Source organism: Tachysurus fulvidraco, chromosome 20, assembly GCF_022655615.1.
Source record: "Tachysurus fulvidraco isolate hzauxx_2018 chromosome 20, HZAU_PFXX_2.0, whole genome shotgun sequence".
Classification (NCBI taxonomy): Eukaryota; Metazoa; Chordata; class Actinopteri; order Siluriformes; family Bagridae; genus Tachysurus; species Tachysurus fulvidraco.
Window position 1 is genome coordinate 15,070,176 of NC_062537.1, and position 144,179 is coordinate 15,214,354.

General features: G+C 37.9%; 1 protein-coding gene across 1 annotated transcript; it reads left to right on the forward strand.

Annotated features, from left to right (window-relative positions):
* The first annotated feature begins 43,351 nt into the window (after window positions 1-43,351).
* Window positions 43,352-98,771, forward strand: LOC113639353 (ephrin type-A receptor 5). Its single transcript, XM_027141181.2, has 17 exons — window positions 43,352-43,722; window positions 48,653-48,717; window positions 54,627-55,290; window positions 71,995-72,150; window positions 72,633-72,968; window positions 83,194-83,318; window positions 84,290-84,449; window positions 84,995-85,097; window positions 87,740-87,807; window positions 88,169-88,294; window positions 88,644-88,829; window positions 89,207-89,268; window positions 90,050-90,259; window positions 90,998-91,147; window positions 93,620-93,813; window positions 94,588-94,743; window positions 96,309-98,771. The coding sequence occupies exons 1-17, from the start codon at window positions 43,626-43,628 to the stop codon at window positions 96,412-96,414; spliced, it is 2,964 nt and encodes a 987-aa protein (XP_026996982.1). The 5' UTR covers window positions 43,352-43,625; the 3' UTR covers window positions 96,415-98,771.
* Window positions 98,772-144,179: the final 45,408 nt, after the last annotated feature.

The following is a 144,179-nucleotide window of genomic DNA, read 5'->3' on the forward strand; positions in this document are numbered from 1 at the left end:
TTGATTGGCATCTCGTTGATTGGAAAATTGTTTGTAGTGTGTGATTGTGTGAGTGATTGAGAGTGTGTGTGTGCCCTGCGATGGGTTGGCACTCCGTCCAGGGTGTATCCTGCCTAGATGCCTGATGACGCCTGAGATAGGTACAGGCTCTCCGTGACCCGAGAGGTTCGGATAAGCGGTAGAAAATGAATGAATGAATGAATGAATGAGTCTCCTTTTGGTCTTGGTAATTTCTTTATCCTAAATTGCATTCCTTTTAGGCTTATACACCGGATTGTTGCAAAAAGCATTTCGCTGCATGTCGTACCCTGTATTTACTGTATGTGTGTATGACAAATAAAATTTGATTTGATGTGATTTGATTTGATACTATGTGTTTTTAAAATATTTATTAAATGGTACTTTGTATATTGCAAGCTGTTCAGATTTCCCATGAAATTTAATTCAGTTCAGTTCAATTTATTTGTATAGCGCTTTTAACAATTCACATTGAGCAAAGCAGCTTTACATAAGAATAGAAGCAGAATAAAATCATGTTAGTATATATCTCTAACAATTTTCCCTAATGAGCAAGCCTAAGGTTATGGAGGCAAGGAAAAACTCCCTGAGATGATATGAGGAAGAAACCTTGAGAGGAACCAGACTCAGAAGAGAACTCATCTTCATTTACGTGACACTTTCTACTCTTTTATTGTCGAGGACACATAATATATGTACTTAGATTCCCAAACATGCAGGAAATGTCCCATATATGAACATTTTTTTTACAATTACTGTCTTTTTATATAATGAAAATCTAGCTGTATTTAGAGTCCTGACAAATTAAGTGGCAGCATTTTTTTAATATACAGTCGTATGCAAAAGTTTAGAAACCCCTGACTTCCATGATTTTCATTTATACATATTTGGGTGTTTGGATCAGCAACGTCATTTTGATCTATCAAATAACTGAAGGACACTAAAGTAATATTTCAGTAGTGAAATGAGGTTTATTGGATTAACAGAAAATGTACAATATGCATCAAAACGAAATTAGACAGGTGCATATATTTGTTCACCTCAACAGAAAAATCACATCCATATTTAATAGAGCCTCTTTTAGCAGAAATAACAGCCTCTAGACACTTCCTGTAGCCTATAATGAGTGTCTGGATTCTGGATGAATGTATTTTGGACCATTCCTCTTTATAAAACATCTCCAGTTCAGTTAGGTTTGATGGTTGCCGAGCATGGACAGCCTGCTTCAAATCACCCCACAAATGTTCAATGATATTCAGGTCTGGGGACTGGGATGGCCGTTCTAAAACATTGTACTCGTTCCTTTGCTTAAATGCCCGAGTAGATTTTGAGCAGTGTTTTGGGTCGTTTTCTTGTTGAAATATCCAGCCCCGGTATAACTTCAACTTTGTGACTGATCCCTCAACATTATTCTCAAGAATCTGCTGATATTGAGTGGAATCCATGCGACCTTCAACTTTAACCAGATTCCCAGTACTAGCACTGGTCACACAGCCCCACAGCATGATGGAACCTCCACCAAATTTTACTGTGGGTGACAAGTGTTTTTCTTGGAATGCGGAGTTCTTTTGCCGCCGTGCATAATGCCCCTTGTTATGACCAAATAACTCAGTCTTTGTTTCATCACTCCAGAGCATCTTATTCCAAAATGAAGCTGGCTTGTCCGAATGTGTGTTTGCATACCTCAAGCGACTCTGTTTGTCACAGAGATAACTTTTTGTAGCCTTCCCCTAAACCATAATGTTGAACATTCTTTGTTTTCAGGTCATTTGAGAGTTTTTTTTGAGGTCTCCATGTTGCCACTTTTAAGAGGAGAGTCAAAGAGAACAACAACTTGCAATTGGCCACCTTAAATACCCTTTCTCATGATTGGTTGTACCTGTCTATGAAGTTTAAGGCTTAATAAGCTCACTAAACCAATTGTGTGTTCCAATTATTCAGTGCTAAGTAGTTACAGGTATTGAATCAACAAAATGGCCCAAATATTTATAAATGAAAATCAGGGAAATTGTCAGGGGTTCCTAAACTTTTGCATACGACTGTAGTAAACGGTAATCTCATTAGTAGTGGGCAATTTGTGTTCTGCTAGTGCTGGAGGCTCTGTAGACTTCCTACCTCCAAATTAATGCCCTGGCCTTCATCACGTTTGGTTGCTCTCAGTGTGACTGATGAGCTTGATGATCTTGCTATTGACCTTCAACATTTTTTGCAATATTCATGCAACTCCGTACAGTGTATACTGTTTATCTAATATTACAAACAAACTATAAAGGACAGTGGTGCAATTATTTTTTTACATTTTGTGATTTTGGCTTCTCTTGGTTCCATCATGTTTATTTTGAGGCTCTTCAGTATAAGCCTTCTTTTTCAGATAATATCACATTTCTCTGCACTTGCATTTAATTGCCTATATATCTTTATCTTAATTTACTATTTTTTTATCAACAAATGAGATAACAGCACAACTGCGTGCTAAAATGATCAAGTAGCAGGCAATATCCGAACTAATTTCGGAAGTGTTCACAGAAAATCCAAAAGTGTGTGTATGAGGTGGGGGAAGTGGCAGAGGAGTCGGATGGTTTGTTCCTCTCCAAGCGCTTCTCTCCTCTGAATAACGAGGTGTCAGGCCTTTGCTTTTCCGAGGGCCTCGGCTTCACGCCTCATCCATTCGTGTCACAGCATCAAGCAATCAGGGCAGACAAAGCCGAGCCTTCGCTGATTAATATCCTTCGAAGAAGCTATCTAAAATAGGGGGGGGGGTCACAAAACAGCCCCCGTGGGTCTAGATGAGTATACAATTGAGAATAATGACTGCCACCGTTTTGCAGGAAATCATGGCCCCTTTGGTTGTATGGAAGAGGGCGTTTTTCCGTTTTGATGTTCCTCCCCCATTCCTGCTCCTCTTCCCCCACTACAATTCCCCTCAAGCCCCCAAACAGTTTCCCTCACTACCTTGTTTTGCCAGCTGCTGGCACGTCCTGGCAAAAAAGTCATTAGCAGGGAGGTCCATCGGTCAAGATTTATGACAGCGGTGTATAATGAGAATCACTACAGGCGCTGTCTGGAGAATGTGATTGGGTAACCTTTTTGTAATGGCTGTTCGGATGCTTAGTAGTTCTAGATTGACGGTGAGGAGACCAGATATGGAGCATGGATTTATGAGGGGAAATCGGCCAAATGGGAATTCAGAATTGGCTGGCTGTGATGGCTAAACATAAAATGAGAAGTGGAAGGATAGGGAAGAGAGAGCCCAGGTGTAAAAAGCATCTCACGCATCGTGTCAAATGAACACTATAACACTTCGACATTAGCCAATTCTTCTGCTCCAATCACCTTATTCCAAGATTGACCAAATGTGATGTACAGATAAACCAAGCCTTCTACAAATTGGCTCCAGGGTTATTCAGCTAATGCATCGTGGTCTATGTCAAGATTTTTCTGTCACACAGTTCATCCAGCATGTTGTCTGTGTGTAATTATCTCACTATTGATGCATTTCACCAGGAATGACTCTCATGGACAGAGGTCCAGATGACGTCAGTTTTTCAGGAGTGCTGAGAGAAGCATATCGCTTCGTATTTATCAGCACGTCTGCATCTATGAACTTCCATATGCACATGGATAAATTAATTAAAGAGCAAATTATAATAATGCTTTTCTGATTTTAAAAGTCCAGATTTTATCAATTAATCCGACACAATTTATGCATCCGCACTATAGCGCTTGTCTTTGTAAATCGGTAAATCGTATCATATGCATTTAATATTCATTTAAATTGAATAAAATGTTGTTTGTACTTTATATACACAGTTGTGGTCATTTGGCATACAGTACATTCAAAGTACCAAAATCTGTGAATATTTTTGTGCCAAAGATGTGTGTTCCAATCATTCCATTACAGAAAAAAAAGAGATGTAGAAACATTTGATCACAACTATATATATATTTATATTTTGGCCTCTCTGTATATCTGTAGCAGTCCATCTATATTCAGACTGCACTAGCACGTGGGCTCTGTGAGTGAGAGTGTGAGTGAGTGTGCTATGCATGTGGGAGGAGACAGACCTCCTCAGCCCTGGAGAAGACTTCAGGGCCCATCTCTATTAGCTTATTTTGATGTTTTTATCCTTTCGTGATTGGGAGCCATTCTTGACAACCAAAACAGACAGGCTTTGCGAACGGGTCGAGTGCTCTTTTGGGTCCTCTCCAAGGAGCATGCTTCAATAAAACATTACACTTTGGCCCCCTCTGACTGGCTACAGTGCCGTGTGTTTCCCCTTTACACTTATGTGCACATCGCCCTGCTGCTCACTCGAGCTCTAAGTGAAGGTTCGCACGCAAACATGGCTCCCACTGAAGTTACCTCAGGCGAAAGCAGCTCCATCAGCAGCAAAATTAAACATTACGCTGCGTCCCTGGCGATTAAGGCCGTATCTGATTCGAGTGGGTTACATGTTTTTTTAATGAGGTGTGATTGTCCTTTTCTAGCTCGGCTCCCTCGGTAGGGTGGGCCTGTCACATCTGCTGAAGACGGAATGGGCAGGAGAAAGGAGCTTGATGGATTTGTTGGTACAGCTCTAGATTTCTGTTGGTGAAGCAGGGCAATGAAAACAAACTTTGGACATGGACATGGCACGCGAGAGAGAGAGAGAGAGAGAGAGAGAGAGAGAGAGAGAGAGAGAGAGAGAGAGAGAGAGAGAGATATGTCTCTCCCCTGTCAGGCTAATGTTTTATTAACCCACAGTGCATCTGCAACTAGATGGGGTGAACCATAAAAAGGAATTCCTCTACTCTTCCTCCAGTTCTGCAAGTCTAATGCAACTAATGCTAAATATTTGAACTAGTGAGAAATCATAAGTATTACATATCAACTCACATTACACAAATTAATTTTTTTTATCTCTGAGCAGTTTCATTCATATATTTTACCCAGAATTTTATCATTATTCCACAGATCAGTCACTTAGAATTTCATGATGAAACCTATGATTCAGATTTGCTTTTTACTGTTAATCTTACCATTGAAAACACCTTTTTTTGACGAGCAGGCCAGAAATATTGTTCAGGGCTCAAAAATGTGTTTTAAAATCTTCACTGGTATTTGATTTGATTATTATATTTTATTATTATTAGTAGTAGTAGTAGTAGTGGTAGTAATAGTAGTAATTATTATTATTATTATTATTATTATTATTATTATTATTATTATTATTATTATTATTATTATTATTATTGGTAACTGCAAGTAAGAGTAGCTAGTCACTTTTTTGTTACACACACAACCATAGACATACTGTATGTGTGTGTGTGTGTGTGTGTGTGTGTGTGTGGGTGGTGTGTGTGTGTGTGTGTGTAAAGAAACAAACAACCAAACAAATAAATAAATAATCATTCCTTCGACCGCTCCTCAGAATTAGCAGTGGCCAATTCTATGAGGAAGATTTTAGACGACTGAGACAATTGTCATAAGCTCAGATAAATTCTTCGAGAACAGAAACGCTGACAGAACACAAGCCTCTCATTAGTTCTGCTGTCTTTGCAGGATTACTATCACAGTTCATACTCCTGACTGACAAACATCATCCACTTCATTCTGTGCTTTCCATTCTATTGGAATATATTTTCCATTCTATTTAATATACCATCTGTAAATTGGGCCATTGTTTAAATTAGTTCATCTTGTATAACAATGTTTTGTCAGACCAAACGGAAATAAAACTCTCTTTTGTTTACACTCACATGCAGGTGTTGAGAACTTTCAGCAGCTCCACCACAGAGGGGTTACATTTAGTGACACCCACAACACTCACAGGGAGCTCAGGACAGCTAAACAATCAGCAAAACAAACAAACAAACAAAAAAAGCTTAAACGTTTAGTGAGAGCTAAATTATCCTCAACCACTTTAGCACATCAGCGACCAAACAGTGAAAAAAAAAATTGTGGTAGTTCAATTTTAAGAGAGAATTTTACGTATACTGTAGTTTACATCAAAAACATCAAATCCCTGATTTCACTAATTGTACTAAATTAAATCATCAAATATCTAATCTGCTTGTTGTAATTGTGGAGAGTGAATGTGATGAATTAACATAGTATTAAAGTGATCTAGTTACGTTATAAAATTTCTCACACAACTTTACCGCTTCACTGCTTTAGTCCTTGGTTTTTGATCCTGAGCTCGGACGAGCGTGAGGAGTTACGCTGAAATAAAGTTAGCTATCCAAAAAAAAAAAAAAAGAAAGAAAAAAAAACAGTATTCTTGCATTTTTATTCATTCAAATGAAACCAAAATACACATTTGTAAAGTAAATTCATTAAGCTTTTTTTTTTCAGCTTATACACCCAAACTCTTTTTTTATTTCATATAGATTAATATAAACAACTGATTTTTTACAAAATTTGACATTTGAGCCTTTCGGTCATGTTTCATTACATAAATTAAAACAAACAAACAAACAGACAAAAAAAAAAGAGTTTTCTAAACCAACTGGATTTTCATATAAAAATTTTTAAAAAAAATTCAAATTGTTGTCTCCAGCTGGAGAAGTGATGTTGTCTTTGGGTTGCCTTTATTTACTAGGGTTTTATTACTATTATCTAAAACAATATACTTCCAGCAAACGCTACCATATATAACATACACATTATCATGTAATATTTCAGGACTGGTTTAGTAATCATGCTTTAGGGTCATTCATGTCGTTCATCGCCTTTATGAAGCGCATACACCTACTTTTTTGATGAAAGGGAGGGTTAAGACTTCAATCATTTTATGTCTACTGGGTTTTTTTAATTGGGTCAAAAGAAAGTAAAACATGGAAGGAAATTATAGGTTACTTTTGAAATTATTGTGTATATATATATATATATATATATATATATACAGCATTAGGGAGCTCTCACAGAGCTGTCCCCGGCAGCGTACACCCAATTACTCGCCCCGATTACTCACAACAGCCAATCAGCACCCAGGGTCCCAGGGTTGTTTAGTCTTGTATCTAACAAGTGTTTGTCATTTGCACAATTTTCCACATTCTAGCATCGTCTATCACTTCTTGTCATTCCTTGTCCTGCCTTGCTTTTCAGCATGGTCATTTTTACCTTTGTACTTCATGTATCTTCATGTATCTGGAAATAATTGTATTCAATTTGTGTATTGTCGACATACAATGACTTACTTTGTGTTACTAACCTTTGTTCTCTTTAATGTAATGCAATATTGAATTACATTTCTCATAGACCTCCAAGAATTAGGAAGTAATGCTAATCTTAAAAAATAAATAAATAAATAAATCAGTGCTACTGATCAATAAATCATCCATTTACACAACCCCATTGTCTATAGATTTGTTTAAAAAAAAAAAAAAAAAAAAAGGGCATTGATTGTTTAGCCATTATATTAAATTATAGAACTAATGATGGTCCACTGATCATCTGACCAGCAAAGCTTTAAACCCAGCCTGGTCTCACACTTGCAAATTAGTAATCATTTGCATGACTTGAGCTGTATTAACAAATGTTGAGGTCAGGGTTAAGGGCAGGGTTGGCATTTGTGTCTTTTCTTACGATTTCATGTGGGTGAAATCGAACAAAAATCAACCAAAGGTCCCTTGTTTATTCAAATTCGTAACACATTCTAATGCCATCAGGGTCCAGGTTCTCAAAAATATCGTAAAGATGAGATCAGGTTAACAGATCGCTGTGATTTTGCACATGAATAGATTCAAGGATTTAGACATCTGGGATCTTATTAGGGTTTATATTTAGTTTTTAGTTATTTGCATTCGAAATAGCATTGCTAAAATTATCCATGTTTTTGATGGCCACCACCTTTAAAAACAAAACTTTTCTGTTAGCCAGTATTCTATTGCCAATATATTACTCCATAAATATCACAATTAATCACATTAATCAAAGAAATTTGGTTAATAATTTAACCAAATGTTAATAAATTTACATATAATAAAATATCACTTCCAATTTTTTTTAAATGCAAGCCCTGATATTATAACAGGGACAATGATTTATTGCAATTTTTATTTTGTTATTTTGAGAATGCCAAAGATTTGGTTGCACTTGATAAGATGTGGTGTAACTAAATCAAGCTACTGTATGCAAATCCTGCATAAAATGTATGAGAAGCTCATGAAAATCAAATGCATGCCATTCTGATTCTAGTGCTTGTTAATATTATAAACAACAGCTATGCTAATTCCTCGCCACTTGCTTCTCTTTTTTTACCCATCCCGAGACGTCCAGAGATTGTACCAGCTCCAGGTTTGTTCCACTTCATGAAGATTTCGGACCTTCAGTGAGCCATCTAGAGATGTACCTGCTCCAGATGGACTCTGCTTCATGAAGTTTTAGGACATTCAAAGAGGAGATGCCAACCACATGTGGTCTTTAAGGACAATAACCTCCTAATCAAATGTCACCCAAATGAGGATGAGGTTCGCTTTTGAGTCTGGTTCCTCTTAAGGTTTCTTCCTCTTCCATCTAAGGGAGTTTTTCCTCACCAAAGTCACCTCAGTCACCTCAGGCACATTTAAAGACACATTTAAATATAAGTCTAATATTACTCTTGAATCTTTTGTATTATATTAATCTTTTTGTACTATATTTCTTACGTTCTGTAAAACTGCTTTGAGACAATGTCTACTGTTAAAAGCGAAATAGAAGAAATACATTTGACTTAAATTGAATTCTTAAGTCCTCACAACACTGAACACACAGCTCTGAATTACGGCCCTATGAACACGTCCGTATTTACAGATGGATGATGGTGAAATGTTCTGCGCTTTCCAGCTTAGATGATATGTAAGAATGCATTATGGCTTTTTGTAGCTGAACAAATCTCTACTCTTGGATTCTTTTCTGCATCAACTGGAAGTCACGTTGGATAAAAGCTTCTGTCTAATGAATAACGATCACTCAAAGGTAATAATAAAATATGTTTATAGAATATGCTAGCTATTGATTTTGACAGGAATTCAATATCCAAATGACAAATCTACAAATTTACCATTTATTGTTATATAAAATGTAAATAAAATGTATTCCACGTCCCTGGCACCAGAAAGAGTTCACAAACACCCTCTTAATGTTGGATAATAGAGAATACTATTTGTGTTCCCGAACTCGGTTATTTATATTTATACCAAATATCTATTATGCCTTTATATAACAGGTCGGAGGTAGAGTGAACACTATCTGCTCTTTATTGTGTGTCTCAGTTTTGCAGTCGATATTCTGTATAAGTACAACACCATAAAATATTCACTATGAGCTTATTGCTAAAAAGGGTATGAAAATTTAAAGATGGTTGTCATATGAAGGTATAAAAAGCGCCCTCTTGAAGAAAGAGCTCTATTTATATAGAGGTTTCGCTCCGGCAGCGTTAGATGAGCAGGTCAGGGTTGTAAGGGACTTTAACACAAAACTGTGATGTTAATGGTTATTTGTACTTTATTAGAGATAAAATAAATATCATTACATACAGTTTCTGTTTGTTTTGTGATCTGATACTTCAGCATTTTCACCTGAATGCTGATTAAAATGTTATAGGTGGGAGTTAAATGTAATTGTGAGTTGTACTACAGGCTGACAGCCAGACTGGGCCTCAAGCAAGCTGTGGGCTGGAGTTTGTGTGTGTGTGTGTGTGTGTGTGTGTGTGTGTGTGTGTGTGTGTGTGTGTGTGTGTGTGTGTGTGTGTGTGTGTGTGTGTGTGTGTGTGTGTGTAACATTTAGATTGCTGCTTAATGTCACCTGTAGAATCTCATGTTGGCACTTTGGATCTCATTCAGTGCAAATCATCAGGATGAAAATGATGCAGATCATAAATTCTGGCTTTCACACTCTCTAGATCTCAACCTAGTCAAAAACTTATGGGAGATTTTACAGCGTTCGAGTGTTCGACACCACCGTCATCAAAATGACAGTTAAAACGATGTCTTTTGGAGGAATGGTTTTCATCGTTGAAGTACAGAGATTTGTAGAAGCGATGACAATGTGTATCGAAGCAGTTCATCTAGTGGCTCAACACCTTACACTTTAATATTACACTCTATTTTGTTTCTTGTTTAGTTTATCTAAATTCATTTGCATTCATTTATTTATCTAATTATTTACATTCAATGATTTTTATTTTATCTCTGTCATCATCATCATCATCATCATCATCATCATCATCATCAGTGAAATATAATTCTGTAACAATTAAAGTGCTACTTAAATTAAATTTTTACTAAATTAAATTATTAAATGTATTGAAATAAGGCTTCTAGCTGCTTTTGCCATATCTTCCAGCTCAAGTCATGTAGATGCGTACTGAAGAGATGTCTGTATTTCTGAATATATTTAAATGCCCTTCTGTACTCATGTCCATTTTGACAGTTATTTTCTTTAGGGAAATAAGCAAGCATCCCTAATTTTCCCCTATCAAATGTCCTTCCTGTGTCCTATTCAAGCACCTTTTCTGTGTAATTGTGTTGAGGAGGAGCTCAGGGCTCATTTTGGCTTAGCTGCTACACTTAATGCCTGATTTCTGCCCCGGCACTGCAGTGTGTATAATAGGTGGCATTTAGGAGCCTGAGGCTTATTTGCTTGATCGTCACGTTCAGTTTGCTCGCTGTCAAGTGTCTCCCCTCCCCTCGGCCTTCAGTTGCTGGCACAATTGGATCTCCCTGGCTAGCGCTGTCAGTCAAGTGCTTTGGGCAGATGGTGAGGATGGACCCGATAGAGAATGAGAGAGAGTAAGAGAGAGAGCAGGCAGTCTGTCCTCTATTCAGACTGGTGTGGCCAAACTTATAGCCTCACTGACCCGGACACCACACACACTGGGCATGCAGTGCGCCAGACGGTGCCACACACACACACACACACATATAATGATGTGGGAAGAAAATGAAGAAACCAGCTTTTACTGACATTTCAAAGTTTTACAGACATTTGATGTTGAAATGAATGAAGAGATTTTCAGCCAAAAATCAGAAAAACATCCAAAACCGCTGTTAAATTTGGAAGTGTGTCTTTCAATTATTTTATTTTCACTGAGCACCAATAATAACACAATATCACTATTTTCCCACCCTAATACTATGAAAACGTGAATAAAACGAGTTTTAATGTTTTTCTTTTGTCCTTAAAACTTTATTTAATTTTTTTAGCTTTCACATTAACATTATTTCAGAATATTCTTGTACTCATTCAAAATACATAATATGCTAAACACTACGGACAAAGCAAAATTAAAACTTTTTTTAACACATTATTCAAAAATATGTCTATGTACAAAATATTACAGTTGTTTTAATTATGGGAATAAATTCTATAAAAAAGCAGTATAAAGCAATGCAACATTACATCATCATAATTTATTTATTGTCTGAGAAAGATGTAAATATGGGATATTTAAAAAAATAATAATATTATGGAAAATGGGGGGCACGGTGGCTTAGTGGTTAGCACGTTCGCCTCACACCTATAGGGTTGGGGGTTCGATTCTCGCCTCCGCCTTGTGTGTGTGGAGTTTGCATGTTCTCCCCGTGCCTCGGGGGTTTCCTTCGGGTACTCCGGTTTCCTCCCCCGGTCCAAAGACATGCATGGTAGGTTGATTGGCATCTCTGGAAAATTGTCAGTAGTGTGTGAGTGAATGAGTGTGTGTGTGTGTGCCCTGTGATGGGTTGGCACTCCGTCCAGGGTGTATTCTGCCTCGATGCCCGATGACGCCTGAGATAGGCACAGGCTCCCCGTGACCCGAGAAGTTCGGATAAGCGGTAGAAAATGAATGAATGAATGAATATTGTGGAAAATATTTTTATTATGTGGGAAAATAAAATCCACTCCACCCTAAATAACTTTATTATTAAAATGTGCTCTTCAATAACAGCCATTCTGGAAAAAAATAAAAAATTGTGTTAACTTCTTTAGTTAACTAGTTAACATTTTGGTCTAGTTAAATGCATAGTTTTAAATCAGTGCATACACACATTACACATCTTCATGTAGAAGTTTATTGATCAGTTTGTACTTGATGTTGGATCATGCGTTTGAAGGAACCCCTAATGCCAGAAAAGTACATATGTGGATAAATGAATTATGAGAAGCTCTCACCATGATTATTGTCAGTCAGATCAGGATTATAGAGAATAATTAGTGACTATGGTGGACATAAGTGCAGACATAAATGAAGTGCACAGTAAAATTCCATAAAGGCATTTCTACAGATTTATTAGGATAATGTAGTTTTAATTGATCTACTTTCTATACTTTGAAGCCTCAGGTACATTTCAATGAGAATAATCAGTGATATTTCAAAATATTGCAGCGAAAAATTAATTTTTAAACAATTACAGTCATTTTTGCATATTTTCAACAGAATGTACACATGTAGCCATAAAATCTGTAAAATAACATTTATTTATGTGATAAATTACTTATAAAAATACAAAATAAGCAATTTAAAGTGCTATTTAAAGTGAATTGGCAGAGCAACTTCGAAGAATGTTTGGGATTTATCGACATCTATTGTGTACAGCTGTATGTGTGCATTTGATAAATGCCAATATTGGTGTACATACTGGTGGATCTTATGCACAGATTTATAACTTCTACTGTAAGTTCTAAGCACGCCTTGATAAACGAGACCCCTGGTTTGAGTCGTGGTGGATTCGAAGCCTATTACACTTCTTCTACTTTCGGCTTTTCCCGTTAGGGGTCACCACAGCAAATCATCTGTTTCAACCTAACTCTATCCTCGGCATCCTCTACTCTCCCACCAATTACCTACATATCTTTTTTTTTACACATCCATATATCTCCTCTTTGTCCTTCCTCTTGACCTCTTACCTGCAGCTCCATCTCCAACATCCTTCTACCAATATAATGATTTCCCTCCTCTGTACATGTTCAAACCATCTCAATCCATCCTCTCTGACCTTGGCCTTAAAACAGCCAACCTGAGCTGTCCCACTGATGTGCTCCTTCCTAATCCTGTCCATCCTCATCAATCCTAAGGAGAACCTCAACATCCTCATCTCTGCTACCTCCATCTCTGCCTCATGTCTTTTCCTCACTGCTACAGACTCTAACCCATACAGCAGAGCTGCTCTCACTACTGTCTTTTCGTAGACCTTTCTTTTGGTTCTTGCTGACACTTTTCTGTCACATGACACTCCTGACACTTTTTTCCACCCACTCCACCCCCTGCACACGACTCTTCAATCCAGAGCTTATTACACTGATAAGAGAATTCAGCCCAGATGAGATACCAGTTCATTGCTGGTCACACACTATTAACTAAGTTAATCTGAAAACACAAACCTCTACACCGACAGTAATCTAAGCTCAGGATGGAGAACTGGAGATCCTGGAGCTATAACACAGCAGTGCTACCCAAATGCACCACTGTGACTTCTTGCCCTTGCTTAATCTATTCCTAAAGAGAACATTGTGTCATTTCTTTTATTTATCTATCTTTTACAGATCCTTATCTGTATGCACTGCTCAAACCGACCAGCTTCCAAATCTCCTAAAACTTTCATGCTAATAACACCATGCTAGGGGGCACAGTGGCTTAGTGGTTAGCACATTCGCCTCACACCTCCAGGGTGGGGGTTCGATTTCCGCCTAAGCCTTATGTGTGTGAAGTTTGCATGTTCTCCCTGTGCCTCGGGGGTTTCCTCCGGGCACTTCGGTTTCCTCCCCCGATCCAAAGACATGCATGGTAGGTTCATAAGCATCTCAGGAAAATTGAGTGAGTGTGTGTACTGCAATGGGTTGGCACTACGTCCAGCGTGTATCCTGCCTTGATGCCCAATGACGCCTGAGATAGGCACAGGCTCCCCGTGACCCGAGGTAGTTCGGATAAGTGGTAGAAAATGAGTGAGTAAGAGTGAGAGCACTATTTTTGTTGCTGCGTTAATGAATTATATTTTGTGTCTACTGTCTGCTGTCATTACTTCGCCATTAGTTTTTCCATGAATATGACTCTGAACCTTGAAAAACCTGGCTCATACTGTATAATTTATTTCAATTTATATCCAGAGCAACTTACATTTTATGTCATTTTGTACAACTAAGCAATTGAGAGTTAAGGGCCTTGCTCAAGGACCCATCGGTAGCAGATTGATAGATCTGAGATTAGAGCTCGCGACCTTCCGATCAGTAGTCCAACACCTTAACGACTAGGCTAAAATAACCACAAGCACAGCTCGAGACTGCGGAAATTTGTCACTCCTCTTAAATGCCATTGTAACTGCACTAACGCACTTTGGAATTGTGCCCCTGCATAATTAGACATTAGAATTTCTGATAGGAATAATGCCAAAAGAGCATCTAAAACAAATCAGAAATAATCACTTAAATTGTTTTAATATAAGTGTATTTATTATGTTTCTGTGGCAGCTTTTTCTTTAACAGCCCATCATTAGCGGCCTCGCAGGATCGTACACAGTCACAGTATTAACCGAATTCATGCCGGCTTTTCCGTGTCCCAGTGCCTCGCTAGCAACAAGTCAATATTATTTTAACAAGCCTGAGAAATCTGTGCAGTTATTACATCATGCAGATTTATTTAATTGATTCATTAATTATTTACTTCAATCTAGGAAAACACATTCATATTTAATGATGATGCAGAATCTCCCCACACACATTCTAGACTTTTTTTTTTATTCAAAAAAGTGTAGAATAATTATCACCGGTGAATTATTTGAGGGGTGAATAATGGAAAACAGTGTGGTAATTTAGTACGGAGAAGAAAAAGTCTGAAAATGGCATCTACTGTATATAGTCAGGCACTTAGAGGAAATTTGTGCCTCAATATGAAAATAAAGAGGAATTATTAATCTGAGCTAAATTTCTATGTGTACAAATGTATTGCAGAGCCATCGAAATTATTTCTTCAGGAAAAAGATATACTTTAATATATTTTAATATATACTTTAATATATACTTACCAGACCTCATTGTTAGCAAAGGCTTTAATAAATACTTATTAAAATCGTCTTTGTCTATTTGCTCGTCATTTCCTGGTCACTCAGCTCAAAGTGCACTTCATCAGCATGAAGAGGAACAGTAAGGACTTTATGAAGTATATTCTTTATCATTTAATGAAGTCTGGATTAGGTTAATTCTGACAGGTGCAGGCCAGACAGACTTGAAGAAAGGACCAGGGGTTGAAGCAAAACTTTTCTGCAGCACAAAATGAGCAAAAAGAGTGCCCAGTATTAATACATTTGATTTGGATAGATAATATTCATCGGTTGAAAAATGTATTTATGAAAGATGGGAAAAATTTTTGTTAATGGATTGAGAATGTTTGAAGTTTGAATAAAAAAAAAAGGCTGAAGGCTGAAAGAAAGAAATGACACGTGGTCATGAGATTTTAGATGTGATTCTAAAAGTAATATACAAAATAATTACACGTGTAGGTGCATTTCAACATGTTATGCAAACTTCATCGTGTGGATAATATGTAAAAAACCAGAAGAATCATGTGGGCAATAGAAAAGAAAATGAAAGAAAATAATTAAGTAATGGGGTGTATGGATGAGGAAAATCACATGAAAAATTAATTATGTGAGGGAAAATAATTCTGTGTAAATAAATAAATAATCTGTTGAAATATTGTGTAAAAAAAATCACAACAACAACAACAACAATAATAATAATAATAATAATAATAATAATAATAATAATAATAATAATAATACATGTATTTATTATTATTATTATTATTATTGTTGTTGTTGTTGTTGTTGTTATTATTGTTGTTGTTGTTGTTATTATTAATACATTTATTATTATTATAAACGTATTATGTAGGGGTAATCACATATCTAGATTAATGAATTGAGTGTAAAAATCACATGAAAAATTAAATCATGTGTACAAAACAAATAATCAGTGAATAATGTGGAGTAAATATGTCAAAAATCATGTAAAGTAAAATCACATAAAATAAATAATAGATTTATGCAAAGTCACATGATAACTGATTCACACGTAAAAGTAAATGCGTCATAAATAAATAACATATAACAAGCGAAAATAAATAACAACATTCGCGCAAATGATGATTTTTAATAATGTAATAAATATTACAGTTTTTAATTAGTTGTCTTTTTTTTTTTTTTTTTTTTTTTTTTGGTATTTAGACTTGGAAACATTTCCTCTGTTAGCTTCCAGAACATCTTGCTCATGCTGATTTAGCCTCCGGTGCACTAGAGAGACTAAATCATATAATTTGCCGCCAGGCGATGGTACTGATGTAGCCATAACATCCTGCAGAAGCTCAAGCGACTTAAACAAAGAGAGAATGATGAAAGAGGAAAAACAACAAAAGTCTGCAAGATTAACAAGATATAAATGGCCGCTGTCAATGCTTCCTGAAGCCCTCTTTTAAAAAACAAAAACAATGTTATCTCTAACCGCTCCACTCCGGCCTGCTCGACGTGTTACAGTTATTTGCATAACATTTGCATTTGGAGACGTTAACTTTATTAAGATGCCTCTTGCAAAGATAAAAATCTACTCAGTGACCAGCTCAGCACTTATTTTCCCCTCATTATCCTTTTGACAATCCCACAGATTTTCCATGCCTTAGATCTATAATTATTTCTAGAGTGTGAAGCCTGAGAATGTAGGCCTGTGTATTATGCTGAATTAACTGTCAACAACTGCAAACTGTTAATATCATGGATGATTTATTCTCTATATTTATACATGTTTAGCATAAAAGGGAAAGGGGTTGTGGACCAGTAGCCTAGTCCTAGTTGAAGGGAGAATGTTATGTGTACTTTGTGTATTAGCATAGCATCGAAAATAACTAGCACAATTGTAGCACTAGCACAAATCTGACCGCAGGCATATACATTTGGGAAAATGTCAGGATTCATTCACTCCTTTGGATATAAATGTAAATGTTACATAAAAGATGAATATAGATACTCATAAAAAATGCTAGAAAAAATGCTGCTGCTGCAAAAACGAATGCACTTCTGTAAATTGCATGTGGTGTCCTTATAAAAGAGGTTTGTATTGATTTCATGCAACAAGCAGCAATCATGGTAAAGGCAAAAGAGCTTGCTCAGGGAAGTTCTCAGGATTTGGATCTTGTCATGTTAGTGGGATTTTTGCATTCTGTCATGTCTGCTGAATGTGACCTGGAGAACACTGCATAGAATAAAACAGTTTGAGATAATATTCTTAAACTGTTTGAAGAATTTCTTTCTGATGGGAACATTTCTGAAAATGGATTGAGAATGTTTGAAGCTTGAATAAAAAAAGTCTCTAGACTGCAAAAAGAAATGACACGTTGTCATAAGATTTTACATGTCATTATAAAAGTAATATACAGTATAACCACATGTGAAGGTGCATTGAACTTGCACATGTGATCTCAAGCAAACTTCTTGTGAATAATACATAAAAATCAGAAGCATCATGTAATAAAAAGAAAAAAAAAAGAATTAAGCAATGGATGAGGGAAATGGGTGAGGGAAATCACATGCAAAATTAATTATGTGAGGGGAAAAAATAATGTGTAAATAAATAAATAAATCATCTGTTGAAATATTGTGTACAAATTTGTAAAAATGTGAAATTAAATTATTCAGTTTAAAAAAAAAATCACAGGTCAGAATAAACGAATCATGTTACAGTATGATTACAACACATATGTAAATGAATGAATTAAAAATTAAGCTAAAAATCACATGTAAAAATAAAATCAAATGAATCATGTGAAGGAAATATGTAAAAAAAAATCATATATATAAAAATATATATATATATATATAAAAACTTATATAACTTATAACACCATTATTAAACAAATGGAGAAAGCACATGTCAGTACAAGTAGTTTGAAAATACGCAGGTGGAAAGTTAATGGAACCACAACTCTTTGTTCGTGATCAGTTCTACAGGATCCTACATTTAATTTTTTTTTTTTGTGTGTGTGTGTGTGTGTGTGTGTGTGTGTGTGTGTGTGTGTGTGTCTGTGTGTGTCTGTGTGTGTCTGTGTGTGTCTGTGTGTGTCTGTGTGTGTGTGGAAACTACATGAATTGGTGAAACTGCAAGCACATCAACTTTCTTTTAAACTCCTACAAGTGAACGCACAGAGTATGTAACTACTTTCTACGATAGCTATATTATATTCGATGCACAGCATTGGCTTGTCTTAATGCATGTCTTGGCTCTAAAACACATGAAAATAAACGCTTGATTTTGCGTTAATTTCTGCAGTCACAATATCACAAATTCTTGGTGAGATTTCATCATACGCTGTCAGAATAATAATAAGGAAGGTAAGAGAGAGAAAGCACTAGTCACTTGAAAAGAGTTGCAGGATGACCTGAAAGCAGCAGGGAAAATAGGTCATGAACACTGTTCCCTAAACTCAAAAAATCAGAACTCATTTTGAACAATATTCTTGGTCAGATAAATAAAAAACAGGACTCTTTGACAATCATTTACCTCTTTATGCTTGGAAAAATAATGGAGCCCAAGGAGCATCATGACATGGAGCTGCTTCTGCGTAAATGGATTAAGGGCTTTACAAGTAATTGAAAGAAAGGTGAATGGATCAACGTATTAATGCATCTTCATTGTCTTCTTGAAACATTGATCTTCTTCTCAGACACAGTGTCTTGAGAAAGATACCGTAATATTAACTTTTATGATAACCAAATGAAGGCCTTACATGGTGTAGCATGTATCTCCTGAATACCACTGAAAAATTAGGGAGGCTTTTAAAATTGCAACTCCATCCTCGTAATCATCCCTCATAAGAAGGATGAGCCAAAACCAAAATACTGCAAAAAGCTAATTCCCTTTTACTGTAGATGCCATACCACTATAAATTCATATAGCAGCTGTGAAACAAAATACTTATGTTGGTTATTTTTGGTGAGTGAATAGGTTTTTCTTATCAATTGAATTTTTAAACATATCTTTGTTTAGTAAAAATACATGGTTTCCAAGCATATAAGCATAAACTGTAATTTATGAAACGTGTAAAAGAAAGAAACATTTAATAATCGAATTATAGTTATACTATAAAAACCGTATATAACTCTGTCATTGTAATCTTGATTACTCTGATAAACAAATGAAATGGTAGGGGGCGGAGCCCGGGGCCTGGGGGATTGGCAGCTGAAGTGGTATAAATACTTTATGAGCTCTAAATCATGAATCAAATATAATTACAATCTTGTGGTTGCTCTCAAAGAGCTGTTTCATTTGTGCGTAATTACTTTGTGAAACTTACTGTGAATTTGTTCTTTGTGGCCTTAAATAAGTATAATTTTGGTCATTTTCAATTGTTTCAGACAAATTTTGTTGTCTTTTTTTTGTGCATCAAGCTAGTTGAATTAAATTGAAAATGAATACAACCTAGACCTATAAACTAAATATCAAACTACTCATTGATACAATAGAAGTATAGAACTACTGATCATCCAGCCAATGACTGTATGCTACACATCAGTCTGTAACACTTCACAACAAGAGTACGTACCTGCACTAAAACCTGAATGAACACTTACAGTACTTAAGGTGGTCGTAATTCAGACATTAATTTGTAATTCCGGTTAGCTTTTCATTAGTTTGTGATTGGAACATGCCTTAACTCATCATTAGTTTCACGATTAATTAATTATGTAATTCAGATTTTAGTGATTATTCATGTATTGCAAATATTGTTGCAAATCAGCAAACTCTTCATCCTGATTTTTTTCATTCATCCAATCAAGTCAAATCATCAATGTAGAAAAAAAATATCAAGTCATTTGTCATCTGCTGTGATCTTCTCACAGTACATGTGTGACCATTGATTATACTCTGGCACAAAGTTAAATGAACTTTTTGCTGGGAGTTGATATTTCAGCTCTTTTCACGAGAAATGAAATTTCATTCAGAAATTGTACCAGCTCTGATTGTCTTACTTGCCATGAAGATTTTGGACCTCCATTGAGATGAGGCCGACCCTGTGAGGATTCTGAGGCATCTAGAGATTTACCAGCTCCAGTTGGACTACTTCATGAAATATCCAGACATATTAAGAGGAGGTGCCAACTCCATGTGGTATTTGAGAACAACAACCTCCTCATCAATACACAATTGCCAGACAGTATATTTATAATCACACTCTCCAGTGTCACCCAAATGAGAATGAGGTTCCATTTTGAGTCTGGTTCCTCTCATGGTTTCTTCCTCTTCCAACCAAAGGAGTTTTTCCTCACCACAATCACCTGAGTCACCACAGACTTGCTCATTGGGGGTAAATACAAATACATTTAAATATATCTAATATTAATCTTAAATTTTTGTATTATATTAACCTTGATATTTACCTTTTGTTTTATGTTTTTGTTCTGTAAAGCTTCTTTAAGACAATGTCAATTGTTAAAAGCGCTAATCAAATAAATTTAAATTTTAATTTGAATGAGTTAAAACTAAACTCCTGTGAAGTTAAAATTCTACTAACATATAGAGTCAAATAGAGTAATCCTTTCATAATCTTAAAATATATAAAATACTACTATGGTTTCAGGTGAAATTGATTACAAGAAAAAAAGCCCACACAAATAAATTTTAGCATTTGTGATACACCCTCATCTGCTCAATTTAGAGTTAAGGGCCTTGCTCAAGGGCCCGGGAGAGGCAGCTTTGTGGATCTGGTATTCAAATTTACAACGTTCTGATTAGTAATCCAACACCTTAATCACTAAGTTCCTACTTCCAAACAAGATCAGTATTCTCTAAAAATCCCTCACATAAAAAATAGTTTAATAACATAAAATGGCACTTTTACCTTCCTCACAACAAAGTGCAAGATAACGCCGCTGGGCGCAGGAAAGCTGTAGACCGAACAACACCAGGGGGAGTTGAATAAAGCTCCTTAACACCCAGTGCATGAACACCAAAATATTGCACCACTTTACAGTTCCCTTAAACACTAGCTGTAGTCTAAGTTAGAAAATAAAGTCTTAACAAGTTGATGTCTAAATCCAGAATGTTCAGCTCCAGAGATTTGCTGTGCAGCAACTTACACAACAGGCTAGGGAATTCAAAATCTTGCAAATTGGCTATTTACATAATATTTTACCTCTGATTGGTTATTAGCATACTTGTAGAGATGAATGTTGTTTCCAGGCAAAACATTAATAGCAGTATTAATAAAAAGTTACTTTTCTCATGAAAATATCACAGAAAGTTAGTTTAACCCATTAAAACATTTAGCTTTTCTACTTCTTAGTACTTGAATTCATTTTATTTCTTTCACTTGAATACAATATTTCACTGGTCATTTTCACTCATCAAGTAAGATTTTGACACATTATCTACACTTTCACTTGAATATCTACTTTTTCCTGCTAATCATTTAATGTCATTTAATAATATTTCTCTATCAACATCACACAAACCCCAGATTTCTGCGTTTACATCCGGCGTCAGTTAATACAGACGTGCGATTAACTTTGTGTGTATAAACACACTTTGTAACCTATGCTTATAGTTCTCTGACGGATCAATAATTCATCAGCGATGATGATTCTTTCATGAGACTCATCGCACATTATTCATGCTGCGCTGTGAAAAGTAGGACACATATAGAGCTAGTGAGGCCAGTAGCGAAGCTTAGAAATGGGCAGAAATTCAGGCATTAATAGATGACTGGAGAGAGGAGAGGTCTGACAGACATCTGAATTAGTCTGGAACTTTCTGGCTGACATGGAGAGGCAGATCTTTTTGGTTTGGGGGTGTCATAGTGGCCTAAATGTTTCGAATGTCGGAGGAATCTTTCTGGAGGGGAATGAAGACATATCCAACACTAAATAAGTGTTCAGCTAGCTCTTTTTTTCCCTTGCTGAGCCTTTAGCTCAAGGGCAGAGTGTGTTCTGGAAGGTAACAGCTCACACAATGTGCTGTGCAAAGCGAATCTTGGGAGAGTTCATCAGCAGGTGTGTGTGTGAGAATGAGAGAGAGAGAGAGAGAGAGAGAGAGAGAGAGAGAGAGAGAGAGAGAGAGAGAGAGAGAGAGAGAGAGTGAAGATGATGCCTTCAGACTTTAACAAGTGTCAGAAACCATCTGCTTGTGCAGTTAAGGGTGAGCCCATGAAAATGTGCACCCTGGAAAGGTTCTTAATTAAAAACACAGACCAGAGAACACCAGGCAGGGGCAAATATTGTATCGTCCTCTCTAGGTGAGACACAGGGTGAGACTTAAAAAAAAAATGAATAAAAGGAAAAAAATCACTTGACATTCTACGAGCGTTATTTCCAAGCGCTTACAAGTAGCATGTAAATGCAGCAGTGAAGCCCGTGGTCTGAATCACAATGACCAAATCGCCATAACAATGTTTACGAATATACTGGTTATGAAAGAGGAAAAGAAAACATTCTTGTCAGAATGGGCATCTTGTGATCTCTGAGGGGAATGGGGTGAAATAATTGCTCGCCTAGTTTTGACAGAGATATACTACAGTGGCCCGTGTTGTGTATGATCATTCGCTAGCTGTGTGACACGCTGCTGAATCTGTGGCTAGGAATTAATGGAGAGCGTGATTGTTTGTGCTACTGGGTTAGTCCACAAGGCACAGTCCAATTCTCCATCCCAGTCCTGCTCTGCTTGCTGAACTACACTTTTACTCATATATTCCTTTATTAATACAGGGAATACCTTCACCTAGACCAAGGTTTTACTTACAGTAGTGTGCATCGTTTGCAATTTAAAATGTGACAGAAAAAGGTTTGCATGCAGCAAATAGTGTCATAAATGTATCACGGGTCATTTCTAATCTTTTAATGTGCTTTACTCATAACACAACAGCTTTACTTTAGATTAATGATTTTTAGCATATCATAATACAATTAAAAGCATCCCCATAAATACAAAAGCTGTAATATATATATATATGTATATATGTATATATATATATATATATATATATATATATATATATATACATATATATATATATATATATATATATATATATATATATATATATATATATATATATATATATCACATAGAGTAACATAGAAGGAATATAAAGGTCCTGTTCTTTAACAATATCGAGATGTTTCCCACCAAAAAGGGCTTTGTATTAAATTTAGTACATATACAAAATTTATATAATTAATAAATAAATGGTACAGGGTGAGAAAATAAAGGAAAAGTCAACAAAACTACCATAACGAGGCCACTGCAAGCCATCGGAACGTGCACCTTAGTGTTGATTGTACAAATACCTGTAACTGTACTGAGAGATGAACACCATTCCTCCCATACTGTAGATGATCCCTTTTAGATGTTTTAATGATGGTAGTGGAGAGCGTTTTCCCCTAACGCATCAGTCCAAAACCAATTTAGTGGATGGGGCGGAGTCATCCTCAAAAACAGACCACACCCATCGGAAGAATTGGTTCATCGTAGAATAAACGTGATCAGTCAGATAAAGTTTGTATTGATTTGTAGTGATGTTTTTGTCTAAGGGGACAGAAGTGGCGCCAAACCATGCCAGAAGAATAAATAAATGCCCCCTTCAGCCATCACTATTCATTCATTCATCTTTAGTAACCACTTTCTGTCAGTAGATCCACAGAGATTCCTGGAAACACTGGGTATGGAACAGGGATGCACCTCGAATGACACACCAATCCATCACAGCCCACAGACACCACTTTTTCCTTTACTCCGTCATCAGTGTGTATGTTAAGTAATGCATCACAGCTATTATGGGAATTACCATTAAACAGCAATTAGTTCCAGTCCACAAATTTGATTGGACAAGCAGCAGTCCAAGAGTGCTGATATTTAGCATAACAGCAATAGTTTGGATAACTCTTCTTGTCTGTTCTTGCTACAAAAATATAGCAATAGTTTGTTACCATTACTACATTTACCATGGTCTGTCAGTCAGTTTGTCTGTTGGCATGGCAACACACAACCCTTTATCTAGCCGTGCCTTCTTTGGAAGCTATTTTTATTTGACGGAGTGAAAATAAACAAAAATATTTGTCCATATTGTGTCTGAAATGTCTGGTGTTACTTGATATTAATTTCTTATTTATAGAACTGTTGGTTCTCATACTGCATGAACATCAGCATTGTTTTGATCAGAGCTGAACGGATATTCACTATAACAGCATTCTTGCCAAGGCAATATGGCATAATTTGTCATGGTTTTTATATCAAGCATATTAAGTGTATTTCCAAACAGTTAATACACAGGGAACCTTTGCATTTATATACGTACACAGTCATGGAATGAATTCCTGAATGTCTTTTCACATTTAAGAGCTCAGTGAAGTGTCCATATGACATAGATATTGTCATACATTTACTACAGTACAATACTTTTTTCTCCTGAGTTTCATGGGTAAAATCTATGTTTTGTGATATCAGTTATAAAAACGTACAGTAAATCCAAACGTTTCTGGACTATTAAATGTGCCTTTTAAAAATAATGACCTTTCGGTTTTGCTAATGTGTCAATTGTTAATTGTAATGTTAATTATATATGAAGGATTTTGAATCTCAGCAAGCCTAAATATTGTGATTAGGGCTTTTTACACTGAGCTTAACCCCAGGCAGAGAAACTTTTTACACTTGTAATTTTGAAGCACTACAGTATATCGGAAGCAAAAGGGTGAGACCATGGATTATTGATTTTTTTTCTAATCATGGATGTTGACAATATGCAAATCAGAATGCTAACCCAGGGTTTAGGAATGTTCAGTGTGAAACTTCAGATTATGAATTACAAGGATTAATTGTTAACCCTGGATAAATTATAAGTAGTGTGAAATGTCAAACAAGATAACTGTTTACCCGGAGTTCACAATCACTCAGGATTAATTAACCAATTGTGAAAAGCTCTTTTTTGTAATTTGTAAATGTCTTCAAATATGATATACTTTGCATGTCATATTACAACTACATTTTAAACTTGAATCTGTTGAGTTCTGTTCTTCAGCAAATTTAATCAGCCTGGTCTTTATTTATTCATTTCTGTCATTAAAACATTTCTCTATTGGACACAATGTGCACAAGCAATCAGATTCGAGCCAGCATGTTGAAATTGCATCGCTCAAGACTGAATCATTTATAACAGGAATAGAGAATTTTGTTCAATTTTATTATCAACTTAATGTCAAATAAAGGTAGAAAAATCACCATTTATGTACAAATGTGATTTGTGTGTCAAATTGATTTATTAGCCAAACATCATCATAGAGTCACAAAAGGCCAAAAAAATTCCCCATCAAGCAGCAGTTAAAATAAATAGCTTGACAGAAGTGCATGTGGGCCGAACGATCAAAAGGACAGCGTGACCTTCCACATTCACAATGCAGAACACAGTAACATCAAACACACACACATACACACACAGCTTACACAGCAGCAGCGCATGTGTTCCCAGGAGGTCTGAGTCCAGAGGAGGTGGCAACAGAAACAAGCTCAGCTCCTGCTCGAGAAGAGGCATGTTTCACAGGTGGAAAACACAAAAGATAAATTTGTTTGCATGTTGGGAATAAACACAAGTTTCACATCTTCCCACCGAGGCTATTGGTTTGGTTTATTCTTAGTAATTTTGGACACCTTTCACGGTCCAGCTGGTTTTCTGTATGCATAATAGTTCATAAACTGTACATATATAATGTACCATATGCCCATTGTTCCTACTCTATACTGAATATGCTGATATTATAATAACCACTGAACATTAGCAGCACAAACATCTCACCTCTCAATGTGTTTTATCACCAAAATGGTCTTATCGTTCAATTCGAACACAGCTTTTTTTTAGCTTTATTGTAGTTTCCAGATGGTTTCCAAATGTATGTTTGAACTGGGACCGAACGAACGATAATGATCAAAATAAATGAGGATGAGCAAATTTGAACTGTAACAAAACAAACAAAAACAAAACAAAAAAACAATCAGATTTTACATGACTTAAACCTTTTATTGTCGTTCTCACCGGCAATTTATTTTATAGCTCTGGAATACACCATATACTGTACAGACAAAAAAATATATACAAATATGCCAATTATGCATTAAACATACAGTAAATATTATAAGAATAAATAAAAAAATCTAGCCTTTTCTATTTAAGTTAAGAAATTAAATAGCATGAGGTTCAATAAAGATCTATTTATTTGCGCTAAAGAGACTCTATACAAAGGCAAAGTCTGGAATGCATCAAGTAGGAGATGACATGTAATTTTTTTCTAATCCTAGTAAATAAATCTGACCTATTAATTGTAAATGAATGATGAGCAAAAAATAAGAAAATATAAATTTATTGATTCAAAATGATGTAGAAATTTTTGTAGACCTTTCTACAGTACCCAAGCCTTGGCTGTCTGCCTGCAAGCATCATGGAGCCAATTTAGCAAACTCAGTGTTAAATGCGGTCGGTCTGCCTAAAGATGTCTAAACGTTAAAAGGTAGCTAAGTGTGATTTCACCACAATTTGTTAGATAAGTCCATGCTATAGTGAAATGGACATATCTTAATCAATTTAGTTTGTAAGAAGATACTGGCTGGGAAAATGTTTGTGATGTTTCTGTGCCAGTGCAACTGTGTATCTCTCTCTCTCTCTCTCTCTCTCTCTCTCTCTCTCTCTCTCTCTCTCTCTCTCTCTCTCTCTCTCTCTCTCTCTGTCTCTGTCAAACTAGACATTCTACTCCTGAGATCCCAACCAGTTCTGCTTTCCGGACCTGACTGATCCATCCCGATGCCCTACTTCTGGTTGGAATCTCATGATTTTGAAGCTGCTGTCTGCTGTTGAGAATGGCTCCACATGGACAACCTGGAGATAAATGAGATTGCTGAAGATAGTACCACTTATAGAGCATAGAGATGGCTTTGGATTGCAATTGCCACAATCAGCTTTGCACTCAGGTCTCCATCAGTGAGCAGTTGATAACTTCAACAAGATAGATTTTATCTTATAAATAACATAAATCTCCTGGTTACGCAGTTGCTCTTTTTGACCATATAGTTCACACTTAGTGTGATAATAAATCATTTCCCATCTATCAGGTGACACCCAGATGAGGATGGGTTCCCTTTTGTGTCTCTTTCCTTTAAAAACTCCTTCAGGGAGTTTTTCCTTGACACTGTCACCACTGGCTTGCTCATTTGGGAAAAAAAATTATAATCTATATGTCTATTGTTGAAATGGTTATACAAATAAAATCGAACAAGGAATTTGGCTGACACAATGGAACTAAAGGAATGAATCAGCGATTATTTGAGCACTGATGTTAGTGTGAACACAGATCAGAAGAGTGAAGAAATAGTTAGGGAAGCTTGTGTTAAAGGAAAGCTTTTATTTCCCAGAACCGCACAAAAAATGACACAGCTTGACCATGTGAAGGGATTTCCCACTCCTGTGCTTAACTTGTCATCATCTTCAGCTGTTAATGCAATTACAGTTGTCTTGTTGATGAAACAACACTTACCATTGTCATAGCTCGATAGCTGAGTGTATCATAATGACACATAGAAGCACTTACTATGCCTGATACAGTGTGGACTGAGGAAGAGCAGCAGTTTGCTATGATCAAGTTACCATTACAGTGATGATGCAGGTTGATAGTAATCGTCTCCGTATAGGCCTGCACTCAGACAGTCTGATGGCTCCAGAGTGTGTTGAAGCAATAAAAAAACAATTTCCCTTGTATGTTTGTAAACTAATTACAGGCTCAGAATGGATGGGGCACATGCATGACGAGGAGAACGTCTCTTACAATTTTATTTTATGTACTATGTATGTTCACCTACTTGACTTGAAGACACAGTATACAGGAAGTCCATAAGCCTTGCATAGAATGGTTTTATTTTCAAACATTTTATTCTATGGTACACTGAAATCAAATTTTCCTCCCAGCACAGGACAGATACCAAGTTACACACTAAAGCGCCATTTAAAATGATTTGCGCCATACTGGAAACTTGAGAGGTCTGAAGTCCCTTGAACAAAACATGCCCTTGCTTTTTTAAGCTGATATGCACTGAGGTAATATGTGGTTAGCGGCCTAAAAGTAAGCTATTGTAAGATTCATCATGTGTAAAAGTGTAGTATAGAGTCCCTAAGGCTGATAACTCACAAAACTTAAGGAAATACCTACAGCAACAGTACAGGATTAGATCATATCTATAATACTTATATTAATACTTATACACACACACACACACACACACACACACACACACACACACACACACACACACACACATATATATATATATATATATATATTAGTACATATAAAAGTACATATTGTATATAATGTGTAGTGCATTGTAAATATGTCTAATAGTACACTGTGTGTACTGACTTTGTATGAGCACATTGCATCCTTTTCACATTTGCACATTTCACCTGGTAATGAGCATTTTGCACATTTTCACCCGTATGTAAACCGTTCTTAATTTCTGTTTAATTACCATGTGTAAATTGTTCTGCAATTTCTGGAGCACGCTCCAAAGAATTTCACTCACCATGGCACATGTGTTGTGGTGATGTGACAATAAAAGTACCTTGACTTGACTTGACTTGACTTGATCATGTTTAACGTCAGTGATTTTTTGCGAAAACTGGAAGCACTTAAATGCAGTCACAAATTAATTTCTATCTCATAATAAACTAAATAAAAAGTGATACTATTTAACAAATGAAAAATGAATGGGACTTTCTGTAAGAGAACAATTATTAAAGATTTATGGAAGGAGTCTCTAATGTCAGCACTTTCTAAACGTCTGTATGTTTTCTGCCTAGGGAAAGACTTTAGGACAGAGGCCATTGCTTTGAAGTTTTATGGTAAGAGATTCAGCAAACTGAATTGTTCTCTTAGTAGAAAAAGAGAGAGACTGGTGTGGAAATGAGTGTTGATAACTGTTCTAATGTAAGTGACAACAGGAACCGACTTTATCATGGATGCTCTACAACAGGGGTGTCAAACTCTGGCCCGCAGGCCAAATATAATTTGGAGATCATATCAGATGTGCATTACAGCTGGCTAGCCGCATGCTCCGCTAATACTACAAATCCCAGAATGCCTTGCCACTGTACTGATGCGTAGTCACGAACAGCAAGCGCCCCTCATTCTCTGTTGACAGTCATTAACAACCATGTTACAGTCACATCGGGCAAACGAAAGATGGACAATAGGAGCTTTCAAGACAGGAGGGAGGCAGATTATCTGTTCACAAATATAAAGGACAGACATGTTTGTCTTGTGTGCTAACGGAGCTAACGTGTCTGTAATGAATATAACATAAGACACTATGAAACGAAACATTATGAGAAGTATAAGGACCTGGATGTAAAGCAGAAGCTCCAGAACTCGGAGGAGATGAAAAAAGTCAGGTTTCCCAGCAGACTATGTTCATGAAAGCAAAATCAGAAAGTGAATCTGCTGTAAAGGCTGTAAAGTTTTATTGTGGCAGCAGAGATTGCAAAATCTCTTATGTGCTTGTAATATCAAGCTCTGGTTGTTCCAAATCCTGTATTTAAGCAAAACTAAAGTTTGTTTCCATATGAAAAAGGTTGAACATTACATATCAGTTGCAGTTCATTTTTCAATAAATATTCAGTTTGGCTCGTGACTTTATCTGAGTTTTATATTTTGGCCCACTGTGAATTTGAGTTTGACACCGCTGCTCTACAAGATCAAATGTAAAAACAAATGCATAAAAAAGGTATTTTCAATAACTCCCTGAATACTAGGTAATAAGGAACGATTCCTTTTAGGTCTGATTCTGTATTAAAATGAAAATAATGAAGTGGATAGATTCAGTTCTACAGTCTGAATCTATTGGCTGAGCCACAAAGCTGTTGTAAAATCTTCGATATGCACACAATAGTAGACCACATCACAGTAAATGATATTTTTTGGCTTGTTATGGTTTAACCTACTCAACCCTATAAGCCTTTTGCTTGAGAACAACATGCTCAATTTAGAAAGAGTATATCTCAAAAACAACAAGGTGTATTTGAAGAATTCTGGAATTTAGAATAAGTATATTACCAAATAAAACACAGCAAAACATAATAAATAAATAAATAAATAAATAAATAAATAAATAGATGGTGCTTAATAATTAATAATTAGTGCTGTTTTGCTGCATGCACAATGTCTACGCATATTTTCTGTCTGTTCGTTAAGCCGCTTGGTGTTAGAATTGTTTTTTGTTTAGGTGGAAATGGTGTTTGTAGTTTTATAGCGTACACCTTCCCGAACACCTGCTAAGCTGCATGTGTAGATCCTGTACATTCATGTTTTGTATGCTTAACAAAAGGATTCATAATTCATCATTTCTGTCCAGCTGGGGTGGAAGGGGTTAAAACAAATTTCATAGCCTACTGAATGATTTGGATCTCAGAGAAATAAACATTTATGAGCTTAGTTGGTGTAAAGTTGCACTTCATGGAGGCAGTTTTCAAGCAAAATGTCAGAAGTTAATTTTCTAAACTTTATTTTTTTTTCTCAAGCCACTTAATAATCTTAGTCATTTTGATTTGTATAAAATGGTTTGACAGACATCTTAGATCAGCTCCTGAGATATAAACACATCTTTGATAAGACGATTTGACGGTTTTAGAGTTGCGGCACTAAACTTAGCCTCGCTCCGTGGGGGCTCGGTTTTTCAGAGGAATTGAAAATGCAATAACCCATCTGGGCAGCTCTAATCAGCTCTGTGTGAATGTGTGTGCTCGAAACGGTGGCGAGTGCTTTTCATCCTCTCTGGGAACTGCGAGGTCAACTGCTATCGCTCTCCTCCAGTTCTGCACGAGTCCAAATAGTGAATCTGGCTAGTGTGTAGCAACCGAGGAATTTTTTTGCATTTAATAAAGCTGTCAGAAATGACACAGCTAACTAAGCCTGGGCATGCGTGTAACCCGGTACCTCCCTTCTTTCACACACTCTCTCTGTCACTCTCACTCTCTTGGACAAGAGGGATTATGGAGATGAGGACGGACATTGTTAGGAACGGTTAGACACACCTAAACAAAGCTGTTTTGGGCCTGGCTCTTAAACAGATGTGGCAGCCTTGTCAGATAAAAAAGCATGTTTATGTTTTTTTCACGTTTTCACTCTGAAGTTTTAATCGTCCTCCTCACTGTCTAGTCCAGCTATTGTTCTGTTAGTGAAATTGCCAATTAATCTGAGACAGGGTCCTAAATTACATATAGAAGGCATTGTACTGTACATCTTATTCAGTAAATTATCTTGATTATTTTTGGCCATGGTTGTCAAAGTGCAATCCGGGGACTGCCGAGGTTCAGGAAGCGTATCCATTATCCGATATAATTGGAAATCACAACCAAATATCGCCAAATTTATTACATTTATTATTTTATATTTAGAGATATTAACATATTTGACCGGTCATGTGAAATAAATTAGCTTATTCGAAACATCAGTAATGTCAATAAACCACAGTTTATACTTATTTTGACATTATTTAATACTACACTGTTTTATATTGTATTATTCTATTGTTCTCCATTGCATTGTATTGTATTGTTTTGTACCGTATGGCATTTTATTGTATCTTCATATTCTTTATTGTAATGTGTTCTATTCTACTGCACTGTGTTATATTGTAGCATACTGTATTTATTCTATTGCATTGTAATGTATTATATTGTTCTCTATCGTCAATGCGCTGTCCCGTGCAATATGTGGCGCTGCACCAAACAGAATTTCTTGTACACAGTGAGGTTTAAATAAAATATGATTATTTTGATCCACTTTAATAACAATCATTTTAATTAAAGCGGTAGTGTGTATAAATAAATAAATAAATAAAACATTTTAAAAAATCGTATAAACACTCGTATGAAACACTTGAACTAACACTTATTTTCGCTTTATGTTTGATGTGTATATTTTCACTGAACAGAGTTTTAGGTTAATGTTATCCTAAGACTGTAACTCAGTGAACCTAGTGTTGATGTATTCACTGATGAGACTGCAAAGCATTTTGCATGTAGCTCTGGAAAAGGGCGTCTTCCAAATGTCATAAATGTAAATGTTATAAACAACCAATTATTGTCCACATTTAAATAATGCTGCATATTTAAATATTTGTAATATTTTAAAATTAAATCTGTAGTGGAGAATTTCTGGAATTTATTTTTTAGTTAAAGAAGTCTTTGGATGCAAAACGGTTTGAGATCCTGATCCTGATTTATTGAATTCTAATGATGATAGTGTGATGGAACAATTTAATTATCTTTATTGCATAAATTATAATCTGGGTGCATACATAGTGCATAGACTTTTTATCCTTATCACTGACAAAACACACATATACATATTCATCCAAAACGACGCTATTTTTCTCACTCTGTGTGGCCCTCCTTTTTAATGATGCAGTCCATGTCCTGGCGCAGATGCCAGACTTTACGACTGAAGGTTATGTTTGCCTTTTGTAGATCACCCAGCTGCTGGGTTTGACTGCAGCCATCAAGAGAATACACTCGGAGCAGCCGTAAATTAACACCTGCTGAAATCTGCGGCTCTGTGCCCCGACTCACCTAGAATGAAATGACGCTTACTGTATGTTGCATCAGATTCTGCCATGCAGTGCCATACTGAAACCTTCACACAGAGTCAAGTCGCACTGTGTTAATCACGTATATGTGAGCAAGACCTCCATGGAAGCCAATTTCCAAAACAATTCATTGCAGATTTAAGTGATAATTATGAAGTCGGTCTAATTACAACCTCATGTCAACGGTTTTGCAACCATTTTGACCCGCATGATCAACAATACACTGTAGGCAATGATCTGCACCTTAAATATTCATTGTTCCTATTAAATGAAAGATTGCTAAGGTTTATGTTATTGGATCTTTGAACAAGCCAACAGTCCCCCACTGTGGAACATATATGGTAGATAAAAAGAAGCAGATATCTTTAAAATTTAATTTTTTTATTTTTATTTGAAATAGAGACAACTCTCTGTGCACATGAACTCGGATGTACATCATTTCTTAAGATGAAAGCAAAATGCCTGAAACATGTTTCTGATTAAGTAAATCTCTGTCTCTTGTTTTTTTTTTATTACTCTAGCTAGCAATAAATAACATAAACCATTTGGCACGGCGGGTAGAAATTTCGCTCAGGTTCTGTGGTATGAGACCATTCACTGCTTTATGGACCAATAGCAGCATGATATGATCAATACACAATTATGCTGAAAGCTAATGTAGTGTAAACTGAGGTAATATGGGACAATTTTCTGTCTCTACTAAGGACCGCATTATAGACTAATTGAAGCTTGTTTATTCTGGCACATTCAGATACCAAGGCACTACAGAGGTCCAACCTAGACAGAGCAAAAACTTGCATAACTAATCTTCAACATTCATAGTCTGTGACCATTTTTCTTGTCTTGGTGAATATTTTAATGACAAGAAACTCTTATTTAAAAAAAAAAATCACCCAAAACAATACGCCACACAAACACGGTCGAGACGATGGAATTTATGAACAGCTGCTACTGTTTATTAAGGCTTGAATTGGACAGTCAGACAAGTGTGTCTCAGCCCAGAATCATGACAGAAAATCATTAGCTGCTCGAAGAAGCATGGGGTCTGATCAGGTTCTTGGAAACATCCGAACTGAGAAAGCTGAAGCAGCATGATGTACATGCAGGATGCAGCCTGGCCTGTATTGTATTACATCATACTATATTAGTGATAAAAAAAAAAATCTGTTCATTTCTACCACAAACCTCCATCCATTCGGAGCACGTCCCGCTATTTCTAATGACATATAAATAAATAAATATGTAGCGAGACAAAGCGGATACAGATTTCATGTTGTAAGCTAAATATAAAGTGTACAGAAGACGTACGTGAATCCGAAACCTACATTTAAATTTCATTAGTATTACTACACATACATGAAGTCTGTAGCTCAAGCACAGGCAGGATGGTACATGAAAACCAACCACACATATTCACAGACATGATTTAACAGATGGTCTGGTTTTCCACCCCCAGTCTTTCCTAGATTTGTAGTTCAGAATGCTGAGCTAACCGTACCTACCTTACCTACAGTACCTATAAACTCTACTAAAGTATAGCATTGTATAGCATCAGCTTAATAAATGTGAAATACATGTAAGGTTATGTTATCAGACATCCATAACTAATGCCGTTTTCAAGTGGCACTTTAATGGAGCACATAATTAAAACCGAGAGAGGGAAAGCATGCCGAGCACGCAGTTGTGAAACTTACAATGTAGTGGCTTATTACCATTGCAAATTAGCTGAATAGCTTTTACTACTTCAAGAAGTAGGCACATTAAAGCCAGTAGTATTTAGTTACTTGTCTTAGGTATCTACATAAATTAGCATCTAGTTTACAGCTTTATCTACAGCACATAACTTTATATAGTATGCTCATTTTCCATGAATATGAAAGACACTTTGTAGTTTTTGTTTGGAGCATTTTGACAGACACTGATTGAGTGTCCAACTTCATTATCACTGTTTGTCCGGCACTGCACATGTCGTGTGTAAGTCCTAATTAGTTAATTACGGACAGGTTCAGACTCACTGACTTCCTTTCAGATTAATGGACAGCTGACTGACCTCTAACATAAATCATTTGGTTTAGAGCATCAAGGAGCTCAGTAAGGTACTCTGGGTTTCTTCTTAACCCTCATTTGACCAGGCTTAATACATATATTAAATTTAATATTCTTTGCAGTAGGACAATATTTATACAATATAGCACAGCGGGCATGGATGCTCTCTTAAAAGTGTTTTTCTTTTATCGTTACGGTGCCCTAACTTGGCATATGCTAATTAACCCTTCAGAGCCTGCAAGGACAAATGCATCACATTAATTTTCTCTTTTTTTTCCCCTTTTTTTTTGTGATACAAACAGTATAAATATAACCAAAAAAGTAGGTCTTGAGCTAACTGGTTAATAAGCTGGTAGCAGGAGATAGTATGCCAGGAGAGTCCATTTTATTTCATACTATTTAATTCAGGATTAAGTGCATTCAACTTACAATTTTATCTTATTTTACTTTTGTATAACATTGTACTTAAAATACATACACAATGCACAATCTAACATTTATTGATAACACTAAATTGATAATTACGAAGTCGGTCTACTTACAACCTCATGTCAACTGTTTGTAACCATTTTGATCCGCATGATCAACAATACACTTTAGGTAATGATCTGCACCTTTAAATATTCATTGTTACTATTAAATAAAAGATTGCTAAGGTTTGTTATTGGATCTTTGAACAAGCCAACAGTCCCCCACTGTGGAATATATAAAGAAGCAGATATCTTTCATCTTGAAAGCAAAATGCCTGATAAAACAAGAAACATGTTTCTAAGTAAGAAAAAACTCTGTCCCTTGTTTTTTGTTATTATTCTAGCTACCAATAAATAACATACTGTACATAACATGTCTTAAAGAAATCACAGGGGAAACTCAGCTGTATCGTTTATACACTTTTTTTTATCACCAGCACCAATTTTAACACTGTTCTCAGTATTTATGAATTAATATTTTGCCTTTTTTAACCTATTTGTTTAGCGAAATTTTGCTAATAATTGTTTGATAATTATTGTGATGTATGACGAGTACAGTCAAACAGTGAAATTCTGCAGGGAAGCCACTGCTGGTGTTTAGCTATCAGGCATCTGAGCTGTAGCTACTTTCTTTCATTTTAATTGTGGTTGATTCAGTGCAAACCATACAATCACCATATGTTTGTGTTTCAGTTATCATTAACAGCAAGAGGGATAATTATACATTTTTGACAGTTTCTTTTTTTTTTTAATACTTAATTTACTTATGAATGAACAAATCTGGCACAACAATCCATGCTTATCCATGGTGCTGCAAATATTTTGGATGCATTTACTTTAGTAAAATATATTTCAATTGTATAGACAAACTTAACGTACTTCAGTCAAAAGGTCTTTCCAAAAGATTTTCAAAGGAGTCTTTGACTGTTGGTCTTCATGTCTGATCAGAAGAACAATGTAACAATGAAGACATCAATCAACATTATTTACTATTCCAACACTGTCAGGCTCTTTGTAAAGAAGAAAAAAAGCAATGGTAAGTGACCAGTCAGTTCACTGTGGTTACGTTTTAAGAAAAGAAGAAACAAGGATCACTGAAAACTAAAAATACCTTAAACTTGATTTCACAACAGCGACATTGCCTAGAGGAGGTCGTCTAGCAAAATCATTGACTGCAAGTAGGGCATTAGTCAGAGAAGCAATCACAAGGCTAAGGGTAACTCTGAAGACGTGGATGAAGCTGTTCAGAGAAAAACCTGAGAACATTTCCGCCAGTAAAGAATGTAAAGAATGTGAAGAATCCAGTAAAGAACATTATTTGGAGCGTAACTCTTGGTCTTTTAGTTGCTTCTCTGACTAATGCCCACCTTTTGCTCGTCACTGATTTATTTATTTATTTATTTATTTATTTATTTATTTATTTATTAATAATGAATATGGATACGTGCTGTAATAGATACAGTGGTGCACCACACAGTGTTCACAGAGATATTTTTATACCCCAAATCTGATTGATATTTTTCCCACAATCGTTTTCTTTTCTTATTATCATTTTATTGTTAATAAATTACAAACTATATTGATTTTCCCCCACAGCTTCAATATTAAGTCTATTTAAAAAATCTCCAATAAGTCCATTCCAGTTTCACTACATAGTATCGCTATAAAATGTGAGAAAGTTTATGTGGGCTGAATACTGCATACACACTTTTCCTTGTCAGTTATACCCCATTGTTTTTTTTCAAGAACATATCACCACATAGCGATCTCAACTGCTCCACTGCTAATCATTAGTGACAGCATAACTATAGCTGGCTACAGGGGGGCTTCGCTATGCCTCTGACCCTATGGACAAAATGGCAACATGGCCTCACAGCATCTTGATTAATTGAAACTTACGATTCTTTTTTAACCAAATCAAAATTTGAACATTATTTCTATGAAATGCAATGACATTATGTGCAATTTTTAGTATGGTACACTTTGGTCCAATTCTTTTTTTTGTTTTTATAAATCCAGTCCATCTTTTCATGATATCTCAGTCTCATTTAACTCAAGCAGGTATTAACTAACTGGGTCAAATGTATTTAATGAATCTACAATAGGTGTAGCTATAAGTAATGATAGGCATCTGAGTCATACTGAGATACTGTTTGAAATCCAAGGTAATGTCTTGGATTACAGATTTGGTGTACGACTTACTGTAATCCATGAACATACAGTAAACCAATCTTTGTTGCTGGAAGTAACCATCTTGGACAACAGGATTATTTTTCATTTTTAACAATTGTAATGAAAAATTAAGAAGATTACTGATGTCTTTTAAAACAAGTTTGATTAGATTCTTGCTAAACTGTTCCTTCAGCTCTTACTGCAACATAGAGCCTTTTTTTTTTTTTTTTTTTTTTTTTGCACCTACAGTAAATATATTAACTCCTCCAGGGTATAGGCCTATCTATTTATCCACCTCATGATACAACGAGAATGTAGGATCTTTAGCTGTTGTCTGCCATTGTTGTTTAAATGTCAGAGCTGTTTCTCACCGATTTTATAATCTTTGCAATGCATAGCACTGAAACATCGGTTGATAGATTCATTTTAGGTAAATTGAAAATTACATAAATTTCAGAAAATATTAACTTAATGCAAAAGGCTACTTTAAATATAAGATATTTTGTCAAAGAGTAAAACTTTAGAATTGCATGTTAATGTCCATGTAGAGTTCTAATGGGGAAATTAATGCTTACAAAGGTTTTTTTCACACCTGACCATCACACCTATCTGTTGGTTTTCCCCAAAAATATTGCCACAGTTGGAACAAAAAAATTTATTTTTTTAGTGTTTTTGTATGCCATAGTGTTACAATTTTCCCTTCACTGGAGCGAAGTTCCAGCATGACAATGCTCCTGTACACAAAATGTGCTTCATACAGACATGATTTGACAAGGTTGGTGTGTAGTATCCTGCACAGAGCCCTAGTGTCAACACTGCACACCTTTAGGATGAATTGGAAGAACTTCTCATCTGACATCACTGCCTGACCTCACAAATGCTCTTGTTGCTGAATGAGTAAATCCCCACAGACATAATTCAAAATATAGTGGAAAGCCTTCAAAGATGTGGAGAATACAAAAAGAGGCAAAACACATACATATATTATGTTCAGGTGTTTGGCCATTTAGTGTATGTCTGAATTTTATCAGTATAGAATTGGATGCATAGGACTGACAGGGAGGATGTATATTGCATTTGACTGTATTTAAAGATACACAGAGATCGAGAAGGGTGAAGATGTTAGAAGAATCAGCTACATCAGAAAGCTGTAGGTCAAAGTGGTCATAAAACAATCTTTGAATGAGCATCTAAAGAGCATTGGAGGAGTTTCTTTTGGTTCAGATTGAAGATCTGCCAGCATATATGGCAATAGTTACTTCCCATACGCCATTAGACTCCTCAACAGATCTGCCTGAAGGCTTTAGTTCATTTCGCTTCACTCCGATTCCCCTCTTATTCACTTTACACATAGCGCTCAGTCACTTTACAAGAGACGTTATATTTATGAAATACACACTTACAAGCCAATTTAGACGTTCATACTGCTACAGAGGATTATTAACCGTTTGCATTAGCAAAACTAGGGCTGCATCAGTTCCATATGAAAACACATTTTCTTTCACTTATCTATACATATACTGATACTGATATCAAAATGAGTAAGCTACTTGGTATTAATCACACAAAGGCATCATGAACATTTTATTAAGCTCTTTTTTATGTTGTTTGCTGTCATGTGCTTCTAGTAATGAACTCAGGTTAGTTATTGCATTCAAACATTTTAATAGAGAGCGTGAGGGCAGCCAACCTGAGTGTGCAGAGCAGCATCAGCAAGCGTCGTATTTACAAATGAGCAAGGCGTCATAAATTGCACTGTGGACCAGAAAAGGGAACGATTGTCTCAGAGCTCAGAGAACTGAATTTCTATCACTTCTTTCACTCTCTTCCCAGATCCACGCTCACTTTTTATTGACCATACTCACTAATCTCTCACGCTCCTTATTATGAATACTATCATATGATGTTGTATCATGCTACCTGTATTTTAGAAAGATACTAGAGCTCCTCCTCCATTTTCAATTTTCACAGAGCACAATCTGATGTCTGCTTTGTTCACCCTAACCCTAAACCCTAAAAACTAACCCTAAACCCTAAACCCTATCCCTAACAATAAAACCCTAAAAACTAAGCCTAAACCCTAACCCTAAACCCTATCCCTAACCCTAAACGGAATAAATGTGCATGGTATTGCATGAATTTATTACCTGATATTAGATTTCTAACAGTGCATCAAAACACTACTATACAATAGAGTTTATACTGATTGGCTTAATATGTTGTCTGACAGTTTAGCATCATGATTTGTTCCTAACATTACATCTGTCTGTGATGACAGGTATGACCATAAATCCTACATGACTTGACCTGACTTGGCATACAGTATATCTTATTCATCAGCAAGTGCTTTTTTATTTATATGAGCACAGGACAGAACTATGGAGTAAAGTGAGTGATCTCAGACCAGCCTGGTCCTTAGAGAGGCATAATCATCATATTATTTAATCATTATTTTTGCAGTAGTATCACTGTAGAGGTAAAACAGGCCATCGGGGCAGAAAAGCTCAGAGACGCGAGAGAACATTTTATTCATGAGGTAAGAATATAGTGTGTATATTTAAGATGAATTCAGAAGTGCCATTTAAAAAAAAAGCAAAGGCAATGTTTCAGTCTACAATAGAACAAAGTGAATCAAAAATGTGGCCATGGGTATGAGTGGAAAAATCTTTAAGCCATAGGAGGTTCAGTATATATGTTGAATATAAACACAGCAGCTAGTGTCCACATTGTGTTTAGATGAAAATTGTCTCCAGCTTGTTGCCAGGTGTCAAGGAATCATTTGGTCAAAACTACACACTTTCCTTCTTACCTGAAGATGTAATCAATCATCCAAGACATGTTCAGACAGCCATGACATGAAGCTAACAAAGAGAAGCTTATAGCTGCCAGTTTCACAAGTTCACATTCACAAACCATGTTGAGTTATTCAGTATCTGTCAGTAACATCGCTGTCTGGTGCTCTATCTATCTCTGTTATATATAAAACACTAGTAAGCAACATCATTGAAACAGGAATCACTTTATTTTTCAGGTAAATCAGCAGACTTGTGTTGGAGACGTGGATTTGAGTAAGCGTGATGATTTTCTCTCTGTCTTTGTTGTCCTCTCCGAGAGGTTGATTCTCTTAGCCAAGAATCATTAAAAGATTTGTTTAATTGATTCAGTAATTAGTACTAATAGATATATGAAATATTGTTATTAAATGAATTAGACTTGAATTAGCATATGTACTTTTTAAATACACATTTTCTGCAATTACATGAACCTCTTTAGGCACAAACAAGGTTGAGGTGGGTGTGTGACAATTTGGGCAGTATTTCATACTACAAAGCTCCAAAACAAATCGAAAAAAGGCATGAAACATTTGCATGACTGATATCATGTGTGAGTCTGTGAGAAAGGAAAGCCAGTTGATCTAGCCTGAATCTAGTTTATTTGTCCATGAAGCAAGGACAGAGAGCTTTTTTAAACAGAATGAAACAAATGCCAAGGCTGGAGAATATATCAGTAATGACCAACAAGGCCAAATAAACCTGAGAAGTTAAATGGAGCAGAGACGATGTGGGAGTTCAGTTACAGAGTATGCGATCTGTAATAGAGAATAATAGAACAATATATCTATCACATGTGAGAAAACATGAACAATTAATGAGTGTGAAGAATGCATAAAATAATCATAGTATACGTGGTGTGAAGCCAGATGATTCCTATGGGTGTCAAGCATTAAGAAGGCCCCTGAAAACTGATATAAAAATGCAGGAAGCCCCTGAAAAATCTGATAAGCAGTGTGCATCACAGCAACATCACAGGCAGCACCCGTGTCTCGTTATCATCTTACTGACTTGTTCATGTTGGTTACAATGAATGCACAAGTGCATCTGTCAAAATGAAGAGGACTTACCTATTAGGAAGTCGAAACAGGAAGAGGAGGAACTGAGGAAGCGGGATAATGGTAAGCTGTAAAGATGATGATAATTTAAGATGACAGCTAGAAGAATTGCCACTCTGCTTTACTCTTCATTTAAGTTCTCTAGGAAAATTCATTATTTTGCCCACATTGTTCTTCTAACTAAGCTTTTTTTAGTGCACAAAAGCATAGTTTTAAAAAACATAATTATCAGCAAAAGCTCTGTTTTTGACTTGTGCGAATCTTAACGGCTGACACAATTTAACAACGTTATTTGTAAGAAATAATCCAATGCCTGTTGGAGTTAGCTGTTGGAGCTCAGTGTAACCCACAGGGCTACAGTCTGGACCAGAGAACATATTTCCCTACTTGTTCACATGGAAAACGTTTCAGTCTAGACTAGGCTAAATTACAAAGGCTAGCAGCAGAAATGTTTGCATACCCACAGAACAAAATGAATGAGACTAAGACACTTTTATTATCATTTCAAGTAATAAAAAATGGTGAAATGTTGTATATGTCGGCCAATGAGTATATATAGACCATAACATGTGTGTTGGTGCCAGATGGGCTGTAAGTATTTCAGAAACTGCTGATCTCTATGGATTTTCACATACAACTGCTTCTAGAGTTTAAGATTACGCAGATACCAGGCAAACTTTAGCTGCCTGGATTCACTGAGTCTGTGCCAACAGTTGCCTCACTTTCCTGTTCTTGGCTGGAAGAAATGGAACCCAATGTGGTCATCTGTAGCTTGTTGTAGCTCAGCTGCATTGAGAATAGATGTATTCTGTGTTTTAAGGTGCTTTTTTAGCCACTACTTCCGTAAAGAATAGTTATAATGCAAAACAATATATACAATTAGCAAATGAAAATGTCATGAATATGGGCAAATGTTTGTAGTATTCTTTATTTAGAGATTATAAACATGTCATATATATTCAATATATATATATTCAATATATATTATACACAAATATAGATTTTCAGCTTGTTTTAGACACTTTACTCATTTTAAGCTTTACAAAATACTTTACTTCTTTCTAGAAAGTTAGAATTAAAATTTTAAAGATTATCTGTCGAACAAGCTTGAAATGAGTAAAAATCTTCTAAAGAAACAGGTTAAATAATCTTATAGATCGAGCATCCAGTAGCAACATACAGAGAAATAAGATTATCACAAACCCACTAACCCCCACCACCTCAATTACAATTACACTCCCCACCTCAATTACACTTGTGCAGAGGAGGTACATATATAAAATCTAATATAGATTTTTCTGTCACTGCCAATCTTGCTATGGCCAAAGTCACTGAGATCATATTTTTCCCTGATCTGATGGTTGAGTGAACATCATCTACAATTCTTCATCTGTATCTGAGTGATTTTATGCATTGTGCTGCTGCCACGGTGTCTGATCTTATAACTCTGTGTGTGATGAATCGATGTACACGTGTTCCTATTAAAGTGGCCATTGAATGTGTCTTCAAATCAGGATTCAGGTCTTTTCAAAGCATTGCAATACTGATTCTGATGATTATTAAGAAAGCAAAGAACAATGGTTACAAAATGTGAAAACACCAATGCATTCTTTCTTTCTTTCTTTCTTTCTTTCTTTCTTTCTTTCTGTCTGTCAGTCTTTCTTTCTTTCTTTCTTTCTTTCTTTCTTTCTTTCTTTCTTTCTTTCTTTCTTTCTGTCTGCCTGTCTGTCAGTTTTTTCTTTCTTTCTTTCTTTCTTTCTTTCTTTCTTTCTTTCTTTCTTTCTTTCTTTCTTTCTTTCTGTATGTCGATTTTTCTTTCTTTCTTTCTTTCTTTCTTTCTTTCTTTCTTTCTTTCTTTCTTTCTTTCTTTCTTTCTTTTTTGTTTCTCTCTCTCTCTCTCTCTCTCTCTCTCTCTCTCTCTCTCTCTCTCTCTCTCTCTCTCTCTCATTTACATACCTACCACCATAACTGACTGTGTTGCATTAAGCGCGTGCACCATCACGTCCCGGCTCCTGTCACCCGCGCGCTCACTGTTGTCTTTATTTATCACGCGAACCTATGGTGGAAGTGCGCGCGCTGCTCTGCTCCGCCCCCGCGTGCGGCGTCTGACAGCTCGCGAGCTTCACACACACACACACACACACACACACACACACACACACACACACACACACACACACACACACACACACACACACACACACAAACACGCACGCGCGAGCGCACGCACGAGCAGTGGCACTTCAGCATTTCTGTTTTCAGCTCCGCGACTCGCGCGCCGCTCAAATGCGAGTTTATTTGGCCGTAATTACCGGCAGCGACTCTAATGTCTTCCACACGGACCGCGGCACGGATTTAGTACTGAGCATTAATTTCAGTACAGTCATTTAAAAGCTGTTTTTTTTAGTCCTCAATACCAACCCCAGTCATTTAGAGCATGGTTTCGCGGTGGATTTGTGTTTCTATCAAAATAACATGGCTTTTCTTTTTCGGCTTTGCTGTTTCCACCACTCAGGGGGGCCCGAGCAACGAAGGTAAGAAGAATATCTGACAAATTTGACAAGAACGTAGTGAATTTGTTCAATAAACAGTCACGAAAAAGTACCTCAGAGTCCAGAGACGTTAGCTTTGCATAAACTGGAACGAAGCGCGAGCGCACTGTTACTCTATTAGCGTGCACGTGCCTGTTATTGAGTGATAATTATTTCTTTTGCTATTATAAAATTTAATTGACGTGACAAATTGCTACGATCACACCGCGTTAGTTACGTTTTGTCTGGGAGAAAAAAACCCACAAAAAACTCCTCATTCACATCCCTTCTGTGCTGGTTCACGTTTCCTTAAATAAAAATAAACACACAAAGCTTTAAACAAGCAAATTTACACAACAAAAGTTCTTCACGTCACCACGTGTCGAGGTCCTGCCTATAGATCACAACACGTTCTCAGATTAAAGGCACTATTCCGTGAAGTGCCCTGACGAGTGCGCCTTTTTGCACCTGGAGCATTTATCCTTTATATAGAAATGTGAATGGAAGGTAATTACAATCAAAATATCTACCGTAGGGTTTTTTTTTAAAGGTATTTTTTTGTCCACTAGAAGATGCGTATTTTGTACATAAGGTACAACATGATCACGAAAAGGAATGTAAAGTTTAGCTGCATTATTTTTCTGAGATTGAGGATGATTGTAAATTCTCACTAATCCAGTAAACATTCAAAACAAACTCCAAGCTGAAATATTTAAAGGTTATGTTGAAGTTAACTAATAATCTATATATTATCTGGATACAATCAGCACAATAACCCCCCCCCCCCCCCTCCCCGCATCGACCCCCCCCCCCCCCGCCCCCCTCTTCTCTCGGCCCTTTCTCGTAGTCATCTTCCTGCTACTCTCTTTCTCCCTTTTCGGTCTCTCTCTCCATCTCCTCTTCTCCTTTCTCGTCTCTTTCTCCTCTTCTCTCTTCTCCTTCCTCTCTCTCTTTCCTCTCTCCCCCTCCTCTTTCTCCCTTTCGTCTCTCGTCTGCTTTCTCCCCGCCTCTCTCTTCTCTCCCTTTCTCTCTCTCTTTCTTCCCCCCTCTCTCTCCCTTTACTCTCTCTTTCCGCTTTTCTCTCTCTCATTTCTCCCTTTCTCTCTCTCTTTCTCCTTTCCCTCTCGTCCGCTTTCTCTCTCTCTTCTCCTTTCTCTCTCTCCCTTTTTCTCTCTGCTTTCTCGTCCCTGTTCGTCTCTCTCTTTCTCCTCTCTACTCTCAATCTTCGGTCAGTTCTCTAGTCCTTCTCTCTGCTCTCTACACTCTCTCTCGTCCTCTCACTCTCTCTCTCCTCTCTCTCTTCTCTCTCCGCTTTTTTCTCTCTCTCCCGGGAGGCGCCCGGCGGGGACCCCCGAGCCTCGCGGCGCCAGTCTCATGCACATAGTCTTGTCGGTCTCGTCTCCGCGATATGCAAGCTGCTGTGGGGGGCTTCTTCTGCGGCGGGGGCGTTCATGCTCTCGATCCCTGGCTGGGAAATCGATCTCCGAATCTCGTCCCTGTCCTACTCCGCGTGTTTTCTCTCTTGCTTTCCCCTTTCTCGTCTCCTCTTTTCTCCCCCGCTTCCTCTCTCTCCTATTTTTTCTCTCTCTTTCTCCCTTTCTCTCTCTCTCTCTCTCCTCCTCTCTCTCTCTCTCTCGAGCCTCGTCTCTCTTCGCGCTCCCGGGCCTCCGTCGCGGGCATGGCGCCGTCTGGCTCGTGGTTCTCGTCTCTCTCTCTCTCTCGGGGTGCCTCTCTCTCAACTGCTTCGAGGTCGCGGGATGCTCCGCGCTCCTCCCCTCGCAAAGTCGTGGCTTCTACAGGGAATAAGGGGTCTCCTCTCGCTTCTCTTCCTTCCCTCGTCCCGTCTCCAGGCCGGGTCCGGATCAGCGGTTCCTCGTCGTCGACTCCTCGTCTTGGCTTCGTCTCTCTCTCTCTCTCAGTTGATATTATTCCTTGCCTTACGTTACAACATAACCAGTCATAAAGCTACATACATGATTCGCCTGTCTCTATTTTACCAAAATGTTTATCCTTATAATGTATTATCATACCAACAGGACAAAAAAGTGAGAATATTGATAATAAACAATAAACTGAATTTCTGTGTGCTCGTTTTAATATAGCGAGATTGGCAACAACAAAAAATTAGTAACTACTTCTGACTTTTAAAGTAGAACAAAAACAAAAGGCTTAGAAGTAAATTAGATAAACTCCAGGTTTCAAAAAAAGGGTAGTGTTTGTGATAGTAGTGTGTTTCTCTCTCTCTCCCTCTCTCTCTCTTTCTCGTGCACGCTCTCTCTCTCACTCGTTGTGGGTGTACGAAGGCATGTTTTTATATTTTGGTGGGTACCAAATGTCCCCAGAAGGATATGACTATCTTACAGTTTTGACCTTGTGGGGGCATTGGGTTTATTTTGGCTTTTGTCCTTTGTAGCATGTTTTCTTTTGGTTAAAGAGGTTAAAGTTGGGGTTATACTTAGGTGTAGGCATAATATTTAGTTTATTAGCTACATTCATAATTACAGTCAGTGGAACATCATTAAGACCTTATGTGTGTGTGTGTGTGTGTGTATGCACTTAATGGTGTGGTCACTGACGGTGGCAGGAGAGGACTGCATTACGTACCTTCCCATAATAGATATAGTGGTATCCCAGAGATTGTTAAATTTGGTGTATTCACAACTATAATTTTTTTTTCTCATCGACTTCTGAGCATTCCGAAAAAGTAGAGCTCTGTCTATGTTTGGTTCACATTGCTGCCTTTGTTCCCTGGGCATCTAAGATTGTTTTGTGTCTGCTCGTCTCAGTAGACAGACGGATGACTACTTTATATGAGTGCTCTCTCTCGCTCTGTCTTTCTCATTCTTTCTCTCTCTTTCTCTCTGTCTTTGATCCTATACACTTGGTGAGCCTATCAAAACATGTTGCAACAGACTACTCACTGACATGATAGGTCAAAATTGTAAATAAACCCAGTGTGTTATGTGCTGTTTGCATTTTGAGATCAAAATCTAAAATCCAGAGTGATCATAAAAAAAAAAACATAATGCATAAAAGCTTCTGATAAGATTTTTATGTTTTAAACAATTAACTGCCAGTTAACTGTTACATGAGTGTTACATGAGTATAATATAGTAATATTTGGACCCGAACGGTATCTTTCGTGAGAATTTGCTGACTTTGGATTGAGTTGGAAAAAGTGTGTGTTGGAGTCAGAAAATAACATTGACCAATAAACCAACTCAGGAGATAAAACAAAGGCGAAGAAGAAATGGCGTTTATGTTTGCCAGCTTGTAATACACACACACCGACATCTCTGAATCTATGTATTAATTTCCACATCGCACAAATACACAGTAGTCATTTGTACTCTCAGTCCTTCAGCATTGAAGTGTTTTAACCCGACACAAAACACACAAAGGACAGACACTCGACACACCGAGTGCCAGCCATTCCTATTTAATTATAATTGATGTTCTCTAATTTGTCATTCAGACCAAGTGCATTCACACTTGTCATATAGAATATGTAAATTGTTCAGATGACTGCTTGGAGTGAGCATATGGATGGTGCATGACAGGTATGTGGAGTGTGTGATTGATTGCCGCTGACGGTGGCACAATGAATCGTGGAGCAGCGTGGGGGCACCAGACGGCTCTGTTTCTCCATCGGCACTCATCATGGCACGGCACACGAGGAAGAATAGAAGTCACAATTCCTTAACCCAGGCGAAATTTTAATACATTGGTGAAAAGCTGACCTCTGCTCTAATCTGACATGCAGCTTAAAGAGTTTTAATTTTTCCTTTTCCAGGCAGGTCAAACATTTCTGACTTTTTTCTGTCTCGGGTCTTTTGTTTGAATTTTTTTTTGCCCTTGAATTATAAAGCTATTTTTTTTTTTTCTTGTTAGGTCATGATCACTGGCTCGATTTGACGTTTACATGATAGCCTGTCACACAATAGCACCTTTTTAATATTCAGTTAAAGAACAATGTCAGGAAAGAGCATATCGGACGTTCCCCCTCCCCGTATTTGCCGTAGGACGGACATAACCTTAGAACGTGATCTAGTTCAGCAGTTTATACTTTTATACTTTTTGTCCTAATTAGATTTACAGGATTCTCCCCAGGATATATTTCATCTTAAGTAGAACAATGTACACCGATATCTGTCATTCAAGTGTAACTCATCTGAAACTCACATTAATTGTCATTAAGAGAATGTGAAGTTTTGAAATGCTGTTATGTTGGAAAAAGTTTTTTCCATCAACCTCATGGAGAATGTGTGCTTTATGTTTTTTTTTTTTTTTTGTGGCTAGTTTTGTTAATGAATTTCTGAAGAACTAAACCCTGTTTCTTGATCCAGATCACCATCTGGAAAGTGCTGCATTCCTTTCACTGTCATCGTCATTTTGCTAATATTAGCTAGGCGTCTTTTATTGAGCTGTTGCGTGGTTTTATAATGCTGCCTGCTGTTGCCTGTAAATGATTTCACACATGCTAAATGGGCCTGCCACATAACATCTGATTAAAGTCCAATTCACTGATGATCAGACAGACTCTAAAGGTCATCTAATTAACGCTAGCGCTATTCATTTGTAGATTCTTCCAGCTGTAGCCAAAGCGTGGTGATTCAAAGGTGATGTGAATATGACCTAGTGTTATTTAGTCACTTTTCTGTATGCATAGCACACATTCTGCGACTGATTGCGTTATATGCGTTTAAAAAAATACTGATGAAATGAGCAAGTTACAAAATGTTCATTTTAAAAAGTGGATTTACAACGAAGATAAAAGGACAAATAGTGACCTTTAAGAGACGAATATGTTTTCAAGAGATAACTCTTTTATACAATGTGTTGTATAGCTACAGTATATCACTATCAGTGTGTACACGGAAAGCCTGCAGTATTCTAATAACATGCCTTTCTCATATGTCCTGCTCTCCCACAGTGAACCTGCTGGACTCGCGCTCTATAATGGGTGACCTCGGATGGATAGCCTACCCGAAGAACGGGGTGAGTTATACACTCCCTCACTACCGAACACTGCATTAAGATTGGGCCTGGGATAACATCTCAAGGTCTCACAATTCCCTTGAGTGTGGCAAAGACAGATTCAAAGTGAAAAATAATAGAACACGAACACATCAGAGAGAGAGAGAGCGAGCAAGAGAAAGAGAGAGAGAGAGAGAGAGAGAGAGAGAGCGAGCAAGAGAGAGAGGGAGAGCAAGAGAGAGAGAGAGAGAGAGAGAGAGAGAGAGCAAGAGAGAGAGAGAGAGAGAGAGAGAGAGAGAGAGAGAGAGAGAGAGAGAGAGAGAGAGAGAGAGAGAGAGAGATTTCTTAAAGGGAAAGAGACTACTCTTTGTTCTAATTTCATAGAAAAACTGTGAATGTAATCAAAGCTGAATAATTAGGTGATGCTATAAAAAGAAGATTTTTATAACCAGTAAGATTTTGAAACCTGTGGAATAGTCAAGAGAATGAAACAAACAGAAAGAATCCGAAGAGTAAAATTTCCCTGAGAAAATATCACAGACCTTTTTTTTCTGTTTAAAAGTAGTAGGTCAGACTGACTGAACAAGCTGTTTCCAATCTAAAGCTGATACACATAAGGATAATGTTTTAAATGTATTCAGTTTTATTTTCAAAAATAAAATCCCTGTAAAAATGTTTGTTGTATGTATATTGAAAAATGTACCACAAGCCATACGGTATGAACAATGAAGAACACATACATGAACACTTGCCCAGTGATAATGTTTCATAATCTGTTATTTCAAATGCGTCAATAATAAACATTATGAGCTATATGTTGATGAAATATGGAAAAAGAAACAGCACGGCTGTACACTCTCTAGTGTGTGTTCTCCACAAGTACAAAGTTTTATCCAACGTTTCTGTGGAGCGGCGGATTTAGGAGGAGTACAGAGTAGATGATATTCTGGTGCCTCTGCATGAGGGTGTAATAATAAAACAAAGTGTAAATGAATTGCAAGCGTTATTAAATAAAGGAATCACTGACTACAAAGTAAAAGTCTGGTCAACAGCCACGATGAGCAGAGTCCTATCACATTCTTAACACACTCAGAACCGCAGTGGGCATATGCAGGTTGATGCTGTGATGTCAGTTTATTTCCCCCCAAAAGATTATACATGAAAGCAGTAAAAACGGACACTTGAGTTTGGTGACATTCAGAGAAAGTCATATTTTCAGCTGTATGAGTTATTCATGGTTAGCGAATAGCAGACAAGCTTTAATTCACAGTAAAACAAAAGACATCATCAATGCAACATCTGATCATAATGACATCACCATTTGCCCATATCCTGGTGTGATAGTACAGTCCATTAACAAAGCATTGCATATGATTATGTATGGAGCCATCTGTTAGAGGACTCTCTGTGTGTGTGTGTGTTTGTGTGTGTTTGTGTGTGTGTGTGTGTGTGTGTGTGTGTGTGTGTGTGGGGGGGGGGTTATTATATACACTCACAAAAAGAATGCGTAAAAGAAAATCCCATGCCGAGACTTATATCGAAACACTCTACAGTATGAAAAGCCGCTTTGCTTACGTTAAGATCACGTCTCTGGTTTCGACTCAGATTAGCCGCTTCCACAAGCATTGTGTATCATCCGCGCATTGTGTGAATGTTCACCCATCTCTGTATGTGCATGCAGCAGTAGCTGACCCTGGGGGTGCTCAGTGGCCTTTGTGTGTGTGCCAAGCCTGTAGTCGCTGTTGACAGTGCGCAGTCACGGCTCAATTCAGCTTCCCGTTGTGAAGTGAAGGGAGAACTTGTGCATTGTGTTTACCTGCACCTGCCCTCGGCTGCAACGATACTACCCAACAATGAGCTTTTAACTCTCCTGGCATACGTGGTGTGGAAATGAATAATCAGATGGCAATACAAATATCCTTGCCTGATATTAAGCTCGTTGCTCTGGGGGAGAAATAAATCTCTGCCAAATAAAAGGCAGCTTTTTATGTCACTCTTGGTGGTAAATGATACAAAGCTGTGTGGTTGTAGTGCTTTAATTATTTGAAGTGATAATTTAAAAAAAAAAAAATTTTTTTACCTTGTTAGTTTATGGGTCAAATTGCACTCAGTATATCACTGTTAATCACTTAAAAGGCAAAATTCTTGTTTTGATAATTAAATTCGTCCTTCAAATTTATAGATAGATAGATAGATAGATAGATAGATAGATAGATAGATAGATAGATAGATAGATAGATAGATATTTGTGCAGCGTCTGGGGAAAAAAAATAAATTTAGTAAAAACATTATACCGTTCCACCCGAAACTCCCCCCGCCGCCCCCCACAGCAATCAGAGTGAAAATGGCAAACCTGTTTCAGTCGGAAATGAATCATGATACAGATAAGAATTTGTTTCTGTACTCTGCTTTATCTTGTTTTTAATGGATTGGTTCCTTGAAATCTTGTATGAATTCTAACTCAGTATATCCGGTGTAAACGTATCATTTATTCTAAAGGACGGAACCGGATGCACTATAATTTATTCAGACCGTGAATGCTGCATTAGAGTTATACAGTAAATCTAAATCTAAATTAAGATGGAGTAAATATTCAGAGGTTGTATTCAGAGGAAGCCTATAATGAATCGAAAGCTAAAGATCTAAAGCAGTCTATCAGTGACATACATAATATAACACATACAAATATAAGTAGGTTTTTATTACCTTAGACAGTTACTGAATTGTAGACAAATATGTCATTTCGTTTGCATTTCTGTATCTGGGATTTCATATTGTTTAATTTTTTTTGTGCTAATGTATTGTTTTCTTAATTTTCAGTACTATGTCTATGACTGACAAAATATGGCACAAAAATTGCTGAACATGAATTTTGAAAAGCAGTCTTAGAACAACAAGAGCTTGTAGGCGGCTGATTTGTAATCACCTTTTATGTGCGTGATTACACTGTCTCTGGTATAATTAGGTCAAATGAGCGTGTAGCTCAGCAGCTGCTAGGAGAGACAGTCTGGCTCTTCTAGACGACTGTGTATCTTTCATGCCGACATTCAGCAGTATTTATTGAGAGAGCTTTTATTTTTCAAAGACCAGTACCGTCGCTGGTAATATGTTTGTTTTCTGTGCTTGCCCTTTAACTGCTGTAAGAACACTGGGCCAAAGAAGCGATTTACCGGAGATCAGCTAAATCCAGGCTTTGTGCTAGTCTGTAGCACCTCCAGTTTCAAACACTGCTCTTTTTCACAAAAAGCCAAAAGTCATTTATGTTACCCTCAATAGAGGATCATCTTGCCCTGACTTCACCCCACTTGGAAAGACTCACTTACGCATGCACACGCACACACACACACACACACACACACACACACACACACACACACACACACACACACACACACACACACACACACAAAACACACTTTTTTGTATTGTAACCACAGGGAGTGAGTTTTACCCATGCTCATCAGGTCTGTGCAGCTCCTATGCTGAATGGTACGCCTCAGTGACAGGGGTTAGCCAGGTGTCTCAGTAATGGTCATTGGGAAATGGGTGGTAATGACTGGTTATTGATTCAAAGTCAGCAGGTTGTGCATGGAGGCCTGAGTGCTTTCGCTCTCTCCCTCTCTGCATGGTGCAACTTCTACACTAAGGGAGAAAGGGCCAATGCCAGCAGAGTTTGAAGTGCTTGGGTAAATTTGTGCTTAAGGCACACAAGAGCTCACACAGGGAGAATTGACGTTTTGCAGGGTAAAAAGTGGTTGCAAATAAGCAGTGTGGGTTAGTGGAGGTGAGGGAACAGAGAGAGGACCTCAGCGGGAGACGATCTAGAAAGGAGGTCTGGGGATTTGGAAGAATTGAGAGCAGAGGATGATGATGGTTCAAACACATTTAAAAAAAAATTGTGCCTGAAATGCCAGAGTGCCTCTGCGCTTGCCAACTGAAGTAAAGGCAGATTGGCCGTAAGTGATAACCATTCCTATGTGAAAGTACAATAAGGCTCTTTCAACCTTGGACACTCCACATATTTCTTTCTTGCTCAAATAGAAATGATCCAAATGTAAAACGTTGTTCAAATAGTTCTGTGAGCTGTCATGACCTACTGCGATAAGTGTAAAAGAATGAGAGAAGAATAGAATAAAAAGAAAATAAGGAGAGAGAGTTGCATTTAGGCTGCAACTTATTCTTGCAGTCTAAATACATGTAAAAGCTTTAGTGCTGTCCCAAAAAGTTTCTTCGCTGTTTTACCAGGATTGTCAATATCTGGTCTATATTCTGCCCTTAGTGAGGTGTGCAGTGTTTTTTGTAATAAGTGTCTATTGCTGACTTACGTGGTCCTTCCTTCCAGACTTGTGTGATCTTCCTCCTTACCTGTTCATTTTTACTGTTGCAGTGGGTGTCTGTGTATCTGCATATCATGACTGAGCTAACAACAGCACATTATGGAAATATAAAAGGATCCTATTTTCTGTGGTTCACTGAGATTTTTATAAGCGTGCCCCCCATACCATCACCCCCTTATGCTTGGTGCATTAATGCAACCCATCTGAAAGGACTCCTGTGTTTATTAGAGGAATATAATCATTTATGGCTGAGTGAGCTTCAAACCACGTTATGTGGACATTTGGCTGCCTGGAATGAAATGGAAATTTGCCGTGAACAGAGCCTGAAAAAAAAGGTGCAGCTAATGTGTTTTCTGAACCACATTTATGGTCCACCTTGACAGGGGGAAATGTGGTTAGACTATAAGTGGAGTATTAGATGATACAGTCGGAGCATCCATGAAAAATAGCCAGGGTAATGTGTCAGTGCTGCCATTATGAGTTTACCTATGGAGATGCATTTTAAAGCTGGGATGTTTCTAGTAAATTTTCTCTTGTGGCACTGTTGTATTTAAAAACTAGGCAGAGCCACAGTAAAGTACAGTATTATGCTGAACTGCACATGTTTTTTGTGGAAATTGTGCTGTTCGGGTACTTTCCAAATCCCCAATGCAAAGGAAGTCAAGGTACATGGATAAGTTTTTTTATGGCAGTGATGGACTGGGAAACTCTTGAGACCAGCATGAAAACCCATACTCATGCGATCAGAATGAAAAGTTCAGAGCCTGCAGCTCTGCTCTTTTCATGCAGCTCTGGTAACACGCTCCCAACGCAATTAGCTCAGTTAAGCCCGGAGCTAGGGCCACAGCTGGGCACATGTGGTCAAGAGGACTCGTCTGACTGGAATTGAACTGCAGAAGTACAGTAGCTGGCTCTGACTGGGATGACTCTTAGTTTGGCTTACGATGGGCCGTCTACCCAGAGAGTAACATATCTACTGTGATCCAATGTTTGCAGCCTCTACTTTGTCAGAGACAAAAATAGTTGTATGAGATGAATGAATCCTTGGTGCTACAGTTACACTACTCTTGCATTGGCCCGTTCAGCCTAGTGCACAGTTCTGCATGTACCAGCAAGTGTCAAGTTGGTCCCTGCCCAGTGATAATGTGAAGCTTTGGGATGTTCAAGGCGGTCATTGACCGTATATTTGAAGAACAAAAAAGCCTGTTTGGGCCCTTGGGTTACATTTTAGAGGGCCTGCCTTATTAACTGTCATATTATAGTTTCCTTGACTGTGTATTAAAGGTAGCATTGTTTTTCCAATCTCTCAGTTGCCTGATGTACTGTTATGGGTGTTTTCTGGTTGAGCGCACAAGGCAGAATAAAAAAAAATGTAATAGCTTTGTCTTCAACGGTGTTGTAGTGCAATGGAAACAGATATCATCTGGTATTACATGCTGCTCCTATTGTGTAATTCGTATCGCAAAACATAATTCATGAAGCATGCGATTGCAAATATACTGGGAATTATTGAAAAATGCAAGTGCCTATTTCTAAATAAATGCTATCCATCATTTCAACAGGCTATTTTAATTTTCTCTGTCTTTTTGCCAGTGGGAAGAAATCGGAGAGGTGGATGAAAACTATGCCCCTATTCATACCTATCAAGTGTGCAGAGTGATGGAGCACAACCAGAACAACTGGCTTCAGACGAATTGGATCCTAAACGAAGGTGCTCAGCGAGTCTTTGTGGAGCTCAAGTTCACTCTGAGGGACTGTAACAGTCTGCCTGGTGGTGTAGGCACCTGTAAAGAGACGTTCAATGTCTACTACTATGAGTCAAATGACGATGATGACAGAAACATCCGTGAAAGCCAGTACACTAAGATCGACACCATCGCGGCTGATGAGAGCTTCACAGAGTTGGATCTGGGCGACAGAGTGATGAAACTAAACACTGAAGTAAGAGATGTTGGACCTCTCACTAAGAAAGGCTTCTACTTGGCCTTTCAAGACCTGGGAGCCTGCATTGCCCTCGTCTCTGTCCGTGTCTTTTACAAAAAATGTCCCACGGTGGTGAAGAACTTGGCTGTCTTCCCAGACACCATCACCGGGTCAGACTCTTCTCAGCTTCTGGAGGTGTCGGGGACCTGCGTCAATAACTCGGTGGCCGAGGAGCTTCCCAGAATGCACTGCAGCGCTGAGGGGGAGTGGCTGGTGCCCATCGGGAGGTGCATGTGCCAAGCAGGCCATGAGGAAGTTAATGGTTCCTGTCAAGGTTGGTGAACATCTTCATTATTATGCAAATGCAGGCTGGCAAATGGCACCGCATGTTCAACGTTCCTCCTTGAACCAAGCCTATGAATGTCACGGACGTTGAAGAGTGTCCACGCCCTTTGCGTAGACAGGGAGTGCAGTGACATTCAGCACAGATTCTTACCATGATCCTGGTTTAGTCATATGCTATGTGATTTATAGGTCACTGAAACAAAAAAAAGATTTATGTAGGACATTTGAGGAGGAGTAGTGTTGTGAATATTGCCAATCTTATTAGAATTAAAACTCTTCACATGACTCAGTGGTTGGAGAGAGTGATGAGATAAGACAGAGAGAGAGAAAGGAGGGTCTGTGTTGGTGTGATAGGTTGACTATTTAACAGCTGGCGGAGGGAACAGTGACTCTTGTGATGAATCATAGAATCTGGACAGCACAATAGCCCAGACCTCACAGCACCCTGCTTTGTTTAAGGCTGTATTTGCTATTATGGTAAACAATAGGCATCACAGGGACAGTTATTAGGATTAAGACTCTTTCCTGAAAACATAAATTCTGTATATATATATATATATATATATATAGATGTTAGTCTTTGCAGGCTGATGGAAAAAGATTTGACCCAGTTTAAGTCATTATTTTTAGAAATGCTTACTCCAATCCTGCCTCTATCTAGACAGTTGAGCGAAGACAGTTTGCATCAGTAGAGTTTTGGGTTTGTGATTTTCATGAGTATGCAAAAGACTCTCGTAGATTTACTGACACAAGCATCTTTGACCTGTCTGTTGACAAAACGACCGTGGGCATAACTTTTCCTGTACTGAAGAAACGTCATCATTGATTGAGTCATACTCTCTCAGATGTTCGCAGCAACCTTTCCCCACTCTTCTTGCTGCTGTTTGCCTATGTGTAGAGACACTCCTCTGTGAGATACCATTGTACTTTGTATTGTTATAGACATTTTATACAACAGAAACTCAACTTTGTATTCCCCCATCTGTGTCTGGAGTCGATAAATACAGTACATCCTCATTTTGGTTTCTATGGCAACTGGAGACTTCTCCTCAGTCTTTGACATTCAGAGATAGAAATTTTTTTACACTTTCCCCCAATGTGAGCCAGACACACCGCAGGAGGAGGATGAAAGCCAGATTTAGAGTTTTCACAGCTGATGAGCATGTTGTGACTTTTCTCATCATTCCTTAGGCATGAACGACACAGTGCAGGAAAAAGGTCAACACTCATTTTTTTTTATTAAATTTGGTACTTATAGCATAAAAATAGTTCCCATGTATTCATCCCGTACTGTACCTCATGCCTGCATTAATTCAGCTGTGCCCTTAATTCAGGGTCTTCCTCGAGCCACTCAGATTATCAGTGCTAGCTGCTCAGCGTGCCATGTGATGATGGAACCCCAGCAATTCACTTCTCTTTGCTATACACACACACGCACACACGCACACACACACACACACACACACACACACACACACACACGCACACACACACACACTCATTCCTGTTCTGCAGGCATTTAATCATTTATCCTCCAGTGCGACATCAGGTGCTTCTCTCTTTCCTATGAGCTACACTGGTGATCACCCTCCTTCTCAGCCCCCACCCAAAGCTTCAGGCTATAATGATGGCTGGGACTGAGGGATAGAGAGTGATGGCAGAGCAGAGGAGAAGAGAGGAGAGAAGCGATGGTTACACGCTCCAGCGGTAGAGGAGGGCAATGTGTCCTGTGAACGATATGGGCCCTTCCTCTTCTGTCCCTCTCCCTCCTTTCCCTTCTTTCCACAGATTGCTCCTTTTGTCTGGCTCTCGAGTTGGTGCTTTGCGATAAGACTTTTTTTTTTCTACCCCCCTTTTTTTCTTCTGGAGCACGGTATGATATTTCTGTGTGAATTAATTTCCATTGAGCCTTCCTGAGGGAACGCCTGTTGGCCCTGCATTGGAAGCTGCGGCTTTTTGTGTGGTTGCCCAGGTCACGTGCAGACAAGGCAGCAATGCGTTGAAAATGAATTTTGCCCAATCGTGTGTGGGACGGCCCCCCATTCAGCGGCATGAAGCGAGAGAGCGTTACAATCCCATTCCTGATGAGACGAACAAGCAGAAGGAGTATACACAGTGCCACTCCTTATTCTCAAGATTGTTGCAAGCAATTACAAAATGACTGTAAACACAAGAGCAGAATCCACCAGAGATGCTCAAGAGAGGAGCCACTCGTTCTTCAGGGAGATTTCGTGATTACATCCTGCTTGTCACTTGAACAAGGGCAATTTAATTCGATTGAGAGAGGAAATCATGACGGTTTAAATTGTGTAGAGTAACACAGGAATATGATGACAAGTCCAAAGGGAAGTAAAAGGTGTACATATTTAAATTACGCTTGTACTCCTGCCCTGTCCGATTAAAAGAACCCGTGTTTCATTCTTCTTCGCTCACTCGGTACCTGATAGATACAGTAAGGTCGAGACAGCTTGGGGAATACACTCAATTGTAGCACCCATTAAAAAATGAACCTCCAAAATATGAACACCCAGAAATGCCAGTTTTATAACGTGACTCTTTTTTATGTGCCTGTCTGGTACCGATGATGGAGTACCACTGACTGGTGATGGATGAAGATGGGACTTCTCTTTGGTGTACTGTTCCGTTTTATGCCCTTACAGGAATATAGGTCACATTTCCACTGAGTGGCCAACTCTGACTCCCAAGGGTCCTCCTGTGAGTGCGAGCAAAAGCTTTCTGTTTACGGACTAACAAATCTGATGCCATCCTTGGACACTTTATATCCAAAAAAAAAAAAAAAAACAGAAACTGAGGTCACTGAGACATTTTTGATGACTACTTTCAAATAGGTTTGTATTTTCATTAGTGGATTTTTTTTAGGACTAAAAGAAGATAAATTAACACACAGATTAGATTTTAAACAAATAATAATAATAATAAGAATAATTTTTTTAGAAATTTTTTTTATATATATATTTCGTTCTAAAGTCAGTAATGTTCAGTGATGCATTTAATACCGGATACTTAAGAAGCGAATCAAAAACCTTTTTCATACTGCTTTTTGCATCATTTATTTTTGAAGAGATTTATTTGTTTTTGAATAAAAAGTAATCGACAAGTTTTACGAGCATAGCATGAGATTAGCATTTAGTTTGTATAGCCAATAACAAAAGCTACTATTGTAACTCAGAACAACGTGCAAATACAAAAGGTTTATCTTCAGCCACTATGAAAACGTTTAAGAAGATAAGGCCGAATTAGGTGATTATAAAATATTATATATCTTCTATTTAATCCTTAAAAAGGTTCATTTATTGTAGCACTGACCATGTGATCAGTGTGAGGCAATATGACTTTATTTAACACAATACATTTTTATGTTTGATGAGTGTTTTGAAAGAAAATATACCGTAAAACATTCAAATATCTGTCTATTAGTCTCTGTGGCAACTCAGCCTATTGTATATTCGACCAATCAACCAATCAAGCTGCCTGTTAGATGTAAAAGCACCAAGGTCAAAGGTAAAGCAGGTGCCTCTGTCGCTAAATCGTTTGGACTAATTTCTAACAATTATTAACTTATTATATATCACAATGTGAAATGTGCAGAATAGCAATGGACTAGTTATCCAGATGCAAGTGAAATAAATGAATATACAATTTGATCCTGCCTTCAGCAAAAAGGCAGCGAGTCTCATTGGCTTATCTTTTAGCCTATGATATGTTGTTAATCTTTTCACAAACATTTATGATTATTTCCATCATCTTTGCTTTCTGTCATGAGTAACCTCAAAGTCAGGACATATTGTAAGCAGGTTTACGTGATGGTTTCATTAGTGTTTCTGTTTAGCTGCATATTCTTTATTCTTACAAGACATCTGTCTGGTTAAAATCACTCTATCAGCCACCAAATCTTGCAAATATTGGCTGATGTGTATTACAGCAGCCTTTGGGATTCAGAATGAACGGCGTGTGCCAATATTACATACACGTCACATTTAAACATTCTGAAAGAAAACTCATTATATTTTGTTGTTGTGAATTTGATGAACTAGGAATACAAATCCCTGCAATGCTGAAGCACAAGGCTTGCCACGTGACAGTGTTTGTCATCTACAAATGCGTGCACTGCTACTCAGTGCAAATTTAGCCGAAGTTAGCAGACTACGTGACTAAAGGGAAAGAATGTCATATGCAGAGAATGAAAATGCCGGCGCATTGAGTTGGACAGTGACGAGCTTAGTAAGCTGCCAGACTGATTTGGACACTATGACAGATAGAGGAGAGAAACATAAACAAAGAGAGAGAGTGGGATAACGGATACACCCTTGCTGGGTTGGGTGCATTCAAACGAGTGTGTCCTGAAAGAGCTGCATCATCCCTGATCTCCACTATTTTCATAACTGTCATTTGTTTCTGGAGGAAATGTCAAACTAGATCTAGTCCCTCACCACACGATTTCACATGCCAAAGGAAGATACGACAGAGATGTCAGGAAGCTCTCCCACCCTGAAGCACAGAGACATGCACACTCTTTCTTTATCACAAAGCAGACACAATAAATATGCAGTCAGTTTATCTTACTAAAGCAAAGCAGGAGAGAATAATCAGGACATTTGAAGTAATGACAGAACAGGAGCCGTGTGTTAAACACTGTGCTTCTGTGAAGCACAAAACAGGGAGTGTTTGCTACTCTCGTCACTGTTTGACACTTCCACAGAGGGCTGATCTAATCAGGGCTGCGGTGTCGGATGTTACGAGGTCATTTGTAAGCAGTTGTCGTAGCCTAAGCGTGTGCGTGTGATGTGCTGGCGTTCACAGCAGCGTCAGAGACTGCAGTGCAGAGCTGCGGGTCTTAAAGGGAAATAGCGGAGCATCACAAAGTGACAGCGTTATCCAGACACTTGACTTAGACGGTCTGCTTAGCTAGGAGAAAAGAAAAATCTCTTTTCGCAAGGGTTCATCATCGCTACCGCAAAAAGTATTTTGGTGTAAAAGGCACAATTTTACAAGCTGTACAGGGTTGTGTTTCGACTCTGTATTATGTAAGTCTGACTCCAACTGCATGCTGATTAATGCTGCACCTCTGTGTCTCTGCCTGCACGCTGCAGGCACATTCGTCTTATTTATCAGTCAACGGTACTAAATACAGTTCCCTCAGAGAACAAACCTGAGAACTTCCACAACTAATCAAGCTGTTAGCAGTTCTGCTTATGAGCAATTCACTCATCAGGGCATCTGATCTACAACCCTCGTTTTTTTTTTACTGATTTTTAGGGAACATAGAAGAAGTTTTATTACACATTATACTTTTATTAGGAACATTATACATTATCACGAAGAGGTTTCTAAACTATGACCTTGAAAGTATAAAGATCTGTTTGACATTTCTGTGATTTAAGAGCCAAGGTCAAAGTAGAGAAAGTGTTTAGTTTATACTTCAGCAGTATTTTGGTTTATATCAAATATTACTTAAATGACACTTGTTTATAACATGGATTAATTTTTCCACGAAAGTCAATTGAAGGTTAATAATATTATAATATAATATTATAGTCAAAATATGGATTATTTTCCCTGTTTTAGTTGTTTAAAAAAATTAATTACAAAATTTTACAATATACTATAAATTATTATACATTATATAACAAATAACAAACCAGATTTTTTTTTTTTAATTGGCACATGAAACCAGACTTTTATATTTAATCGTATTATAATACTTTAATAATGGTATTATAAAACATAATAGCTTTTTAGTCCAAGTATCACTGGGCTGTAGTGTCTTACTCTTCCTAAGATGCTGTTAGAGGTAATATAAGCAGTATTTTATGATGCAACCTGTAACACAACATTTCTATATACTCATCGAACTGCTGCTACTACATAAATTTGAACATGTTTACGTTGCTCAAGTAAAACAATGTACTTTATAATATACAGTATACACACTGGTCAGCGCTGTGCTGTTTGTCTTGTTCTGTTTTATATTGTCTGTTTGCACTGTCTTCTGTACCTATCTGTTACACTAGGTCGCACACATTACACTTTATGTGGCTAGGACATAAGTCTTTAGCTCTGTGGTGTTTTATGTAGCTTCATGTCATTTTATGTAGCACCACGGCCTTGGAGAAACTGTGTACTGCATCAGCTATATATGGTTAATATGACAATAAAAGCTTGACTCTTGACTCTTAAATGTATTGTTCGACATACAGATGTATTAGATTGAGAGTCTTGTGTGTGTGTGTGTGTGTGTGTGTGTGTGTGTGTGTGTGTGTGTGTGTGTGTGTGTGTGTGTGTGTGTTAAACATATCCTCAAATGGACTGAAACTTTCTACAAGTTATAATTTGGCTAATATTACTCATGCATAAGGAGCTTAAGTATCTCCCATTTTTCATTTTGACAAGATCGTGCAGGTCTCAGATCAGTTATAAGGCTTTTCATAACCATTACCAATGCAAAATGGCATAGCAGAAAGAAAAGAGGAATACTGACAAGCATCTGGCTATTGCTCATGTTAGACACTGAGATGGTGCCAGCATCCTTGTGTTGAGTGTATTAGCAGATTTCCAACTACATGTCATTGATTTAATGGAATTCAGATAGCGGATTTTCCGTTGCCAAGTATCAGGCTCGGCCCGCCCCGCTATTCAAACAGTGCACTGAGGGAAAATAAATAATTCCAGCTCCAACAATGGCAAAGCACAAAGACCAACACTGGATGCTGCCAATCACCCGCTTGCACATTGCCACTTGTGTGCTTTTGTTTTTGGATGAGTTTACATGAGGGAAGCTAAACATAGAAAGAGGATCTTTGTCTTTTTATTGTTTGTTTCTGTCTGTATCCATATAGAATTGGTATTCATGAAAAGACTAACCCTTAACTAGTCTAACCTCTGAGACTAACCCCTTATGATGTTTTACTTGATTTGATTAATACTTCCATGATTAAATTTCTCGCTATATGTAATAGGTTGATTTTCTCTAGTGTTAGAGATACGTCCATTGAAAAGCGTTTGTAAAAAGAGAATTCGCTATTTGTTCCCCTAATTCAGTACGACCGGATTCCTCATCTAATTAGCACCCAATTGATTTGTCAGAGCGTTTATGTGGCTCTTTCATTAGCAATGCTGTTTCTCACTGATTGCCTTTCTTTAACTTGCTGCACTTCAGTTTCTCTCTGAGCCCCATGGTTTCAATTATTGGACATATTTTGCAATGTTTGAAGTTGTTTTTGGTGAATTCAGTAAAGTCCCATCAGTCAATATGTTTTATCCCAAACGGTCAACCATTAAAGTGAGTGCATATGAAGCTTCACGCCAGCTTGTTAATTGTCAGGCCCACCACTGTTAGCTGCATATTAATGAGGGATTAGCCTTTGTGCAGCACATTATGAGCTCCCCCTCCACCATGACATTGAAGAGACATCATGCCACAGGTAGCAGCAGGAGGGGTCGGCGTTGCAGCCTCAAGCAGACGTCCTGGTCGAGCGTGACAAAATCAGTTCATAAGGCTGACTTGAAATAATTTATGATTTAAGGCTTACAGTTTAGGGTTAAAATATGATCGAGGGTTGAAGGTGCAGTGAAGAAGCTTGCTGTGTTTGTTTGCTGTTTAAAAGGTTGTTTGTAGGTTGTGTGAAAGTTGTTTTGAACTTTGGGTGCCCAGGCGGATAAACAGGTTTCGTGGAGTGGCTATAAGTTTTTATTAATTGTCTATATGTAGGTTTATCATCCGGATACACAGCTTACTTCTTACTGACTTTATTATTATTATTATTATTATTATTATTATTATTATTATTATTATTATTATTATTATTATTATTTCAAAATAATGGTTTTAAAGAATAAAATATCAGATGAGTATAAATAAACTCATGGTATCAGGATTGGTAGCAGAATTAGAAAAGAATAGTGTAATTGTTTTTATAACTGTGAAAATTGCCTGTAAAACGGTTTCATTCATTTTATTCTTACTCGTGTGAATTTAATTACAGTTTGCACGTGTTGTAAATTACCTTCATCTGTCAGATGTTTAACTGGGAATTTTTGGTGGAATCTTGGATATTACATACAGGACAGGTCGAGTGAGCTGGATTAAAAAAAAAGAGCTCGCATTAGTCCAGGTATATACTTACAATAAAAAGCTAGTTAAGGTTATTTAAGATTATAAGATTATTTTTGTTCCTATTATGTAGTGAAATAGAAATATAACAGCGTGTGTGTTCAGCATATTGTGTTAGATATCAATGGTCTTGAATACCCAAATACAACCTCAGATTGGTGAAGAACATAAAAAAAAACCCCCTCGTGTTTAAGCACCAGCTGTGAAAAAGTAATAATTGAAAGAAAAATACATTTTATTCCCAAACAGTAATTTGACAGCTGAAGAGCTGAAGTGAAATTAAAGTCAGCTAAACAGTATGAGACAGCAAAAACAAACAAACTGACATTTGACACACAACCAAACAGGAACGGATATTAAATTATCATCCAGCTATCATCCAGTGTGCGTGTGCGTATGCGTGTGTGTGAGTGTGTGTTTGTGTGTACTCGTTTGCTCTTGATTGTTTGATTCTACGAAGTAAAAACTGTATTTCTAAAAATTCCATAGAAAAACACCATCGCAAATAGGGTTGGGAACCGAACTGTTCGGAACTGTTTTTTAACAGGAACCGGAACCGCGCGCTGGGAGCGGTCACTTTAAATAGCCACGTCTTACCTCATGAATATTAATTGTTTACACTGTTTACAGTCACGCAACCAAATTAACGCAGCTTACCACAGAAATCAGTCACTCGCGTTGCTGAAAAAAAAGTCTAAAGTGTGGATTCATTTCCAAAGCTACAACAATGAAGCGAATCTACCCCGTCTGAGAGGGTTTTCTCCACAGCTGGAGATACAATAAGCCAGGAAAGGTCTCGTCTTCTCCCAGAGAAAGCAGACGTTAATTTTTCTTCAGAAAAATTGCTGTTTTGCTAAGTTGTAATTCTGGATGTTAAATTTGATGTTGGATTTATTTAAATTTAAATTGATATGAATTTAAATGCTCTGTTTAAAATATTTAAAGAGTGATTAATAAACACAAATGGAATTGTTTAAGTATTGTGGATTATTTTTCACATTTCTTTTATTATGGAATCGGAATCAGATCCGGGAATCGTAAGGCAGAACTGGAACCGGAACCGGAAAATTTCTTTTGATTCCCAACCCTAATCACAAATGGAGTGTTGGATGTACGTATATGTACATGTATGTGTGTATGTACATCTCTCTTCATCACCTTTATCTTATCAAATAGCAGACCTCAAAATACATAAATATATCCCTAGTGACAAAAAAACAACAGATGTGCTCCACCTCCTTCTGCCATCAGTAATTTCTCTCTTAAAAGATGGGTCCCCTGGTTTCTGTCAAGATAGATGGAGAATGTTTTGTGTTCATTAATATGAAATAGATATTATCAATGTATGTATTACTTAGGTAACATTGAACACTGCATGACTGTAGTTCAGTGCATTAGTTTTAGTTTAGAATTAAATAAATAATAAATCCGGTAATTGTATTTAGTAAGCGACGACGTGACCCATACTCAGAATTCGTTCTCTGCATTTGACCCATCCAAAGTGCACACACACAGCAATGAACACACACAAACCGTGAACACACACCCGGAGCAGTGGGCAGCCATTTATGCTGCGGCGCCCGGGGAGCAGTTGGGGTTCGGTGCCTTGCTCAAGGGCACCTCAGTCGTGGTGGCCCGAGAGTCAAACCCACAACCTTAGGATTACGAGTCAGACTTTCTAACCATTAGGCCACGACTTGCCCCCAAATTAAGAATCCGAATACTCTTGAGGAAGTTCCCCACATTGTTCTGAGTGTTTTGATATGTCACATGTCCATGTTGTAAAAAGTTTTTTGACTTTGCATATTTTGGGGGCGGGGCTGCAGGACAACCAAAAGGCCAGTCGGTACACGTATATAAAACTTTGTTCAGAGTATCACCCTAAAGGAGCTGGCCAAGTTTGGTGTAAATATTTCGGAAGCTTGCCGAATTATAAGCCTCCAAATTTTATAATGGGAGTCTATGGGGAAAAAAGGCCAATTTGAGACACGGTACCAGAAGTACCGGAACTCAAATCGCTTAGGGTCCAGGGTCTACAACATATCCGAATTTGGTGCATGTGGCTCAAAAGCCCTAGGAGGAGTTACTCTTGATATATTTTTGTCTAAGCTTAAATAAGAAAACAGAATATTGGCGACATAATAAGAAAACACCCAAGACAAAAAAAGATTAAATAGGTCTACAGCTAAGTGTAAAATTTACACATCCGTTCTCTGTCGGCTTGAATCGGCCCACAGTCAGCCATCGTGTCACTGCAGTGCAGTGCAAAAAATATGTAGGTTTATTATATATTAAAACATAGGAAACAATGTGATCTTTGACTGGTCCATGGTCATCGGTGTCAGACAAGCTGGTTTGAATATTTCAGAAATCTCCCGAAAACAGTATGTAGTAGAATTTACAAAATAACGGCGTGAGAAGCAAAAAATGTTCATTGAGCAGTTAAACAGACAGAAATGCCTTATTTATGAGAGGGGTTGAATTTGGAATGCTGTTTGCTGTCCTGCACCCGTGAGTGCAGACGTGTAGCAAAGGCATGGAAAAAAAAAAGGTGTTGCTGTAGACTTGATTTCGACTGTTACATACTGTATATCTGGGTTTGGGCTTTTCTAAAGCAGCAGAAAGTTTTATTTTGTAAAGTAGTTTTAAAGCCTACGGGAGAGTTATACTACCTCTTCATATAACAGTTGTGAATAATTCTATTTATTTTTACCTGTGGCTCCTTATCCTCATCCTTATTTTGCATGTAGAAAGCAAGTCAGTGCACAATGCTAAAACTGTACACATGGAAGCTGATTGAAAGGCATATGTTAGATGGCAAGCCTGGCTCCATGTTTCCATGAACTCAAGTAAGATTCGGCATGATAAAGCGACCGACCTATTTGTCAGGATCATTCAGTTAGATGCTGTTTTTAAACACCCTGTGTGTGCCTCCTCTTGTGTGTGCATTTTGTTTTATAATTTTTTTGTAATTTATTTAAGGGGCAGAAGTACTAACACCTTAACTTAATTTGCTAGATAATAGTGTGTGTGTGTGTGTGTGTGTGTGTGTGTGTGTGTGTGTGTGTGTGTGTGTGTGTGTGTGTGTGTGTGTGTGTGTGTGTAATAAAGAAGAATTATACAGGAAGTCCTTATTTCACACTAGTCCCTGGTGTAATCCAATCACAGGCTCGTACAAGGACCATTACTGCGACCCGTCTCCAGCCCTTTATTCAATCCAACCTCATCTTGTTTCCATTAAGATTTGCTTTTATATCATAATGCAGCTCATCCTGTGGGATTATCTCGACCAGGGCCTGACTGAAGTGTGGAGAAACGGATTTGACCGTGTCGGGATCCATATTCGTAATCCTTAAAATTTTCTGAAAATGTATCATAACCAAACGACAGATTGTTTCAAATGTGTTAAATGAAGTGTCTTGTAAGAGCAGGCTGAATTCTCAGACATGGAAGAGAGTAGAAGAGAAGCGTGAGTCTGTATCACGATATCAGAGATATGCAGAACACTGTTCCAGGGCTGCATTTCTAGCACATACAGGAAATGGCCAGAATAGCAATAGGATTTTTCTTCTTTCTTGGATTCAGAATGTGAATCTTTAAATGATTTGAGGTACACGTACACACTCGCTCTCTTACTCATGGAGAAACCCCACTACTATGCTGTGCCTGATATTTAAGAGCCATCCAGATAAACTACAGCTCCATTAGCATGAGACGGTTCAGAGCCTGACATTTAAATCAGCCTTTGTCATTTTCACAGTGGGAGAGAGTTTAATGGCAATTGCAAGGTCACTGCAAATACTCTGTAAATTGAAGTGGAGTACAAGAGTTGTTCTTTTCCCCTCTTTACGGAGTAATGTTTTGGGGTTCGTGTTTAAAATATTTTCAGCTGTTTTGCTAGTACGGAGCACAATCTGTACCATCACTCATGCTGGAAGGTCAAATGTTTGTTTGACAGAAAGGTCTGTGGATAGTTTTTAACTGGTAAACTGCTAAAAAAAAGAATATTTTCATGAAATAATAAGCCTATTACTTTGCTGCTATAGCTGGTTTTACTCAGGGTTTTTTTTTTCAGGGTTTTTTTTTTTTTGAGGAGAATTCTGTTTTTAAATGTGAAAGGTAAAGGTGGTGAGACGGTGAAGCTGGAAGTCGGAATTTAAAATTTGACATTATTAATATGATGAATTTTACAGTATGATGTTAAGCTGACAGTGCAATGTGTCATATTATTTTCCCATCATCTTAATATTTGCAAAATCTCTTTCGAAAGGTTTTACATGGTTCTTAAGTAGGCTGAAAGAGTAAAATGTTGTGAAGAAGGCAAGCAGACAGAGTCAGTGTGATAACCTGTGTAATGTTCTATTGGGAATCTGGGTCCTGGCATTCATGTGGATGTTACTTTTACAACAGGGGTGTATTTGCAAATCTAAGTAAACCCCTTCATGGCAACAGTTTTCCTTAATAAAAGTGGCCACTTTCAGCAGGATAATGTGCCCTGTCACACTTTAAAAATTGTTCAGGAATGTTTGTGAACATGACAAAGTGCCTTTTTACACCTGGTCACTTCATGTGTTTTCTCTGATCCGATAGCCATCTGATTTGTTAAAACTGTTCCATTTACATTAGGCCACATAAACGCGTCTTGGCGAATCGGATATCAGTCCGATCTTTCTAATATTCAAATATATTTAAAACCGCCCTATATGCAAATATATTTTGCCTCATTTCCGGGGTAATTGAAATGGAACACGCTTTGGTGTGTGTGCGGTTTTCAGAATGCAATCAAAAAGAAGATGAAAAAACTTGTTACGACGGTTATGTTGCAAAAAAACAGCATTTACTGTTTGCTGTATTTTCGCTGGCAGCAGCAGTGCATTTTAAGACCCAACGAGACGCCTGGGTGAAAGATCACTTGCGAGTGCCGTACTTCCGTTTGGGAGGAGTATAGCGCTGACGTATGTGGCTTGAACAACCACATTCATTTACACCTGTCCGGTTTCATCTGAAATGCGTCCCAGACCTCCTCCTGAAGTGGTTTGAGCGGTCGGATTTATATCCGTCTCGAGACCGTTTCGGAGGGCATTAAGATCTGGTCTTTTTTTACAATCAGATAGTTATCCGATCACAGAAAACGCATGAAGTTGTAAAAAACCCCAAAGAGTTCAAGGTGTCGTCTCCGTTCAATCAAGCACCCGTGAGATGTGCTGAACAAACATGTTTGATCCACGGTGGCTTTACCTCGCAACTTACACCACGTAAAGAATCTGTTGCTAACTTAAATCATACTAGTGGGACGGTTTTAAAGTTATGGCTGATGGGAAAACTTTTAATGTTAATAGGAAGTGTGTATACCTTTTATTATTTTATGAACTGATAAAGGTTCAGGGTTCTTTATTGTAAATGCCACCATACAGTATGTGCAGACATGCAGAGGAACGGAAATTCCTTTTCTCTTTCTCGAATCAAGGGTTTACATGTAGAGAGTTTGTATAAAAATATGAGCAGTTAGTGCAGTGTGATTCCTAATGTAAGGATACTATATAATAATGAACAAGATTTTTATGTTTATATATAATTTGACTAATAAGTCAGATCGCTTTTCCTGAATGCTGCTTCTGGAGAAGGACAGTGTAAGCACTTTCCTCTATACAAAAATAAATCTTTCGTAACGTATAGCTGGTTCACACACCTCTCTCTAACCTTTGTTTGTAAAGGAAAGCAAATTGTACTATAACTTTTTAAATAATAAATAAATACGGCAGGCATTATCTTAGCTGCTCTATAAAATGGTAAAGTTGAAAAATGGTCCACATTAGGATCGTGAGTTTTATGCATTTTTCCTATGACATAAAATTTGTTTAGTGTTTTATTTATAATTCTAGCAAAACCTACTAAAGAACAGTAAACATGCTGGATTTGAATGAAAATATTAAGATTCTCTTTGTTAAAGCATGTTCTTATCAGATGTGTCTTATAAGAAATATAAAGAGATACTTTAAAGAATTTATTTGAAGAAAATCATGTATCACCATTTTTGCTGTATACAGTCTATTGTGATATAAAATGTCATCGAAGGTTATACAGTTCATCACTAACGGTTTTCAGTTTGTTTATAAACAAATATCATCGTTATCATCACCAAAGTAAATTTCTTTAACAGAGTACAGATCTCTCATCATCAGTTTGATCATCAATCTGTCCAGTTAGGAATAAGGTTGGGTATCAAAAGAAATTTTCCGGTTCCGGCTCCAGTTCCGCCTTACGATTCCCGGTTCTGATTCCGATTCCATAATAAAAGAAGTGTGAAAAATAATACACAATACTTAAACAATTCCAATATTGTTTATTAATCACTCTTTAAATATTCTAAACAGAGCATTTCAATTCATATCAATTTAAATTTAAATAAATCCAACATCAAATTTAACCTCCAGAATTACAACTTAGCAAAACAGCAATTTTTCTGAAGAAAAATTAACGTCTGCTTTCTCTGGGAGAAGACGAGACCTTTCCTGGCTAATTTTATCTCCAGCTGTGGAAAAAAACCCTCTCAGACGGGGTAGATTCGCTTCATTGTTGTAGCTTTGGAAAGGAATCCACACTTTGGACTTTTTTTTAGACATGTTTAACACAAAGCGTGCCTCAGCACAGCAGTGCGAGTGACTGATTTCTGTGGTAAGCTGTGTTAATTTGGTTGCGTGACTGTAAACAGTGTAAACAATTAAGATTCATGAGGTAAGACGTGGCTATTTAAAGTGACCGCTCCCAGCGCTTTGCCCGTCATCGCATCGTAACGGCGTTTGGAAAAAATTCCGCGCGGTTCCGGTTCCTGTTTAAAAACAGGTTCTTGGTTCCCAACCCTAGTTAGGAACTACTATAAGTGATTAGGAATCAGGGAATGGTATTGCAAGTGGTTGCGACAGACAGTTGCTGTCTCCTACAAGACTAATTGTAGAAAGAGATAATAAATGCAACTCAATCAGGTTGCACTGGTAGTCCACGTCCTTCAGGATGGCACATCAGAACATGGCATTACAAGGAGGTTTGGTGTGTCTCCCAGTACAGTTTTAAAAGCAGTGAGAGGATATCTCAGCTAGCAGGACCGGTATCTGCTTTGTTGTGTAAGGAGGAGCTTCCAGAGCCATACGGAATGACCAGCAGACTACTGGTGTCTACCTCCATAAGGTGGCATGAGGACCCAACTTCCTCTAGTGGGACCTGAGATGTGGCAGTGGCAAAGGAAATTATCTTTAATAGTGTCACAGTGGCTCAAACGTAAAAAAGCACAATTTAAATGCTATCTAGAATTTCTATTAAAGTCATGACATACACTAGTGTGTTGTGTCTGATTAGAGCTGAGAGTTATACACTGCTCATTTTCTTTTATTTGTATTCCTAATTTTCATACGGAGAGCAAATCTTTTGCCGTCGCTACTCTGCTCTATTAAAACAAGCAAGCTGTTTAGCCTGTCTGTGGATAAGAGTGCCCGATGCTGCCAAAAACCCCAAACCCTGCAGAGGTCTATTTAGAGCTTCAGACAGGAGGCAAATGTAACGTCGAGGCCAGAGCGTGGCATGCTGTGAATGACAGATATCTGAGTATCTTCATCATGCAGGAGAGACAGTGATGAGGCTGTGTTATAGCCAGCTTATTTTTCAGGGCTTGTAGACCAGAATACAAATCATCCGGTGTAGGTAAAGTATTGTAGGCTGTGAGAAACAGCGTTATAAGTACATTTTATAAAATATTGTTACAAAATGTAGTTTTTATTACAGCTTGGTGTTGGGTTGAATTTATAGAGCATCTTAATGCTTGCCCAGGAAGCCTTAATTAATGTGTGTGTTTGTGTGTGTGTGTGTGTGTGTGTGTGTGTGTGTGTGTGTGTGTGTGTGTGTGTGTGTGTGTGTGTGTGCGCACTGGCCATTGATAATACATCTCTCTTTATCCACAGCAATCCATTACGTGAATGTGTTCTGCAGTGTCAGTGTGTCTGCTTTGCAGAAGTATTGGTGCTGAGACACACAGGCTCCGTCTGTCTCCGCTGTCCCACGGACATCTTAATTCCCACTCTCGTACAGATCCGCATTTTGTGGATGCCGCTGAGTTTTACGGCCGGATGAGTTCTCTCTAAAGGTTTTTAGACAATCAATTCAGTGTGTATCGTACACTCTTATGCTCTTTAGTGTCTCTAATTGACTTATAGTCATAGAAAACCACCTTGAATCAAAGTAATGCTTGCACAAATATATTAATTAATTACTCTGCATCAGATGCACATTAGAAAGGGAGTGAAATTATAAATACATCAAAGGTTTGGTTTGCGCTTGCAACGTTGATGTGGGACACAGTATGGTGTATTAATGAGCCGTCTGCATCTTAGCCATCAAAGACCCATTGATATGAGCACCTGCTCTTTTTTACTGAAGCAGATGAATGTTTGACTTTAACAGCCAATGTTTCTCATCAACCCCAAATAAGTGCTACAAAGACATTGAACGGTTGCATTCATAATGTAATGTAATCATTTCTGCTTTGTGTGTCTGTGTGTGTTTTATCTGCAGTGTGTAAGCCTGGGTTCTACAGATCTGTCCTGCAGACTATGGCATGCAGTAAGTGTCCTCCTCACAGTTTCACCAAAACAGAGGGCTCCACTTCCTGTCAGTGTGAGCACAGCTTCTACAGAAAGGACACGGACCCAACCAACATGGCCTGCACAAGTAAATAATCACAGTACCTTTTTATATTCCAGACCTTAAATAAGAAATACAAGAACACATCTAAGTATGACGGGCATATTGCGAACATTATCATTCTCTATCATTAACATTACAACATGCTGTTATAGCCCGTGATCATATTTTATTATCAGTATTTTTATATATTTAATATTTTACAAAAACATTATCGTAATAGCAGCGTTTAAAACCCATAGTCCATGTAAAGAACAGTGTCATTAGTTATTTGATACTTTTAACTGTTTGATCCATTAAATGACACATGGGAAAATGCAGGTTCAAGTTAATTTATATAATAATTTCAGATGAAAAACTGATAATAAGCTGTATATTTCAAAGGTTCAACTGAAAGCCACATGTATGACATTGAAAAATGAAATGAGCCTGATTTAACGCACAGGTTCGATAGCTTTGTCATACAGTACGAATGTGCTTATAATAGTTTCACTCTACATTTTCCCCAGAGCCCCCTTCAGCCCCACGCAGCGCCATTTCAAATGTAAACGAGACAAGTGTGTTGCTGGAGTGGAGCGCCCCGGAGGAGACGGGTGGCAGGAAGGACGTGACCTACAGCGTGGTCTGCAGGAAGATGAGTGCCGAGTCAAGGCAGCACGAGCCGTGTGGCAGTCACGTGCGTTACCTTCCTCAGCGCACTGGCCTGAGCAACACGTCAGTCATGGTCCTTGACCTGCTCGCCCACACAAACTACACGTTTGAGGTGGAGGCTGTGAATGGTGTTTCAGGGATCGCCAAACCACTGCGCCATTACGTGTCTCTAAACGTCACAACCAACCAAGCTGGTGAGTAAACTAGCCAGGTTTGTGCATTTAGTCTGCTTTTGTGTATGTGTGCTTAGAGTGGAAAATACGCTGTTTGAACAGATCTTACATAAGTTATATTCAGGCTGCTATCTTTAAAACTTTGTATGCACGGTTTCAAGCATATTCCAGCTGGCTCGCACTCGACCCGTACAAGGAGACATTACATACAGTGAGTACGTAGAGCGTCAGGATTTGAGACCCCATACATCACAACATCATACGGTTAAAAAGCACTGTAAATAGTTTTACTGACAGGACGGTTGGCCTTTAGATCCTCCATGCTGTATAGTAAGATTCAGTCACATGTGCTTAAAAGAGTCAGCATTGTAATCAAATGCCGTTTAAATCATGCTTGGTTGCTGACCAAAAGAATTTTTTTGCAAAAAGGTATTACATGGAAGCTTAGCAAGATTGCAGGGAATAAATGGATAGACAAAGTGTATAATTTCTGGACATCAGAGAGTCAGTGTGACTGTTGATAACTGTTATTACAACAGCGTTTATTACAGTGGTGCCATTTAAGTGGCTTAAGTATATAAGAGGATATACCACTCCAACATGGTAATTAACCAAGCGTTGCCGAATTTTTGTGGTGGACTTTACCAGGAAAAAGACATAGCTAAAAAAGACACAGAATTTATCCCCTGGACTACATGATAAATTTCAGTTGTCTGTTTTTTTCTCTCCACCGAGAGATTTGTCTGAGATATATATTTATTTATAGCAGAGAGCCTATAACACCAACTAACATTTTTTTTTAGCCATGTCCCAATCCTACATTTTATGTTCAACATAATATTAATAAACATAAAAAAGCAACATAAAACACACTTATATTACTCCATAGCTCTCAGTACCAATGTTTAGACTAAACTCATGTGCTAGCCAAACTCAAATAACGACTTTAGCCACAAAAACTCATGTCCACATAAGTACTCACTATGTTATAAAGTGTGTGTTAATGCACATAATTATCTCTTTTTATGTAAATGACATTTAAATATACTGTGCAATGTGGACTGGCTAATAGCTTTGTGATTTGTTCACCTTTAAATATATATACTATGGTCCGATACCTATCCTGTATTGGTTTCTAAAATGGTACATTTCTCATGTAAGTGTGTGTGTGCCACTGCTATTTTGTTTAGGTAATGAAGGCTGTACTCTGTAAGCTGCTTTATCTGAACCAGGGTCATCATATGGTGGCAGAGAAGAAGCTGAAGGCTGAGCATGTGAAGCGGCTCAGCCACAATAAGACAGACTTGAAATAAGGGATTTCACCTAGTCTGTGAGGAGACTGATGTGGAATACTGAACACCCGCTTGCCTTGTGCAGCGGCGCTCAGGATAATCTGTATGGGTCGATGTATCAAGTGGCAGTCATGTTTCATGTGAACTGGCTGGCTCTAGGCTAAGTACCATGTTTGGTAGGGTGTTGTTAGAACCTTTGTTGTGTGAATCGTGTAAAGCGCCGAGATACTGGGATGCCCTATTACAGGAAATGTAAAAACTGTTTGCTTTACTTAGTGTGGCCCTTTATACGAGTCTGTCCATTTTTCCATAAAATCTTTTACATTGTCAATATTTCTCATGTTGTTACAAGCTGAGAAAGAGGGAAATAAAGCTGTGCACTGAGCCAAAATCTAACTAGTGCAGCAGTGTGGAGCAAAGCTTAGACGAAAATAGATTTTTTTTTTTTTTTTCATTTAGTTCTGGGCAGCAATTGCATGTTCTTCTGAGCATTTAATAGATCTTGTGTACGATTAAGTTTGGAACATGCAAGGAGCAAAGTGTTTACTAGGCTTGTGTGATATAATATAATCGTCTCTGCCATGAGTTTCAGTCACTCCTTATGTGTGCACTGAGTTCCAAAAATCGCTAAAAATGTCGTGCGACTTTAGTAAGCGCTCTGCTTGATTGACTGTCCGACCATTTCCCGCTGACACAGGGACGTAATACATACACTACGTACGCTGGCAGCGATAAACCAATCAGAGGACATTACGTAGTACGTACAGTACGTACGTTTACCTTCGCCACACCTCCGGTAGGTATAACTACCGGTATATATACCAACATTTGTTTCTTGTTAACCATTATGCGCTCCACACTCCAGTCCAGTAGGTGGCGGTAAATGCACCTTAAGTTGGTTTGCCATCTGCCAATAAAAATCAGATGCTTATGAGCCACAATTCAAACTACAGTGGAGGAAGCAAGACAGTAGATGAGGACTTTGATGGATTTGTGGGAGAAGATTGATTAAAAAATAATGTGTGTGTATTGTTAAATAGTAGAATAAAGTTCAACTAAACTCACTGTTTTGCTTCCGTTACCTTTTTTGTGGACCGTATGTTTTAGCATGCGCCTTATAATACGGTGTACCTTATGTATGGGTTAAGTACAGAAATAGACCCCGAAATTGGGACTGCGCCTTATAATCCGGTGCGCCTTATGGTGCGGAAAATACTGTATATTATATTTTATTACTAGACCTGCCAACCTTTATGTATTTTTGCATAGAAGGTCAAAATCAAATACTCTCGTGTGAGTTATCACCCAAAAACGCTATAAAATAGCATTATTTACACACTTATAAAGCGGGACTCTTACACCTTCCCTGTACGTTACGGTAAGCAGAGAATATTTTAGGTAATTTAAGTGAAATATATTCACTTTAATTTTCCACCTAGTTTAATTTTCCACCTAGTTAATATCTACAGTGGGGACAAAAGTTCAAATTTAGAATATTTTATTCATAGAAATATTTACAAATAAAGAAAGTAAATGTTCAATATTTTGAATGTTTGCTTTTCCGCATTCTGCACATTTTCTAGGTTGCTATTAAAATGTAAGGAGTTTTGTGATATTCACAAAGTTAACTGCTTTGTACAAAAGGTCAGATTTTCCACACACATAACCATGTGTACAGATGATACTCTGATGCATATGATCTAAAATAGAGCTTATCTTTTCGCACAAACTTGAGTCTGTGCTAATAATATATTTATTATAACAGTAATATGCTTTTTTTTTAATTGAAACTGTTTAAAATTAGAAAAGAATTTAAAACGAAATCATTTTCACTAGTGCTTTCAGATTTTTGGACCCGTTTGTATGTAACCTTATTAATTATTTATTTTCTGATGCCACTGAAATAATGTGTCTGGAAGTGTCTAGAAAAGATTAAATAGGGCTACAAGGATTGTGTCAAAATAAAACACTTTACAGTTAATGATAACAGTGCTGATAATTAGAAAAAGGTTAAATATTGTACATTAAACAGTGAAAATGATGAGATCCTCACTTTCCTGTCTTTTTGGATATCAGTTCTGGAAGATAAAATTGTTTAGCACAACTTTTTGTCTTGGAAAGTTGATATTGTGTAGAATAGTGTTTCCAAAGATGGAGTCTTCGATGCACATTCCCTAAGACAAGGAAGGCTAGGAGGAGCCAAAATGGAGTGCGGAATTCAGGGTAGGAATTGCACACAGAAATGGTGAGAACCACCGGAGTAAGGAACTTGATCAAAATTTTTTTTAAGCTGTACTTTGAAAAAGCACTAATTGTAAACCTGTGACATTGTGACATGTAACTCTGAGATTCGTATCAAAGCGAACGCCGCTCGTTCTTTAGCAGCCGAGGCTCCAAGATTACGTTCCACAGTGTGGTGGTGACTATGTCGTGCTCCTTGCTTTTACTCTCGTTTCCACTCCAGGAGCAGGTGGCACAGGTGCTGCCAGAGCCAAACCATTTATTTCTCCTTCCCTTCTGTGTAATCCATTACTGTAAACTCCCAGGCCTTTTGCACAACCCCTGTGAGCTGCTTCCCCAGTCTAATTTAGGGTGCAATACTTAACATAATATTTGCACTTATTTCCCTGCTACTATGTCTCTGTCACCAAACGCACCACCTATGCACTTAAATAGTACAAAAAAAAAATAAATAAAAACAATATCAAGGTTCTAATTTATTTTACACGGATGGCACAGCAACGTACGTTGCTTTCCAGGGCTTCAACATCTGCCTCAGTCATTAAGGTGCTGTGAGATCAACAGCAGGTTTAAGGTCTTTAAAGTACTATTAATGGTGACAAGAAGAACGATTTTGCAACCCAAGATGGCCTGCTTCAAAACAGCTTCAGCTCAAGCAGCGTGTGCGGAATTAACGTCACACTGGCAAAGCCTGCTCTATAAAGAGAAGGAAGAAATCTGTTTTTCACAGTTTCTGCTTTGAGGAAAGCGAGATTTTCCTAACTAGGGCAGTTTGTGTAGATTGATCAAATGTTCACTGATTTCAAGTGAACTAGATTTCAAAACAAACTGAATAGCACGCAGGTGCAAGTGATTAGCGCTTTAGTCTTTCATGTGCCTCTGAAGTGTGCTCGTATTTCCCCAATGAACGTTGACAGCCACATAAGTGGTGGCATTTGCAGAGCTATTCTGTGAGCTTTTAATATTTGCCCATTCACAGCGAGTAATTGACATATCTGCCTGCAAAGACTTGCCACACTCAATATTCATAATTACTCCCAGCGAGTTGGTTTTGGGACGTCGTTGAGAGATTTTGCATTTTGCTCCATTCGTCGCCAGTGCATTGGCTATGTGTTATCAGCAGTTGGGGCTTAACAGATGGTGACCCAGTGAGTCATTTTAAAATAAGTCACTTCTAAACGCTTCCGCCACACGATAAACTCTCAGGCCATTGTGGAAAAGGCTTAGAGATAAAAAACTTTTTTGTTCAGACATTCAGTAATAAAATGCAACCTTTTTTCTAATTTATGTCACCCTATTTATTTCTACCTTACAGGATATTTAAAAACTCTCCACACTGGAACACATTAAATAGGTCTTTACCGAAACATAGCCGAAGGGTTTAGTGAGATTGGTGATGAGTTGTTGATTGGTGCTGTAGTTGTGTTATTCCTGTGTGGAATCATTTTAAGAGAGATTTTGAAAAAGTGGTGTTGTTAGTGGTCTGTGAGATGATGAGGATGATGGAGTTGAAGGTGGTATTTGGTGATGTGGGCGACCTGGGCCATCGAGATGACCTCCCACTGGACCCACTATTCTGAATATGACTAAAGGTTGTAACTAGGGTTGCAAAGGGGCGGAAAGTTTCCGTAAATTTACCGTGAACTTAATCTGGGGAATTTTGGAAATATTCGAAAATTGGAAACTTTACGGGAATTTATGGGAATTTATGGGAATTTATGGGAATTCTTTGAAAATATAGGGAAATGTATATAAACTATATCATATACAAACATAAATAAACATGTTGTTTGGTCATAAGCAGACATTCATGCTAGGTAATATATTCCTTGTTATAAGCAACTCTGCGTTTTTTTTTTTTAATTCCCAGTTAATTCCCATGGAAAGATTCCTGTCTTGAAAATTCCTGGAATTTTGCAACCCTAGTTGTAACTCATGCTGGAACTTATCAAAGATGGTCTACTCAATTCCAGGTTCAGCAAGTGACACCAGCTTAGTGTGGCTTCTCACAAGATCAGCATTAAACTAAGTAGCATGTTATTTGTTAGCGTGATAGCTTTTTAAATCTTTAACACTGTCTGTACTGTTTACTGGGTTGTATTTATCTGGCTAGCTTGTGATCACAAAAAATGAAAGTGAAGGCACCGATGTTTTCTTCCCACTTTGCAGATTTATTGCATGGTGAGTAAGTGTTAATGAAACTGGACTGACTTTTAGATAAAAGAAGGTCAAATCAAAAAAAGTCTTAACTTTGTAAACCTTGGGTGCAATTTACTTTACAAGATCGAATATTGATTAGACATAATGATATTCATGTTAGATAATTACATTTACATTTACAGTATTTGGCAGATGCCCTAATTCACATGCTTTAAAGTCTCTATTAATGAACCAACTGATTCTGGTTCGATAGGTCGCAGACTTAGGATTTCATGAGTCTAAACTCTGTTTGGAGGTAATATAGCACACAGACATACAAGAAAAAGTTTGTGCTAATTTATGTACTTCAGGAAGAGGTCTTCACCTGTCTTTTGAAGACATCCAGTGACTCTGTGGTTCTGACATTGATGGGTAGTTCATTGGACCATTTAGGTGCCAGAACAGAGAAGAGTCTTACTTTGTACCCTTTGAGATGGTAGGACTAGTTGAGAAGTGCTAGAGTATCAATAGGAGTGTGGTGCAGAGCGGGGAGTGCTAAGAGCTTCGAGGTAAGAGGGTGTTGGTCTAATTTTTGCTATATAGGCAAGCATCATTGTTTTAAACCTGATGCATGCAGGTACTGGGAACCAGTAGAGGGAGCACAGCAATTTGGTGGTGTGGGAGATTGTTTTTTAACCGTTGTTTTAGTATGTTCTCTGTCTGATCTCCGATATGATATGTTAAGTGCATCAGAAAAACAATATGCATTTTGGTGGAAGCTCTGGTTCATGCTTGGGCATTGCAAAATTTTTAAGAAGACCCATGTTCTTCCTGCTGTGCCTGGATTGGCATGGGAACCTGTTGGCAGGAGTCGTACCTCAGCGGCAGTTTTGGCCAGCGGGCCGCTCGGCATTGCCAGAGGTTTTTCATCTTGTTTCTCAGCAGGAATCTCCCCAGCAATACTTGTTTACAAACACATGGCCTGCTGAGAGTTTCGGTCTGGCACTGAGACCAGGTCAGATTGGAAACAGTGACCTTTCCTGCTCGCACTAAAACTGCACACCCAGCGTGCTAGCTTCAATTAAATTACATGCAAGTGTCTCCCTGAAAGGGCTTGTTTAAACAAAATAATACTGCCTGCCGTCGGTCTTGTGCCACCAAAGAGAAGCAAAGTCTTCTAATGGCGCTTACACGCAGCATGATGCATGTTAGATAATGGTGATTAATCAATGCCGCTGCTAGTATGCAATCGTGTGAACTTCCGTACTGAAAATAGGAATGTTAACACATCTAGGTGTACATCTAAGTGTGGAATCAGCGAGATGCCTCGCTGTTTGGCGTTTGCAGCTTCTTTGCTGGCAACGGTGCAGTGTTAACAAATTCACGCACTGCAGAATGGCAACACTTCCCAATCTGAGCTATTAATCAGAGCACCATCACACTTACTCTGCCACACTTTCTCTAGTACGGACGTGTTCCATCTGCTAATGAGAGAGGCTCGGAGATGCTGCCACACCGACTGCACGAAGATTTTGTTTGCACTTGATTTTTTTTTTGTGTTCGTTTTGCACACCAAAAATTGTTGGATCATTTTCAGAACTTTTGAATTATTTATGATGTTTTGATGAATCTGTGGATTATCCGTTTACGAACGGCACTATATCAAAAGCACCTAAACAGAACCACGTGTCTTTATAAGTAGCACACATTTTAATATATCATTACACGATATTATACATTTGTAAAGATGCTTCATATCATTTTCCAAATAATTCATTAATATTAAAACGACATCCCCATTCTTCTTTGGTTTGACTCCCAACTCCGACGCAGCTGTTTTCGTTTCCTGTCATTCCGTCATCAGAAGTATAGATCTAAAATCTCCTGGAAAGCCTTAAAGCTTATTGTGAATCAATAACTCAAAGTCTCCTGCCTGACTGAGAGTCGACCATTTAGCAGGCTGCCAGACTGTTTAAGTAGCCCAGCCACCCTCCACAAAGCAGCTCTTTGCCTGCCAGCCTGCAGATCGGGTTGCCAAGTATTCCGTTTCAGGCTTTTAAGATAGGAATGATTATAGTTTTGTCTGGCTGAAAGGAGGGATACGGTTACTCTTTGTTTTCAAGAGGCGAGAAGACTTTTCTTTGCTTCCCCTATCACTGACCCCTGTTGAGCTCTAAATGCTGCCCCGGTGCAGCCGAGCTACTATATCAGCACCTCTGGGATCATTTGAACATGCTTAAATAATACTTATCTCGCGGCTACAGTCTGACACTTCTGTTTCTGAATACACAGCTGGCTCACATTTCTGTTTTTTTGTGTGTAGATGGGTGGCAGTAGGTTTGTGTATGGAAGGCACACCATGGGATTTTGTAAAGGCAGTAAAAACAGAAAAATGAGAACAGTAAGGACAAAGAATAACTGCAGTTTCTCACTCTGAATTTCTTTGAGCACTTTTACATATGTAGTGTTTATTCAATGTCTATAGAATTGAATCCTGCTGCATTTTCCTTTCTGTGCGGTCGTTCTGAAGGGAGTCCGAGAGTATCGCCGCGAGATGCTTTTGGTCTGAAATGCTTGCAGTGAGAAAGTGACTCGACTCGGAATCAACCCAACTGCTGGAAGCGAAACAAAAAGGCCACGTATTTGAGGTCGTAGCGGTTTGGGATAATTGTGAGTGGGTGGGTTGGTCAAAATATATGCAGTCAATATAGTCAGTTTTATCTAGTATTTCCTATTACAAGCTTACAATAAAGCAAATGTATGATTGTGAAATCTTTTTCTAGACAGATTTGTCTTGTTCTAATGGCAGGTAATTTTTCTAATTCTAAATATTTAGTTTAAAAAAAAATTCTAGTAATCTGCCAAAAAAAAAAAAAAATTAAGAAAAGTAAAGCTTGAAATAAATAAAAAGAGACTGGATCTTTTATTTCATTTAATATCTCATGCTTGGTAATAGTAGGTAATTTTTTTCTTGCCAACAATTTAATAACTAAACCAAAATGACTGAGCTGTAGGGCTGGAGAAATATGATGTGTGTCGAACCCCGGTAAGGAGGAAGAGAGCTTTGGTGAGAGCATTTAGCATTTTAATGCTCTTGTTTACATTTACGGCATTTAGCAGACACCCGTATCCAGAGTGACTTACAACTGAGCAACTGAGGGTTAAGGGCCTTGCTCAGGGGCCCAGCAGTGCCAGCTTGGTGGACCTGGGGTTCGAACCCATGACCTTCCGATTAGTAGCCCAACACCTTAACCACTGAATTACCACAGTTTGTTGGCAAACTGATGGACAAAAATCAAAACCGATAATCTTTGGTCAGTTTATGATCACACTCACTGTTAGACGTGACACACAAAAGAGTTTTCATTTATTAACACGTGGGTTTGTTCTCCAGGCTCATATGATTTTTGTACACAATTACAACACACTTAAGTTAAGTGTTTTCAGTCCTACAAGCTTCTCATTTTTGTTTTGAATTAAATGTAATGTGTTTAATTATGTGCAGATTGAACCCAAACCAAATTAAACGGACTGGTAAGTGTGCGAGCACCTTTTGAGTGCAATATGCATATATGTTTCCCGAAATCTGCAGTCGATGTTAAAAGAAAATGTTAAAGGAGTGACTGCATAGGTAAGATAATGCAGGGTGATTGAATTACTTTATAGACAGTTGTATTGGTGGCATGTGCTATAAAACAGTTTCACGCCTGTTAATGTTGACGCAGTGTTTAGACAGTAATGGGAAGTTTGTGATTGAAGACAGATTGTAACCGGATGCGGGATTGTTTTAATACGCAGTAAATGGAGTGTGTAAACAGTGTCATGCCATGTCATCTCCTAAAGCCATTTTCAACACTGAATTCATTTCTCATCAAGCAGCTGAAACAAAAGTGTGTTAAAGTGCCATATCTAATTGTCTTTACTGCTCATGTTCTGAATATTTAACAGCTTGTGCTTTATTGTTAGTTGTGAAAACATGAATGAAATACAGGTTTTGCCAGGTTTTAAGTCAAGAGTTTAAAAACACGCAATACTGTTTTATTCAACACTTGTTATGTTTATGATAAAAAACAATGTCGTTTTTTTTTTTATTTTGGGATAAAAAAATTTTTTACAATAAAGATGAGAATAAAGAAGTTTTTCCACATGAAAATGGATATATGCAGTTTATGAAGTGTGATATTAGTATCTCTCTCATACTCTCTCTCTCTCTCTCTCTCTCTCTCTCTCTCTCTCTCTCTCTCTCTCTCTATTAATATATAAACATACACATACACACACTAACTCACTCACCATTCACTTAATTTAAGAACACCTGCATACATTCATGCCGTTATCAGCCAATCATGCAGCAGTACTAGACAGAGAGACAGACAGATATATAGATCGATCGATCTGTGATTACAAACTGTTAATAAGTGCCAGTTTCCCCTTGAACAACATAAACCTGTACCATGATGTGACTTTCTATGCAGTTACTCAATATTGCATCACACCTTTCCATTGCAGCTAGAGGAATTTTTGCCTGGATTGAGAAGTCAACAAAAGCAAAACCCTTATTTTTTTCTGTTTAGCTCCATCTCCCATCAGTGTGGTAAAGAGAGGAAAGACGGCGAAGAACAGCATCGCTGTGTCCTGGCAGGAACCAGACAGACCCAATGGCATCATCCTGGAGTACGAGATCAAGTACTTTGAGAAGGTGATTACTGGAAGACAGTGTACTCCAAGTGAGAAAGAGGGATAATACAAATAAGCTGTTATGGTTTATTTCAGTCTTGGTATGTTGTAATCAATAAGAAATGCATAGCAAAAGATAGATGTAGCTATCTGAGTGGATGAGAAGTTATTTGATTTAGCTGTAAATGCTCAGTTTTAATGGACTTTTAGTGATTAGTTCATGGCTCTATATAAGACATCAGGTTGTAGTGATTTTCAGGTGAAGTTCACATCACATCTTTTCGGTAGTGCCATGGATACAGACACAAATGAGTTTTAAACTTGAGCAGAGATTCAGTACATAGTTCACCCTCTTGTCGACTTTGGTATACAGACAATCACCGTGTGTTGACAAAGCCTGCTATTTATGATTTCCATATGAAGGAAAAGTCTAAAAATCAGAAAGAAAAACATGAGGTTGAGTCAAAGTGTGTTCAGTGCAATGATACAAGTGGCAGTAAGGCGAGTATGGCCTCTCTTTTTTTTTTTTTGTGACAAAGCTCACAAAAAGCCTGAAATCAGACCTGGAGTCGATGCGTGGCTCAGATTGCTGCTCACATCGTAGCTTTGACCGGCTCCACTGTTAAGGCCATTTAAAGAGACAATTGTGCTTAAAGCGGCTCAGTCTCCTGCATGACCTCAGCACAGTGGTGTGGTCTGGGAAACACTGATATGAGGCACTTTCAAAAGAAAAGTGCCCCTTCCCCTAATGGATAGAGTCTTCACCACATAGCTCTACCGCCACGCATCCGAGAAACATGAAAGTGATCTCTCAGCATGCACTTACTTACATATTCACAGACTCTGCCTCTCATGGGTTTTTTTTTCTTGAGAAATCTTCTTTCCTTCTGTATTTATCCCACAACCATTTTATTTTACACTCTTCCCCTAATGTTCTACATCACTGGTAAGAATCTTACGCCTTCTTTCTTTGTTTTGCTTTGTGTCATGAAGGATCAGGAGACCAGTTACACCATAGTCAAGTCAAAGGAGACCGAGATTGTGGTGGATGGCTTGAAGCCATCCTCTGCATACATCTTTCAGATCAGAGCTCGCACCTCGGCAGGTTATGGAGGCTTCAGTCGACGCTTTGAGTTTGAAACCAGTCCATACTGTAAGTCGCAGCACTAATTCACGCACTGTTATGTCACATTCAATTGTTAACCATCAGAATGAACAAATAAATTAAATTCATTGATTAGAGAATGCTGTCTGTTCGTACAACAATTGCCTTAATTGGAAACACGAATTAAACATGACGTATTTAATGTTGTTAAAAATATGATAAGATGAAAACATGAATTTTAATATTTAAAATGGACCGGCTGCTGATTGTTTTGCCCATGTTACTTCTGGGACACGCTTTAGATGGTTAGGGCTAAATGTAGGGTTTTTGGTGCAAGTTGTCATACTGACAACATGCATGGCTGTGAATACTGTATGTGCCCCGCTTCATTTACATTTATATTTCCTGCATGTGGTAGATGCTCTTATCCAGAGTGCCTTACAGAAGTGTCTGTGTTTACTCGGGAAACATCTCCTTAAGCTAGTGCAGATTGGGTCTGAAGATATCAGTGCTGGGAGACTCACATATCAGTGATGATACATAAATAAATACATTAAAAATATGCATGGCTCACAGCTCTTGCTTCTCTGTAGTGTCCGCCTCCAGAGATCAGGGCCGTGTGCCCGTCATCGCTGTGGCTGTTACATTGGGCATCATCCTGCTGGCATTGATCACCGGCTTTCTTCTCAGTGGCAGGTGAGAAAGTGTTTGATTTTTATTGCTCAGCTTGACAGAGAAATGTCAGGCGGTGTTAAGAAATCCGGGTGGTGTGTAAAAAACGTATCAACACTTTTCATAATGTTTTAATAGAAAATTATTAACAGTTAGAAGGAAAATGATGCAACGGTGCTACGGTATAAATCCTATGAATATAATTTTGTATTATAAACATTATTACTTAATATGTCATTGTTCTAATAGGCTGGCACAGTAACTTTGCACTGTTACTCATTATGGCCTAAATGTAGTAATTTATGCTGCACAGTAATCATTTATTCCATTTGCATGTCTGCTTCTGTTCATAGATATTTGTGCTGGAAAATACATATGTCCAGGTGTTGGCTTTGTGACAGTAGCTGAGCAGGAAGTGGCAATCTGACAATATCCTGTTTCACACATGCTGGTCCACTTTGCATCTCAGGCACAATGTGTTCATAGGAGATACTAACGTTCATCCGTGTGTCTTAGGACGCACTGTGACGTGGTCAGAACCGGAAATGAATATTCGAAACATGCACCGTCTTGGTTATTTCTGTCATGAGAGAGAAGTAGATCTGTAAATAACAGGCATAAAAGATGGAAAAGGAATTTAGTTGAATTCCTTATGCCTGAGATGTTTGTCTTGTACATATTATGTAACAGAATAAGACAAAAGAATTATCCTCTGTAGGACTTAACTGAGTCCAGAACTGAGATCTGATCGGAAGGCTGCTTGTCTTTCTCTGGCAATCGTTGTCCTTCTTTTTGGCCTCCGCCCTTGAACTGTGCTGCAGCCGTTAATTCGATGCTGTCAAGTCCTTGGTGAAATTTACGCCAGCCGCTGGGGGAGGACCACAAAACACACACTAGGAGCAGGCAGAATTTCTAACGAGCCTTCACACCACCACACGAGAGGCAGACCTGATTGTTTAAGCAGGTGCCGTGTAACACCTCAAGGACGGTCCATGCTGAAGCAATTATTCCTGAGCTGTATCATTGTACCATTTTCACAAGGGCCTTGACACCCGACTGACCTTTAATGTCTAAGGTATAGCTTGGAAGCCTACGCCGGTGCAGGAAGCTATCAGAGTAGTTAATAGCCTTTTTTGGCCTCATGAATGAACTATATTGCATTTGTGAGACCTTTACAGCAGGTAATGCTGAACATGAGCAGTCTGGGAGGAATCAGAGACCCATTCAGCCTGTCAGTGAAATAGCGATATCACACTTTGCTGTGTAATTATTGCGGCTTGTCTCGTGGAAAAGTAAAACTTTCATTTTCAGGGACTGTCAGCTCTGTTTACATTAGCATGTCTATCAAGTCACCTAGCATCCAAGCATGAGGTATTGCTCAGAGAAGCGAAATCTTTAAATTGTAATTAGTCAGATCAAACTGTGACATCCATCACAGTTCAAACGGCAGGCTAATGTTTTAAACTCTGTGTCTTTTGTAAACCGGTTTTCTCCCATTTCAGTTAGTTGCAAGTTTCTAGCTATTAGCTGGATCTTCACCACCACACAACTATCAACAGAGGAGGGTGAGAGCTAGCCTGTGCTTCCTCTGAGACATGTAAACCCAGCCACCGCATCCTTTAGATCTGCTGCTCAATGCACAGCAGCACAAACTCAGAGGAGCGCATACAAGAGCTGTCAACCTCACACATTTCCCAATGATAAGACAAATGCTTTCCTGGTGTGGAACAAGGAAAAAAATTTGGAACGTGGTGCGCACAGTGAAAATCATCACTGGTCCATTCAGACATGGTGGTTATGTTTTGGGATTTTTTTAAATGAGGGTAAAGCTTAAGTGTCCTACTCAGCTAATCACCAGCCATACTCAGCTCACTCGTCTCTGTGCTCCTACCTGGGGTCCGAGGTGGATAAATCATGGAGGATTACTGAATACTCCGTAAAGCGCCCATCATAGACCAACTACTACATGAAGCTTTCCAGCTCAAGAACAGGAAATAAAAGCTGCTTCGGCTTTGAAATAGGAACAAAGAGGTGGTAAAGCACGGTTACCTGGAGAGATTTGTTGTGCCGTTGAACTTAAAATGATGACCGAGCTGAATATATGTGGTACTGTTTTAATCCTTTGTTTTTTTGTAAAAGAATCAGTTATTTTGTGCAATAGAAAGAGACATATTAAAGAATGAATGATGACATAAATATTACTATTGATTTATAACCAATATGCACAGAAACATGGACATTTCTTTTACATTTTTAAGATTATTGTATAAAGAGTGATGAGTTGACAGTAAAGTGACTAAGAGGCAGCTAATAGCAGTGCAGTGGTCTGCTGTACTCACTATGAGCTGTCACTGTGGCATAACGCTACAACAATGCTGTGTGCCGTACACATGCCCAACTGTTGTGACAGGATGTTTACTTGCTGAAGCCTCCTGAACACACACACACACTTATACTGTGCCTCACTTAGAGAAAAACCTGGCTGTGTGTGTGTGTGTGTGTGTGTGTGTGTGTGTGTGTGTGTGTGTGTGTGTGTGTGTGTGTGTGTGTGTGTGTGTGTGAGAGAGAGAGAGAGACAGAGAAAGTGATAAGATTTTATAAGCAGGGCATGTCTCTGTGTCTATTTGACCATTATTCGCAGCTGTGAATGTCGTTCCCTTTGTCAGGCGCTGTGGCTACAGTAAAGCAAAGCAGGATCCCGATGAGGAAAAGATGCATTTCCACAATGGCCACAGTAAGTCATGACAGAAAAGCACCAATCAATGGTGCAAAGCGACTACATAACAGCTCTTCTTGAACAAATCTTTGTATTCCTTTACCTGTTTGTCAGTATGATAGCATTTTAACATGAGTTGTCTTGAATGGAGCAACAAATACAAATCTTCCAAGACATAGGATGTTTAGCGTCTGTATCAAGTGATAACATTAATTTCAATTTGAGATCTTGTGTTATATCCAGCTTTAGCAGAACTCTATACACGCGTGCTGTCTTACCTAACCGCTGGTCAGAAAAAACTATAAAGTGATGCGCATTTCTTACATTTGTCTTTTTATTCATTTGCTCATTTTTCCTCTCCGTTTCACTTTCCTCTTAGTCAAATTCCCTGGAGTGCGCACATATATCGATCCTCACACCTACGAAGATCCCAACCAAGCTGTCCATGAGTTTGCTAAGGAGATTGATGTCTCTTGCATTACAATAGAGCGTGTGATAGGAGCCGGTGAGTCAGAAAACAGCAAGGCTCTAAAAAGTTTCAAATTAAACTGCAGATTGAGTGACTGATGAATGGAAGGCTGCTCTGAGCCAAACCGAATGATGCTTTTGCTTTATTGTACCATAAAGTCAAGTATATACATAAACCTGAAATAGAGCTCAAGGCAAAACTTGCAATAGAAACATTCTGTGCGTAACTCGGTGGTGTAAAGTAGACACGTGAAGAAGAAAATGGTTTGTGCTGATAGAATTGGCTGTATATCTTACACAATCTCTTTCAAAGAGTAAATGCATTAAAATTGATCTGACCCTCTTTGTCTCGGTGTCTTCGATGTTAACCGAGTCCCGTTTGGCAGGTGAGTTTGGAGAGGTGTGTAGTGGGCCACTGAGACTACCAGGAAAAAGAGAGATCGTGGTGGCTATTAAAACACTGAAAGCAGGGTACACCGAGAAGCAGAGACGAGACTTCCTGGCTGAGGCCAGCATCATGGGCCAGTTTGATCACCCTAACATCATCCACCTGGAGGGTGTGGTCACTAAAAGTAAGAGTATTTGCATCTATTTCTACAACTGCTAAAATGCTATAAAGATTATTAAAGGGGTCTCGATATCTGATTTCTTAAAATGTAGTTTTAATCTATTTATGTGCTACTTGAAAATTGCATTTAACTTCCATTGATTTACTGCCCTTAGACATTTAAACAGATTGTACTTGCATTTTTTGACCTTCTTAGAATAATTGGTTCTTTTATAAAGCACTTGTTAAAATTATTGCACTATAAATGCCATAGATAAAACCTAGGTTGAAAATCCTTCAGTATTTATTCAATGCGATTTTGTTTTATGAAATGGTTTTTTTTTTTTAGTTTTTTTTTTTTTTTAAGTATTTTTTCAACTTTATTGTCTCTACCCCCTTAAGGCAAGCCAGTGATGATAATTACAGAGTACATGGAGAACGGATCTCTTGACAGCTTTTTAAAGGTGTGTGTGTTTTTTTTTCCTTTCACTTCAAATGCTTTTTAAAATGAGGCAACATTTTAGTCCTAACTGGGGTTATGTAGTCACCGCTTCTTAGTAACCTGATTTTGTCCCCAACACTTTTTAGGCCATTAAAAACCTTTTGTCTTAACAGTTTATGGCAGAACTGATGCACCGTTTTCAAATTATCATGGTAGCATCTGTAATAATGTCTCAATAAATTAAAGCGCCATGAGCAAGTTTATATAGCCAGTTTGTAGCAGGTGTTTATATGCATAAACATATAGAGATTTGAACATGAACTCATATAAACTCATGAATATGAATTATTATGTATGACATTGCAATATGATCACTTGCAATTTGTTTCGTAAATATATTTATAGAAAACTCTAATCATGATTGTGGCATGCGTGAATAGAAAGGTTTTGTAGCAGCTGTAGCTGTCATTACAAAGGGCAGTTCAATGAGCCTGTAAGAGTGCTTAATCGTTTGTAGTGTGATCAGTATGATATAGTGTAGATGATGTAAACCCAACTCATTTGTAAAGACTTGTAAAGCAAGCATCATTTGTTGATTTTCTTTAAGTGTTCGAATCAGTGTATTGCACCAAGTCCAAGAGAGCATCCGTGTGAACAAAAAACATCAACTCAGTGAGACACGTGTAAATGCATCAGAAACACATTCAGTGCTAATTGGCCTGGTGTCTCTGATCATGCATTGTTGTTTTTTTTTTTTGTCTCTCCTTCTTACATGTCAAATTACTTCATGTCTCACTCTGCAGAAGAATGACGGGCAGTTCACAGTGATCCAGCTGGTTGGCATGCTGCGTGGCATTGCCTCGGGCATGCGCTACCTCTCCGACATGGGCTATGTGCACCGCGACCTGGCGGCCCGCAACATCTTGGTCAACAGCAACCTGGTGTGTAAGGTGTCCGACTTCGGCCTGTCTAGAGTGCTAGAAGACGACCCGGAGGCGGCCTACACCACCCGCGTACGTGCTGACTTGCGCTATCTCGCTAACTGGCTGACCTCTCTGCCATTAACCAGCACTCCACATCCATTTATGTCAGCAGAACAGCCTTTAGCACACTCCTGCTCAATACTGCCCACTTTTTCTCTGTCAGTCTGAAGTGCGTATTGAACTAAAGCTCACCATTTTTCTGGCAGCATTACAACAAATAGTAGGAGGGCATTATACTATTAGGTGAATGTTTGTCTTTTCTGTGACTCTGCTGAGTGCAACTCAGGTCTACAGCTGAGCTTTAAGCTCCAGTCTGAATTTGTCATTAATAAACACAGAACTGAATGATGCTGGCTTTGAAAGAGAGATAATTAGTAGCTCAGTGACAGCGGCTGTAATTCCGCTGATTATTATTTCCCTTTTCCACCTTGGCATGTCACAGTAGTGTGTGTGTGTGTGTGTGTGTGTGTGTGTGTGTGTGTGTGTGTGTGTGTGTGTGTGTGTGTGTGTGTGTGTGTGTGTGTGTGTGTGTGTGTGTGTGTGGTTGCTTGTATGCAAGCAGACTAAGGAGCAGCAAATTGAGCTGTACTTCACTAATAGGTTCTGAGAGCTTCAGAATGGCAGACGTCCATGTGCCACATTCTTCCTATTACCATATTTACCCACTTGACACTCATTTTCCCAGCTGTGAATAGAAAGTGAGAAGTGTTCATAAAGATGTTTTGACAAGGAATGTTCCTGATGAGCATTGCTCTGTTTGGCATCTAGGGAGGGAAGATTCCTATTAGATGGACAGCACCAGAGGCTATCTCTTACAGGAAGTTCACCTCAGCCAGCGACGTCTGGAGCTATGGAATCGTCATGTGGGAGGTGATGTCATATGGTGAAAGACCCTACTGGGAGATGAGCAATCAAGATGTAAGTTTGTTACTTAGGAGCAGATCTCTAACTCTGTCACAGCAGCCACAGTTTATCCATTTAAATACCTGAATACATTTTACAACCCGATCCATTTCCAGTATGTAAACATAAACAATGAATTGTCAATAAGAAGTGATGATACACTTCCACTAAAAGGACAGATGGCAACATATTGGGTCTTACTCTATACTATAAAGATATTCCCCTTGTTGTATAATCTGTCATTTATTTCTTTTTTAATCTTGACATATGCTCTGAATACTTTTCATACACTGTGTGTGTGTTCTGACATGTTCAACATGTTCACATCAACATTTCCACAATAACAGACACATGCAAATTGATTGCTTACAAATTATCCAAATAATTTGTGGTCAACAAAGACAAGTTGATTGATGTATGTCGGTTAAAAACATACCAAACCTGCTTCTGTTTACATGCATGCAGGTCATTTTTTGCATATGATAAATTCTGTTCCAAGTCTTTGGTGAGAACTGACTACCGATTATTCATCCACCATGACGATATCGTAATTGTTTTCCTGAGCCACGAGTAGCTTTTGACACGTGGTCTGCAACTGCAAGGCTGAAAACCGGGGTCCTGTACGCATAGCAGTCAAATGGTGTGCTTAGCTGATACTATCGAGCACGGTTAGTGGGGATGGGAGTTGCATCGGCAGCAATGAAGAGTAGTTAAAGGGGGTGTGATATTCAATAGTTGAACACCCAGTGGGCAAGTCAAAGGCTGCCAGTCTGTGAGCAGTAGATTCAGGGATGCAGGGGATTTGCTGGAAATGTAGTCAGAATCAGGCTGGAGTTCTGACTGCAGTGAACTCTGTGAACTTTGCTTGAGGTGTGAGAGTTTTTAAATCTGTTAGAAGTAAAGATCCATTTTTAATGCTTCTGCAAAAACAGTATGAAGTGGCATAAAACACGGTTGGGTAACAGGGTAGTCGATGGGGGACAGTTTTTAATTAGTATACTAATTAATTCTTTTTTTTTTTTTTATTAGACATATAATTGAAGGCTGCAATGTGCTGCACCAGCTCCGTTTCCTTTGTTCTCTGATATATGAGTGTTCATGTCATGTTAGAAGTATAATGTCTATGTGTGTGTATATGTGAGCAGCATTAAAACGGAGGACACATTGCAGAAGTTTTCAGAGAAGGTCCCTAAAGGAGGTGCAATTTGAAGTCATGTTGTTGTCAAGCAGAACTGACCTTTTTTCTCCCCTTCTAGCCTGCCAGTGACAGCTTCATTCGCTCCTCAGATCCTCTTCTCCTCTCCATCATTAATCTGTTTCACACGCTTGGGAAAGAGAAAGTTATTTGATGTTTTATTTAAGGCCTTCATGAGAGCTGCCTCAGATCTCTCTCGCTCTGCTCTACTCAAACTCACTCTCCCTTGCTCCCACCCTGTCTCGTCTTCTTTCCCTATGTTTCTCTCTGTCTATCTCACACTTGCTCTTGCTCTCTCCGTTCTCTTCTTCTGCTACAGTAGATGTTGCTGGGGGATTGGTTTCTGAGCTGCTGTTGTTTTGGCTTTCTCTTTTTGCCAGTACATTGAGGGAATTTTGTTGGCGGCTAGGAGAGAGATGAGAGGTTGGCATCTTGCCCAATGCAGTAGTCAGATCTTAGCTGCTTGAAGGCTTGTGAACCTTAAATAAACATAGAACATGTCAGCAGACCTCTCTGTCTAGCTGTGCGTAATCAATATAAGGGATTTGTTTTGTGCGTTAGAGCAGAGAAAGCGTCTTTGCAGAGAAAAACTCAATCACTTAACCATTCAACTGCCACTTTTATCCTTGTGTCGAAATTAAATAGAATTACTTATAGGTACAATCTGAAAGTCCACACTGCGATATCTATAATATATTGTATATTTATATAACTCAAATCAAATGAAAAGTCAATCAAAAAGTGATTCTCTGAGTCATTGTGACAATCCTTTAACAGCAATTCCCCACCAGCTCTGTGTCAGGAGCTGTACAGTACATTTGTATGACTGCATCATATACCAACTCAGTTGTCAAATGTAATCACATCCCAACATCTACCAGTCGTGAAAGATGTCAGAGTACACCTTGACAAGTGGCCAGTCTGGGAAGAGAAAGGGAAAGAACATAATACATTTGAAAACAAATGGAAGGGACTCATCTGATTTATTCTCATTGTGGAATTTGTATCTGCATTTGTGAACTTAACCAGTTAAACTACTGTATGTCCTACTAAATATGTGCATTTTATTCGTCTGACTGATAAAAAGAACACTATTGTTGAAAGTAACTTGATTTCTTCTTTTAGCTATTCTTATAGTACAGCTGTAATATCCTGAACTCATGAGATTATAATGCGGGGAATACTTTGTCTACATCCCAAAATAGCACACTACTAGAGTAAATAAATAAAAACACCTTTGTGCAGTCTTAGTAATGCGCATGGCGTGTAACATATTTCTCTGTAAATATCAGGTGATAAAGGCTGTAGAGGAGAGCTACAGGTTGCCGGGCCCTATGGACTGTCCCACAGCTCTCTACCAGCTCATGATGGACTGCTGGCAGAAGGACAGGAACAGCCGGCCCAAGTTTGATGAGATAGTGAGCCTCCTGGACAAGCTCATACGCAACCCAAGTAGCCTGAAAAGCCTCATCAATCCCTCTAACAGGTACCAGAACAACACCTGCATTCATTTACTCCCCATTTCATGCATTTTGTGTCCTCTCTTGTTTTATTCTCTCAGTTTGCTTCTCATCTCAGTTTCTCGGTCTGTGTGGCTCTTATCCCTGTTTTGTTTGTTGTATAAGCACAGGCCCAGCTCTGTTTAAAGTGAATGCTAATTATGGCATTTTGTCATCTGTATCTGTGAGCACAAAAACCGTGTCATGTCTGCAAAATGCTGATAATGCAGCGTTAACAGCTTTTGTTACATGGCTGACACAGAAAATCAAGATTTAATGACACTTGAAACAAATAAGCACTGGTACTTCATGATTTAATGCAGAGTTAAGTGGAAGTGACAGCGTACAAATGACTTCCAATTATGGTGATTACATGGTATCAAATATATTTTCTGCATTGCGAATCGCTCTGTACTTTTTTTTTTAACATGCTGGAATCTATTTCCTTTAATTGTCTTATGAAATTATGTTACATTTAATAAGACCGATTTTGAGTGAAGGAACTTCATGGTGGTAATAGATGGACTTATTTTAGCAAAAAAAAAAGATTTTCTGAAAGAATAATTAAATGTAACCTCCCTTCGATACATAACACTTTACAACAATTTATATTATTTTCATAATTCAAGCTATCCATGCATGCACAAGAAAAATCCACTTAGGGTTTTGTTCATCTTTTTTTTCTGTACGGTCTTCATATAGCATGCTAATGTTAGATTTATGCATCCATTTGTTTAACAGTCCATTTGTCTTTCCCACAGGGTGTCCAATTCATTAGTGGAGCATGGCAGTGCAGAGCTTTGTGCGTTCAGCTCTGTTGGGGAATGGTTAGATGCCATAAAAATGGGTCGATACACCGAGCTTTTCATGGAAAGTGGATACACTTCACTGGACATAGTCACTCAGATGACCTTAGAGTAAGTTCCCTCCTGTTGTCATTTCCTGCCAGTGGTGTTGTGGGCATTATCTGATGTGCAGTAAAGGACAAAATAAAAAGAATGGAAAATTGTTTAATTATGACGGGATTTAATTTGGCCGCTTAATTGTAAAATTTCATATCTATACTCAGAGGCAGATATTTTGTAAAACACGACAAGTGACTATTTAATTCCATCAAGACCACTGTGTAAAAAAAAAAAAAAAAAAAGACTGACATGTTAAAGCAATTAAATAAAGATCAGATCCTAATGTAATCTAAGTGAATGGTTTACTAAAGGCAGGCATACATGACTTTATGGTAAAACCTTTAAGCCTATAGATAAGAGACTCATAGACAGTTTATTATTAACTGTAAAGCTGATGTATGGTGTGCAACAAGTGCTTAATTACAACGATAAAGAATATTTTCCATTTAATATTTAACATTTATGGATTAAATTCCCATTTTTTTCCCATTCAAACTTTGGGGGGAACGGTGGCTTGGTGGTTAGCACGTTCGGCTCACACCTCCAGGGTTGGGGGTTCGATTCCCGCCTCCGCCTTGTGTGTGTGGAGTTTGCATGTTCTCCCAGTGCCTCGGGGGTTTCCTCCGGGTACTCCGGTTTCCTCCCCCGGTCCAAAGACATGCATGGTAGGTTGATTGGCATCTCTGGAAAATTATCCGTATTGTGTGAGTGAATGAGAGTGTGTGTGTGCCCTGTGATGGGTTGGCACTCCGTCCAGGGTGTATCCTGCCTCGATGCCCGATGACGCCTGAGATAGGCACAGGCTCCCCGTGACCCGAGTAGTTCAGACAAGCGGTAGAAAATGAATGAATGAATGAATTCAAACGTTAATCAGGTGATTTAGATACAAAGGCTAAACCATATTTTAAATAAATCCTTTATATCCTGAATTTGTGTTCATACTACCAGTTATTTGTTGTAATTTAAAACATTTATTCCTGAGAAGGTTCTGACAATAGCGCCAGTTTCAAAAATTATATATAATAATAGCTTGTTTTATTCTATTCTTAGTTCCATAGATTTACATAGGCTCTTATGGCAGATGCTCCACATGAATGAATTTAACATTAAAAATCAGAGGTACGTTTCCTGTGAGGATAAATTTACTTTCTTTTTAAAAAGTTTTCTGAAATACATCTTCAGTGTGGAGGAATTTGCAGTTTCTTGTTAACACGAAAAGCTATATTTTTTCTCTTATTCATTTTAAAATAGAAAAAAAAGAGAGGCTGGTAATGGAAAACTGCTTTTTTTAGCTGCTTTAATATAAGTGAAAACAGAAACTGACTTCTAAGTGTAACTATAAACAGAAAAGTAAATGCATGACATGTCGTTCTTATATAAGTGCTACAAAAAATATGCATTGCCGAATTGCTGTGGTACAAGAAGATATAAAATACTTCTGTCGCAGGAAAATAATCATAATCAGACGAGCCAGTAACTCTGCTGTGTTTCAGGCCACATCACACCTATAACAACACACCCTGTTCCTTACTTAAACACTGTGAAGGTGTATAATTATACTGCTGACTGTTTTACAGAGATGTGAGGAGGGTTGGAGTCACTCTGGCTGGACACCAGAAAAAGATCCTCAACAGCATCCAGGAGATGCGAGTCCAGATGACGAATGCCACTATTCCTGTCTGAGGTAGCTCTCAGAGCTGCCTGACCTACAGTAATAGCCTAGCACTTTTACACCAGGGACACTTATTTATTGAATACGGAACTATTAAACGTTTAAAGGGAAACGACTCGATATTCCTGAGGAACAAAATGAGGATTGGCTCAATAGCTGGACAGAGAGTTGTGTGTGTGTGTGTGTGTTTATGCACAGCCCGTCAGCCTCCTGGCAGCTTTGACAGGACCCGAGCCAGACATGTTGCCAATGAAACATTTGGAAAAGTGTGGCACATTTCCAGGTAGGACCACTGAGCGTCTGGTGGGAGTCTCTGGGCTGAATGTATAGCACTTTTTCAAAACCTCATGCAACAATACTATTACCTCCAGAAATCCACAAAATCTTCAGTCTACCTACCTACCTACGTCGACAGATGTTATTCCACCTGTTCTCTTGGAGGGAAGGTCATGCAGTAAGACTCAAACCATACGAATTGGTGAAGGAAGACGCGGCCGTGTATTACAAAGCAATATTCGATTCCGAGCTTGATACCGATTTCATTTCTTTTTGGATGCGGAAGAAGAAATGGTTGCAAATGGGTGTACGGTTTTCATTTGCACAATATGTGTCTTAATCCAGGTGGAAATACATCGAATAGTATCAGGCTTCAAAAACAAATATTTGGCTCCAGTTACAGTAAAGTTGTATGTGTAAATAGTGTACAGTTAGCTAAAGCAATTCATCCAAGTCCATGTGGGGTTCATATACAGTACTTTTAGCTGGAAAACATTAGTAATAAGATGTTGACTTAGACATGAGAAATGTTTATAGTGCTTTTCAGTAACAGCAGGTCATTTTACACTCGATGTGTGAATTTCAAAATTGCTGTTGATTTTTATTTATTTAATTCTACCCGACCTTTCTTAGCATATGTTTTTTTTTACTACAGTCTGTCTGCAGTTCATTGCAAATACAAATATACAGAACAAAAAAAAAAAAAGATACAGTAGCTCTCAGTATATTTATAAAGAAGAGTTATCGGAGTCAGTATTGTCCCTGAATGTCCGTACAGCTAAACAGCCCTGCTGTTGGCCGCTCATGATTTTTCCACTTTATGGCCGTTAAACAGATCTTCCTAGAGGAAACTGTAGTCAAACCAAAGCATCACATAAGCATCATAGATTAATGAGGTTATGTTTACTGTTAGAAGTGCTTTGTGCTATGAGCACACTGGTCAGTTAAAGAAAGAGGATCATGCAGGTTCATACAGCTTAATGACAAGTTTAGCTTGTATTATAAACAGTGCTGAGACTCTGCAAAGCACACCACCGTTATTTGTTTAAACTTCCATCTAGTTTCTAAGTGCTTCCATTTTTTCAGCAGTTAGTAGAAACCATTTTCTAGGCTAACCGAACGCGCTGGGTCGGATCCCGTCAGTTAAGACAAAAAGGGTTTGTCAGTTTATAATGTTTCTCCGAAACTAATATGACAGTCAAACCATTCCAGTGCATTCTGCAGTGTCGCACAATTGAATGGCATCATAGAATCACTTGAAAGGGGATTTTTTTTTTCATATGCTATTACAAGTTATGTGTTATTTATTATTATACATGAAGATTAACTGTTGACGTTTTTGAAAAGATTGTTAAGAGGGACGTGAAGGAGAACAAACTAAATATCAGAACACGCTATAGACTATTTATACAAATACACTTATGTCTTCAAACAACATTTTCTATCGTCAGCACCTTAGACAACTTCTCTACCGATGCTGGATCTATTCTGAACATCAACTCTTTTAACCAGCATGTGCTGCTCACGTTTTTATTTTTAATTTTGCTCAAAATACAACTAGTTTTATGACAAATAGGGCCAAGGACAAATCGATCAATCTTCTTTCTTTTTTTTAAATTGACCTTTAGTTTCTCTGTATTTTGACTTATTTTGTTTTGTTTTTTTTCCTATCTAAAGTTTGCATAGTTCTAATTTAAAAAAAAAAGCACAGTAAAATGATAAACATGCAATTTTAACAAAGATTTCCTGAGAAATCTTTTTCTTCATAAGGATAACATAGAAGGCACACTGCAGGGGATTAAGAAGCATGTATACACTATAGGAAATGACCACCTGAAAGATCGTCTTAGATTCTAAAGGAGGAATACACCTACTACTGATATAGTTTTATAACATGATAGGCAAGATATCGAGATCCACGAGAAATGCTTCATACCGTTAACCAACTTCTTGTGAGCATTTTTAATTGCAGGAAAGCCAGACAGATTTCACCATCTGATCACTGATCATGTGACTCAAAGAAAAAAAGGTTTCACAGACCACCATGAGGCACCTTGGGACGTTCCTCATTAACGCTGGCGTGCAGGAGAGAGAGAAAAAGACATTTAGACGGAAGAGATATGATAAAAACGTGCATGATATGGAGGTGAGGTTTGCTCACACACATTTTCTCAGCATAAATATGTTTTTAGCCTGTCATAAGCCACAAATATCTTAGGAATAAGAATTGTTCCAAGAACAAAAAAAAAATTTACAAGCACAGAAAAAAATGTTGTGTTGCTGTTGTGATTATTTGTCTACTCCCTTTTATTGTGCGTTTCGTTTGTGTAAATGTCTTTTGTAGTGTAATATATTAAATTTTCTATTTTTTTCTAATAAATTCAAAAGAAAATCTGATCGGTTTATGTCCTCCTTTATATTGTCAAATGCTACACTTTACATTAGTTTAGATTTTTTAAACTAGTTTAGATAGAATTTATATTATATTATTTTATTATATAGAGAGAATTATATAATATATATAGAATTTGTGTTTAGATGCCATCCATCTGTCAAAATGCTGACATTTACGTTAGTACTTTATATAGTCTGCCTTAATAACCCAATTGTCTTAGTAAAAACAGTAATGAAGCATTTTGAAGAATTATAAGTTCATAATAAGCATCATCTATTTCGGTCTCTGACTCTTCACCTGAAGTAAAATAAATTCACCATGATTACTGAGGTGTTAAAGTATGTTAGAGACAGAAGATTTAATGGGTTTTCCCAAACCACCTCACAAATGTGTTGGGGTTTTTTTTTGTTTGTTTGTTTCTGAACAATCTTTTTCTTTCTCTTATTCTTTTATTTCTCTTATTATTCTCTTTTGGTTACGATTACGGGCAACTATCAGTGTACAACAGCATCATGCATTTCTTTTTAGTTGGCTAGGACCGCTGATCCTCACCAGAATCCGTCTTCCATGATGAACCACTTCCTGGTGTAATGAAGGAGTTTCTGGCTTTTTGGGATGGTTTACACATACGTTCTTTTCTACGTTAGTGAACCGTAGCTCAGTAGGGATTAGGTCAGGTAATTGATTTGACTAGTTTCCAGTTTTTGGTCCTGTAAAATTTGTGACCTGCTTTATTAGTAAGTCATGAAACAGTAGTAGGTTTTCCTATCCAATAAAGCACAGGTTTGGCTGCAGGTTTTTATCCCATCCAGGCCGGAACAGCACCTGATCAACTCACCGTTGTTTGAAGTCGAGACCAATTGATTAACCGAAGTCTCACAGTGTCATTGATGTGAAGCTGCGCTCTTACATATCAATCTGCTGCTTTATGTGCCGGGTTCTCATTTCCACAATTTGGCTGAAGTACGCAGGTGTGGGCTGAATATTGGGGTGGCTGACCTGAATATTTCTAGATGAGATACAGTTGAGTGCAAAACTTTAAGGCAAAATGAAGAAGACAAAAAAAAAAAAAAAAGTAATTTAGAGCAACAAGACTGTGATAGGTTTTATCAGTGTTCCTTCATTTTTACAAGGAAGAAATGGTGTAATAGAGATTTATTCATTCATTCATTCATTTACTACCGCTTATCCGAACTTCTCGGGTCACGGGGAGCCTGTGCCTATCTCGGGCGTCATCGGGCATCGAGGCAGGATACACCCTGGACGGAGGACAAACAAACAAATAACAGATATACCCGTCAAATCTTTGATATTTTTCTAATACAAATCAGAAATCATTTTCCACAAATCAATTTTTGCATTCAAACTTTTATCATTTCTGTTTACAGTGAGTAAAATAGCTTTAGTAAAATATATATATATATATTTTTTGCTTTTTAATATACCTCCAGTACATATATCCTCTTTACATTTACAGTAACGACGTTATATATGTACACTGTAGTGTCAGTGTTGTGTAGGTCAGTATTGTCCACCTCCAGTCATTAAAATAGCTCTGACCCGTTGAGGCATGGGAGTCTCTCACCTTCCTTACGTTATCATTAGTCTGAGAGTGTGTTGTGAAATATTGCACGATACACCTGTCCAAGGACAATAAGTTGAGGTTGCATGAACTTTTCACCTGCATATAATTAAACCAAATGCACTGACAGGTTATGGCGGGATGATATTCTTTTCTATGGCTCTGCAGTTCTTGTTGTTGTGGTGTTTTTTAATAATGAGGAAGTAACTTCTTCACCAGTACAAAAAAACCTTTAGAATGATTTTTTGCAGCACTTAAATATTAAGTCTATATTAAATATAGAGGAGGGGGCACGGTGGCTTAGTGGGTAGCACGTTCGCCTCACACCTCCAGGGTCGGGCTTCGATTCCCGTCTCCGCCTTGTGTGTGCGGAGTTTGCATGTTCTCCCCGTGCTTTGGGGGTTTCCTCCGGGTACTCCGGTTTCCTCCCCCAGTCCAAAGACATGCATGGTAGGTTAATTGGCATCTCTGGAAAATTGTCCGTAGTGTGTGAATGAGAGTGTGTGTGTGCCCTGCGATGGGTTGGCACTCCGTCCAGGGTGTATCCTGCCTTGATGCCCGATGACGCCTGAGATAGGCACAGGCTCCCCGTGACCCGAGAAGTTCGGATAAAGCGGTAGAAAATGAATGAATGAATAAATATAGAGGTTCTTTTTAATTATTATTATAAATCAAATTTAAATCCAACAATAGCTAACATTTGGAGAAAGTCTACAAGAAACTGCTGCACCTCGGTTCAATTAAGGACGGGTGTATAGATGAATGCAGGATATATATAGAAGTCATGGCTTAGGGTTAGAGAGTAAGTCTACTAACCCTAAGGTTGTGGGTTCGAGTCTCGGGCCGGCCACGACTGAGGTGCCCTTGAGCAAGGCACCGAACCCCCCAACTGCTCCCCGGGAACCGCAGCATAAATGGCTGCCCACTGCTCCGGGTGTGTGTTCACGGTGTGTGTGTGTTCACAGTGTGTGTGTTCACGGTGTGTGTGTGTGTGTGCACTTTGGATGGGTTAAACGCAGAGTATGGGTCACCATACAGCTGTACGTCACATCACTCATTATAGAAACAGTTTTAAAATATTCTGATGAGATTTATAAAGGAAATGAAACGGAAAATTTTATTTAAGAAAAGAAAAAGAAGAAATGTCTTAGATTCAATTAATCCAGAAACATAGGAAATGAGTGACAATGACCAAAACGGTCTTTTCTACAGTGTCTATTATTCTGTCCTTTCCTCAAAATATAAAATGGAACCGAATCCCCACAGCATCAGGAAGAACTGAAATGGAAGTCTTGAGGATTTGGACAATTCTATTTCTTCAGCAGTCTCACCTTAATTGATCTCTGACCCCCTCTCAGCACACACACACATAGATACGGACTCTCATCCCCAACACATCTACTATATATGTTAATGCTATACACTCATATATTTCACACCAGTATGCTTGTTTGTTATGGTACCAAATTTCATTTTAACCCTTGAGCTCTCATGGGAAATCGCACCTCTAAACATCGCTCTAGGTGTTAATTATCAATCCATGTTTTTCTAACCTCTGGGGCAAAATATATCGGAACAGTCCGGAATTCCATATCAGCAATAAATAAATAAAAAAGCTTCATCTGTACCATTTATTAGTGGCTGCTTTTGCTCATGCTGCACTCAGGTCTTTCGGAGGCGTGTTGCTGGAGGCTGTGGAAATGCAGCTGGAGGTGCGAGTCCCACGACAGAGCCCTTCACTCCTAATGCAATTTCCTTGTCTGAAGGTGCCACTGGACTCCCGGTCCCACGAGTCATTTACAAATCATTTCGATTTTAATCATAATGAATGACCTTCATCAGAGGTGTCTATTGCAGCCAGGGTGGGGATTTATACTCCATAGTTTTGGAATATAAAGAACTCCTGATATATTACATTACATACGTCTTGGCTCATTCTCAAGTTCTTTTCTTAGAAACATTTTCTAGGAACCTTTTAATTAGTTCACGGTTTCTTTTTTTTTTTTTTTCTTTTTGTTTCAGATGTCTAGTTAAACTTGAATTTCATATAATTGGTTTGACTTGTAGTCGGTCTAATTATTTCGAGGAAGCGTGAGTAACAGGAACTAAAAGTTAGGGTTATTCTGATATCGTGTTTTTTTTTTTTTTTGCATTGTCATTTCAAATATTCTGTTTCTCTAGCTCGTATTCGACGTACAACGCAAACTGGTTCATTTCGTCTAGACATAATTTGAACATTTTTATGATCCAGGTTTCATTGTATTATTAGCACCATAATTAGTTATATTCTGGTTATTTCCAGCTGCAATATCATTCCATTTTGACTTTCTTTTCCTTTTGTCACCAAGACTTTTCCCTAGTAACATCTCTACTGTAACCCAAAGTAATTTGATGTCAACAGTGTCCCCTGTCCCGGTGCAGCTCTAGCATGATACATCTTCATCTCTTCCAACCAATTATCTCTGGGCCCCTTTGTCTGCTGCATGCTAATGTGTTTGAATAGATAGCAGTTCTCCAGAGCCACATGGCCGGTGCAATTATCTGCTCCTTTGCTGCGGGGCGCCTGCTTTATTTTTCCATCCTTCACCAGCTTACATCACCGTATTGATCGCAGATGTTGTATGTGATCCCAATAAAGCTGCCTTGTGTCTCCGGTGTGCCCACTGCCACCTCCTCAGAGTGCTTTACCAAGCACAACATATCTTTAGGCTGAGGGTCATCCTGTTGCTGGAGGACTTTCCCAATGTCTTGTGTGTTTTAAAGCCGTACAAGTCCTCTCTGTAGGCCCAAGTTCACTAAATCGCTATTGTCAGCAGAAGAGCTGACAGGGTTATTAGCCATTTTCTTGGAGGTCGTCCAAGGTGAGATGGAATAGTAGTTAACCTGCGACCTCCCCAAGCAAAGGCATATTAATAATGGCCAGCGCATGTAAGCTCAACCATTATTTCTTCATAATGAGCATTGTCAGTGTGGCTTCCTGGGCTAAGCTAGCACTCCTTCTTAAAATGGTCTCTTGTTCATCTGATATATAACAGGATCTTTAACTGAGCGTGTGTGTGTGAGTGAGTGTGTGTGTGTGTATGTGTGTGTGTGTTTCACCAGACAACTTAATACAGCTTAAAGCTTTATAGACCTGTTGTTCTGTGTTTTGAAACTGAACCTCTGTTCAAGGTCTAATTTCTGCAGCTTGGAAAATGGTTATTGTCAAGCGACACATCATCCTTCGAAGGACGACTTCTTGCAGTTCTGTCAGTCCTGTTATGTAACAATTATTAAATCTTATATTTGAAAAAAAATAAAAGAATAAAAACACACACGCATGCATTGATGAAAACAGTAGCACTTGACACAAGCCTACAAAGTAGCATATTTTTGTCTGTAAGTAAACCTCACTTTTTATAAAACGTTTTAATTTAACTTTTTTTTTTTTTATTAGCCTGGTGTAGGCACATCTTGTGCGTATCAATCATATTGAGTGTACCTTGGGCTGCAATCCTCCAAGATCCTCCTTTCTTTTACTTAACCATACATGTATGCATCTGCTATACCGTACACACACAGCACCAAGTGACATGAAGTGTTTGCAAACAAAATTCTTTCAATCTAATTAAGGTCAATTAAATCTTTAATTGAATGAAATGATATTCACATGTATGTTTTTAACGTTAACAGTGTTAATGTCTTCTCTTAATGACCAACATCATATGTTCACCCAAATAGTATGATCTCAAACTAACCCATGTGTCAAACAATGACATTAATCTATCGGTTTAAATAGTGAATTAAAAACATCAATCGAACCTCCAACGAAGTTCAAATTGACCTTGTTTTATGGCGTTTTATGACATTTTTTATGTGCATACCTGAACAAACATAATGTAAACATAATAACATACCTGTTGCCATCATTTTGGATGCACACAATTGTCTACAATATATGTTGTAGCATTAAGAATTCCCATCACTGAATGTAAGAGATCCAAATGTGTTCCAGCATGACAATGCCTCTGTGTAAAAAGCAAACACCTAAAGACATAGTTTGCCAAGGGTGGAGTGGAATAACTTGACTGCACAGAGCCCTGACCACAACCCCACTGAACACCTTTGGGATTAAATGGAACGCCGAATGTGCTCCAGGCTTATTCTCCCTACATCAGTGCCTGACCTCATTAATACTCTTGTGGCTGAACAGGCAAAAAAATCCCAAAGCCATGCTTCAAAATCTAGTGGAAATCCTTTCTAGAAGAGTTGAGGTTGTTTAAGCAGGAAATATTGGACCGACTCTATATTAATACCATGGTTCAAATGGGAAATTCAATAAACAGATAGAAGTAGTAGTGATTTTTCACATCTTTCTGGCCATATTGCGAGCTAGACCGTCATTCGATGTTTATCTGTTTGCCATCCTCTCGTTCAAATACAATCATATTACAAATATATGTACAAAACAACATTGGCATGAGCTTCCTGCAGCTGATTTCATAAAGAATAGAAAAAAAGGCACTTTCTTTTACAAAAAAGAAAGTTTTGTAGCATTAATACAAATAGAACCTTTTGAATATAATGTAAGAGTCAAAGAAACTTGAAGAAACTTGTCAAATGAAATGCCCTTTACTACTGAATCTACCATCTATCTTTTACTTCTTGGTTGATTTTTACAGTCTTTTACTTAAAAAGAAAAAAGCTATGGCTATCTGTGTCTACGCTAAGCTGCATGACTGGGCTTTGTTGCTTTATTTTTCTTGTTTTCTCAAGTTTTGACCTTTTCTTGTGTATAACCATGGATTTTCCCATGCTGTCCATATTTGTCAGTGTCTTGCTTTTTTTTTATGGACTCTGAGGACAATAATAAAAAGACAGCACTTATATCTGACTGCCTTTGGCGCCCTTGTGATACATTCACTTCATCTTGTCTCATCAGCGGTGTTACTGGGAGTCACGGGAATGCTGTAGTGATGGTGTGAGTTCACAAATGATCCCCCTCATTATGCTGATGAGCAGGGGGACCGCTCAAAGCCCGGCTGCTCACGGCCACTTTGTCATCCGTCCTCTCCCTCCAGATGGGCACGTTTTCCACAGCAATCAGGGATGCACAAGATGTGATTTTCAGCCATGATGAATAACAGCTATGTTTTAATATGGGATTAAAATATCCGTATCTGCCGTAATGTACGTTTTCCGAGCGGGTGGATTATAATTCACCTGCCTGTCATTAATTACAGACAAGCCTTGTATATAAATCAAACTGGATATGTCTATAGTAGATATATGTCTAGGGTCATTTTCGTAGAGGAGATTTGTTATAATTATTCAAATCAGTTCTATATTCACAATATATAGATGTATAACCTAAAGAATATTAGAATTTTAGATAAATAGATAAATGTTTCTATATAACTATCACACTAATAAGGGATTTTTTTGGAGATAATGATGCTGGAGTATTTCTTTGGTGCACTATAAAGCAACACAATACTTTGAAGGTAACTGGGTAGTGATATATTCTATGGAGAGATATTTCAACATCGCACTTCTATAACATATTTCTACATTCTTGCAAAGCCTTTACAGACAATGACTGTTTGTATCCTGTGACCTACAAACTCCATTAGACCACTTTAACATTCTGCCAGGCCTGCAATGTAATGTAATGCACTCATCCTTCTAGTTTTGTCATCAGTAAGTGAAATACATGATAACTGATGGTGAGGTTGGCTGATTAACTTGGCCAGTGGCCTGAAAAACATCAGTATCGCTTTATTGCTATGTTTCTGATTGCTGTCATAAGGCAAGATGTAGCATCTTAATTGTTCGCCAGTGTATGGACTATCCCTTAGCTCTTTGTGCTTGATAAAATAACGAGCAGATGACAAACAGCTGTCTTATTCTCGATGATCTCCATCTATCAGAATCCCCTGCCTATTACCATGTCCCTTTTACAGCCAACCAAGTTCATCAGCTTAGTAATCACACCCACCGGCACCTCACTGACTAATAAGCCTTAAATACCTCTGGTTTTAAGGTGTATGCTTTTGTTTAGTATTGGTCCTGTGTGTGTGTGTGTGTGTGTGTGTGTGTGTGTGTGTGTGTGTGTGTGTGTGTGTGTGTGTGTGTGTGTGTGTGTGTGTGTGTGTGTGTTCCTACAAATACTTATATGAACCTTGTAACCTAGTTTAAATCACATACTGCATTTCTGACAAAAGATTTATTCATTCATTCATTCATTCATTTTCTACCGCTTATCTGAACTACCTCGGGTCTCAGGCTTCATCGGGCATCAAGGCAGGATACACCCTGGACGGAGTGCCAACCCATCACAGGGCACACACACACACACACTCTCATTCAATCACGCACTCACACACTACAAACAATTTTCCAGAGATGCCAATCAACCTACCATGCATGTCTTTGGATAGGGGAGGAAACCGGAGTACCCGGAGGAAACCCCCGAGGCACGGGGAGAACATGCAAACTCCACACACACAAGGCGGAGGAGGGAATCGAACCCCCAACCCTGGAGGTGTGAGGCGAACGTACTAACCACTAAGCAACCGTTCCCCCCTTAAAAGATTTATTATAATCACTAAATATAATAGGGCAACTACCAACTATACTGATGGAATCCTGATTTATGGAAATGTAGCCTATGTAAAAGTTCCCAAACTCATGGATGATAGATTAGCTTCTAAACATGACACAGATGACACTCGTTTGATCTTCTCACCACTTCTCGGAAGATGGATTTGGCTTTTAAGTGGTTAATGATGTGGAATCCACCAAATGGCTGAAAGATGCAAAGCAAAACTCATCTACTCCGTAATGGATGAACCATGTTTTCATCATGTCGTGAACTGAAAGGCCAGCAAATCTGAAGAACAACAATTTAATGGTTCAAGTCTCAAACAACCAGACGCTATAGAATATCTTAAAGCTTTTCTCATTAAAGCACATGACTGACACCTCTCAAGGCATTTAGGGTACATCATAAACCTCACTGTGTGATGCATACCCCATCCCTCCACCCCCCCCAAAATAAAGAGAGTCTTTATGACTGTTCATCAGCACTTTATCTGTGAACTTTCACCCAATTCACCTTGAAGTGACAGTGAGAAATGCACTTGGCGTGTACTACTGGGTCGAACAGGAAGGTTGGCCTTTCATCACTCTTTGTATTTGCTCTGTTCTACAGCACTGCCTCTAATGACCATAATCGATCATCAGAAAACTGTGGCAGTTCCATAAAGACCTGCAGTGACACTTTTTTCTCTTCCGTATCACTTGCTGCGCTAAAGTTACATATTAAAATGGGAAAGAAAAACCGAGAAATTGTAACAAAGACATGCATTTTAGAAATCAATCTATTAAAACACTTGCTTATTTATTTATTTGTTTGTTTGTTTATTCGTTTATTTAAATGCCACTTGCGTCATTGATATGTTATTTAAAAATGCCATCCATATTAATACAAATTTATTAGCAAAGTCTAAAATCCAACTTCATAATTCGGAGCTTGTACACATCTAAGCTGTTAGTACTCTGTTTATACTGATAATAGTTTTCCTTATTTTAAAACTTTTCCCCCATTTTTCTTTCTCAAATTTCTGTTCTGTTGCCAAAACTTAAAACAACCATAATATGATATTCTTGAATCACTCTGAGTCACCTCAGAATCCTGTGATGGTCTTTTACAGTCGAGTGGATTTTACATCCGTATACTATACGCCGTCTCTGACTTCATCGCATTCGTCACACTCATCACATTCTGCCTTTATGCATGAAAGAAGTCCAACTACACAACGGTGGGAAGGAAACAATCAAAGGAGAAAAAGAGACTCGAATATAATACTGTAAAAAAAAAAAAAAAGGAACAATATTTTTTGCATTTATTTTCTACTTAATTTGGTGGGAAGGTTTTGTATGATACTTATCTGTTTATCTGGGTCGTGTAGTTTGCTTTGTTAGCCACTTCTAAGGTTATAAATCTACTCCTCAACATTGGTGTGTATATTTTTATTGATTTCTGCTCTGGTAATTGTTTTACAATCTTAAGTACAGCTTATGGTAAATGTTTTTCTCAACCTGGAGAACAAAATACATAAATTACACAATATTTTGTAAAAAAAAAAAATACACAGTGGAAGGGAGCAGACATGACTGAATTGTTCTTCACCTTGTACAGTAGTTTAGCTAGTCTAGCTAGCTGGCATGAGTAAGCAGGTAAACTTGTTACTATCAGCTTTGGAGCAGCGCATTTCATATTTCTGCCATGGAGGACTTTTTATAAGGCATCTTATCTGGGGAGAATTATACCATTCGTAGAGGATTACTCCGACTTTGTATAGAACTTCCTCAAAGCTGCAGTAGGCTACGTTCAAAAAGTCTGAACTACAGTTAGAGCTTTATCCCCAGACTTCTTAACCGATTTTCAACACGTTTTCTAACTTTGTTGAACTTTGAACCATTTAGTTCAGAGGCATTATTTAGTAGTTCCTGAGAGACACAGACATGAGCCCTCTGTGTGATGTTCCTGTTAAAGTGTGTGATGTAATGAAATCAGAGCTGTGAAAGACAAGGCACCTGTGCTAGAGCTTCTATTACCCACGTCTCGCTCGTGGCTTCTCATAAAACATGAATGAGTTTTCACCCATAAAAGACTCGATTTCGCTTTGATTTACACACAAACTAGAAAAGGTGAAAAGTCCAGAGGGTGAATCTTTTATGGTCCTTGCACAAGATAATGCAGTTCAAAATAAGCATTCCTGAATTGGATATAAATAAATGCCATGTACTTTTAAATGTACAAAAACGTGTCAGGGCACTACATTGTCTTTGGGTTTTAGACTGGATTATCTGTGTAGAATTTCATTTCAGCAGCACTTAAAGGTGGGGTGCAAGATGTTCGAAAAATGCTTCAGAAAACTGAGTCGGGCCGACAAACAAAACAATCGTGTAGCCAATGAGCAGAAAGGGGTGTGTCTTGTCAATATGAGGTGGAGAAAGTGTTCGGTGCGTGTGTCTGACATTAGCAGAAAGGGGCGTGGCTTGTCAATATGCTGTGGAGAAAGTGTTCGGTGCGCATGTCTGACATTAGCAGAAAGTGACTGAAACACTGACATTACTACACACAGTACTACAAAAACACATTTGTATTACCATAGTATTACTCATTGTGTACATTTATTGATAAAAAATATCCCCTCGGCCAGCTGCCCCAGCAGGTTCCGCCATAATAGTTGCCTGTGTTATGTATCTATGTGTGAAGCGGACCTATCAATACAGGGGAGACACCCATTTTGGTTAGGCGTGTTTGTTTTGGTGATTTCAAATGTTAACATTGGCTTTCAAACATCGTGCACCCCACCTTTAAGTAAAATAATTGAAAAAATAAATAAGTACATAAATAAAAGTAAATGCACAAATAAACAGTTCAGCCCATCTCCTGACAGATCCACAGAGTCATCATTGTTCTATAATTAATGATGTACAAAAACACAGCAAAGTGAAGTGTGAACAGGATTTTAACACCTCACTGACACTACAGCTTCCTTCTGTTGCTTCTTTAACAGCTTTTTCTTTTTCCTCACTGTCTTACAGTGCGATCACTCACAGTCTCAGTTTGTACTCAATGTGTCATGCCGTTTTCCCAACGCTTATGTTCTGTACTGTCAAAATGAGCAGTACTCTTTCAGTGTAAATGTTTGATTTGATTTCTTTTTTTATTCTTTTGACCTGAAAGTAACATGGTCAAGAAATGTTCACAAAGTCTTTTTGCTGTAAATTAAAACATGAATAGATGGTAGCATTTATTCCATTCTCTTTACACTCTCTATGCTAAATCATGTGCATCCAGGATAAGTTAGCAATGTGTTCACAGTTCAGGATACAAGACACATTAACACAAAGTTTACATGAGTGTTATGGAAGTGAGTTTTCAGTGTTGTGATTTTTGCCAGTTTTCTATCTATAACATTAATACTGCAGGAAATTGTAAAGAAAATGAATGAATGAATTATATGTTAATTATTAACATGTGGTCTTTGAGGACAAGATCCTTCTAATCAACACACAATTGTCGGACTGTATCTGACTGTAGAAAGGACATTATTTATAATCACACCCTAAAGTGTCACCCAAATGAGGATGAGGTTCACTTCGCAGTCTGGTTCCTCTCAAGGTTTCTTCCTCTTCCATATAAGGGAGTTTTTCCTCACCACAGTCACCTCAGTCACCTCAGGCTTGTTCATTGGGGATAAATACAAACACGTTTAAATATGTCTAATATTAATCTTGAACATTTGTTATAATAGTAATCTTTGTATAATTACATTTTTTTGTACACACTTTTATTTTAATCTTATTAAGCTAGGGGTGAAACCTGATGTTTCTCAACCATACAATTCTTTATTTTAATGTTGCAGTAATTTAATTCTTATTCATCTTTTTACAACTTTACAGACTCCCTTCCTGATGCAAACCTCCCATTTCATCCATGCTTGGGACCGGTACTGAGAGTTTAACCCCTCAGAGGCTGGGTTGGTTCCCTGCCCAGGAATCGAACCAAAGGTACCACAGCAATGTGGGATGATGCTGCTGGACGTCCAAAAGTTTTGGGTAAAATTTAACTAATGAGGCTCGGATCATGATACACCCACTGTTAAGTAGTGAAGAAAAGAGTGTAATGTTTTCTTTCATGTTCTTGCTCTGTGTTTTGCAAACTCTGAGCAGGTAGAAATGTCAGTTCTTTAGAAAAGAAAGAGCCAGTGTCATGTGGAGATGGGGGGTCAAGAGCACAGTCACATTTCCGCCCTGATAAGAGAAAGAGAGAGAGAGAGAGAGAGAGAGAGAGAGAGAGAGAGAGAGAGAGAGAGAGAGAGAGAGAGAGAGAGAGAGAGAGAGAGAGAGAGAGAGAGAGAGAGAGCAGCTGACAAAAGCACAGATTCCTGAAGTGAAATCAGCATTTGCTGTCAGGCTCATGACAGCTCTATTATCGATTCCTCTCCTCCCTACTGTCTGCGCGCGCACGCGCACACACACACACACACACACACACACACACACACACACACACACACACACACACACACACACACGTTCCTAAGAGACATGGCCACACAGATGCCAAACGGCTGACAAAATAAAAATTCACAAAGCTTATTTCACTCCGTATTTTCCAGCACAAATCATTCATCCCCGATGAGACGGCTGTAGATTTGCAATTTCCCAATCATGCATAATTAGTGAGGGATCCTTTTTGGATCGTAACATTCTGGCGAGTACAACTCAAATCTATAATGAGGTACAATGAATATTTAGTGTGAACTTCCAGTGCACTCTTTCAAACTTCAACTTCTGGTGAGAGCTGCGGTTTACTCTGGAAAAAAAAATGGAATGTTTGACACTAATCTATACTCTGACTCTTCTTTGCACTCGTTATTATTGTGTGTGATTGGAAACACTGAGTATTATCTTATGGTACCTTCTAAGATCTGTTGCTGTAATCATAAAATCTGTCCAGTTCTTGTCACAGTTACGGGTGACTTTTCGCATGGCTCGCATTAAGATCAGTGTTATTGGCTTCAAATTTTCTCCAGTTGATCCTACATCCTGTGATGAAACTGCGTATGTCTTATAAAAGGAAAAGATTTAGAGCTGAGCGCCTGTGTATCAGTACTCTTGTGCTCTCCCTCTATACTCGGATCCTCATGTGGGTTTTCATACCAGTGCGATGCAGATGACATTCTGAGGACTTATCTTCTGTTTCCCTCCCTTCCTCAAACACTTAATCCCAGCAAAACTGAACTGCTGTTCATACCACATGATGTATTCCCATGTCAGGACCTTGTCCTCTCCCTGAACAACTCTCAGATCTCACCTCCTGCCACATGCAACCTTCAGCTAACCATGAACGATCAACTGTCCTTTTCCACTCGCTTCGCTAATCTGATCCAATGAAGCCGATTTCTCCTTTACCACATCAGAAAGCTTTGCCCATTTCAATCTACACAGGTCACTCAGGTGCTCCTACTACTACTCGTTCCTTGCAGCTTTGCCACTGAGCACCATTCAATCTTTGCAGCTGAACCAGAATGCGGCGACATGACTTGTTTTCAACCTTCCTAAGTTCTCCCTTCACTAGCTTCCTGTAGCAGCCCTCAGATTTAAAACCCTAATTTTTGCCTACAAAGCCAAAAATATACCAGTGCTCTTATCACTGCACCATGTTCCCTCCAATCATCTAGCACTGCTCAACTGGTCCCATCATCTCTCAGGGAAGATGTGCATCAAGGCTCTTCTCTGTTCTGGTGCCCATGTGGTGGAACGAACCTCCTCTGAGATATCCGAACTGCTGAGACACTGGTATTCTTCTATTGACATCTAAAGACCTACCTCTTCCTGGATTATTTGTGTTTTCTGTGTGGTTTTTGCACTATATTATCTCTCTAACATAGTTATTTTAAAAAAAAAAAAAAAGTTAGCACTCAGTCTGTGAACTAATGAACCAGTATCATGTATTTATTGATAGAGACTTCAAAGCACATCTAGAAGTCATTCTGTATGAGGGAATCTGCCAAATGCCATAAATGTGAATGTTTGTTATTTCTGGGCTATAAAAATTTCAAAACAGAAGACCACAGAGTAATTTTGCATGATTAATACAGGTCTAGAAAACACTTTTACAAATTAAAAACTGCATCTTTCATCAGAAGAGTCGTGCCAACGTCTTCTAGGTGGTGAGAAGTTAATATATAAGATTAAAATCATTGAACCCAGCAGCATCTGTACGTCTAAAAAGACTGTGCGGATCCCGAAGCCGAACTCTTATCAACCTCAACTTAACTCAGGGACATTTACACAAGTTCCCTTTCAACAGGCAATCATGGACTCACAATGAAACTATTTCTAAAAAAAAAAGAAGCCCTGAGCTTGAAATTCTGCTGAGATGAATCCAATAGAGCTGTCAAATAGGGCTGCTGAAGTCTATTCCAGGAGACTTTACTGTGGATAGAGTCATACCTGCTTAAAAAATTCATCTCCCTGGCCACCTGCCCTCTCATTCAAGCATATGGATGAAAGTCACGGCTAATAACAGCCACCGCTGCACAAAGACACCACCATCTGCCCCACACGGGGGGGATCAAACACGGTCCTGCAGGCCGAGACAAGGAAGATCCTACAGCTGCTCAACATGTGGGGTCTGGCTACAGCATCCTCCACTGGACACACACAACTAACCACAACACACACACACACACACACACACACACACACACACACACACACACACACACACACACACACACACACACACACACACCTCGCTGGAGGATGGATAGTAAAACATTAACTTGTTTTGTTGCCCTTGTTGTGTTCACACTATAGCATTAGATGTCCTGTTGACCTGGCCAAGTTTATTACAGAACAACTGTAACTATTATATATAAAGACTGCAGTGTTTGAAGCCCTTTTCGGATGATATTGTTACGTCCATTTCTGTTTGTTTTCTGTTTTGGGGAGGTGTTTGTGTTTCTGTGCAGGATAAACCCTGATTGGTTCCTGAGGTTTACCTGGTGCCACACCCTGCTGGTCAGCTGACTCCCTCTGGCCTATAAAAGCCTCCACCACCACTTCCTGTTTAGCTTTTTTGGCTCATTTGCGGTGAATACTTGCTTTCTGCTAACTAGTTTTGTGAATTGTTCTGTGTGTTTATATTCTTAGCATTCCCTGTTCATACTGACTCCTGCCTGTTCGTTTGACTTTGATTGACTGGATTGCCCTTGTTTGGACTTGTTTGCTAATCTGTATATAGTTGTACATAGTATTCTAGGGAGGGAGGTAGGGAGACCGATGCCATGTTGTTTCGTACCTTTTCTTGATTGTGTTTATTCTTAGGGAGATAGGGAAGTGATTTGTATTTTCTTTTTCTTTTGTTTAGTAGGGAAGTAAAAGGGTGCAATAAATAGCTGTTTTGTTTGTTATTTTGGCATTGTCAGCTGATGAAGACATACCCCCCACTTGTACACTTGTTTTCCCATTAAAATATTGTTCTTTCGGTTACCCCTGGTTTCTTGTTCCCGTTCATGTTTCGCCCTCACCCCTAGACGGGGCGTAACAATATGGATATGGAAATAAGGACCATTTTCCCCCCCATATTACAGCACACAAGAGACATTTTTTTGTTACAAACACCGGTCATTTTAACCCTTTTATTTTCTTCTCAGCCAATCAAAGAAAATAACCTGAGCATTGTTCTTCTATGTAATATAGATGGTGATGCAGATGAATTTTTTTATTCTGATTGGTCAGAAAATATCGATTGATTTGATTTTTTTTTTTTTAAAATATCACAACACAGATGAATTCTGTAATTGGTTTGATGATGTGCATAATGTTTTATAACATTATAACCACATGACTGGAATAGTAGTACAGGCTGTAACATGAATAGGAGGTTTATAGTAATGTGCTTATTTATATGGGGAAAAAAATGTCCAGTGTATTTATTGAGACATTTATTGAAAAGTTTTGAGGAAGTTTCAGTGTGTCAGAGCTTTGTACCGGCCGCAGCACTTTGCTAAATAACCTGGCACAGGAGCGTCTTTAAGAGAGAGAAGTTTATACTATCTGGTTTGTCTGTAAAATGAAAAAGAAGCTGTTTTTGACAGAGAGAGAAACGGAGAGAAAGAACAAGATGCTAGAATTGGGATCACTTACCTAACTTGTTCTAATCATATTTCTGTAATATTTAAAGTATCACATCACAAATAAAGCATCACATCACAGTGTTATTTATTATTTTCCTACAGCAGCAAACACTGAAGAAACTAGAGTGATAAAGTCGCTCACATCCCTGCGATGTTCACTATAGAACAGAAAAACATGCAAAAAGCATTGAGTAAAAGAAGCACATATTACTCTTATAGTGTTACATGAGATTACATCAGTGAAATCCATCATAAACTCTTCATATGACAAAAGAAAACATAAAACCTGCAAATATTTTGAAGGGCTTAAAGCGGAAGGTGTAAAAGACAAAGTACTGCAGCTGAAAAATCACCCTTCACTCTGTCACCTTTCAGCAGCTGCTCTGTTATCGTTTAGCCTATATTTGGACTAGCACACACTGTAACTGACTTTCTACTTCCCGCTGCTCGATGACCTGCTAACACGTCTGACAGATGGATTTTGTAAGTGTGTTCTAACACTCTCACACTTTTGCCCCTGTCTGACTGCTGTTCTCCATATTGGACGATTCTTTTCTGACCACTGTCATTACCTCTCGCTCCTGATTCCTTTCATTTCCGCTGCTCACTCCTGACCACTGTCATTACCAAATAGAGAATCGAGCTGAGACGAGATTTATTCTCTTATTTCGTCTCCTGCTATGAGTTCATTTTAATACTATTGTTTTGCACAGAGATGCTCGTCTGCTCCAAATGTGAACGCTTGTCAAGTCCTGTCTGAGGCATTTACGTCCTGGACATACCGTCTCTGTGTGTGTGTGTGTGTGTGTGTGTGTGTGTGTGTGTGTGTGTGTGTGTGTGTGTTACTGGCATGCATGGCAGCATGAAGCCTCAGCTGTTGCTGGCTCTCTGAGCAGGTGGGGGAATGACCATCTGTAAATGAGCCGTTTCTCTGGCAACAATGAAAAGATTGATGTGATTAGTTTTTCATTATGTGCCACCACCATGAATCCTAATTATTTCAGATTGTATGTGTGAAAAGCAAGAAAGAGGAAATATTTTCCATGCCAGTAGACAGAAGAAGTGTCAACCTTTTTAAAGTTTTTCTGATCAGAAGAACTTTGTTTCCCAAAGTGCAAGTAAACGCCGGACACAAGTATTATGAGATGTGACACTATAATTTGGAAAGTTTTTTTTATTATTTATTTATCAGGGATACAATCACCAAAGCAATAGGTGGAAAAAAACTTTTTAAGGGAGTAAGAAACTTTAGCAGTCGGTACTCGACTTTTACTGTAAATCTTTATGCTGTCGGATCCAGAGACATGAATCAGGACATCTGTGCAACTGCATTTCACCAGGCAATGATCTGCATTATTATTATTAGTTCACTCATATGTCCCTTTCTGGCTCGCATGGCACTTGGGTAAGAGTGTGGCCAAATTTTGCATGGGTAATTAGCTACGACACGTGGAGGTGGACATGGTGACAAGATGGAGGATTATGGCAAATTTGCAAAGTCAAGCCATGCTGAACTGCCCAAAGTTAACCATGTGTTCTAGGATTTAAAGTCTTAGAGGGAGGGTGGATTATTTGTTCATTTTCTCTCCAATTTGGTGTTGCCAATTCTCACCCACTGGCCATCTCTCCTTGTTGTGGCAAAAATGCGCTTCCTCTGAGACAGATAAAGCCAAACTCTAAATCTTTTTAAGCTGCTACTCTAGCTTGCAGGATAACAGGACAGTGTGACACACAAGGAGGACCAGCCTATTTAATATCTTCTGCATACACCAGATCACAGATGTCTATGATTGGCCAGAATGGAAGTTAAGGTTAAGAGTAAAGGGTCGGAGTTGTGGCTGGTTACAAGGACTCGTCTATATATACGATTGCACCACAAGATTCAAACTGTTGTGATTTTCCATGAGATCGCATTGGGTTCACCAAGTAAATTTATTGGAATTAAGCATGACATAGTATATAAACAGATGTGCTTTTCTGAAAGTCTTGTAGCAACACCAGTGTACGATTGACAAGACAAGTTTTGCATCTATACAACATTTGTATGACTGTATATTTATAATCACACCCTCCAGTGTCACCCATATGAGGATGAGGTTCCCCTTTGTGTCTGGTTCCTCTCAAGGTTTCTTCCTTTACCTTCTAAGGGAGTTTTTCCTTGCCCCTGCTTCCTTAGTCACCTCAGACTTGCTCATTGGGGATAAATACATACACATTTGAACTAAATATATCTAATATTAATCTTTATATTATTCTTTATATAACTTTATATAACTTTATTCTTTATATAACTTTTTTATACTTTATATTCTTTATATAACCTTTCATTCTATGTTTATGTTCTGTAAAGCTGCTTTGAGACAATGTCAATTATAACAAGCGCTATACAAATAGCGCACAAATACAAATTGAATATTTTTATTATTAATTTATTTATCTTTTGTGACCACTTTTTTTTTCTGGTTATGATCACAGTGTATCAAGTGTGTATCCCAGGATCACTGGACAAAAGAAGATAATGGGAACCTGAATGAGATGCTGGAGTCTAGTAAGGCACCATACACGCACATATTCACACCAAACGGCAATTTAGCATAGTCAACTCATACTGTATACTGGCCTGTTTTTAAGGAACGAGAGAAGCCATATGTAACTCACATGAACAAGGGGAGAACATGCAAAACTCCACAGTAATCTCACCTGAGGATCGGGAACTGGGAATGCTGGAATAACTACTGAATTATAAATAAGACATATTATAAAGACACGTTAAGATGTTTAACAGTCTAAGAGTTGTGCTAATTTTAACTCTATGACAGAATACCTTTTACATTTATTTGATATTCATGAAAATGGATTGTTAATTAAAACCAGTGAACTCTAAATGAAATGTTTAATGCTTGACAAGTCAGTGAGACGTCTAAAGCTTGTAGAAAATTACTTCATAATCTAGCCCTGGTTAGGCTTCTGAGGCTCATGTCTATATCATGTCTATATTATGTGAAATACGATTTGTATTTCCTTTACCAACATAAGACAGAATGTTCTCTGTCCTGTGGATTCTCTTATAAATTCCCCTGAAGAAGTAATGGGAAAAAAAATCAAGCCAGTACATTATTATCAGTCTGATATAAGATATGACTTAGTCTTCCTAACAAAAATGTGAGGAAAAAAATGAAACCAGAAATATGAATAATCCCAATTTGCATAGATATAAAAAAAATCTGTTGGGTCTGGCCTGAAATGATGGTAATAAGATAGTGCCGAGCCGAGCGTGTCTTACAGCGAGAGACAGAACTGCAGCATGACGTCTAAACCCACCACACACTGGCTAAGTCATTTGCATCTTGAGTGCTGCCAATAGTTGTCACGACTTGGAGTAATCTCACGAATACAGAAGAAGTGTTAAAAAAAAAATAATAATAATAATAATAAATCTTGAGCTAGGCAATTAGGATGCTGACTTACCTTGTTTGAAAGAAGACTAAAATAATTATCCATTATATAACAATCGAGGAGGTGAGAAGCTTCAAAAAGGAAACAAACTGGGCTTAGCTAATGGTACTGGATTTCAAACACCTTTCATTTCTAGCACTTAAAGATAGCCTGCTCTATGTAAAGCTTTCTCAGACACCCGAGGCAACCGGGCTTCATGATGAAAGGCAAAATGTCTTCAAGAATAAAGCACAAGTTCTGTCAACTAATCTTTCATCTACGAGTCATCTTACTGTACTTTACCTGTTTAATGGTATTTATGCATTTAGATATTTCAACATATAACAGCCACAGAATTGGATGGTATTCTTAGAAAAATACCCAAATGAGTTATTTTTGTCATAGGCAAAGCGACACTGGACCAAAATAGACGCAATATATAGAAAAAATAGTTTACAATATGTTTACCAACGCAGAAGGCGTTTTTATTTTTTACATTTGTGCTACAAAGCATTATCAAATAGCACTACACAATAAGACTTTATAATAAAACATTAAGATGCTAATTTTCTGCCTAATGAAAATATGATATTATATTTTATTACTATAAAATATAATATCATATTTTCATTAGACAGAAAATATGATATTATAGTAATAAAATATGATATTATATTTTATTACTATAAGCTGAGCAAGAAAATATTAATAAATTCTACTGGCACAACCTAAAAAAAATAAACAGAGGGGCATATATATATATATATATATATATATATATATATATATATATATATATATATATATATATATATATATATATATATTTATGTGGTGATCTAATACTATAGCGAATTTCTTCATTTAATATAACAGCACAACCGGAGTGTCCACTGACCAATGTGCTATAGTTATGTCTGCTGCAATGGATGTGAACATTTTTGAAAACCTGCACTTGCTGATTCTTGCTGTTTTATTCACAATTTATCTGAGGAAGAAAAACACAATGGTGCAATGTGTCAAAGGAAAATAATAAAAAATGGGCCGGTGTGATGGCAGTACAGTAACTATCTTCCAAATGACTTTTTTTTATTCCTCTTATACCACAACAAACTAATAGGGACCCAGTGATTGGTTGATCTTCCTCGGACCACTTTTGTTAGGTACTACCCACTGTATGCTATGAACAGTCCCCAAAACCTGGAGATGCTCTAACCCAGTTATCTAGCTATGACAATTTGTCCCTTGTCAAAGATGCTCAGATCCTTACTCTTGCCTGTTTTTCCTTCTTTCAACACCCCAAATTCAAACCTAACTGTTCACTTGCTGCCTTAAACATCCCACATCCCACCATAGTGCATTGTAGCAGGATAATCAATGTTATTCACACCACCTCTCCATAGTTTTTATGTTATGGCTGATTGGTGTGTTATAGCAGCTACAAGTATGTAGACACCTGACTTTCACACTCATGTGCTTGTTGAACATCCCATTCCAGATGAAGTCTGCCTTCTTCTGGGAATATGTGTTTTTTCAGCCACATTAGTGAGTTTGACTGAGGAGGTCTTGCGTGTAGTCAGTGTTCCTGTTTATCCCAAAGGAGTTCAGTGGGGTTGAGGTCAGGGTCTCTACAGGCCACTTATGGAGCTCGCTTTGTATCATGCTGGAACAGGATGATACAAAGCGAGAAATCTTCAAAATGATCTTGACCTGAATCATAGACTCATGTGTTACACTGATATGTGTTTTCTAATCATATGCCAGTTTTAGGCTTCTTTTTTGTGTGTTAATCCATAATTAGGGTTATATGAAAAGAGCCTGAGATATATTTTGTGCACAACATCTGGCTCCCATCATCATTAGGTCTCATATGGGATTAAAAAAAAAATGCAAATGCAAAGAAAAATCCCAGTTGATCTACTTGCATGTATTTACCTTCTTTGTCCTCTAACCTGCCACCACCCCCGTTCAGCTCTATCAGACAAATAATAAATGATAGTATCCTCTTAACGAGGGTGGGTTCTTCTCAAATTGCTCGCTCATGCCCATTACAATCGGCAGGCTGCTGTCATTAATCAAATCTGTGTGATAATGGCTCACACATCCTGCGCTGAAGGGTACGAGCGGAATATTTTGGGTGGTGTTTCAGTGTTTTGTACTTTGCCAAAGAGCTTTTTGCTGTAGTTTGTAACACCGTAGTGGCCTCTTTGAACCGATCGCATGCACCAGCTTTTGATGCGTCCATTACACATGGAAACCTACGCTCTACTTGAAAGGAACCTAAAACCCTCAGCCGTTCTGGGGGAGCTGGATCGATAGTGTTGAGAGCATGGTGTAACTCAGCACGTTTAATTACACTTCCATTCGTCTGGCATAAACAAACATGATAGCACCCCACTAAAACTGCTTAGGCTCCTGTACAGATGGTCACGGACATGCACACACTCTATGAGGATCCAATTATGGGTCTCAGCTAATGCCTCCCCCTACTGGATGAGCCCTTGATGCTCTGTATAGTGAACTTTCTCTCTTTCCCACATTCTTTACTCTCACATAGTTTTTTTTACCTTAATCTCCAAACAGTCAATATGGATGTAAAGTCAAAATATACAGATTAAATATCATGCTTTCGGGACCATGAGGACCATGAGTCATCGTGGAAGATATAAACAAAAGCTCTGTAGATATGATTACATAAAGCCTTTTTCTTTTCTTTTCTTTTTAACCCTTTTTACATAACAATCTCTAGTGCCATAGCTCAGCAGGTTATAATTTTGGGAATTTATGTAAAGCATGACAGAAAGATTTTTCTATTAAAAGTCTAATTAAATCTGATGATGTTAATGTAAGGAGGTTGTTTATGTTCAACTAATAGACTGAGATCACATTTTGAGACAATAATGACAATGTCTTATGTTTTGACCATGGGATATGAAAGTCAATGCCATGGATTGTTGTAACTTAATATACGCATGAATATGTTCTATGTTGTACATGGAATAAAGATAATTGTTTGGCAGAAAAAGGGAAAATAAAAGTGTTTAGATACTTTCAGTATTCAGGTAGCACAAGAAAGTGGTAGATCCATGTCATAATTCCAGTGACTTCAGGACCCCAAGTTTGTAATAAAGTGTGATATAATCCATCATCATCATCATCATCATCATCATCATCATCATCATCATCATCATCCATGCTTGGGTTCCTGTGGTCTACTTCAATTGTTCTCTCTGTTCATTATCTCATTTTTAAACACAATAGTTTAAGTAGTTGAACATAAGTAGTAGTTGAATGGTCTCTAATAGATCATTTAAAATTGAACTTATTGTCTTATTATTATGTATTTGTTTGAAAATTGAGTTACGTTCTCTACTTGCAAAAATATTCACCCTATTATTCCAGTTGTGAAGCTGCTGTGTGTTAAAATAAGGATCTCCAGAGATGTGTCTAAAGTCTGGTGTAGCTTGAAATGAATAAAATAAAAAAACAGAGGTTTCAGGTAAAGCTATTGTCTTACAAGGCACTCTGGCTGTCTTAGCAATAATTGCATGCTTATCAGGTGTCGGAAGGATAAATGCATTGAGACAATACAGCTCTGTGCACTAACAGCTGTTGTCTTAAAGACATCTGGATGAGGAAGCATTCAGGAGATTCACACGTGAAGAACAGAGCTTTAAATAAGTAGAGCTTGAATATAGAAAGGGGGACAGAGAGTCGTTATATTTAATAGAACATTTTCATTAGAAAAGGAAGCTAGTGTACATAATACACTTTCATATAGCAGGAAGAGAAGATAGATCTGCATGCTGGATGAAAGATGATGATGATGATGATGATGTTAATGTAGTGGATTTTTGAAGAATTGTAATTGTAGTGTCAATAAGGGAATAAACAAACCTGAATCTACATGAATCCTTAGGCATAGAAGTTTATCTTTTTTTTTTAATATTACTTTTCCATTTATACATTTGTACTCATGCTCTATAGATTGACTGACTATAACGTATAACACTATAACATCACACAAAAACTTATGATCCCAGATTTCACTTTCAAAGGTTATTGAACATCCAGGTGGAAATTCACAGTTCCTCAGTTGAGTGTTAATAGTGTTATAGTCAGTTATATGGTGTAATTCTGACCCTTGGATCTTTACATTCTTATCCAGACCAGGCTCTAGAGCATTGCAGAGTTTGTTGTCTTTGCAGATTACCAAAAATGTGAGTTGGAACATCAGATATTACCAAATGTTCTGACTAATAAATCACTTGCTGCACTTTTAAAGGCAGATGCATTGGATATAATTAAGTCAAGAGGAAAAAAAAATGTTCATATTCCGTGTTAGTTAGTAACTGAAAGACAATTATACAGTACTCCCATGGCTCTAGTGAATTTTTAAACTGATTCATAAGAAGGTTCATTAACATACACAGGGACCAGCACAGCAGACACTCCATAAAAAATAAAGCTAATAATAGGTGAAGTATTATTTAAAAAAAAGAAAATCATATATTCATTGATACGGTAAATCTTTCTGTAAGATGTTTATTTAAAATTGATCAAATGGGGTTTATGTCCATCACTGTGTTTTCTGACATGCCAAAATGTTCGGGATAGCAGAGTCTTTGCTTTCTGGCTTTTTTTGTAACATGAAAAAACTGTTTGTTTTTTTTTTGTTTTTTTTTGTCTTATTGAATTGAAGAGTGAGAAAATGTTATAAATATATTATGCATGGAACGTCCCTTTATAGCTACTAAATAATAAGAGGGACTAACTTGTTATGTAAATACAATTCTAAACATTCCGCTCATTAATAAATTAACCTTTGCAATTGTTGGCAAACAGCTGCAATATAAGAGGAATAAAACATTGCGTGAAGTGATACTGGAAAATAGTCCAATTTTAGGGTGGAAACAGTAACTCTATATTAGTTAATATTTTCAGTTTTATTCATTATTCTTTCCTATAAGTCTGAGCAGGTGATTCAATTTCTTTATGGGATAAAATCCCTTTATAATCCCTTTATTAGCACTTACAGTCCATTAGGTCTAACAGATACATATCTAAACACTTTAGTTAATGTGTAGGGTTTTAATGCAGCACAGTATCAGTTGTAGGTGTTAAATCAACATTAGGGATTTTGTAGTAAAGTCCTGATTCACTGTGGACAGATTTCTGAACATCAAGTTCCTTTGTACATCATTCATCGAGTTTGAACAGACACTCTGTAAAGATTAAAAGTCTTTAAAATTCATGACATGTAAGCTTGAAACGTGTAAAGCTACAGCACAGCAGTAATCTTTAGCCATTTCGTTTGACCCAGAAAAAAACGTGGATAATGTGTTCAGCTTGGTGGTCCCAGCTGACTTAATTAAGAAGTGTGAGCTGTGGGCTGAATGGCATAACCTTCAAATCATCATTTTCTTTTTCTTCCAGCTCTCATCCTCTCCCACTACTGCTGCCTCTCTCTGTTCACACTCACTTGCTTCTTACTCTCCTGCTTGAATTTTCCCGATATGTCTCGTGGCTCTTAAATGGAGCAACAGCTTAATCGAATCGGATTTAACCGTGTGAGGAAAATCGCGCCTGAGTTAAGAGGAAACACGCCACCAATTAACAGACGTCGGGCCAACGCCAGAGGGAATAGTGGCACAGTAGTGGATTTTGTGTTCCAACTTTTTCATATATTTTGATTTGGGTGGTATGGAAGATTTTATTATCACCACATATACATTACAGCACAGTGAAATTGTTTACTTCGCATATCCCAACTGAGGATGTTAGGGCGGAGAACAGGGGCAGCTATGATACAGCACCCCTGGAGCAGGGAGGGTTAAAGGCCTTGCTCAAGGGCCCAACAGTGGCAGCTTGCCTCCAGTCAACAACCCAGAGCCTTAACCACTTGAGCCACCACTGCCCCATTTAGTCCCATGACATACAGAAATCGGCAAAATAAATAAATTCACTCCATGTATGAATAAAAAAATTAAGACATAGCTAAGGTTGTCTATTTAGTTCTGTAAGCTGGGTTAAATATCTGTAACAAAATAAGTGACAATATTTTCATTGGAACGTTCTTACTCTAAGATCTGCAGGTTGCTGAGAGAAAGGTTCACTGTATCTATCTTGCCAAAACCACAAGGATTTTTCACTGTAAAAACTGAAATGCGCAGAAAACAGAGAAACTCTTCTTGAGAACGCTTCTGGTTATGAAACACTCGGCAGATGGCGGCTGATTTTAATGAGCCTGGGTGACATTAAAACAAATCTGATGAGCAGTTACCGTATCTAAAGAAACACCTCGATATTGAGATCTATTCACAGTGCAATTCCTCAAAGGAGTGAAAACAGCATTTAGCAAGTCTCCGAGTCAAAACAGCTATTGACTAGTTCGATGAAAACGACCAAAATAGTGTGTTCTGCAGTTGGATATACATTATTTTGAGAGATAGAGATACTTGTACATGAATATAGTGTACTAACATGTGAGATTTACATTATCTAAGTGTTAAAACAGCTGTGGAAATTCAAGAACCAGAGGCGTGCGTAGAGTTTTCTGTTCATGACTGATAAGTTTTCCTATCATAACCCTGAACACCATTACACAGCCACTGTACATCTCTATACAGCAATTTTGTATCATGACATCAATCACTTGATACAATTAATCATTATGAAGTGGTTCTGAAGTGATAATGAAGCATATTCCTTCCACTTTCTTTAATAATAACCAGTAATAGTAACCATTATTTCTTTAATAATGTCTTCGAGGAAGGCTTCAGTGAGGGATATTTGGGGGGATATTAAATGTTATATATGCAGTAGTTGCTTGTCACCGTAGTGCAATGCCAATGAAGTCAAAGGGTCAGTAAAGTAAGAAATATTGCACAAAATACTGTATACATGAATTTAGTTTGCATTCCACACATGCACACATGCTGTATGTATTTTACTGTACATACAGTATACCTTTCACATGCACAATTGGACTATAATAACCGTTTAGAGGAGAGATTTGAATGTACACTACATGCAACAAGGAAAGTTGCAGCTCAGTACACTACACTGTATAGTATGCTGAGAGTGTATTAAGAAATGAGATGAACATCCCTGTGCCATAAGGTCCTAGGGTTTCTATGCCGACAGAATGAGAAGGAAAAGCAAGTGGTTGTTGTTCTTGAGCATTATGATCCACTAGATGGAGCAGCAGAACCAAGACAGGTCTTGAGTCATGTGATCTATGACCCTGGGCTGCTCATTCCCATTATTCAGCATACGATGACGGAGAGCATGCACACACCGTAAATCTGGACTCACTTACACTTCTCACACTGGTGTTATGATATTCATCACAAGGGCTGTACTACATATGACAGCACACTTCGTATTATTTAGAACTCCACAAGGACATAGCCTAAAGTTCATCCTTAATAGCTCTTTATTTAAAGTTTTAAGTGAAGAGTTGGCTTTGTGTAAACATGATTTACTTTCCTTTTGCATCTTTGTTTTGTTTTCCAGGCAGACAACACTTTATGTTTTACAGGTCTCTGATAAGCTGCTGTCTGCAGTGTGCTTTGAAAGTACAACCGGTAGTCGATTATATAGTCATTTAAAATGCAAGGGGGGGAAAAAAAAGAGAAAAAAAACATAGCCTGGAGTCTCGAGCTATTATTTGTAGACTATGTCTTTGTTTAAAGTAGAGTTGGCAACGCAAACTGCCAAATTGTTCATTCACTGCGGCTGTGAACATGAAAAGGTCGTGTCCTTTACAACACAAAGAGCAAATGGGTATCACATCGACATACTATAAGACTGTGGCCAGTAAACAATGATGAATTATTCACAGTAATGACTAAGTAGAAAAGTTGTACTAAATGTGAAGTTTGTTTCATTTTGGCAGTAGTATTGCTGACCAAAGAAAGAGTTGCATGTTTAATACATCTCAGGCTTCTGCCGTACCGGAATCTGTTCCAGAAAATGGATAGATTTAATTCTATTGCTGAAGGTTCAGGTACATTTCATTGTAAAGGTTTATAAACATTATTAGGTAGCGCCGAATGTGGTTATTGCCCTGGAGAAATGACTGATAATGCAGAGGCAGGGGGTGTGATTTCTATATCACATACTGTACTCATATAGTTTGCAGGAAGACAGTTTTACAGTTTCTTAGTGGGTGGCAAGACAAACAAGGTTTACAAAGTATAGCTACTTCAGGGCAGCTATGATGAAGCTCCATTAACGATGATTAAATCCAAAAAGAAGGCCAACATACAATCTGCCAGGTCTGCACTTAGTAGCTAAAAGTCAAATTTTGAAAATGAGCCAAGTAAGTCTTCTTATTGTGCTGTGTGTGTGTGTGTGTGTGTGTGTGTGTGTGTATGTGTGTGTGTGTGTGTGTGTGTGTGTGTGTGTGTGTGTGTGTGTGTGTGTGTGTGTGTGTGTGTGTGTGTGCCACTAACGAAAGCAGGGCTTGCGTGCAAAGCATGCGCTGCTTGATGCTGGTGTTGCAGTGGAACTGTCGGCTTCCCTAAAGCAAAGCCAGCTGGGAGCCATCAGGCCCTGCAGTCTTTCCACATCCTCAGAGCTAGCATTTGGACTCGTTCTACCCTTGTAGATGTGTCAGGCGGCAGGACTGACACCTAACGTCTGAGTTCTGTGGTGAATTCTGTGGGGTTTCCTTGGGACACAGTGTGGATCTAGAAACCAAGACTTATTTTGGACACATTTAAGCCCAGTAAATAGTTATGGATTTGGTTTAGTTGGGCTTTTAATTGTGGTCATCTTTGGGTACTTTGGCAGGAATAGTAATGTACTGTTATATTGTAAATCTTTAGACATCTGTAGTCTTCATGAATGCAGTAACTGCTTTGGGTGAGGTCTCTTTAATAAAAAAAAAAACAAATGGCAAGAAACTGATGTAACTAGATTAACCAGTGCACTGTAAGATTAGGTCATTACTAAGCATCAAATCTTAGCCAACTTGGTTTCATGCTTGCAAATGTGTAACAAGTCATATATGACAATCATTAAAAAAGAAAGCCTACATTTTTTTTACCCTTTCTTGCATCATTTATGTGAAATCTATCTCAATCCAACCACATGACCTTTGTTTTTTTTTTGACCTGAAATGTTTCATCTTATCAGGATGTGCAATTTGTCCTTGAGCATTTCTTTTTCTTCCGCTGTTTCTGATTTAGTCTGGTTTTACTGTACTGTCCATAAAGCTACAGTTACTACAGTGCTATGCATAAGTATTCACATCTTTCCCAGTCCACATTTTGTAGATAACTTATACAACTTTTTTTTTTTCAATTTTAAATGATTATGCTACTATATCAATTCAGTCTAAGGATTTCTGCAATAAAGAGAATTCATTTCATTTCAATAGCAAGTCGTAACTCTAAAAATGTGGAAACATTACATATGAATGTGAGATATTGTATTTCACTGTGTTTGCCTTGATCAAGTGCTTGATTGAGACTGATTTTATATATATATAGTTCGGTGTCTATGTATCTATCTACGCCCACCAGAAATACTGTCGCATAACTTTATCCAACTTCTTTGGCGCTCATTTATTGTAGCAGCATTTCTTTCCATATTACTTTGTACCCTGAAAGTCATCTTTGTCATCTTTTCATCATCCACCATTTGTCATCTAGACACTGTTCACACAGATTACACGGCTACACAAAGTACCCTTGTAGTCTGAACACTGAAATGCATTCTCTAGCTCTGACTAACTGATTGTGGTGTTAGAGGAAGTCATGGTCCACTCTATGGATTCCACAAGAGCAGGTGGACAGTAATGGTGAATTATTTTACACAGTTAACTGTTTGGCACATTTCATATACAGTATTATCTTGGCACAGTGCAATGAGGGTATAATGAAAGTCATTGAACATATCTGTTTAAATAATTTGAGTCTGGTTGAGATTCTTCTTCTTCTTCTTCTTCTTCTTCTTCTTCTTATTATTATTATTATTATTATTATTATTATTATTATTATTATTATTATTTGCAGTAGTCATCCTAATAGTGTATAAGTTTTTAAATTTGTTTGCTGCGGTTATAGACCACGGTTAGGTCATAGCTATAATAGGTTTAGGTGTCGTAGCAATAATAGTAAAAGCTGTACAACTACTTGTTGCACTTGATTGTATAGGACCTCTGATAGTACATAGATTTGCAAAGATATTCTTTAACTAAAGTGTTGATAAAGATTATAATAAGATTATATATAAATTGTGGTTATAATTGTTGTTGTAGTCACAATGGTAATAGTACGATTAAGTTCTAATGGTATATAAGTTATAATATACTGTATATGTATATAGAACTTTAGCTAAAATTGTGTTTGAATGGGGGATATCATAGAAGTGGTATTATTTATTATTATTATTATTATTATTATTATTATTATTATTATTATTAGTAGTAGTAGTAGTAGTAGTAGTAGTAGTAGTAGTAGTAGTAGTGGTGGTGGTGGTGGTGGTGGTAGTAGTACTGGTATGATTATTATTATTATTATTACTAGTAGTAGTAGTGGTGGTAGTAGTTCTTGGAGTATTTGTGTTTGTAGTTGTAAGATTAATATTCGTAGTACTAAAACAGCTTTTAGCAATAGTCTTTGCAAATCCAATTGTTAGCTAATTTTGAAGCTAATATCAATATAAATATGTCAGATAAATGTAACATTAAAGCATGAATATTATAAGTAACATAATCAAATGGTCTTACTATCATTATTGTTCTCTTGAGAATCTTGGTTAGTTGCCCTTTTGACTTAATTTTACATATGCACATTTATTACTTTGTATTATTATTACAGATTATAAGATTATGACTATTCCTGCTGTAATGAATTGAAACACAACAAACTAATCAGCTTAAAGCTAACCATTGCTTGATAACTAAGGTGTGTTCCCAGCATGCACTGCGTCACTGTGTCCCAGCTGTCTGGGTAAATAGAGAGCTCAGCACTGTGGGTGAGGAGCTCACCTCCTCAGGACAACAGGCCCATGCTGAGAGCATCTGTTTCTGCATCACAAGAGGAGAGGCAGCTGCTCGATCAAAGCAGGCCACATCTTTTTCAGCAGAATTTTGTTCAGTTTTCCAGCACTCTAAGAATTTCCCCTGGCATCGGGCACAGTGTCACAAACTGCATTTGTTTTGGATTTTGAACCTCACATAGAGCTGTGGATTTATTTGAGAAGAAATGCTTCTCAAATATACAGTAGATGTTTCTAAAACTGAAACCAAGGTTGGTTTAATTACATTGTTGAGTGTAAGTATTAAAATTATATTAGTGTGTGAGCTTTTGATCCATCTAATGTAATTTGGTGTAATTAGTTTGTTTTGGACTTTGGGGATTTTGTGTCATACGCGGAACGAAAACAATCACATCTTTCTCCAGCATAAATGCAATCTATTAGCTATTTCACGGCAGTTATTTTGATGACTCTGCGATAGAAGCTGAACAATGATGTCCATTGCTATTCAATATTAGTCTTCCACTATTTTTAATAAAAAAAAAAACAGTGTACACACATACTGACGCTTGTGTTTTTTTTTTGCTGACTTCCTGTAAAACTCAGAGGTCTTTCTTATTTTAACAGATGTGGGTAGGCTTGAAGCCCATCATTCCCGTGTGACCTCAATGTGCACTTCCTGCCCTGTAAGTTAACACACATAAATGGAACAATCTAACGTTTTAACAGTACGTTCTTTATTCTAATAAAGTGTTACGACTATCGAAGTCACGTTAGCGTCAATCCTCTGAGCCCGATTGTTGCTGATTGACAGTCAATACGAAGAATTTTAACACAAGTGTTTTATTCGTTTCTTGGCTGCATTGAAGAACAAATGGTTTGGATGCTTTGAAGTCAACAGAAACACTTGTGTGTACTCGTTCAGTTAAAGGATTAACATGCTTTGGGTACTTTCACCCTGGGAGAGCAGTGTGCGGTGTAACGGTACATGTGGTTTTACGCTGTTTGTCGAGTCTCTGTAACCAATTGGTTTTATTTATTTCAATTGCCCACTTTAACACACTTTAGTGAAGCTGGCCAACTACTCCCACACCTCTATTCATCATTAGGATTTGACTGGTAGTCCCTGTGTGAGGCATAATACGCATGAGCTCCAAAACATGTTTATTAAATGAGCAACTGGGGTGTGTTTGGACATTGTTTAAATGTTAGCCTTCATTGCATTTTCACAATTTACTGCTGTTGGTCTCTGCCCTATTTGCAAATTTAAAAAATGCACTTGAGGGGACATGCACATGTGTGCACAATGCACAACGTGGAAACAGAGAGACTGAGGTGACAGCATAAACCACAAAAAGACCTGTGACAGAACATATCATGATGCATCGCATTTTGAACTCTGCTGATGATATAAATAAAAAATAATGATTTGGTTGAGCAGTCAGGTCTTATCCCTTTTAACGTCCGACTGAGGGAGCACATCAGCTCCTGAAGAATTTATGGAGAGTGAAAGACATTCATAGTCACTGAATGCTCAAACAAATCAAATCAAATCTACAGTGTTTTACTATATAAACTGTACACTGTGATGGAGGAATTAGCTCACCAATACCTGTTTGTAATGTTTATTATATTGTCTATAACACATGTGATAAGTACCCAAAGATGACTTGGAAATAGAGTAATAGTGAATAATTCCACCGATATGCACTGATATAGCACACATCAAAATATTATGTAACACCTAGAGGTTTTAAGGTGTCATTTTATCTTTAATCACCACAATGAAAAGAACAAACTTTCAAAAAGATTATAGTAAGGAATTAAATAAAGGTAAAAAGGACTTTATTGGTCTGAATGATATTGTAGTTTGTGTTATTGGAGACCTTGAGCTAACTTCAGAAGGACATGCTGGTACAGTATACCTCAATCTTTTTCACATCCTTACAAAATTACACCAGTTTGAACAATTTACTTTAAATGATATTTAATAAAGTTTTGTTTAATGTTAAAGCTCATACCATATTTATATCTTTTCCTACTGCCTATTTTGCATAAAATCAACCAAACTGCCCTTATTCAATAAAATCTTTAGGGATTTTATATTCTATCCACCAAGAAACACAAAATACCATATGGTTACAAAAGCTAGTTTGACCGATTTTACATCATTTTGGTCATTTTTTAAACAGACCAGTTCCACTGTAACTAGCTAGATCTGTTACAGAGCTAGCAATATGCTTTCATAAGTTTAAAAGTGAACTATTCTGTCCATACTTACTTAGCAGACTGGTAACAGGGGAGCTCAGGCTCTTTGTGAGCTTTGCTCGTAGATTTTTGATTACATAGCTCTGAATAGAGTTTCTTCATTATCTTGCTCAACATGCACATAAATGACTGAAGCCCCACCCAGACCGTCTCCTACTGACTGATGCAATGTTGTATCACATTAGATTTCAACAAAAGCTAAATTTCATGATGTGGTCATTCAACATAGCATTTTAATGGCCATAGCAAGCCATCATCTTCTGATTCTTTAAAACAGGTTCAGTGGTAATGCCTTAGCACACATGGCATTTCTCTCCACCCAACAAATGTCACTGTCTTATGGGGGAAAGGCCAAGGAGGATGAATCTGTTGTTCTCTTGCCAAACAGAGAAAATTCATGGAAAGTCAGTCATGGCTGGGAGGGAACTCCTACTGTCAAGGGAGGATAAAGTGGTGCTTGAACTCCTGTTGCTTTACTTATGATTTCATTCCATATAAAATGCATATAATTATAGTATTTTCATTACAAATCTTGTAAACAAGCAAAGGTTAACAAAGTCAAAAGAAAAATGCAATATTTTTTTCTGTCTAACAATTTTAGCGCCAATCACAATTTAACCCTTCCAGGATTTGGAAACGATTCTGAAAATGTGTTTTGATGGAGAAAATGAAGGAAAATCTGTTTCTGAGCCATCTGTTGATAATTTAGCATGTAGTCAAAACAAACTAGCTGAAACACTAGAGCCATTCTTGTAGAATGAACTAAATAGTAAGGAGCCCAACCCATCTAGCCACGCGTGACGCACACGGCGTCGAAGTGCCGTTCAATAAGAGGTGAAGAGGTCATTCGACTCTAAAACAGGTCCACAGCAATATTTTAAAGCCTTACACTTTCCAATGCACCTGCTTACTTTTGGCTTTTTGAGGCACAGGGTGTGGTTCTGAAGTCCGGCCCTTCCTCGGCTGCACTGTAGAGCCTTTTTCCTTTCCAGCTAAAAGTGAAATCCAAGGTGAAGCCTTTAAAGATGAAAGGCTCGGCCAAGCACCATCCAACTGCTACGCTGGATTAACAGCAGGCTTTTTCCTCCACAAGCATTCTTTTATGAATTCAGGAAATGTGCTCTTTGAGATTTTCTAAGAAAAAAAAGACTAAACTTTGCTAGACAACAATGACTATGAGTTGTCTCCTGTCTCCTGGGTCCAGACGTTTGATGCTTAATTACAATAAGAGGCAGCAGTAAAGTGTGTGAGTTGGAGACTGATTCATACTTATGGCTGTCTGGGAAAGGCATCCTGGTGTGTCTTTTTAAATGAAAACCAGCATGTGTGCTAATTTACTTTTTTAAATTTAAATGATAAACAAATGTGACTGTCTGCAATTTCTGATTAAAATATGACACAAAACACGTCATTTGTGCTATAAACAAAATGAATCATAATATATAGCTTTGCTGACAGACTGCCAGCAAAATGAGACATTTCATAAATTACCTAACACTGAAAAGGAAGAGGATTTCTTTCTATTACAATTTCTGATTATTAGATATGTGCTTGCGATAAAAACATCCATACGTTGTATTTTATCATATTGACCTGCCCTACTACTTAAATAAGGACCTTTGTACTACTTAAATGAAAACCTCATTAACCACTGTTTCATAATATTTTTTACACTGTGCAGCTGATTAATTCTTCAGTTACAACTTCACCATATTTTAGCTCCATCGTGTCTTATTAATAAACTGCAGCAATCCAGCATGAGCTCTAAACCTCGGCTAAACGGTTTAAGTGTGTATTTGTCAAAGTGTGTATATCTCATGGCTTTTTTTTTTTTTACATATGTTACATATTATCTGAGACATACTGCTATAAACCAGTTCAGATGTTGAGTGGAAGTGTCTACATATCTACACATCCATAGAGTAACAGAATCCGTTCTTCTAATGGCATAAAGCCACTTTGACCCAAACTGAATGGGGTCTTTTGTGTTTATCTTTTGGGAGGGGGATTTGTTGTGGCAGAAGTGAGCTGGATAACCAAAGGCACCCAGACCAAACACTCCTTCACCAGCACAAATCCGTAGCAGTCTTGATGAAATGATGCATTAAGGAGCGTGTGAAAGGTTGAAGTTATGCTACCTCACTCTTTCCACAGGAAGCCTGAAAAAAAAGCTTTCATATCAGATTGACCCTCCCAAAAACACTCTATAAACTTTCAGATTTCTTTCCTAGTTTTAAGTTTAGAATTGATATCGTTTATGTTTGGATGTTGTATTGGCCGCAGTTGATTTAAAATAAATAAATAAATAAATAAAAAGCAAAATAAAATAACTTTACATTTTGGCCCAAAACTTTAAAAACACTTTTAAAACACATTGGCTAGAGGCTACGATGCTGTACAGACAAGTTTTAATGATTTTCCCTAATATTATATCCAAAACTAACAGTGTGTGTGTATTGGCCACTTGTTCCGTCTTTTTTCCTGAGGTCTGCTTTTCTCCTTTTTACCTGGCTGCCCATCCCCCGCTCCCCTCAGCCTGAGGACGGGAAAAAGTTTGTCTGCTAGTTGTTTCCAGATGTAGCCTGATCCCCGAGCTAGCTGTGACTGCCGTCACAGATGAATTCTTACACCGAGAGAGTGTAAAGCTCCAGAAGACAATCTCATCTTTCGCAATTAGACTTCGGCAAGGACAGAGGTTGAAAACATAATAATAAAAAAACATGGAGGGAAATGATTCAGTCAGCGACTCCCTCTTTGAAGCACCATATGGTTTTATGCTGACTGTTTTTTTCCACTGTAAAAAAAAAGTCACATTGCCGGCACATTGACTCACAGTGACACAAACTTCTTTAAGATCTTTATTTGTTATATGGTATACACCTGGGCATGAATGCTTTACACAAACAAAAATAGGCCAAATGTTTCCAATTAAAGGGTTTAAATGTCACTAATTCAAAGCAAAGAAACAAAAAAACTATGTCGATATTTATTTATTTGATTTTCTTACATAAGCTCTCAGTTCATTTAAGCAAAGAAACCGAAACATTGCTTTGTTTTGGTTCCTTGCTGAGGATCTGACTCTCACGGCCAATAAGGAAATGTGAACTTGTAAGAATTTGCAAAACATAATATTTTGCCATATACAAATTTCACCTTTTATTTATATAAAGTATATTAAAGAAAATATTAAATGAAATGAAAAATATAGGCACTTTATACAATTAATAAAGAAATATTTAATTGTGACCTTTTAATGAAACATTAATGCAGGTTGGGTTTCCCATCTGTGTCGTCCAATACAATAAAGTTTGCCCCAGGTTTTCTGCATAGGGTAATATTATATACAAATTATTCGCCACACTTCCATATATTTCAACCATATATAAAAACTTTTTCTAAACAAATAAGTAACAAAATATGTGCCTCCTCCTGTCTACAAAATAGCTCTTATTCTCTCAGATCTACAGTGAAAATATCAGGCCCAGAAAGTTTGTTGAGACTTGTTACGTAACAAACCATTCCATAGAGAGCATATTAGAGTGAGTCGTGAGGTATTTGATAGCAATGGAATAAAGGTCTTGAGCTTGGATTATTCATCATGTACACCAGAAAAGCCATGTCTTTAGCTGCTTGTAGCTGTTGTCCTTGGCACCATAACGTGGTGGTTCAAGTTAACAGTATGTTGCTAGAGTCGCTTACATTTTGGCTTAAACACAGTGTAGGGAAAGACACAAACAGAAGTGATTTTACATCAAATATATGCATAATCCCTGAAACAAAACAAGAAGTGCAGACTCATGATGTCAACATCAAATGAGGGAATAGAGAGCGAGGTGCTTGTTTTGTAATTTTATGCATGGCCACTTGTGTATTGCACTTCGACCTGAACTGTCTGCCATGTCTCTGAGAGAAACTCCAGATGACTGCGGCTCTCAGAGGAGGAGAGTAAAGTCAAAAGGATTTAGTAAGGCCTCGGTGGAGGATCTGACTGCTTGATGGGGAAAGGGCACAAACAAAAGGGGCTTTGGAAATAAAATCAATGTCTAGTAGGCAGCAAAGACATTGATGCACGCACAAACACACACCCACACACACACTCTTTTCTATAATGTGGTGTAGACCTCACCCAGTCTCTCTGTGAGGCCATTAAGCTACAGAAGCTGTAAAAGCCCACATGTCGTGTTTCCTCCAGCACCCAATTCATTTAATCTCTACCGCAAAGCAGCATCGTGGCCACTTCTAACTAACTCATAAATCTGAAATAACTATTAATAATCTTATGTTTCCAAAAACGACCTGTGTGCCTAAGATTGGCAGACTGTTTTTATCTTAAATGTAGATGACATGCATGTCCTTTGCAGTTCAGATCCAAATCCCTTTAGTGACAGTACACTTAATTTTCATCATCTGTTCATCTAGTCTGTGTGATTTAATGGGATAGTAGAGGAATTATAGGATACATATTAACACAAGGCTTCCTGTCTCACAAACGAAGCAAATGCAGACACATCAAGAAAAGATTCACAATGAGCTATTAGGACTCAATAAACAAGAGAGCACATGGAAACATGTCAAACAGATCATAAACTAAACCAAACACTATAAGACCAAAGAGCAAGATGACTCAATCTGAACAACAGAATCGAGCGATGGCTGGTTGTGATAATGGATGGGAGAGCTAAAGCCTAAATCCACACGTGATTTGCTAACAGCAAAAATCTGATGTGATGCCGGGAAAATAAAAAAAACATAATATTGATGTCTTTTTATCTTTTAAGGACAGGTCCAGCTGTGTTGCTAGCCAACTAATTTTAGCCACCCCTGATGACATGTAATTGCAATCTCTCTGGTGGAAAGAAAATAATAAAACTAAGCAACAGTGTTATTTTTAAATAAATAAGGAAAGTGTGCTCTTTTTTATCTGTTTACATTACAGAGCATTAAATGACTTTAATAAAACCAAGTTTTTTTCTGTTAGTAATCTCACTGAACAGATATCAGGATAAAACACAAATAAAGGTGCTGACAGATATCTAAACAAAAAACAAACAAAAATAATCTAACATAACCTTATACTTGCAATTTACTTACCATATGTACCAATTACAATGATAGGAGTTTTAGTTATTGACAGCTGGTTAGAAGGTTCCATTTTTTAATGAGTTTTTCCAATCATCATATCAAGAAGCAGTGGTTTAAATGAACAAATAGTGCAATACGGCAGTGAGATATTTAATCATTTTGCTAAAATATTAAATTGTGAAAAAATATAGATACATTTCTACCCTAAAAATAGGACTTTAGGCTTCCCATTTATTCTTAAAGCTATCATCTGTGATCTCCAATCAGATAATGTTTGACTCAAGTTCTCTCCATGGGGTCATCAAACTGACTCGTGTTTTAATTTTTAATAAAATGCATTGATCTTAACAATCATATTTACTAAGCTTTTATTTTAAATGTCTCACTTTCCACATTTTGGCTTAGTGGTTAGCACGATTCCCGCCTCCTCCTTGTGTGTGTGAAGTTTGCATGTTCTCCCCGTGCCTCGGGGGTTTCCTCCGGGTACTCCAGTTTCTTCCCCCGGTCAAAGACATGCATGGTAGGTTGATTGGCATCTCTGGAAAATTGTCCGTAGTGTGTGATTGCGTGAGTGAATGAGAGTGTGTGTGTGTACCCTGTGATGGGTTGGCACTCCGTCCAGGGTGTATCCTGCCTCGATGCCCGATGACGCCTGAGGTAGGCACAGGCTCCCCGTGACCCGAGAAGTTCGGATAAGCGGTAGAAAATGAGTGAGTGAGTGAGTGAGTGAGTGACTTTCCACCTTTGATGCCTCTCTTTGCGTTGGCTGTTCCAGACAAAATTCCATAGTACACTTCCTAACCATCTGATGATAAGCTGGAACCTTCTACATAAACAAACCAACGCAAAGGCCACAACCCTCCATATTTTTGTCTCCACACTTAGTCACTGGTGTAATTATGGAGCCTTCATGCTGCTTTCAGTCTCTATGGGTTTCCTTCTATAGCACATTATATTCAGAGATTTAGTGTTTGTCATCGGTGCTTTGAGATTACAGTAGCACTCCTCCTTCTGTTGCCATTAGAAGTGATAGTGCACCTTCCCTAAAGGAAAATCTAGTGACTTCCATGCAGTTCATCCTTATTTTGGCTGAAAACATTGAGACTCCCAGAGCTTAAATTTTGTATGTGATGAAGCTACAAAGGAATGAAATATTTTTAAAAGTTGTTTGTAAAACGTATTACCTCTAAATCCATGTGGACTTTGGAGCACGTTGTTGCTTCTGGCAAGAAATCGGCGAAGGAAAAGGATTTCTCACATTTATTAGCCTAGAGATGACAAGCATGTGGTTTGACTGCAACCATCATTTTTATCAGCATTTTTGTCTTCAACTGGGAAAGGATTCTTCTTGAAAAGTGATTTCCTTTACTCCTTAAAAAAATAAGGAAAACTCATTTTCTATGCGGAAGTGATATTTTTAGCAGTAGTGATCCAAAAAACACAGAATAATGAATGAATGGAGCAATATAGCTTCATACCTGTTTATTGCTGTTGGAGAAAGTACTCCATGTGTTGGTATGCATATTACATTTGGAAATTTAGGGAAGGTGGCCGTTAGTTTTATAGAAATAACTGCAGCATAAGATTAGAACAATGAATATTATACATTATGAAAAGGAACTGCAGAGAAAGAGAGAGAGAGAGAGAGAGAGAGAGAGAGAGAGAGAGAGAGAGAGAGAGAGAGAGAGAGAGAGAGAGAGACTCTAGGTCTAAGCATGGGTCAGATTTATAGCAAAAATAAGCCATGTGTGCTTGTCTTCATCACTCTGAAACTTTAACCTGAGATTTTTATTTTCAAAAGCATATGGCTGATGGGATGTTTGTACGATTTTCTGTTTGTTTGTTGTGTGTTTTTTCTGTTCTTAATGACCTAATGGAAAGCACATCGACAGAAGTTGAAATTATTTGTGCTATATAAATAAATTGTCATTGTCAATTGTCATGAAGTTGAAGATGAGTTCAGTGCATTATGCTGCTCACCAGTGTCTTATTAGAGCAGAAGTGTGAAGTGAAAGACTTTGATGTCAAACCGACACCTACGGTGTCAGATTAGACATCAAAATGGCTTCCTGTTAGCATAGTCATGAGACCTCAAGGAGTTGTAAATACACAACAAATTTATCTAAATAGTTCCTTTTGCTTGCAAATATCATTGTTTGCAATTAAACAATGTGTCTGTAAATAAGCTTATCTTGTCTGGACCTTCATCTGGGCCTGATATAAGCATTTACTTCAGATTGTGCTCATTGGATAGTATTTTAAAATCTAAAATGACTAACATTTACAGTGACTGTACTTAAGCCATTCTGAGGAGGCTTTTCTTCACCTTAAATCGCTCCCCTCACTTTCCCTGCTCCTCTTCAGCAAAATGAAAAGTTTCCAAAGGTAACTTTTTCACCCCAGCATTTGATTCAACCTCTCCAAAGTCTACATCACAGGAACAGAGCACGTTTTACAAAATGTCAGCCTGCCAAGATCTCCATTTATAAAACAACTGAAAAACCTGAGCACAAACTTTGGGTCTTTGCAGGATAACAAGGCCAGTCTTTTTCTTTCTCTGGTCTGGCTTATGTCGAAGGTGCGGGTGTAAGCCAAGGGTCCAGCAGTCAGTTGTGACTTCAAAGCTGTAACCCGAGTCTCTTTGCGACTCTCCAATAAATCAAATAAACTGGTTTTGGAGGGGGTGACTAAAACAGGCCAAAGCAGGGGCAGAGAAAACAAGCAAGTGCAGGAATTGAGATCAAGAGAAACCAAAAGAAAGAGACCGAATGACAAAGTGGTTAAAGGACATATTGTGATAAAAAGAGCACTTTTGTGCTTAAATAATAAGGCTTTTTTTTCTGGTGATGCATCCATTTGGCATGTTTCTGTCAGAAGGAGAGCGAAGGCCACCTACGAGCCAGTCTTAAATTTACGTCACACTGGGTCACTCATTCTGTGACAGGTTAACAGAGGATACCTCCTTGCATGGGAGAAACACAATTAAGTTTTCCTCTAAGCAAGCCAGAGAATGCCAGCAATTTGTAAAAGTACTCACAGGAATGTGGTGGAGATGACATTCCATTGATCATGACCCTGAATCTTGTTTCTGAGTCCTGTGTAACATATAAACCTGCGACTGTACTGATCACCAAATGCAGACGTCTCCACTTTTAATTTGTCAGAAAATCTATATCTATATATATATCTATATAAAATCTATATATATATTTGCATGCTTTCACATTCAAATCCAAGCAGAGCAGCAGAGTGTAAAGAGAACCGGTGCAAATGTCTTGGAGATTCTCATATGGATTGCAAAAGATGTTGGATTGAAGCCCAGTGAACCTCATCGGCTCCCTTCCTCCGAGCCCTCTGCCCTTCACGCATGCATCCCACAGCTCTTTTCACACGTGTGTCCAACAGTTTTATAGCTCAGAAGAGACTGCCGCCAACTTAGTCAGCATCGTTTCTCGATGGGTGGTTGGTTGTATCATTCCCTCTCTCTTTCTCCAAAGAGTCACTAAACAAACAAAGTCTTTATCCAACTGAGATATCTGAACCCCTATTGTTCTCTTCAGCTTGGCCAGAATGGCGGCTCACTAGATATGTTGTTTTTGTGGTGACTAATGCTTTCACATGCAACTATTGAATTAGGTCAGTGCTTGAAAAGTTGAGCTCAAGGAAATTTTTTAGACGACATGTAGTGGAGTAAAAGTGTCGCCTGGTAGTGGTGCGTAGTAAGACACCAGACAAAAATCACAAAAAATCACCAGTGGGAGTGGGTGTCTGAAAATCCCTGTTTAAAAGAAAACGTGCGCAAAAAAATTTGAGGTATTCCAGCTGTGTAAGCTTTGCTACATCGTGAATTAATTAAATTCTCCAAAAGTCTGGTTTATGTCGGAATTACTTTTAATAGAGACCCAAATCACTCATTTAGAACAGTAGGGGATTTGTGGATGTTTGCAGGATGACTTGCAAACAAGGGATTGGCCTAAGTAAAAATGATTGAAAGCTTATCTGAGAAAGACAACATGGAACATAGTTTATTGTCATGTGAAAACACAGTGGTTTAGACCATACAATGAAATTCTTACTTTGCACATCTCCCCTACAAAAAGAACAAAAAGTAAATGATAGAAATGTATGAACAATCCAATAATAATAATAAAAAAAATACAGTATATACTGTACAGATTAAGACTTAATCGGGAGAACTTAGCAAACACGTCAGCCATGGTAGTCGCCATTGATTCCATTATTTGATCCGATCTTCTGAGAAGTACAGTAATGGACAGCTACACATTGTGTAGTTAGCTAAGCTACAATGTACTCTACAAAACAGTTTCTTCTTACTGAATACAAGAAAAAAAGCTCACCTGAATAACATCACACAGAATGTGACTATGTATTTAGCTTTTAATGAATAAGTCTGTCATTTTTACCCCAACACTAAATTTCATACAACCTCTCCTTAAAACATGTTCATCTTAAGTCAGAGCTTCCACTGATCCATTAAACCGCCCGTTAATACACTGCTACCAGCCAATCACTATGGAATCTAATGTTTTAAAGTGCTTTTTCCAAACTGTCTGCCATATTCATTTTGCAAACTTTGCATATCTGATAATATAAGGCTTTGAAGGCCAAATTACTTAAAATATAGTCCATCGTTTAACTTCTGTCTTAAGTAAATATGCAGCAGGAAACAATTAAGTTAAGGAAAATACTTTATAGTACAGCCTAATATTAGTGAATGGCAGAACATGCCAGTGACGTTTCAGACATTAATAAGACAGAACAGAGTTGATGCCCACCATGGCTGTTTTTAATGGATAGTGCCTGTGAGCACACAAGACTGACCACAGACATTTGAACCTGGTTAAGATGACACAGGGTAAAGAAATTGGCATGGGTTGTGAATGTGGTCTATGAGTGACAGAATCAACCAAAAAAACCAAATGGGAAATCACTCAACCAGTGTTTGGGTTAGCCTCAGTCCCATCAGAGAGATTTACACTGTGTTTCTTGATGCCCATGAGGAAAGCCTTTAGACTCTTTATGGGACACCCCTCAACCAAATTTTCCACGTATATTTTTTTCTGAACTTTACCATCCAAGAAGTGCTTTTTGCTCCGCCATCTGCAGGACATATGTTCACAGGTTAAGAGTCTGCACGTTTTACAAATATACAAAAGCATATATAGCGTATAACACTTCCCATGCTGACAATTTAGCCGGTTCATATAAAGTAAATAAAGAGGTAAAAAGTCAATAAAAAGGCTCTTATAGTTATAGACCCCTTGTTTATTATCTGAACTACTTAGAGGAAAGCTGGTTTAAGTCATGGATTGATTTTGTGACATTTGTTTGACCAAAGAGTGCCAACACAAAATGAAGCACATTCATAATGTCTAATCTCAAGGCGTTTATGGTATACACAGGCTTGCACAATAGCGTGGTATGTCTAAGAGATGGGATTCCAGCTTTGTGTTTATGTCACTGGGCCCTTGATGTCTTGAAGAATATAATTATCTACATTCTGATAGAGCAGTATAGCATACCACTGGTGACTCGTCCATAAAAAAACATCCTTATGTGTCCCCAATGTTGTGTAATTCTCATGCTATTAGCACCCTGTAACATGGCATCAAAGTATTATTTTCCCATGCAGATACCAGCATGTCAGATCAAATTAAAACAAGGAATGCTGTATAATATATATCAGTGTGGTGCATTATACAGGACTACGATGTAAGATATGCTTAACCCTTGTATGTTGTTCGGGTCTGTGGGACACATATTCATAAACATCAATAGTTTTGAAAAACTTCGCTTCCTTGTAAATGTGTTGATTTTTTTCCACTCATAACTTGATTAACTTTGATTTTCTTTTTTTTTTATTACATTTTATTAAAAAACAACAAAAAACGAGTAGCACTTTAATTTAAAAATGTGATGTAATAAAGGTAAAGGGCAAATATTAACCATATATGCTGTTTATATTGTTTGTAACTGGGATGAAGTAAACATCTGTAGAGTATTTTAACATAAAATTTTTGATTGTGTTGTATTACAAATTTTATGTTAAAATACTCTGCAGATGTTCAACATAAAATTTTTCATTGTGTTGAATTAAAAACCCAAAAATGCAGCAGGTCCAGAAGACCCACGAACACCGGCTGAGTAGGAAACATACGAACACCATACAAGGTTTAACGGGCCAAAGAATAGTGTGTAAGGCTAAATTTCCCGTGTAACACAATCCAATAAACACACAAGGCTAACTACACATAAATGTAGTGACTATTGTTTCAGTTTAATTCATTTCATTTCTTCAGATCTGCACTGGGTGGTGACAGCAGCGAGTTAAGGTGTTGGCATTTTTGGAGATGGAAGCAATTACATAGTCTGGTAGTCTGGTAGTAATAATCCAGGTGCTCTGGTACGTTGAGCCAGATGACTGGTGAGAGAGTTATTCCTTTGTCTGATGGATTTCTGCATGCAAAAAAAATTAAAGAACGATCCTGATGAGGTGAGGCAGCTGGTTTGTCTTGCTGTCTGAGATGTTGAAATTCCCATGCCAGACAGCTGACCAGGATGCTCTATATGCTTCACTTGGACTAAGTGGTGAGGATGGAAGGGTGGAGATTTGTGCTTGAGAAATTTATGGCCTTTCTGTGATGGGAAAGTTATTTTCAGGGTTCTGAAGTACACGAAGATACATGGAGCATTGACCTTCTCCAAAATGAAGGAGGGAGTCCTTTTGAAATCCACATTAAATAGCAGATTGTTAATACAGAAGTTGCTGCACCTCCTCAAGGTATAGTGATTTAGCCGCTGATGTGGGTCACCACTGTTTTCACAGTGGTGAGCCATGGTTATGGTTATTCAAATGGTGTAGCAGTGTTATGAGTTGATGTGGCCAACCCATGTTTTATTGACTGAGGTCAAGTTTAGGATTTCCAGGATATCAAACTTCAGTTGCAGAGTAAAGTGTTAATTCAAAGTCAAATTCAAATTTGTTTGTATAGCACTTTTAACAATGGATATTGTCTCAAA

Coding starts and splice junctions, on each gene's coding strand:
- LOC113639353 (XM_027141181.2), top strand. CDS start 43,626: ATGGTTTCGCGGTGGATTTGTGTTTCTATCAAAATAACATGGCTTTTC. Junction 43,723..48,652: donor GGGGGGCCCGAGCAACGAAG/GTAAGAAGAATA, acceptor GCTCTCCCACAG/TGAACCTGCTGGACTCGCGC. Junction 94,744..96,308: donor GTCACTCAGATGACCTTAGA/GTAAGTTCCCTC, acceptor ACTGTTTTACAG/AGATGTGAGGAGGGTTGGAG.